Below are 144,179 nucleotides of genomic sequence, written 5' to 3'. Positions count from 1 at the left end.
CAGCTTTTTTAAAAAATATATTTTTATTAACATATAATGTATAATTTGCCTCAGGGATACAGGTCTGTGAATCATGAGGCTTACACATTTCACAGCACTCACAATAAGTGCTCTGAGAAAGGGAAGTCAGGGATCTATCTTCAGGTGTTGGCAGCCTTAAAGTTTTCCAGACAGGAATTCAAGAGGAACAGGGTTGGGGGGTAGCTGCTAGAAGCCATGCTAGTATTTGGTCAAGTCACGTGACACAGGGGATTGGACTGAGTTGGTTGTGCAGGGAGTTTTTCCAGTTCTTGGGTCTCTCTGCAGCTAGCCTCCTCCTCCAGTAGCCCCCTCTGGCTTGCTCACCTGGTGTCCGGAGGTCCCTGGGGGAAAGCGAAGCCAAGCCCCAGGGCTCAAGCACATTTTAAGCTTCTGTTTGTTTCATGTCTGCCAATGTCAATTGGCCAAAGAAAGTCAGATGACCAAGTCAAGGGGTGGAGAAATAGGTTCCTTCTCTAGACAGGAGGAGAAGCCAAGTCACAAGGTAGAGGGGCATCCATACAGTGTGTGTGTGGAGGAGGGGGTTCCTTGCAGCCAGCTTTGCAAACCATCTACCAAAGATTTTAGTCTATTACCAGCCTGGTTTTCCTCCAAGTTCATATGCTTTAAGCAGGAGACATAAAAAATTTAATCATAAGGCTATCTCACCTTAATGCTTAGGGCATTCTGGTCATTTAAATAGTCCATTTGGGTTGATCGAATCTCCCTGGAATCATAATGCTCCTAGACAGCCTCACTCTTCCTAATTCTAAGATGGTATCTGAGGGCAGGGATGTGGCAGAGAAGAGGCACAGTATAGCTGCTGGGGTTGGCCTGTTTGGGTCTTGAGTTGGGTGCCTCAGTGTGGCTGGAGCAAGGGGGAGGGTCTAGTTACCCACTGTGCTCTTGGCTCTCACAACAGAAGCCTGCGGCTGGAGAACCCACGTGGTCACAACAGAGCCTCTCACAGCTTGCTGGGATCCAATAGCACGTGCCTGCCAGATCAGTCCCCCTCATCTCTTACATCGTTGAAGATCTCCTTGAGGTCTGGCTGTGACCCCACCCGTGAGAACCTTCCTGGGCAGCTGCTCAAGGAAGTGATTCTGGATAGTATTCTTGGAAGAGCTATCTTGACCCTTCTGCAGGACCAGGCTCTCATTCACTTCTGGGTCCCATCCATGCCAGAGCAGAACCACAGAATGTGATCGGTGCCTCCAGGTCGATGTGGCCACTCCTCAGACTCTTCAGGGCAGGCCTCTGTGGATGGGCTTTTCCCAGAATCCCTTAAAAGCAACTATTCCTTGACTGAGGCAATTTGCTCTTTTTATCTTACAGCCTAGGCTGGAGCTCATCAAGGGGCAATCAAGGACACACATTTCTCTCATTTTCCATCTTCTTCCTATAATCTCTGAGCCTGGAAACAGGCAAGTTTTCTCCATATCATATTCCCCTTGCTCTGTGTTCTGTCAAAGTCTTGGATGGTAGGCTGGGCAGTTCCCTCTACTACTCTGCAGACAGGTATATCTGCTAAGTGCTTTTTATGTGCTAAAAGAAGAGACAAATTCCAAGATACGGAAAATGATTTTTCAAGACAGTAGTATGGTTTGTAAGACTGCTGTTTCATTGCATAATTATACTTTGCATGGTGGAAGCAGACTGTGATCTTCCTGCTGGTTTTATTTCCACCACCCTGTCTCCTGGGAGATAGATGAAGGACTGGAGGAGAGCTTCCATAAACCAGGTCTGGCATCATTTGCATCAACTATGGACTTGTAAAAATGCAAATTTTCAGGTGCCTCCCCAGACCTATGGAATCAGAATCTTTGGGGCTAAGGCCCAGGAATCTATGTTTTAACACTGCTAGGAAATTTTCATGCCCACTAAAGTTTGAGAAGCACTGGGCTAATGTATAGGGCTTGTACTATATTCAGAAATGCAAATGAACTAGAGCATATCAGAGAAAGACAATTATCATATGATCTCTCTGATACAAGGAATTTGAAACGTAGGGCACGGGGTAGGGAAGGAAAAAATGAAACAAGATGGGATTGGGAGGGAGAAAAACTGTAAGAGACTCTTAATCTCACAAAACAGACTGAGGGTTGCTGAGGGGTGGGGGGGTAGGGAGAGGGTGGTTGGGTTATGGACATTGGGGACAGTATGTGATATAGTGAGTGCTGTGAAATGTGTAAGCCTGATGATTCACAGATCTCTACCGCTGGGGCAAATAATACATTATATGTTAATAAAAATAATTTTTTAAAATGCAAACAGGAAAAGTGCATTAATCATGCAAATTAGGAGAGGTTGGCAACTCTTGTCACTGCAGGACACCACTGCTCACCATTATTCCACAACTGCAGGCCTGTCATTTCATTCAAATGGAAGGAACATCCCACTGGAAAGCCAGGTCCTCAGAACCCTGGGCCCTCCTGTTGTCACTCAGCGCATGTCCTGGGCAAGTTGCATAACTTTTCCAAATCCTGTTTCTCTACACCTAGAAAACCAGCATTTGGGGGACGTCATCTCCAAATTTCCTTCCAGCCTCTCACCCCATGATTCTGATCACTCATTATAGTCTGACTAAATAGTGCCAACAGCTCTTCAAATGTGACTGTTCCTTTTTAGTGCTGATTACAAAAACATAAGGCTAAAGTTGTTGATTGGCTTCCATTCTGGTTGGTACCTCTTGACAATACAGGAGAGCCCTAGAGGTTGGCATCAATTGGCTGTAGAAAAATTTGCCAGAGGGCTGAACCTGACCAAAGGCTGTAACACTCAGAGGTCAAGTCCAACCACCTTTTCAACATTTTCAATCCAGTGTGATAAAATGCAAAGGAAAAAAAAAAGCTTTATTCTGTATCTATCTGCTTCCCCTTATTGTTCTTTCATGATTGGCATTTGGGAAATAGCTGTTTTGAATTAAGTGATCAACCTATATGCCAGTAAGGGTTGCTCATCTCTGCTCCCGAACTCAGAAGTCCTTTTTGAGATGGGAGATTATCCTGGATGATCCGTGTGGGCCCAGTGGAATCACAGGGTTCTTCTAAGTGAAAGGGGGAGGCAGGAGAATCAGAGGAGATGGGAGGGTGAAAGCAGACTCAGAACAACACAGGGCCAGAAGGAGGAAAGCGAGAAGACTCTGGAAGCCACAGGCAGCAAAGAAATAGTCTCCCCTCGACTCTCCAGAAAAACATCTTGATTTTAAGACTTCTGGCTTTCAGAACTATGAGATCATACATTTGGGTTGTTTGAAGCCACTAAGTTTAGGGTAATAATAGGAAACAAATATAATTGCTTCAACTCAGTCTTTGTTGAGGACTGACTATGCCCCCAGTGTCTCTGTGCTCACTTTACAGGCATTATTCCTTGGTCCTTAACAAGATGTCACAGCTGTCCCAAGTCAACAGCTAATCGTGCCGTCTGACCCAGAATCGGAACACAAAACCGTTTACATCATTATCTGTCGGCGAAAATAAATGTTTTTTGATGAGGGTGGCAATCTTATTTTTTTTATTACTTTAAAGATAGTTTTGTGAATAACTAAAAGTGACACCATCATCACATCTGCCCTAGCGCACAGAAAACAGAACACTTCTTAGACATTCAACGTCCTCCACCCACAGTAATCAGAGCACAAAATGGAATGCAAATTTGTCAAGGAAGGGCCACTTCTCTCTGGCTGACATAATTAAGTGGATAATTGCCTTATTATCAGTGGAACTGGGGATTGGTTCATTCTCATTGAAATTATAGATGGAGCCCCATTTCAATTTGGCGCTTTAAAGATTCTCATGCTCTTCTCAGAAAATTCTGGATCATTTGCGATGAGGCTCACTACAGTGCTGCTTGTTAGTGACCGTCCATTCAAGAAATGTACCACTTCATGATAATTCATTCCACATGGCAAATGCAATAAACAAAGGGTCTTTCTCTCCTTTCTGTGTAGTGGTCTCTCTCAGGATAAAAGCCGATATAAGAAAAGGAGGTGAGACATAATCCAGTGGATTTCAGTCATTAGAGGGAAGATTATGCTCCCATGATTATTCATTTGCCCTCCTACCCTTCTACTTCTGTCCTACAGACTCCCATGTGAAATAGCACAAGTGTTGCAGGTTGTCAGGCCTTACCCAGTGCTTCCGGAGCACGTGTGCAGGAAAGCCCCAGGCCTGGAGGCCCTGCTGTCCCAAACCTGGGTGGCGCTTTTAAGCACACCTAGTGGGCTTTGAGCCTGCACAGCAACCTGGATTCTGGTAGGTCTTTAAAAGGGGTCCAGCCCCACAGGAGTTAATTCTGCACCCAGATGCTGGAATTCCATTTGGGACGACTGGAGACCAGCAGAGTCGGATGTCTAGCAGATATGGCTGGGAGGTGAAGGACTCTACCTAAGGAACTGGGAGTTGCAGGCCAAAGTAGCCAGGTCAAAAAAGGTGGCGATGACAAAGAGGCCAAATATGACACAATGGAAACACAGGAGAGAGTCCAGGGCAGTTGCTGAAATATCACGCGGAGGAAATTTTAGAGTGCAGAGCAAAAGCTAAGAGAAGCCAGGATGGAAGTTTGACATGTAGAGAGAGGCTGAGAGCCATTAGCCAGAGGGAGACTCAGGCCAGAAATAACCCACTAGTTCCTGATGATGGGCAGTGTGCTTGAGGGGAGAGTGTCAGGGCAAGCGCACCGTAAGAGCACGTCTGGTTCCTCACTTGGCCTCCGTCTCTGAATTGGTCCATCGGTTTTCTCCCCAACAGTCAGCTCCATCCCCACTGCTGAGTCATCTCGTTCACCACAAGAAGGCTAAAGACAAGGGAGGCAAAGTTCTCAAGTGGATCTGAAGGGGAGGTTCCCACATCTGATGAGGGCTGTTGAGCACCGGCCAGCGCCAGGCGGAGGTACTAACATGAGAACGGTCTTTGGGGGTCAAGAGGATAGCAGAGACCTCTAAGGAAGCTGTACCTCTGTTGTTTGAGAGGCACTCTCCAGAAAGGGGGTGCAGGGGTTCACAGCACACACTGGGAAGGCCGGGGAAAGAGCTCCCAAGGTCCTTCTCCTGCATTGCGGCATAGTGGGGTACTGGGTTAAAGCTGACTTGTCACAGGGGTGTGACCTTGGGAGGCCTCCTGCATCTCCTTAATGGGAAGATGATTGTTCCTATGCCAAAAGCTCTAGCAAACACCCTTTCCTGTTTTCTCTCCCAACCCCTTCAACAGCCTAAGAATATTGTGGCAAGCAAGGGAACAGGACCTTATACACTGTGTAACAGAATGAGAAAGGAAACCAAGGAAGGTATCACCTCTCAATAGTACTGTCAGGAAGTCTCCTTACAAATGACAACAAATGGGGACACCTGGGTGGCTCAGTTGGTTAAGCCGCTGCCTTCGGCTCAGGTCATGATCCCAGTGTCCTGGGATCGAGTCCCACATTGGGCTCCTTGCTCAGCGGGACCCTGCTTCTCCATCTGCCTCTGCCTGCCACTCTGTCTGCCTGTGCTCACTCTGACAAATAAATAAATAAAATCTTTAAAAAAAAAATGACAACAAATGATTTCAGTGATAAGATAAAGTCTTTTCCAGAGGAGAGCCCTCTGAAGATCAGCGGATGTAAGTGCGTCTCCACTCGGGTATGCCTCCCTTCCACGTCCAGTGATGTCACACACAGAGGATGGAACAGTAAACAAGGCTGGAGTGTCCCTGTCAGGACCAGTCAGGCCTGCAGAGAGCAAAGCACACCACTCTGTCTGCAGGAAAACCTACATCAAATCTTTATCAGTTGTTTTTGTTTAGCTTTTCAGTGACATTTAGGATCGATACACAGAACCTCAGAGCTCCCAGCCAATTAAGTTCATGCAGTAAGAAGAAGGGCATTGGTCTCAGAGGACAAAGTAATCAAACCAATTCTTTCATATTCTATTAGGAAAACTACCATTAATTTTTATTTTATTTTCTTGGTTTTTTCAACCAAGTGTTCGAATGCCTGTTTTGGTATGAAGTTATCAGAACATATGGCACCTACCACATTCACCCTGTTTTACTTAACCAGGAAGTAGCTGCCCCCACAAGTGGAGTACTATGCTATTACATAACTATGAGATCAGTGTTGTATTGGCAGACATAGGAAAACACTTAGTTGAATATTATTAAATGCAAAAAAGCAAATCACAAAATAGTTTGCATTGTATGAGTTTTTTGTGGGAAAAGACAAAAATATTTAGAAGATTATGAACTAGTCTCTTAATTAGGTGGGTAGGACTGCTTTTCGTGTTTTCTTCCTTTTACTTGTTGACTTCTAATTTTTATAAAATGCCTCCATATCCTTTTGTAAAGTTAATAAAAATAGTCATTTTTTAAATAGCCATAGCATCAGGGAAAGGGCCACTGTTACAGAATTTTCCAGAGTCGTAGTCCAACATTGCTTCACAGACCAAGTTTCAACTATCAGTGGGCACTTAGAAAAAAATTACTTCTGGAATAGCAGGAATACTTCTTGTAATAAGCCAGAAGCTCAAGGATCCCTGAGAAACATGTGAGAGAGAGCACATGTTTTGAAAATCAGACAGGAAGCATGCACTCTAAGAAATGTCAACAAGTTGGCACAGGGGAACACCTGGAATCCATCAGCCTTGCCTGTTTCCTGTCACTCTCTGGAGCCAACAGTGACTGGATTCCCAGGACGTGCCCTCAGAGAGTGGCTTCATTTTTTATCTGTTCCTGATTCACCGTGGAAGTTCACTCTCATTGTTTTTATGAGCCTTTTACAAGACCCGGACACCAGAAGTGGAGACCCAAGTGGTAACAGAAGGGGTGGGGCTGGCCGCTAAATGGCCCAAGATGGACTGAGCATCTTGTGATACTCAGTCAGGCCCTAGACTAGGCTCCTCTTCTGTACATTAATGGGTTTCATCCCTTTGTGATCCATGTGGAGTCAACTGGCTTTTGCTTCCCCATTCTATACTCAACCCTAGAAATGGAATTTTTTAATTAATTATTTTTATTGACATATAATGTATTATTTGCCCTAAGGGCACAGTTCTGTGAATTTATCAGGCTTATACACTTCACAGCACTCACCATATCACATATTACCATATCACCCTCCCCAATGTCCATAACCCAACCATCTTCTCCACACTCCCTCTCACCCCAACAACCCTCAGTTTGTTTTGTAAGATTAAGAGTCTCTTATGGTTTGTCTCCCTCCCGATCCCATCTTGTTTCATTTTTTCCTTCCCCACCCTCCAAGCCCCCCAACTCTGCCTCTCAATTTCTTCATATCAGGGAGATCATATGATAATTGTCTTTCTCTCATTGACTTACTTCTCTCAGCATAATACCCTCTAGTTCCATCCATGTTGTTGCAAATGGCATGATTTCATTTCCTTTGATGGCTGCATAGTATTCCATTGTGTTTATTTACCACATCTTTATCCATTCATCTGTTGATGGACATCTAGGTTCATTCCATAGTTTGGTTATTGTGGAATTTGCTGCTCTGAATATTTGGATCCCTACATTTGTATCATTAGGGTAAATACCCAGTAGTGCGATTGCTGGGTCATAGGGTAGCTCTATATTCAACTTTTTGAGGAATCTCCATGCTGTTTTCCAGAGTAGTTGCACCAGTTTGCATTCTCACCAACAGTGTAGGAGGGTTCCCCTTTCTCCGCATCCTCACCAACATCTATCGTTTCCTGACTTGTAAGTTTTAGCCATTCTCACTGCTGTGAGGTGGTAGCTCACTGTGGTTTTGATTTGTATTTCCCTGATGCTGAGTGATATTGAGCAATTTTCATGTGTCTGTTGGCCATCTGGATGTCTTCTTTGCAGAAATGTCTGTTCATGTCTTCTGCCCATTTCTTGATTGGATTATTTGTTCTTTGGTTGTTGAGTTTGTTAAGATCTTTATAGATTTGGGATACTAACCCTTTATCTGATATGTCATTTGTGAATATCTTCTCCCATTCTGTCAGCTGTCTCTTGATTTCTGACTGTTTCCTTTGCTGTGCAAAAGCTTTGATCTTGATGAAGTCCCAATAGTTCATTTTTGCCCTTGCTTCCCTTGCCTTTGGTGATGTTTCTAGGAAGAAGTTGCTGCAGCTGAGGTCGAAGAAGTTGCTGCCTGTATTCTCCTCAAGAATTTTGATGGATTCCTGTCTCACATTGAGGTCTTTCATCCATTTTGAGTCTATTTTTGTGTGTGGTGTAAGGAAATAGTCCAGTTTCATTCTTCTGCATGTGGCTGTCCAATTTTCCCAACACCATTTGTTGAAGAGACTTTTTTTTCCATTGGACATTCTTTCCTGCTTTGTCGAAGATGAGTTGACCATAGAGTTGAGGGTCTATTTCTGGGCTCTCTATTCTGTTCCATTGATCTATGTGTCTGTTTTTGTGCCAGTACCATACTATCTTGATGATAACAGCTTTATAATAGAGCTTGAAGTCTGGAATTGTGATGCCACCAACTTTGGTTTTCTTTTTCAACATTCCTCTGGCTACTTAGGGTCTTTTCTGGTTCTGTATAAGTTTCAGGATTATTTGTTCCATTTCTTTGGAAAAAAATTGATGGTATTTTGATAGGGATTGCATTAAATGTGTAGATCGCTTTAGATGACATAGATATTTTCACAATTTATTTGTTCTTCCAATCCATGAGCATGGAATGTTTTTCCATTTCTTTGTGTCTTCCTCAGTTTCTTTCATGAGTATTTTACAGTTTTCTGAGTACAGATTCTTTGCCTCTTTGGTTAGCTTTATTCCTAGGTATCTTATGGTTTTGGGTGCAGTTGTAAATGGGATAGACTCTTTAATTTCTCGTTCTTCTGTCTTGCTGTTGGTGTATAGAAATGCGACTGATTTCTGTGCATTGATTTTTATATCCTGACACTTTACTGAATTCCTGTATGAGTTCTAACAGTTTCGGAGTGGAGTCTTTGGGTTTTCCACATAGAGTATCATATCATCTGCAAAGAGTGAGAGTTTGACTTCTTCTTTGCTGATTTGGATGCCTTTTATTTCTTTTTGTTGTCTGATTGCCAAGGCTAGGACTTCTAGAGTACTGTGTTGAATAGCAGTGGTGATGGTGGACATCCCTGCCATGTTCCTGACCTTAGGGGAAAAGGTCTCAGTTTTTCCCCATTGAGAATGATATTCGCTGTGGGTTTTTCATTGATGTCTTCAATGATATTGAGGTATGTATCCTCTATGCCTACACTGTGAAGAGTTTTGATCAAGAAAGGATGTTGTACTTTTTCAAATGCTTTTTCAGCATCTATTAGAGTATCATATGATTCTTGTCCTTTCTTTTATTAATGTATTGTATCACATTGATTGATTTGTAGATGTTGAACCAACCTTGCAGCCCTGGAATAAATCCCACTTGGTCATGGTGAATAATCCTTTTAATGTTGGATCTGTTGGATCCTATTGGCTAGTATTTTGGTGAGAATTTTCGCATCTGTGTTCATCAAGGATATTGGTCTGTAATTCTCCTTTTTGGTGGGGTCTTTGTCTGGTTTTGGGATCAAGGTCATGTTGGCCTCATAAAATGAGTGGATTGGATTATTTGTTATTGGAAATTTTCCTTCCATTTTTGGAAGGAAATTTTCCTTCCATTTTGGAAATTTTCCTTCCATTTCTATCTTTTGGAACAGTTTCAGGAGAATAGGTATTAATTCTTCTTTAAATGTTTGGTAGAATTCCCCTGGGAAGACATCTGGCCCTGGGCTCTTATTCATTGGGAGATTTTTTTTTTAAGATTTTATTTATTTATTTGACAGACAAAGATCACAAGTAGGCATAGAGGCAGGCAGAGAGAGGAGGAAGCAGGTTACCCATGGAGCAGAGAGCCCAATGTGGGGCTCGATCCCAGGACCCTGGGATCATGACCTGAGCTGAAGGCAGAGGCTTTAACCCACTGAGCCACCCAGGTGCCCCTTGTTGGGAGATTTTTGATGACTGCTTCAATCTTCTTACTGGTTAAGAGTCTGTTCAGGTTTTCTATGTCTTCTTGGTTCAGTTTTGGTAGGTTATACGTCTCTAGGAATGCATCCGTTTCTTCCAGATTGTCAAATTTGCTGGCGTATAGTTGCTCATAATATGTTCTTATAATTGTTTGTTTTTCTTTGGTGTTGGTTGTGTTTTCTCCTCTTTCATTCATGATTTTATTAATTTCTGTCCTTTCTCTTTTCTTTTTCATAAATCTAGCCAGGGGTTTATCAATCTTATTAATTCTTTAAAGAACCAGCTCCTGGTTTCGTTGATTTGTTCTATTGTTCTTTTGGTTTCTATTTCATCGATTTCTGCTCTGATCTTTATGATTTCTCTTCTCCTATTGGGTTTAGGTTTTCTTTGCTGTTCTTTCTCCAGCTCCTTTAAGTGTAGGATTAGGTTTTGTACTTGAGACCTTTCTTGTTTCTTGAGAAAGGCTTGTATTGCTATTTACTTTCCTCTCAGGACCACCTTTGCTGTGTCCCACAGATTTTGAACAGTTGTGTTTTCATTTTCATTTGCTTCCATGCATTTTTTCAATTCTTCTTTAATTTCCTGGTTGACCCATTCATTCTTTAGTAGGATGGTCTTTAGCCTCCATGGATTTGAGTTCTTTCTAGCTTTCCTTTTGTGATTGAATTCTAGCTTCAGAGCATTGTGGTCTGAAAATATGCAGGGAATGATCCCAATCTTTTGGTACCGGTTGAGACCTGATTTGTGACCCAGGATGTGGTCTATTCTGGAGAATGTTCCATGTGCACTAGAGAAGAATGTGTATTCTGTTGCTTTGGGATCGAATGTTCTGAATATATCTGTGATATCCATCTGGTCCAGTGTGTCATTTAAAACCTTTATTTCCTTGTTGATCTTTTGCTTGGATGATCTGTCCATTTCAGTGAGGGGGATGTTAAAGTCCCCTACTATTTTTGTATTATTGTTGATGTGTTTCTTTGATTTTTGTTATTAATTGGTTTATATAATTGGCTGCTCCCATGTTAGGGGCATAGATATTCACAATTGTTAGATCTTCTTGTTGGACAGACCCTTTGAGTATGGTATATTGTCCTTTTTCATCTCTTATTATAGTCTTGGACTTAAAATCTATTTTATCTGATATAAGGATTGCCACCCCAGCTTTCTTTTGATGTCCATTAGCATGGTAAATTGTTTTCCACCTCGTCACTTTAAATCTGGAGGTGTCTTTGGGTCTAAAATGAGTTTCTTGTAGACAGCATATCAATGGGTCTTGTTTTTTTAATCCATTCTGATACACTGTCTTTTGATTGGGGCATTTAGCCCATTTACATTCAGAGTAACTCTTGAAAGATAGGAATTCAGTGCCATTGTATTGCCTGTAAGGTGACTGTTACTTTATATTGTCTCTGGTCCTTTCTGGTCTGCTACTTTTAGGGTCTCTCTTTGCTTAGAGCATCCCTTTCAATATTTCCTGTAGGGCTGGTTTGGTGTTTGCAAATTCGTTTAATTTTTGTTTGTCCTGGTAGCTTTTTATCTCTCCTATTTTCAATAATAGCCTAGCTGGATATAGTATTCTTGGCTGCATATTTTTCTCATTTAGTGCTCTGAATATATCATGCCAGTTCTTTCTGGCCTGCCAGGTCTCTGTGGATAAGCCTGCTGCTAATCTAATATTTCTACCATTGTATGTTACAGACTTCTTGTCCCAAGCTGCTTTCAGGGTTTTCTCTTTGTCACTAAGACTTGTAAGTTTTGCTATTAGATGACGGGGTGTGGACCTATTTTTATTGATTTTGAGGGTGGTTCTCTGTGCCTCCTGGATTTTGATGCTTGTTCCCTTTGCCATATTAGGGAAATTCTCTACTATAATGCACTCCAATATACCTTCTGCCCCTCTCTTTCTTCTTCTTCTGGAATCCCAATTATTCTAATATTGTTTTGTCTTATGGTATCATTTATCTCTAAAATTCTCCCTTTGTGGTCCAGTTGTTTGTCTCTCTTTTGCTCAGTTTCTTTATTCTCTGTCTTTTGGTCTTCTATATAACTAATTCTCTCTCCTGCCTCATTTATCCTACCAGTAAGAGGCTCCATTTTTTATTGCACCTCATTAATAGCTTTTTTTAATTTCAACTTAGTTAGCTTTTAGTTCTTTTATTTCTCCAGAAAGGGATTCTCTAACATCTCCCATGCCTTTTTCGAGCCCAGCTAGCACCTTGAGAATCATCGTTCTGAACTCTAGTTCTGACATATTACCAATGTCTGTATTAATTAGGTCCCTAGCCATCAGTACTGCCTCTTGTTCTTTTTTTTTTCTTTGTGGCGACTTTTTCCGTCTTGTCATTTTATCCAGATATGAATATATGAATGAGAGAATAAAATATTAAAAGGATGGCAAAGTCCCCAGAAAAATGTACACTAACCAAATCAGAAGAGACCCAAAACTTGGGGGAGCAGAAGGGGGGAAAATTTTTTTAAAAATTAAAAAATTTTTTAAAAATTTTAAAAATTTAAAAATTAAAAAAATTTAAAAATTTATATATATTTATATATAATTATATATATAATTAAAATTTATATATATAAATTTTTATATATATATACACACACATATATATAATATATATTAGACTGATAAATAGCAAAGAGCCACCCACTTGATTTTGGGTGTATTCTGGTCTTTCAGAAGAAACTACCTTTCAAAATTTTAAAGAAAGAAAAACATATATATACAAAAATAAGGGTAAACATGATGAAGGGATGGAATATGACTCTAAAGATGAAAATTTAAAAATATTTCTAAAAAAGGAATTGAAAAGATAACTTGGTTGGAAAAAAGAAAAAAAAAAAGGAGAGTCTCCAGTCATCAGACTGGAGACTAGAACAAAGCCATGTGCTAGCTTTAGGGTATAATTTGATCTATTAGAAGAAATTGTATCCCAAAATTTTAAAGAAAAAAAACTGTATGTATGCAAAAAATAAGGTTAGATACAAGGAAGGGATAAAAATATGACTATAACAATGAAAATTTCAAAAGGTTTTTTAAAAAGGTAGTGATAAGATAAAATAGAAAACATTAAAAGAGGAAAGAAGGCAAGTTAAAAAATAGAATAAGAAAGAAATAAAGTGAAAAAATTTAACTTGCGAGAAAAATGGGAGAAATGCCATTAATTTTATGCGTTGCTTTCCCCTAGCTCTGGAGTTCCATAGTTCTCATTGATTAGTGAACTTGGTCTTCACCAGATGTTCTTGCTGATCTTCTGGGGGAGGGGTCTGTTGCAGTGATTCTCAAATGTCTTTGCCAGAGGCAGAATTGCACTGCCCTTGCCAGGGGCCAGACGAAGTAATCTGCTCACTTTTGCTCTCAGGAGCTTTTGTTCCCTGAACGCTTTCCATATAGTTTTGGAGGATGGGAATGAAAATGGCCACCTCCCAATCTCTGGCTCATGGGAGCCGAGAGCTCAGGGCCCCACTCCTCAATGCAGCCTCAGAGAAAAGCAGTCACTCCCTCCTCTCTCTCTAGTCTCTGGGCGCACTCAGAGTTCACCCGGCCTGTGACCAAGTGTTTCTAACTCTGGTGCATGGCCCGTTTGGAGTCTCCAAACCCAGATTCTTGCTGCATGCTCCCGTGCTGCTCCTCCCAGAAGAGGAAGGAGGGGGTCTCTCCGGATCTGCCACTTGTGTGACCCCTGCTCAAAGAGCAGAGGTCTGGCTGTGCCATGGACCATGGTTTAAAGTAACCCTGAGCTGAGTGCACTCCTCGGCTCCATCTCTGCTGCTGGCTTCCCTGCTCCAATACCTGGGAGCTCTGCCACACTCAGACACCACCTGGTCTTTCTGTGACCCTGCAGGTTCTGAGACACACTGTCCCTGCAAGGGCTCCATATCCTGCTTAGCCTCTGGAGTGATGTACCTCAGTGGAGCAGACTTCTAAAGTTCTGATTTTGTGCTCCTCTGCTCCACCACTTGCTGGGAGTCGGCCCCTCCCCCCACGGTCTATCTTCACATTGTTTCAGATTCACTTCTCTGCATGTCCTACCTTCCAGAAAGTGGTCAATTTTCTGTTCCTAGAATTGCTGCTCTTCTTCTCTTCTATCTCCTGTTGAGTCTGTAGGTGTTTGGAATGATTTGATAACTATTTAGCTGAACTCCTGGGACCTAATGCTGTTTCAGTCTGCTACTCCTCTGCCATCTTGCTTCCTCTAGAAATGGAATTTTAAGATTGTAATGCATTTTTTAAAGTTCCTTGTGAACTACTGAATGGCCAATCCTAGAAACATCTCAGAGATGGTATAAGTAGCTGCCTTACAGGAATGTTGGGAATATTAACTATTTAAAATAAAGCAAATAGCATAGTGCCTAACATATAAGTGATATTATCATGAATGATAAGTGCAGCTGCTGTTAAATGTTATCTTAAAAGACAACTTAGGTGTTACAAACAAACTTTATATAACACCTCATGAGGTCATCAGTCTCAGTTCTCAAACATTCAGAGAACTGCAAAATGGGGTGGAAAGCAGGAAGCTTTTATATAGGATAAAGAATAAAGAACAAGAGGAGAAAAAGAGAACATGAAAGGAAAAGGAACTAAGGATATAGCCTCTTCACATGGCCTTCTTATAGACCTACCCATCATTGGCTTTAGGGTCCACCTTAAATTGGTATGACCTCACCTTAACTAATTATATCTTCAAAGACCCTATTTCCAAATAAAGTCATGTTCTAAGGTTCCAGGTGGACATGAACTTGGAGGGGAAACTATTCAACCCAAGATACCATCCCACAAACACTCTCTGTGGAAACAAACTTTCAGATATAATGGCTTGACTTTCTAGTTTCACTAAATGGATCATCTAAATAGTTGGGCATGCTGTAATTTCTCTGTAATTTCATTGGGGGTGAAGTCAGAAGGAGAGTCTTTGGGAATTCTCCTGGATAGAGTCATGCTTGTGGCTTCAAGGGGCTTGGCATCAGGAACCCTAGGGTGAATTTCTGTGGCTGCTTGCCTGACACTGGGTGAGTCAGGTTATCCCACAGGTTTTCCATTTCCTCCTTAGGAAATTGCTGGCAGGGAATGTTCTGCTTAAAGCAGGACCCTCCTGCACTGTCAGTGGGCATGGGGGCTGTTGCAGCCACTCTGGAAAAGAGTCTGGTGGTTCCTCCAAAAGCTAAAAACTGAACAACCCTAGGATCCAGCAATAGCCTCCTAGATATTTACCCAAAGGACACAGAAATGCAGATTCAATGGGGTACAAGCACCATGATGTTTATAGCAGCATTATCAACCATAGCAAAACTATGGAGGGAGTCCTAATGTCCACTCACTGATGAATGGAGAAAGAAGATCTGGGATGGAGATTTCGTGTGTGTGTGTGTGTGTGTGTGTGTAATTTGCTCTCCTATTCTGTAAATGGGGTATATATATATTATATATATATGGAATAGGACCCAGATTCAAAAGACTCTGCAAGGATGTGGATGGATCTAGAGTGGATTTAGCTAAGCAAAATCAGTAAGAAAAGACCAATAGACTATGACTTGACTCCTGTGGAATTTCAGAAAGAAAACAGATGAACATAGTGAGGGGAGAAAGGCCAATGAGGAAACAGACTCAAACTTAGAGCACAAATCCAGGGTTGCTGGAGGGCAGATGTGTGGGGGGGAAGGGTTAAATGGGTGATGGCTATAAGGGAGGGCACTTGTGGTGAGCTCTGGCTGTTCTACGCAGGTGAGGAATCACAAAATCCTACCCCCTGAAGTAAAGGAATTAACACTGCATGGAAATGAATTGGAATTGAAGTCAGTAAAGTAAAGAAGACCATGTTCTACTCCATGAAGAGTGAGGTAAAAATAGAATGATTTTTGCTCTCCTATTCTGTAGATGGTAGTTTTCAAACACATTGTGGCAGATATGCTAGTTTCTTACTGCATAAGGAGTCCTCAGGAAGCTGCAGTGAAAGATTCAGAACTCGAAGTATGTTCATGTTCCGTTGACATGTTACGTAGAGTTTGCCAAGCTAGAAAGGTAAGTGGAGAGAAATAGGACAGAAGGGGAAACTAGGTGTTAACCATTCAGGAGATAGCCTTCTCCCTTTCTCATGGAAGACTTGGGCCGATGTAATTTTGGAAGAACTGGGGGGAACAGGGGCAGACAGGGGAGTTCCAGGACTGCCTGGAGCTGACAGGAGTCCCGCAGGAGAGCTGAAATAGGGACATGGCAGGCAAGATTTGGTGGCAATGAGATGGGCTCCCTGGGAGGCTGAGTTGAGGGCAGGGGCCCAACGGCGCATCAGGCTTTGTATTCGGGGGTGAAGCAGAAACAGCTGCTGGCCTCAGGGGGGCATGCAGGATTCTCCAGCTCCAAGGGTTCTGTGCAGCTCCATATGGCACGGGTTCCTTCTGGGTGGCTGGCAGCATCCTGGGGTGTGGCTCAGATTCCCCAATTTGGAGGGCCTGGGGGTCAGGCCTTTGGGAACAGAGCCTGGAAGCCCAACCTAGGGTTTGGTTTAGGGCCTAGGGGCATGGCAGGCCCCACCTGCCAGATCTCTGGCGGGCTCCCCAGGGGGCTGAATAGGGGGTGGCCTTGGCCTTGCAGGTGCATGCTTCTTAGAGGACTTTCTCAAAGGGTTCAGGCGTGAACACTCGGGACCCTGGGCCAGGCCCAAGCGATGCCCGGCTGGCCAGTGCCACTGGTAGCAATTTCGCCCCCGGGGGTTTTCCAGCCAATTTGCCCAAATCTATATTGATTTGGGCAGAAAGGTCCTGAGAATTGTCCGGCGTTGGGTGCAATTAGGGCCGCTCTGGCACCCTCGGTCTAGAGCACATTCTCGCTAGGTGCATGTCGGGGCCATTCAGGAACACAGGCTGGGGTCCTGCAGCTCCTGCAAGAGACCCGTACAGAGCAGCTTTCCAGGGGCAGAGATGAGGGAGGGCCACCTGGCTGAGGCTTAGCCTCCTGTTTGCAGCCCAGTGGGGCACCGAAGGTGGGGGTGGCCTCAAGGCGGGCATGCAGTCTTCTCCCGCTCCCAGTTTTTGCGCAGTTCTGAAAGGCACGGTGGCAGGAAGAGTCCTAGGGTGTGGCTCAGAGGTCCCCATTCTGGAGGGCTTGGGAGCCAGGTCTTTGGGGATGGAAGCCTGAAAGCCCAACCTAGGGTTAGGATTAGGGCCTAGGACCCAATCTTCCCGTGCTGAGACAGGATCTCAGGTTGGTGGTCAGGAAGTGTGTCGCGGGGTGAGTTTGTGGCCAGGAGCTGCTGTGGAAGGTGCGGTTGGCATCAGGGATGCCTGCGTGTTTCTCCCGTTCTGAGGGTTCTGTGCAGCTCTGAATGGCACGGTTTCCTCCTGGGTGGCACGCGGAGTCCTGGAGTGTGGCTCAGAGGTCCCCAATCTGGATGGACATTACCAGTGCAGCTTTAGACTTATGGAGGGGTTGTGAGCTGCATTAGTCTTTGGAAGGCCTGGCAGTGCCGGTTCACGCCACTGGAGGGAGCCGTGAGCTGTGGTGCCGAGTCCCTGGAAGGCATGGTAATGCTGCTTGCCACCACTGGAGGCAGTGGCGAGCTGCAGTGGGAAACACGCCCGAAGAGGAGTCAGCGCCGCCTGTTGGCTCTGAGGGCAGTGGTGGGGTGCTGGGTGAGAGACCCTGAAAGGTGAGGCATTGCAGCATGTTTTTACAGGAGGGAGTGGTGAGCTGTATAATCTCTGTTTCTCCATGCTCAAGAGTGGTGGTAACAAACCCTGGAGCCAGGCCCCCACTCAGCCTTGGGCCCCGTTTCCCCAGCTTTGCTGGTAATGTGCTGTCAGGATGGTTCAGGAGGGTCCTCCTGGTGGTGTCTGGAGCTGGTGGTGGTGTGGTGGGGTAATCCAAACCAGACGGTGCATTTGGAATCGGGGAGTTGTTTGTTCGGAAGAGTATATTTGCTTCTCCAAAAAGGACAAGGGCATTGGTCGGCTTTAGAAGTTAATTACCACTTGAGAAACAAGCATGTGTCTCTCATCCCAGGAATTGGAGCAGGTGTGCAGGCTTTAGGTGGGAGGTACCTGCTTGTCCCCACCTGACAAACCTTCTTCACTCTGGCTCCACAAGACCTGAAGTTTGGAAAACAGGATCTGAATCAGTCATGTAGCTTGTCCCAGGACATCAGCGTTCAGAGAAAACAGCAGACCCATTGGGCTCAATGTCACATCCATGCCAGGATGGGAGGTAAAACTTCTTTTCACCCCAAACCTCCTGGGCTATTATCTTGTCTCCAGCGGAGCCACAAAGTCAAATTGAAGAAGCTGTCAGCAATCTGGAGTGGGTGCCAGAGTTCCTGAGTTTTCCTGCAGGGAGCTGATGGCAGGGGATCTCATTTTCTTGTTTATTTCTGGCTTACAAAGCTATTTGGAACATCTCTTTCCTAGGCAATCCCTTGGATTGGAAAGGGAAGATGAGATTGATTTGGGGGGGGGTGTGTTTTTAAGATTTTATTTATTTATTTGACAGAGATCACAAGTAGGCAGAGAGGCAGGCAGAGAGAGAGGAAGGGAAGCAGTCTCCCTGCTGAGCAGAGAGCCCAATGTGGGGCTCAATCCCAGGACCTTGGGATCATGACCTGAGCCAAAGGCAGAGGCTTTAACCCACTGAGTCACCCAGGCGTCCTTCGGTGTGTGTTTTGAACCTAGAATGTGTTCCTTCATCTAACAGTGTTTATTCCACTGGGTCTACGCTGTGGTGGAATGGCCAGTATCTAGAGTTAGGTAGCCGTTTGTGGTCAAATAGAGACTTGGATGATGTCTTGTCCTTTGTCAAAGGTGATGTATCCTAATGGATTCATCTTTTCATCCAAAGAATTCCAATGAGGGCAGAGGGAAAATTCACAAGGATTCCAAGGAGCCTTGGATGATTGAAAAGGGAAGCTTAACTTCCTAGTTTCACTCAGTGGACCATCTAGATAGTTGGACATGCTGTATTCTCTCCGCAATTTCATGGGTGGTGAAGTCAGAAGGAGAGTCTTTGGGAATTCCCCCGGGTAGAGACATTCTAGTGGCTTCAAGGGGCTTGGTGTCAGGAACCCTGGGGTGAATTTCTGTGGCTGCTTGCCTGACACTGGGTGAGTCAGGTTACCCCACAGGTTTTCCATTTCCTCCTTAGGAACTTGCTGGCAGGGAATGTTCTGCTTAAAGCAGGACCCTCCTGCACTGTCAGTGGGCATGGGGGGTGTTGCAGCAACTCTGGAAAAGAGTCTGGTGGTTCCTCCAAATGCTAAAAACTGAACAACCCTAGGATCCAGCAATTGCCCTCCTAGGTATTTCCCCAAAGGGCACAAAAATGCACATTCAATGGGGTACAAGCACTGTGATATTTACAGCCACATTATCAACCATAGCGAAACTATGGAGGGAGTCCCAATGTCCATTCACTAATGAGTGATTTTATATATATATATATTTTTTTTTTTTCTCCCACATCTTCTGAATGGAATAGGAGCCAGCTTCAAAAAGAATGAAATCTTACCATCTGCAAGGATGTGGACAGATCTAGAGTAGATTTAGCTAAGTAAAAGCAGTAAGAAAAGACCGAAAGCCTATGACTTGACTCCTATGGAATCTCAGAAAGAAAACAGATGAACATAGTGAGGGGAGAAAGATAGGCCAATGAGGAAACAGACTCAAACTTAGAGCACAAATCAAGGGTTGCTAGAGGGCAGGGGTGTGGGGGGAGGTGTTAAATGGGTGATGGCTATTAGGGAGGGCACCTGTTGTGATGAGCTCTGGCTGTTTTATGCAGGTGAGGAATCACGAAATCCTACCCCTGAAGTAAAGGAATTAAAACTGCATGGAAAAGAACTGGAACTGAAGCCAATGAAGAAAAGAAGACCACGTTCTACTTCATGAAGAGTGAGGTAAAAATGGAGTGATTTTCGCTTTCCTGTTCTGTAGATGATCATTTTCAAACATGCTGTGGTAGGATACATGAGTTTCTGGTTGCATAAGGAGTCCTCCCCCATGAAAGATTTCAGATCTCAGAGCATGTCCATGTTCCGTTGATATGTTACTTCCAGTTTGCCCAGGCACAAAGGTCAGTGGAGAGCAATATGGCAGAAGAAGAAAGAGGTGTTAAGCATTCAGGAGGTAGCCTTCTCCCTTTCTCATGAAAGCCCTGGGCCAGTGTCAATTTAGAAGAAGGAGAGGGGGATCCCAGAGCTTTGCAGCAGACAGGGGAGTTCCATGGCTGCCTAGAGCTAACAGGGGTGCCTGAAGAGAGCTGAGCTAGGGGCGTGGCAGGTCCGAACTGCTGGTACTGAGGTGGGTTGCCCGAGGGGCTGAGATGAGGATGGGGGGGGGCGCAGATCAGGCCACACATCAGGCTCCAGGTTTGTAGCTGGGGGAGCTATAGAATGTGGGGGAGTCCCCAGAGGGGCATGCAGGTTTCTCCAGCTCTGAGGGTTCTGCGCAGCTCCAAGTGGACTGGTTTTCTGCTGGGTGGCAGGCGGACTCCTACGGTGTGGCTCCAGGGTTCCCAATCTAGAGGGCTTGGGGGACAGGCCCATGGGGAAGGAAGCCTGAAAACACAACTTAGGGTTAGGGTTATGGTCTGGGGGGATGGCAGGCCTGATCTGCCAGCGCTGAGGCAGGCTCCCCTCGGGGTTGAGTTGAGGGAATGCATCTGGTGGTGCAGCAGAATTGGAATTTGTGGCCAGGGGGGCCACTGATGGTGGGGGTGTCTTTAGGGGGGCATGCAGGTTTCTCCCTCTCTGAGGGATCTGCAGAGTTCCAAACAACACTGTTTCCTTCTACGTAGTGGTCAGATTCCTGGGGTGTCACTCAGGGGTCCTTAATATGGGGAGTTTGGGGGCCAGAGGATGGCCCCCTTCTTAGGATGGAAGCCTGAAAACAGAAACTAGAGTTAGGGTTAGGGCCTAGGGACATGGTAGGCTGGATCTGCTGGTGCTGAGGCGGGCTCCCTGGTGGGCTGACTTGAGGGTGGGCGTCAGGCGGCCCATCAGACTCTGAGTTTGTGTCCGGGGGGGCTGCAGAAGCTGGGGGTGGCCTCAGGTGGCATGCAGGTGTCTCTCAGAGGGTTCTGCACAGCTCCAAATGGCATGGTTTCCTCCCATGTGGCGGCGCAGTCCTGGGGTGTCACTGAGGCGTCCTTAATCTGGGGGGCTTAGGGACCAGGCCTTTTGGGATGGGAGCCTGAAAACCCAAATTAGGGTTAGGGTTAGGGCCTAGGGGCATGGCAGATCCGATCTGCAGGTGCTGAGGCAGGCTCCATGGTGGACTGAGTTGAGAGTGGACATCAGGTGGCACGACAGACTCCTGGTTTGTGTCCAGGTGTTCCGCAGAAGCTGGGGATGCCTCAGACGACATGCAGGTTTCTCCCGCTCTGAGGGTTCTGCCCAACTCCAAATGGCATCATTTCACTCTGGGCAGCGGGTGGAGTCCCGGGGTGAGTCTTAGGGGTCCCCAATCTGGCAGGCTTGGGGGCCAGTCCTCTGGGAACAGAAGCCTGTACACCCGCTCTAGGGTTAGGGTTAGGGCCTAGTGGCATGGTAGACTCGATCTGCTGGCGCTGAGGCGGGCTCCCCTTGGGGCTGAGTCAAGGACGAGGGTCAGGAAGTACGTCATTCTCTGAGTTTGTGGCCAGAAGGCCACCAAATGTGAGGTTGGCCTCAGGGAGGCAAGCAGGTTTCTCCCGGTCTGAGAGTTCTGCGCAGCTCCAAAGGGCACAGTATCCCTGAGGGTGGCAGGCAGACTCCTGGAGTATGGCTCTGGGATCCCCAATCCTGTGGGCTTGGGGGACTGAAGCCTGAAAACCCAACCTAGGGTTAGAGCTAGGGCCTAGGGGCATAGGAGGCCTGATCCAGCAGTGGCAAGGCGGGCACCCCAGGGGGTGAGTCGAGAGAGGGTTGCTGACCCGAGCACCTGGCTCAGAGAAGGCTTTCTCACAGGGTTCGGGCGCAGCTACTCAGGACCGGGCAATGCCTAGGCGGTGGCTCTGTGGGCCCTCGCCACCAGAAGTGAGGTTGCTGGGGGTTTTCCATGAGCTTTCTGCCCAAATGGATATCCATTTGGGCAGAAAGCTCGTAAGAATTGGTGGCGTTGGGTGACGATTCAGGCCACACGGGCATCCACAGTCTAGAGCACTTTTTCGCTAGGTGCTGTTGTGGACATCCGGGAACAGGCACCAGGCCAAGGAGGATCCCCGAAGGGCCCAGCGCATGGGAGCTTTCCAGTGGCAGAGTTGAGGGAGGATGTCCAGATGAGCGTAACCCTCCGTGTTCGAGGCCGGTGGGGCGGCATGCAGTTTTCTCCCCCTCTGAGGGTTCTGTGCAGCTCCAAACAGCCCAGGTTCTGGGTGGCGTGCGGTGTCCTGGGGTGTGGTTCAAGGTTCCCCAGTCTGGAAGGCCAGGGGGCCAGTCCTCTGGGGACGGATGCCTGGAAGCCCAACCTAGGTTTCAGTTTAGGGCCTAGGAGCATTGTAGGCCTGATCTGCCAGTGCTGAGGTAGTCTCCCCAGGGGCCTTTAAGAGGGCAAGTTTGGCCAGCATTCTGAGGCAATTCACATGTAATCATACATGGAAAATGCCTTCTGGTGAGATTATTTCTCTACATGTCACAGAAATTAAAGGTAAAGCTTCTGTGCTTTTAAAGTGAACAGAGATCTCTTTCCAACTGGGCCAGCTGAGCTTAAGAAATATAAACTATTATAGCTGCACTTATAGTTAGTCAAACTAGTTTCTGCTTAGTCAAGAAATTGTTCCGTTTTCAGATCGTGGGAGAGAAAGGATTATCCTGGGAGAGATTTTCATTCAATGTACTTACTCATCGTGGAAATACAAACTGGAACTCTAGTGAGATACCACTGTACACCAAACAGAATGGCTAAAACCAAAAAGAATGACAGCACCAAGTGCTGACAAGGATGTACAGCAACTAGAACTCTCAGTTGTTACTAGGGGAACTGTGTAATGTTACACCCTTAATAATGGGCAGTTATTAGGGAAAACTGCTTAGCAGTGTATACTAAGTTAAACATATGCTTACCCTATGTCCCTGCATGTCTATTCTAGGCATATACTTCTGAGGAATGAATGTGTACATCACTAAAGGATTTCTCTAAGATTTTTTGTAGCAGCTTTATTTATTGTATCTAAAACTAGAAATGACTCCAACCTTTTTGACAGGAGAATGGTATACAAACTGTGATTTATTAGTGAATGGAATATTACATACTAGTAGGGAAAAAGGCTAAAGATATAGGAGAGTATGAATGAACCTCAAAAACACTTATAGGGACACCTGGGTGCCTAAGTGGGTTAAGCCTCTGCCTTCGGCTCAGGTCATGATCTCAGTGTCCTGGGATCAAGCCCTGCATCAGGCTCTCTGCTCAGAAGGGAGTCTGCTTCCCCCTCTCTCTGCCTGCCTTTCTGCCTACTTGTGATCTCTCTCTCTCTGTCAAATAAATAAATAAAATCTTTAAAAAAAAACACTTACATTGAGTAAAAAAGAAAAAAGTCAGACATAAGAGAGTATGCATACTATGTTTCCATCTATATGAAGTTCAAGAACAGGCAAAATTAATCCATAGTGATATAAAATGGAAATATTGACTGGGAAGGGACAAAAAAGAACTTCCTGGAGTTGTGGATATGGTCTATATCCTAACCTGGTAGTAGATACATGGTTGTATATGCACATAGAAATTTCCATCAACCTATGTACTTAAGACTTGTGTATGTTTGTATAAGTAAGTAATACCTCAAAAATAATAATAATAGTGAAGGATATGGTTCCTTGCCCTCTTGGAGCTTCATGATGGGCAGGAGAGTTGAACATTAACAAACTAAAGACTCAAACACATCATTAAAATTATTATAAATGCTATGTTGAAAAAGACAGTGTACTTTGAGAAAAAGACAGAGTAAGAGAATACAATTTGGATTGGGCAATTATTTTCCAAATAACTCCACATTCCACTATTTATGCCTCATATCTCTCTTGTGATCTCAGACAGTGACCGGTTTTTGCAGGCATATGAAGTGGTTGAAATCTAACTGACCCTAGACTGTTCATTGGACCCCAGAAACCCTGGACCCAAATTCATGATCATTTCCAACAGTGAGCCAGTATCTCTTTCCCAAAAGTTTAAGAAACTTGCAAATAAGAATCTTATACCAGTTGTCACTGGCACATCTCCTTTCCCTGAGCCAAGGTGAGACAAGAAAGAAGGGTCACTTGACTAAGGGCTACTATGTAGACCTTGGAGAGAACTGGGTGAAGTGATGTACATTATTCTCTTATTAAACATGCTCATCAATACTCAAAAAAGTATTAATTTTCACTGAGTTATTTACAGAGCAATCTCTGAAGACATAACCACTTACAAGAGTCACTGATTTACCTAATAGGAAGTTACTGACTATTAATTACATTAAATGCTTAAAGAAATGAAAAGCATTACAGAATTGACATTAAAAAAAAAAAAAAAAAACCTCCTTGGGATTCCTCGGTGGATCAGTTGGTTAAGCGTCTGCCTCGGGTTCAGGTCATGATCCCAGGGTTCTGGATCGAGTCCTACATCAGGCTTCTTGGTCAGTGGGAAGCCTGCTTCTCCTTCTGCCTTCTGGTCCCCCTGCTTGATCTCTCTCTTTCTTTGACAAATAAATAAACTCTTAAAAACTAATTTAAAATTTTAAAAAATTTAAGAAATACCTCCTAAGGACACCTGGCTGGCTCAGTGGGTTGAGCCTCTGACTTTTGATTTCAGCTCAGGTCATGATCTTGGGGTCATGAGATCAGCCCATGTTCGGCTCCCACTCAGCAGAATGTCTACTTCTCTCCCTTTCTCTCTCCCTCTGCCCCTCCCCGTGTTTGCTCTCTCTCTCTCTCTCAAATAAATATATCTTTAAAAAAATACCTCCTCATAAAAGGTATATGAAAAAAGAAACTAAAAGGCGAAAACTTGAGAAGGTCATATCCTTCTAAAGGGTTTGGTTAAGAGAAAAGGAAACTTAAAATATCAGATAAAAAGTCCCAGCAGATGGGTGGTTTGGAAAATCTTGTAGGAAGGACAGATGAAGTCTGTCTAAAAAAAGGACCAAATCCAAAAATGCTAGTCTGATTACTAATGTCTGGGGTGGAAGCAGTACTGAACCTCAATTAGAGGTCTATTATTGGCTAATTTAGCATCTCATAATCTCAGCTGTTCTAAGGTGCTCTTGGATTTGGTGAGCAAATCCTGTGAATTAATCAATTCAATATAATATATCTTCAGTGCTTGCTTTAGAAATGGGTGGTGTCTTGTTTCAATTTTGTGGACTCACTGTAATTTTGTGGAATTTCTGAGAATATTGAAAAGATTGGATAACTGGAATGCATGTACAAATTTGTACATATATGCCTAATGATATTTATTGAGTTAAAAACATTACTTAGCTACATTTAAATGAACACCCCAAGGGGAAGCTAATGAGCCTGTCATAAGGACTTTTGGGACCAAGAAGGATGCATTCTGGGTGCTGCCATGCCTCTAAGTACCCCCTACAGGTGTGAGGGCTTGTTCTTAAGCATGTTGTCAGGTAAGCAAGAGGATCCTTGTCTCTACAACCAATACTCCCGGCTAGTGATATACAAGGTCAGAACACAATGAGGATGTGTGTCCCATAGTGATCAACTACAAAGGCCACAGAGACCTGCCCACAAGGGAACCCCTGGAAGCAACATATCCCACTGGAATTTCTGTAGGTTCATTGGTAGGTTTTGTTCCATTTGAGAAGGAAGCAACAGATTTCTGAATACCTCCTCTCTGTCACCTGATACTTCTGCACTCACTAGAATACCATCTATGTAATTAGAATGAAACGTCCAATCAATAAGATTGGTTACACCTACGTTTTTTTTCTATTTATTGCCTGTATAATTACGATTTTGTTGTCTTGGGAATCGATAAATATGGCAGAACTAAACAACTGCACAACGGACATCTTCTTTCAGATTTCCCCTGAGCTCACTGGCTCTCACATCTTGAGAGTGTACTTTCATTTTTTATAAAAAGATTTTATTTATTTGAGAGAGATAGCAAAAACAAGCAGGGGGAGCAGAAGAGGGACAGGGAGAAGCAGACTCCCCACTGAGCAGGAAGCCTGACACAGGGCTCAGTCCCAGGACCCCGAGATCATGACCCAAGCAGAAGGAAGACAACCAACCGAGCCACCCAGGCGCCCCGAGTGTACTTTCATTTTAATAAACTTCTCTGCTTGCACTGTTGATCCACGGTGTCTGGTCTGTCCTCCAATTCTCTTGCAACGCGACCAGGAGCCTCTATTCACATCACTGGGATGGGCTGGTGGAGGTCTCAGGGCCAAGGTTTTCCCTGGTTCACCTGGTGACAAAATGACTCTGTATAATTGAGGCTGTTCAAGAAAGATTTCCTTAAGATGAATTTTGAGCTGTGTCTTGAAGGAAGGGTGGAGAGAATGGTTGGTAAAGAGAAAGCAAAGACAGATGGAGAGAATAGGATGAGAAGACGAGACCAGAGAGAAGAGTAAAGGAATCTACTGTGGGGGAATGAGAGGCCCCTCATTAAGGAGGTCTTATGGGATGCTGTTTTCCATTACTCCCAACTGGGAAACATGAGGAACGTGTCTTAAGAGCAGGCATTTGAGCCAGACGGCCTTCTAAAAAATAACCCATTCTAGGCTTTGGAATGTTCTAAAGTGGAAGCCCATACCCAAGAATGGATTATGAAAAACAGTATTTTGCTATTTTTAGAAGCAACTGCCCTCTTTCTCTGAGTAATATGTCTAATGATCAGACTTATGACTCAAGAACTATAGGCAAATGAAAACTATATCAGATTAATATTTTCAAAATACTGTTCCTGTTGTATTCACAGTTCTGCCCAGGATAACTTCACCAAAAAGGATTTTGTGAATCATGAGCACATGGTTTCATTTGCTGGTTTTAGAAAAGAAAGAGGAGTGAGGGCCTCGGGGGTGGTGATGAAAGCAGAGAGCTTGCCAGCTGTTGGGTCAAGCTCTTGCAGCTACAGAATGACTTCTGAGGGCTGCTGCCAGGCCCTCTGCTCCCCAAACACAGCGAACACAGCAAGAGGCCCTCCAGGGCTGCTTCAAGGACACTTGTGCCCAAGTAAGGTGCTGAGGAGATTTTGGGATGGTTATGATGCAGGGTTTTTGTCCCCTCTGTTGAAGTCCTGTCCCCCAGTGCTGCTTGATACCAGAAATTGCCACCTTTTTGCAATGTCCATAGGATCACACATCTGGATCTTGAACCAGCTAGATCCAGAATAAAGAAAGTTTGATGGGAGAAGGAAAAAAAAAAGAGCGGTAATGCTAATGGGTACCATTAATTTAGAGCTCACTACCTGTGCTATTGTGATACAATAAGAAATATGTATTTGGTTTTTGTTCCTTTTCTGACAAAGAGCTGCTAAAAACCCTTGTAATTTCCTAAGTGATAAGTGCTATAAAGGCTAGAGGGGAATCTTTTGTTATGCATAACAAGCCCCTTTCAACCACATTTGAGTTTATGTTAATGAAGTGATTTTTAGAAAGCCCAAGAGGATGGGGGGTGCTTGTTGCCGTGGAAACCAACCTTGTGATTAGAGGGTTGGAACTTTGAGCCCTACACAACCCCCACCTCCCAGAAGGGGAGAAGAGCTGGAGCTTGAGTTTAATCACCAATGGCCAATGATTTCATCAATCATGCCTATGCAATGAAGCCTCTGTTCAAATCCCTAAAGTACAGGGTTCAGAGAGCTTCCAGCTTGCTGAACATGGAGGTGCTGGGACAATGGTGAGCCCTGAAAGGGCGTGGAAGCTCCACACTCCTTCCATCATACATTATCCTCTGCCTCCCTTCCATCTGGCTGTTTCTGGATTATATCCTTGTATAATAAACCAATAATCTAATAAGTAAACTGTTTTTCTGAGTTCAATGAGCCACTCTAGCAAATTATCAAACCTGAGAAGGCCAGCATGAGACCCTCAGATTTATAGTCCAGAGGTACTGATAACCTGCACTGTTGATTGACATTCAAAGTGGGGGTTGGGGACAGTCTTGTGGAACTGAGCCCTTGACCTGTGATATCTGACACTGTCTTCAGGTAAATAGGGCCAATAGATTGGAATGGAGTTAAATTTGTAGGACACCCAGTTGGTGTCCGCTAAGAATTAGAGAACAAAAGGATTCAGTGAGTAGTGAATAAAGCAAACAGGTGTTTTCCTTTTCATTTCCATATTTCTTTTAACCTTCACAAACCCCGATGGGCTGATGGAATCCTGGCAGAGGAAACTCTTGGTTGACACTCAGCAACCATTTTTCCCTTTCTTTTATCAGTGTCATGGTTATATTTTTCCCAAGAGCAGCCTCAGGAAAACCAAATGCATTCCTGCTCCAATGAGGGGTTTGATTTGTTGCAGAGTAAACCCATCCCCTTCTGGGAGGTTGGTTCAGGAGTGTCTGGAGAAGTCACTTGTAGGCAGCAGGCTTGAACAATGGAAACCTGAGAAAGGTAAAAGGGCCCACAGTGACCCCAGGCCCCTGGCTGAAGACAGACCCAGCAGGCGACACACCTCAAAATAGTCATTAGCCCTAACTGAACTTACAACCAGGCACAGTTAACAAAAAGGGGAAAATTCCACAGGTCCCCATACCCACTCACGTTCTTCCTTTAAAAACAGCCCCTCCACTGGCCTCATAGCAGACAGCTTCTCCTCTGTTGTCCTGCCCACTGCTCCCTCGTGTGTGGTTCAGTAAACTTTTAGCTCCTTTTTTTGGCCTCCTGTAACCTTTCACCACCCGTGCCACTGGATTCCCCACATTTGGGGGACCCCATCCAATCAGAGACCACTCATCTAGAAAGTGAGTTGAGAGGAGAATGCTCCTGGGAAACTTCTTAGAATGGTTTCCTTCATCTTTGATGCTTAGATCAGCTGCCACCATACAGCTAACAGGTTGGGCAAAGCTGACATGGGGATGACAGAGCTGGGAGAAGTAAAGACCAACTTCACTGAAAGTACAATTGAATTGCTGAATCAAAAAGCCCCATAAACTGACTTTTTCTGGATGTCCTGTTATGTAACATTATCAATGGCCTTACTGTTTAAGCCAGTATGAATTGGATTGTTTTGCTACTTGTGGTCAGAGGGTCCTAACTGATACACTGCTCTATTTTCCCACTTGGAAATCTTGACTCAGAGAGCTAATTAACTCAATCAAGAACTGGAGAGCAGACTTCAAAATGAGGTCTTTCTGACTCTAATAGCAAGCTCTAATCTGCTGACTAACCTAAGAATGGACCATTCATGGCTGTGGAGGAGAGGCACAAGAACAATGAGCTAGATTTGGTGGGGGACGGTGCTGCAACACCAGAAGGGAGCAAATATGATTCTTCTTCCCATGTTCCTCACCACACAGAGGTAGGGATCTGAGGCAGAGCCTCCTAATCAGCCAGAACAGCATAATACACTAGCTTAAAAACAACATTATCTCTCTCTCTCCCTCTCTCTCTCACACACACAAATAGCATTATCACAGTGCTTTTCTATGTACAAGGTGCTTTTCTGATACACAAGTTTAGCTGATCTCATTCTTTTAAGGATCCTGTTGAGGCATGTATCCCACTTTAAAGATGAGGGAACCGAGGCTCTGAAGTTACAGGATTTGCCCAAAGTCTCTCACCTACAGGATTGAGTGACAGCTTAATACAAAGTCTGATTCTAAATCCATGTTCTTCCCATGTCACTGTGTTTGTCAATATGACTCTTGTTCTTACAGATGACATGCTTGAAACCATGTACTTTAAAAAAAATTCTTGGTGACACCTTGGGGAATAGTGGCTGTATGGTTCATGTAAGGACAGAGTGAGAGAGAGGTCTGCGCACCCACCCTTCAAGAGTTCCTAAGCACACTTCAGCCCTGGAGCCAGGAATCTTTATTGTCTAGAAAGAAGCCCTTTAATGAAGGTTGGAAAACCTCAAGCAATGAGCCTTTTAGCCAAACCTCCTGCAGGATTAGAATTCTGCAGTGCATTTATCTTTAATTGAAAAGCTCTTAGGGGGCACCTGGGTGGCTCTGTCCATTAAGCGTCCGACTCTTGATCTCACTTCAGGTCTTGATCTCAGGGTCGTGAGTTCAAGCCCCACATTGGGCTCCATGCTGCATGTGGAGCCTACTTGAAAACAACAACAACAACAACAACAACAAAAAACACCAAAGCTCTTTGCTCTCCACTAGTACCCTTAGGCCATGGAAGAAGACATTCCTAGTATCCACCTCTCTGGGTAACTGGCAAAGGAGCCATGCTGGAGGAAACCTGTGTCATAAACCAGTGAAGAAATTCAAGCTGTTGGTATCCTAATATTGCTGGTTGAAGGTTCTCATTGGTTGTTTATGAAGATGATCATAAATTGGGTTTCCTCAAGAAAGCACCCACCCACCCAGAACTACCCTGTTGTCTTCACTAGCAGCTATACGCATTGGGAGATTCTGTGTAGAGACACTCCCTGACATTGCCCCGGGATGGCACTAACTCCATGATTTGCCTATATGGCAAGGGTAGCAAGGGCAGATTTCATGGCAATCTTGTTTGTGAACCATCAATTAGTCATCCATATTATGCCAGCACTTGGTAGAATCAGGGTTGCCAAAGACCTGGTCATCAATGAGCTTCTAGTCTAGTAGTGACAGGTTATCGCAGAGAGTTCTGGTTGAAATCCAATATTCACTTTTCCCCTCTTCTAGAGAGATTGAATTTTTAAGTTGGTACAAGCTAAACACTATTTCTCAGCCTCCCCTGAAGCTAAAGATGGTCTTGAAACAAAGTTCTGGCCAATGGGATATAAGAAATGATCTGTGCAACTTCCCTGTTGTGCCTTTAAAAAGAAGCGATGTCTTTACCCTTTCCCCTTCTCTTCCTTCCCACTGCTTAGAATGCAGACATGATGGCAGGAGTGTGTGTGTGTGTGGTGGTGGGGGGTGCATATAGAACCACGAAGTGAAGCCACATATTAAGGATGGCAGAGCAGGGGCACCTGGCTGACTCAGTTGGTGGAGCTGGACTCTGGATCTCAGGGTTGTGGGTTCAGGCCCCGAATTGGGTATAGAGATCACTTAAAAATGAAATCTTTGGGGAAAAAATAAAAGTATGGCAGAGCAGCAACATAGGAGGAGCTAAGGCCCTGATGATGCAGGTGCCATTCTAGCCCTGGACCATCTCTCTGAACTTTTACTCATAAGAGAATCAACTTTTCATTTAAATCACTGTTACTTAGGTCTCTTTGTTGAAGAGGCCAACTTTATATCCCAATGAATAGAGTTATGAACACAAATACCTGTAAGCCAATGTCTAATAACTCAGTAACCCCATCCATGCAATGATAGGACCTCACCAAGATGTTCTCCACTTATGCCAGCACTCAGAAGGTGCTTCACAAGTGACCTACAACCTGTTTGTGGATATGCACACTTGCTCTGTTCTTCCTTTTCTGCTCCCTGTTATCAACACTGCCTTCAGGGTGGCAAGCCTTGCCACAGTCACGGCCCATCACAAGAAGGCCACCACCTAGGCCAAGAGTAGTATCTCATCCACTTCCAAACCCTTCAGGCTTCTGGGTGAAGAGAGATCCAAAAGTTCTTTGCAAAGGCCAGAAAGGACTCTTTCACAATTCTGGCCACTCTGCATCAGCTGGGGCATCTGGGCAGCTGTACCTAGAACCCTTCCAGACACTCACATTAGCTTTGGATTCTCCATCTTCACCGTGGAGTACCCTCAGTCCAAAGGGCAAGCCCTAGAAAAACAGATACCACATTATCCCTTTCAAACTCCTCCTCCTCTTCTCCCTGCCCCCACCAAGGCTTTTCCTCCTCCATTGCTCACCAACCAAAAGTTCACAACCATATGAATAAAGGCAACTAGATCCCAAGATGCATTGAGGGTGTGTGTAGGGGAAACACTGACAATAGGCAACTGAAGTTAAACCATATATCAACGGTGTGTGTGTGTGTGTGTGTGTGTGTGTGTGTGTGTATGTGTGTGTATGTGTATGTGTTGAGGTTGGAGATTTTGTATCAGCAGGAGCAACCATGGAAGAAGCAGTATCTCCAGATCCAGGCCAATTATAAAGACTTCAGAGAGATTTCCAATTTTCCATCCCCTTTAAATTCTTAACAGGTAGACAGATAACAGAACCAATAGTAAGTTGATGGATAAACCAAAGAGTCTGTTTTTCCTTAATCCAGTTGTTTTGGTTCATTTGTCAAGAGTTCATAAAACAAAAGTGCTTAGAGGGACCATAAAATGTCGATGAATAAAGTGAAAAGCTGGGATACATATGTCCCACCCAAGGGGACTGTGGATGCTCAGATCCCACTAACTGTTACCATGTGGGAATGGGGACCCAGACCAGGTTAAATCAGACTTGCCAAAGAAAATGACCAAGACATCCTAGTTATTTATGTGAAATATCCCAATTTAAAAAAAAAAAGTTTTTTTTTTTAAATATTCCAATTTTTAAATGCTGATCCTTAACTCAAATCTTTTTAAATCACTAAGTGAGCCAAATTAAATTCATCTTTGGGCTGCATTCAGCTTGCATTCTGAATTTTGAGACCATGTTTATATCTGTACTTAATGTTTTCTAAATACTTGGCTTGATCGAGGCACTGTATTTGCTCCAGGATGTATGTGTTTATATGTGTGTGGTGAGAGGCATAAAAATAAGGTCACTCTTAGGGAATTTATAATCTACAAGAACAGATATGAAGATGTGACACAGACACATGAAATTGTGGGGAGAAAGAAGTCCCATCTTATTTGGGGAAATCAGAGATAGCTGCCTGGAAGAAGCACTACTTCCAGGAAGGAAAGCCAGAAGAAGAAGAAATTCGGGAAGAGTGAGGTGGGTCAACAATACCAAATGCTACCCAGAGATTAAGGAGGACAAAATCAGGGAAATGTGTTGACTTTGATGATCAGGAGGGCATAGGTCAGCAAGGACTAGGTATTTTTAGAGGGTAATAGGACTGAGGTGGTGAAACTATTAGTGATACCATTTGGTGGAGAGACTTGACCACCACAGGAAGGAAAGAGGAAGAGAGTTCAGGGCCTAACCAGACTAAAAGAGATAGGGAGTCAATGACATTGTGGGAGGGGAACATAGGAGAGGGAGAATGGGTGATGGTGAGACAGAAAACCAAGAGTAGACTCAAGAGGGAAGAAGGAGAGGATGGAACCAACGGTCTGGGTAGGGAGTTAACCTTGGTCAGAGAAGGAAAGCCTCTGTGAAAAGAAAGAATCATTGCTCTGAGGACATCACAAATCACAAGACAGTCCCCAAAGGTCCCATTTCTGAAAAACATCAGAACAGAAATCCATGTTGAAGAGTTATAAAGAAGAAAAGGGGGGGAAAGACCCTTAAAATTATTTCCATGGAAGTTCAATTAAAGGATAAGGCTTTTTGGTTTCAGGAAACATCTCTGAGAAAATAGGAACCAGTAACAAGTTTTAAATAGGGTTGGAAGCAACACGAGTAAAGATGCGAAAAATTCAGTTTGGCTACAGATGAAATCAAGAGCAGGGTTAACATTAAGTATATCTTGGGGAATGGAAAAAATGTTCCAAGAGTCCATATTAATAGAGTGGGGTTATCTGGGAGGCAGAAAGCCAAAGACTCTCCAGTTATGAAACAGAAAAACAAAAAGATTAGACCACTGTAGATTAATTTTAGAAAGAAGTGGGGAAGTCTGTTGCACAGTCATCCCCTTCACATTCTCTGAGACCTTTCCAGCCATTGTGAGAACTCGGCGTCCATTCCTCTCCCGAGCTTGCCTTTAGCTGTCCCTCCGCACTGGCTCCGAGCCTGACTTGCATTGGCTGCTTCTCCTCAACTGCTTCCTGGAAAACCCATAACTGCCCCCTTTGGCATGACACTATCCCACTGACTTGGTTGCAATAGAAAGAATCAATGCTCTCATTTGTGCTACTTTCCTCACTCATTACCTCCAATAGATTTCTGTAATTATTTCTAAGGTGTTAACAAGGGTAGAAGCTTACCCAGAAATAACACATAGCATGTGTTAGGGCACACACCTACTACGTGCCCAGCAGGATATCACCTACACTCATTATGGCCTTCAGTCCTGACAGTAACCCTCTGTTCAGTCTCTGCCCCTTACCCACTGTGTGACCAAAGGAAAGGTTCTTATCCCTTCAATTTCTTTCTCATGAAATGAAATAATAATAATAAAGTCTATGCCAATGAGTTGTGAAGATTAAATGAGTTTAACATATTTAGTGTGCTTAAAATAGTGTTTGGTATGCAGGGCGCCTGGGTGGTGAAGTTGGTTGAGTGTTTGACTCCTGGTTTCGGCTAAGGCTGTGATCTCAGGGTCGTGGGATCTAATCCTGCATTGGGCTCTGCCCTGAGCATGAAGTCTGCTGAAGTTTCTCTCTCCCTCCCCCTTTGCTCCTCCCCCTTCTCACTCTTTCTCTTCCTCTCTCTCTAAAATGGATAGATAAATCTTTTTTAAAAAATAGTGTTTGGTCTGCAGTAAACTCTCAACAGATGTTCATTACTATTGTTTTTAAGGAGGGGCCATTATTGTCTTTATTTACCTTGTGAGGAAACTGAGACAGAGCTTGTTTAACTTATTTCCCCAATGTCCACAGAGCCACCTGGTAAGAGGTGGAGCTGAATGATGCCAGAGTCCTTCTTTTTATACAAGAAGCCAATTAGAATAGTGAGCTAACAGAGCACCATGCTTGAAGAAGGAAAGCTAAGTTGGCCAGTCATTAAGAGTGAGTGTCTTCTGTGTCCATCCTTAAGTCCATAGGGCCACCACTCTTTGCTGTTACTTGAGACACTGGATGGAAAGTCATCTTCAGCAATGACATAGTGGTATTTCTTGAGATAAATGAAAGCAACCCATGTCCATTAATGCATACTCCTAACATAGTAAATGATTGCAGGAATGTTCTTAGAAACACATGGCTACTGGTGGGCTTCAGGTCCACACTGGCTATCGACCAGAAACGTCAGGTTTTCCTGTCATGTGACACTCCCTTCCAGGGCAGCTCACAATGCAGCTTCCTCTAGAACAAGCAAAGGAGAGAAAGAAAGTGAGTGGATGTCCTGAGAGCCGCCAAATTTCTTTTACCCAATATCAGAAATAATGTCCATCCTTTCTGCCAGATTCGATTGTCTAGGATTGGGTCACTAACTCCAGCCCACACTCATAGTCAAGGGGACACACAAGCATGTGAATGCCAGGAGGTACAGGCAATTTCAGAGACTGCCTATGAATGAGTCTTGGATGCAAGCTGTAACTCTTACCATCCAGGTTCCCCTTTGTTTTTTTAACACCCTTGACACTTACTGGTCTGGTTTCCAAAGCACCTGATTACATTTGACCTTGTCCAGGCTCACTCCTTCTTAAAATTTTCTTCTCTAATTTTTGTCAAAACCTCAGTCTGCAGGGTTTTGTCTTACCTTTATTTGGCTGCTGTTTTTATTTTCTTTCCCAGCTCTGTGTTACTCTACCAAACTTCAAGTTTTCAGCTATTCTCTTCATCAGATGTCATTTACCCAAGGATGGAAGCATCACTGAAATGACCATTTCCTGAGCATCTACCATGTATGAGAGGTCCTGACATTAACCACTCTAACTGCCAGAATCATTTACAGATGAAACTCCTTTGAATCAGTGGCCCAGGGCTTCTGGATTCACATTATTAGCTCTGAGGACAAATCTACCAGAGATTTCTTTTGACTCCATTTCTGTATTAAATCTGAAATCACCTGTATAAGCAGGTGGCGTAAAAACAGGCCATTCCACTTCATTGTTTTCCATCTTGCTTTTGGAACATAAGATGTATTTGAAAGAATCGGTAATGTTTGTCCTGAATTTGCTCATCTGAAAATGATTTCAGTCGAGTAATTTAATGATTGGAACATTTCAGAGCTTTTTCCAGGGCACCAAAACTCTTAACATGGTTTATGAATTCTGCAGCACTCTCTGGCTGACTGTTCCCAGCTGCCTCTCCATAACACCACAGATCTGGCCTCACGAAGGGGTCTTCATACCCTTTATTTTCTTAAAATGTTTTCCATTTGATCTTAGGATCAGGTCCTGATCATGGTAAAATAACAGAGACAGAAATGACCCTAGATGGGTAAAAATTACAATAAACATTTGCTTAGTCATCATTGGATGGAAGAGTCCTGAAGCCCAGGGTCTGGCAATGTCCAGAACACCTTCAGAAGACCTGACAGGATTCTGTTGAGCAAGATGATTAAAGGAGAAGAAGCCACAGGAACAAAGGCTGTAGTGGATATTACCACGACTTTCCACTGGCTCCTTAGGGATGAAGAAATAATAGTCATTTGTGAATAACGCATGAATCTGAAGAAGACAATTCTTAGATAAATTCAGAGCATCTGAATTCTGGGAGTCCATATCATGTCAGCTCCCAAGAGGACTCTTCCAATAAAGGCTCTCATTGACAGATCAGCTTCATCGGGCACAATGAGAGTTAATGCTCTCTCACCCTCAACAAATGCTTCCTTTCTTCCTGTTTTCTCCCTCATTCTGAGCATTCGCCATGCTTCTTTCATATTCTAGACAGGATTTTATTCAAAAAGCTATGAGCATTACTAACGTGAAGCTGTTTTGAAGAGCTGGACATATGTCAAGAAGAAAACTATTCAGGGCAGGGTCACAGAAAATACATACCCAAATGATTTCATTCCTAGCTCCATCACATGGTGTTGTCCTTGGCTGAAATGTGGCGATTAATATTCCCTTGAAATTCTGAAATAGCTAAAGTTTCTTAAAGGGTTGAGGTTGGTGGCAAAGAGTTTTGCTTAGATTTTTAAATTGTTGTTCCATTTTGGCAGAAAGTTATTTTTAGCTCATTCTTTTGTATTCTTGTTCAATAATGTCTAATCTTGAGCAAGGAGAGGCTCCTCAAATTAAGTCACAGATCAGTTAAGGCTAAAATGAGAATTCTAGTCTTTAATAGTCTAGTCTCTAATAGTCTTTGACAAGGGGGACATGGATTTTGGTTTATATGGTTAACAGGCAACAACCTTGGGCTTAGGTGAATTGAGGCAATTTGCTCTGCTAAAAAGAACAGAGAACCAAACTTTCCAGAAGGTCTTGGAACTCTTCAGTTTAATTCAACATTTACCAAGAACTTGTTTGCTTGAAGATTCTTTGCTGTCAGTAGAATCACAATAATAATAAGACTGTGGTCTCTTGTCCTAAAGGATCTGAGAGTGTGTGCTGTGTCGAGTGGGGGAGGAAAACACATGAATAAATCATAAAAACAAGACTTGATACTCTATAGAGAGACATCCTTCTAGACAAGTAAGATAAATACATGTCTGCTGAACATGAGGCAGGACATGTATAAAATGGTAACAAGTCATGTTTTAAATTATACCTTGTTTTTATTTTTCCCTTTATTTTCACATGTAATATAATCTTATTCCCACCTTCTTTTTTCTATTCTTCCTTCTAACATCTATTAATTCTATCTATACATTCTTTTTTAAAGGTGTTTATTTTAATTCCATTTAATTAACATACAGTGTAATATTACTTTCAGGTGTGCAATGCAGTGATTCAACACTTTCATACATCACCCAGTGTCCATCACAAGAGCCCTCCTTAGTCCCCATCACCTATCACCCATTTCTCCACCTACCTCCACTCTGAGAACCATCAGCATGTTCTCTATAGATAAGAATCTGTTTCTTGGTTTCCCTTTCTCTTTTTTCCCCTTTGCTCATTTGTTTCTTAAATTCCACAGATAAGTGAAATCATATGGCATTTATCTTTCTGTAACTGACTTATTTTGCTTAGCATAATATTCTCTAGCTCCATCCACATCATTGCAAACAGCAAGATTTCATTCTTTTTTATTGCTGAATAATATTCCTTTGTGTTTATATATACACCACATTTTCTTTATCCATGCATCAGCTGATAGACACTGGGGCTGTTTCCATAATTTGCCTATTATTGATAATGCTGCTATAAACATCAGGGTACATGTATCCCTTTGAATTAGTATTTTTGTATTCTTCAGATAAATGTTGGTAGTGCAATTGCTGGGTCATAGGGTAGCTCTGTTTTTAACCTTTGAAACTATTCTCCAGAGTGGTTGTATCAGTTTGCATTCCCACCAACAGTGCAAGAGGGTTCCTTCCTCTCTATAGTCTCACTAACACATGTGGTTTCCTGTGTTGTTGATTTTAGCCATTCTGACAGGTGTAAGGTGATATCTCATTGTAGTTTTGATTTGCATTTCCCTGATGATGCATGGTTGAGCATCTTTTCATGTGTCTGTTGGCCATCTGGATGTCTTCTTTGGAAAAATGTCTGTTCATGCCTTCTGCCCATTTTTATTTGGATTGTTTTTGGGGGGGTGTTGAGTTTTATCAGTTCTTTATATATTTTGGAACTAACCCTTTATCAGATATGTCATTTGCAAATACCTTCTTCCATTCTGTAGTTGCCTTTTAGTTTTGTTGATTGTTCCCTTCACTGTGCAGAAGCTTTTTATTCTGATGTAGTCCCAATAGTTCATTTTTGCTTTGCTTCCCTTGACTCAGGACACATACCTAGAAAGAGGTTACTACAGCAGATGTCTCAGAGGTTACTGCATTTGCTCTCCTCTAGTATTTTTATGGTTTTAGGTCTCACATTTAAGTTGTTAATCCATAAAGACCTAAAATACCTTCAAAGTGTATGGTATGGAAATCAATGAAATTCAACGTTCTGCAAGTACATAATTCAGTGAGTGAATCAAATTATGTGCTCTATTATATCTCTGTGTGGGGGAAGAAAAAAACAGGAATAGTTGACTGAAGACACTATAATTGGTGAGATCTACCCCTACTTCTAAAATCCTCAAAGGAATTCTAAAATATGGGCATTGAGGTCCTTTCTGGACACTGGGAATCATTAGATCATAATGCCTAGTAAAAATGAGGACAACAACCATGATGTTTCCCCCAAAATATCCCCATTCCTAGGCTGAGAAGCCATATGAAATTTCAGTCCCAATACTGTGTTCAGTCTCCCAAGGGGTCCCACAAAACACACCAGGGACAGAAGTCTGGACAACCGGCCATCAGGACCTTAACCCATGTTCCAACAAGTAGAAGGAGAGCCCAGGGTATAAGGAAAGCTAGGACGATTCCAGATACTGAAAATGAAGGTGCTCCAAACCCACAGAGAAGAGAAAACTATTTTTTGTCCTGCCACAGACTGGATTTTCTCCCCTGACTAGTTTTTCCTCCATGGCCATCCCTGTCTCTGAATTCTGCCCATCCTGTTCAATGAGCATATCAATCTCTCCATTCTTTGAGCAGCTGAGCAGCTAACTCTCTTCTGTGTCCTAGGCATAGACCTTGGTTCTGCAACCAGGTACTAAGCTAAGCCATTCATGCATTCAAAAATGGAGCATCTATTACAGACCAGGCATTGTGCTCAGTGCTGGGACACAACAGTGAACAAGGTCTCTGCCTCTAAAGAAGCAGGCTAATAAAGGACACAATTATTACACCATGAAGAGCACTAAGAAGGAAATTAACAGGTGTTATGATAGAAAGTAATGGGCAGGACATCTCAGAGGAGGCAACCTTTACACTGAGACCCAAAGCAAGAGCAAAGGCCAGCCACACAAAAGGGGTAGAAGTGGGAGAACATTCCAGGCAGAGGCACATGTAAAGGAACTGAAGTAGAAGGAGTGTGACCTCCTCAAGGAAGTGCAGATGGTCAGTGTGACTAAAGCATGGTGAGCAAGGGGGAGGAGGCAGGAAATGAAGCTGGAGGCTTGGGGCGGGGGGCAGACCCGGCCGGCCTATAGATGGACCCGACCTTATACTTCATTCCTTCAACAGTGGGTGCTTAGTCCAGGGCTTCCTTCAGTGATCCCCTTAACTCCAAGCACGGACGTTTCCTTAAGGTGAACTTTCAGCAAATACCCAACAGTTGAACTGTGAGCACAGGTAAGTGCTAGCGTGTTCTCCAGGAACATTTAAGTTCTATTCTTGTAGCAAATTTCAATTATACAATACAGAATTATCAAACTAATTTGCTTCTCAGAGGTGTTCCAGCAGTGTGGTGCAAGTCTGGAGGTTCTTATCCCAGCTCGTTATCCACAAGCTGTGCACTGTGGGGTAAATCCGCTCACCTCCTGAGCCTTGGATCTCCTTCCTGTAAGAAGGGCCTAATAAGGGTACTTTCTCCTAGAGCTTCTGTGAGGATTAAGTAGTACAATGCATGAAAAGCCCTTTGCACAGAGCCTGGCACATGATGAGCCCTTAATAAATGATTAGCTCTTGTTATTTTATTATTAGCCTTAGTGTTATCAACCATGGTCTTTCAAATACACCACATTTCCCAATTCCATCCTTCCCTTTTCTATTTGGAGAAATCCTGGGCCCCAGTTGGGTGCCGTGGCCCCAGGATGGCTTCTCAGACACCTTGAGTGGAAGCAATGATTCACTCCACTCTCTTCAGGGATGTGTATGCTCCGCATTGGGGACACTCAACACTTACCATGGTATATGGCAGTCATCTGTCTCCCCTGCGGGCTGTGGGGTCCTTGAGAATGGAGGCAGTAATAACTGTCAATTTGTGTAATAACTGTCAATTCAAGGTTCACCTTTTCTCACATTTTAATGTCTCTGAACATGGAGATGCATCTTAATGGACAGGGTTCTTTTCTTTCTTAGCACATAAAATAACGGTGTGTCTTACAATAAATGGCACCTCATGTTAGATAAATATGCTAGCTTCGGGCTTTAGAGAAAGACTGCTGGGGTCTCATACTTGGTATGTGACCTTGTATGAATTACAGAACCTTTTGATCCATACACTAGAATAACAACTGTATCTCCCTCATCCAGGAGTTGGAAGGATTCGATGACTTAATACATTGTAAGGTGTTTAGAATAGTGCCTGGCACATTTTAGTGTTTTTGTTGTAGAATTATTAGCTATGGTCACTTGTGTTCCTCGCTGGCCAGATAGGGGCTCCATAAAGATGGGATGAATAAGTAAAAGGGCAAGCTAACCTTGACAGCCATGGGAGCACAGACTCAGCTCTGCACCCCAACTGGCTGCCTCTGCCCCCACATTTGGGATCACACCCCCAGTCAGCGACCTAGACAACAGCGGCTCCGAAGCTGGGTGGTTCCGATCCAAAAGGGCTCCGACAGACAGAGAGTCTTTTCTTCGGAGCTCGACACCTGTCCCCCCCTTGCCCCCTGAATCTCAGAGCCTCACCGTGCAGGGGTCTGACATCCTTTGTATCCGTCTTTCTTCTTTCATTCTCTTCTTCAACAGCTATCAAACGTCTGTTCTGCTCTGGGGCTCCCCTGCCTTCTCTTCTTATCCCTCACAGGCCTGTCCTCCCACCAGTCTCTTCCTTGTCTAATTCCATCTTGGCCTCTGCTTCGTGGAGGGTCTCTGGGAGAGCACACTCGTGCCTCCCTGGACCCAAGCGACACTTGTGCCTTTCCTGCCTAGACAAGCATGGTTTGGGCCACCAGAGGACAAGAAGCTGAGCTGAGAGGATGTGGAATAGCCCAGGGAGAATGCCAGCCCACTGGAAGGTTTATCTCCATGCCATTCCGCACAGGCTAGGCCAGGATTTTAGCGAGCATCTACAACGCCACGTTTGCTTCCGAGAAAATCCCTTCCCCCCATGGAGGCCCCAGGAAGGCTGTCCAACATCACCCCGTGAAAGGCAAAACTAAGTAGGAAACCTCGGCCACAGCCTCTGTCCTCCTACCCTGCTGTGGACCTGGAAACCTCAAGAATAATCCCCTGCTTCTTCTTGTCCTCCACCAACCAGGCCAACTCCTTTGGGTTGTGTCTGAGCAGAGCCTCCAGAAATTCTGTCATGGGGATATTTTCTTGGCCAGGAGCCCAAGAGGGCCAGTTTTATATTCTGTTACCAAGAATAGATTCTGTTTCCTCCCTCTCCTGTGCTTAATTCAAGAGTAACTAAAAATGCTAGGTAAACACACACGCTATTTTTATCTACAGCTCACTGTGAGTACACCCTCCTCCACTTCCAAATGTAGCTTTTCAAATCCTGGACTAACACATCAGACCTTTGTTGTGATGGAAACACTGAAAATGCTTTCTCTGCATCAGATGAACACTTGCTTCTTTGGCCTTTCCCTTCCTTGTTTGCCCTTCTTGTCTCACTGCCCACTCGGCTGCCTCTCTCAGGATGAGGACCACAGGAAAAAAGGAGGTTTGTTTTCCATCCAAAGAAACCAATGACTGTCGACAGATAATGCACGAGGCCTCAAGGATGGCTTCTGCCTACACAGGTGACTTACTAGGCCTGGACTAGAAGTATCTACCATCTCGTGACGCCTCTGTGCCTAAAGAGCCCGGATGGCTTACAAACAACTAACGCATAGCAGGTGCTCAGGAAATTATTCTGAAATGTCAAATGGAGCCTGTACCCTATGAGTATGTAAAAATGGAAAACTGGTAAAATGGAAAGTAATTGTTTGTTTTATTTTTTAAAAAGTCATTTGTTATTTACGTGGTTGATAGTATTTCTTTACATAGCCAATGCTCCAAGCAGAGACAAGAGAGGGTCACTTTAGGCAGACATGCCTTTTTAGAGTAATACTTGAGAGATTAATCTATGGTGAAAAGTAAGGCATTGGAGCTCCCTGCCCAGTTCTGGCCTATGGACTGGGCTGCTCTCTTACAGCTGAATCTGCTTCTCTCTTCTCAGCTTCTCTGTTGGGCTCTCAGACTCCCATGTGATGGCAGAGTCACCTGGGTCTGGCCCTTCCAGGCGGCTCTTAGTTGAAGGGTCTCTGTGGGCCAGGGAACGGCTCTCCTGCCAGTGCCAACGCCCCTAACCATTCCCTGATCTCTCGGTCAGGGTCCGTGTTTGCACCTGGGAATGGGTCTCTGCAGGGCTGGTTAGGATTAAAGGTGCTCAGAAAGTTGGAAGGACTGGGGAGCCAAGGTTCTGAAGAAGAACACTGATTCAGACCCTAAAAATGACCACATTCCTCACCACCCCGGTACTGATTATGCCCTCTAGGGACTGTCTGGAATAAGTGTTCTCCGCTGGGGTCACACATTAAGATTTGCTCAGAGAGAGTGTTTTTAAATACTTAAGTTACAGCCCTCTGCCCAGAGATCCTAGTTAATTTGGGGATGGGGCTCCAGAATGAGTATCGTTTTATTGAAATTCAATTAATCAACATATACTATATTAGTAGTTTCAGAGGTAGTTCAGTGATTCATCAGTCACATATAACACCCAGTGCTCATTACATCATGTGCCCTCCTTAATACCTATCACCCAGTTACCACCCCCCCCCCACATACCTCCCCTCCAGCAACTCTCAGTTTGTGTCCTATAGTTAAGGATCTCTTACATTTGTGTCCCTCTCTGATTTCATCTTATTTTATTTTTCCCTCCCTTCCCCTATGATCCTCTGTTTTGTTTCTCAAATTCCACATATCCATGAGATCACATGAAGATTGTCTTTTTCTGACTGTTATTTAACTTAGCATAATACCCTCTAGTTCCATCCACATCATTGCAAATGGCAATATTTCATTTTTGATGACTGTGTAATATCCCATCGTGTGTGTGTGTGTGTGTGTGTGTGTGTATCACACCTTCTTTATCCATTCATCTGTCAAAGGACATCTGGGCTCTTTGCATAGTTTGGTGATTGTGGACATTGCTGCTATAAACATTGGGGTGCAGGTACCTCTTCAACTCTCTATGTATCCTTTGGATAAACACCTAGTAGTGCAACTGTTGGATCATAGGTTAGTTCTATCTTCAACTTTTTGAGGAACCTCTATTCTGTTTTCCAGAGCGGATACACCAGCTTGCATTCCCAAGTGAAGGAGGGGTTCCCCTTTCTCCGCATCCTCACCAACATCTGTCATTTCCTGACTTGTTAATTTTAACCACAGAATGAGTATTTTTGAATAACTTCCCCAGGTGATTTTAACATGCATCCACTGAGAAGCCCTATAGTAGACAGTTGGTCATCCAACAGCTGACTACACTTCTTGGGACTCAGCCAGAAAGAGACAGGCTTTTGTGAGGAGAAATTTAGGAAGCAGTGCCAGTGCATGTGGTATTTAGGGAACAAACAGATCCACTGTATGGATATCTTCACATGTGTGTAAAATGTATATTTAAATGTATACAATGTGTGTGACACATATGGATATAGGCAAAATAAAAAATAACATTAGTCTTGAGATAGTCTCCTCCTGAGATAACTCTGAGATTTGAGTTCTATTTTCTTTATTTTTTCCCCCCTGTTACTATTTTAAAACATTGACATCATGCACAAACATAGTAGGATTCCATTTATATAAGGTCCCTAAAATAATCAAATTCAGAGACCAAAGTTAGAATAGTGGTTACCAGAGGCTCAGGGGAGGAAGGGAGTGGGAAGTTATTGTTTCAAGGGTAGAGTTTCATTTGGGAACATGGAAATGTTCTGGAGATGGACGTTGGTGATGGTTGCACAACCATGTGGATTCACCTAATGCAAATGAACTGTACACTTAAAAATAGTTCAAATGATTTTTAAGAAGTTGAATTGTAAGATATTTTATCTTTTCAGATGACTTTTAATGTTCCAAGTTTAACAAGCTCCTGTGATGCATATAGCATTACACAGAATCCTGGGAATGAATCTGTTCCTTCTTGCATTACACACATCAGAGGTCATCTCAGCTTCCTGCCTGTGGGTCGTTTAGACCCTGCAGCAATACCTAGAGATCTCCACTCTTAATTTACTGCTCCCGGAAACCTCTCATACATTCCACAGAGCTGCTCATAAAAGCTGCCGCCTATTCCTCCCCGCTTCACCACTGAGACTATTAGTCTCACAGCTATTTCTTAACCATGCAGAAATCCTCAGGGGATTTTTAATTCACAGACCAGCCAGTTCTGAGGACCTTTGCATGGAGCATCAGGGTTTGTATGTAGGGGGAAGAAGGGTGGAGAAGTGGGAGTTTAAGGTGTCTTTGAGGGTGTGGTAGGTGAACACAAAGAATGAATTTGTTCCAGTTTTGTTAATTGGGTGACACTTAAGTGACAATAGTATAAGTGGTCAAGATGAACCAACTATTTCACTCATGTGTTCTTCAGAAAACTATGGAGGAGGCACTATGGGCCAAGACTTGCCACGGGGGCATTGAAAGGATTCTGAGAGGTCCCAGACTAGTTGCAGAGGTCAAATGGACTCTAATTGTAGAACATGAGAAGCACCATATCCAAGGTTCAAATACCATTCTTTTTGTTGCAAGGGCCAGCAATCCATTGAGTTTTAAGTAAAAAAGGAATGTACTGGCTCACAAGATAGAAAACTCCAGGATAAGTTTGCCTTCAAACACATCTGGATTTTGGTACTCAACATCTTTCGAATTTTCTCCTCTTAGCTGTTGACCCTCTGTGGTCCTCATTCAAGGGCAGGCTCACCTTTTGTGGTGATCAGAATGCTCTAAGTTTGCTTCCTACTAGTTTAGCAAATTCCACTTAAAGAGAGCTATTTTTAAGAGTTTCAACTAGAATTCTAGAAGTTTTAGTGAGATAAAATGCCTATCTCTAATGCTGGAAGAATAAGGAAACGGGAGTTGGCTCTACCCAGACGATACAGGTAGGTGAGGGGTGGAGGCAGTGTTTCCCAGTAGAAATAGAACTACTTGAACCAGAGGAGAAAATGGATCCTGGCCAAACAGGGTTGTCGTATTATTGAAATAATTGTATTCAGTTGTATTACTGAAATAATGTTACTGAAATTTCTCCCCACAGCATGGAAGTTTGGATGAGGTAATGGCCTGGTCTCCAGCAGGAAATCAGAGAAGGTTTCCCAAAGGGACCAGTATTTAATCTGGTCTTTAAGACCTTAAGAATGGGTAAGATCTGGTTGTGGGAGAGAAAGAATGTTGAGAGAAAGGGCCCATCCCAGGGAAAAAAAAAATAGTAAGAAAAATATGAATACTAATCAATGATTTTAGATGAGAAGGTTCTGTGTGATCAGCCCATTATTAGGTGGTACAAGTTGGTCTAGAGAGAACAACACTGAATTGAGGCAGGATAGACCCCTGAACCTACCCCAGCAGACTTGCCTTGGGACTACTTTGGTCTTTCAATAATGATAATAGGATTTCTTAAAAATAAGCAGGGCAAGCAATGATGCATTTTTATGTGCCGTAAATGTCACATCATAGCCACTCTTTGTCAAAAACACACAAGTAGGGAAGCCAGAGTGGCTGTCAGTTGGGTGTCCAACTCTTGGTTTCAGCTCAGGTCATGATCTCAGGGTCCCAAAATTGAGTCCCATGTCAGGTTCCATGCTCAGCAGGAAGTCTACTTGGGATTCTCTCTCTCTCTCTTTCCCTCCCCTGGCCCCTCCCCTGCTTGCCCACGTATTCTCTTTCTCTCTCTCAAACAAATAAATCTTGGGGCACCTGAGTGGCTCAGTCAGTTGAGTATCTGCCTTTGACTCAGGTCATGATTTTGGTGTCCTGAGATCAAGCCCCACATCAGGCTCCCTACTCAGCAGGGAGTCTGCTTCTCCCTCTCCTTCTGCTCCTCCCTACAGTTGTGTTCTCTCTCTCTCTTTTTCTCTCTCAAATAAATAAATAAAATCTTTTTTTAAAAATAAACAAATATTTTAAAAAGAAAACCACACAAGCAAAATACCAATAAAAGTTACTAAGAGAGACTGTTCTTTGGGTTGGGGTATAATTTGTGAAGTAAATTTTGCTTTCGGTGCTCTTGGATTTTTGTTTTATTTGTCTTTTAATGTACAGTGTGACAATGGAGAACCTTACCCATTATGAGACTTTCAATGAGCCTCATGTGAAAAAATAGGTAAAAGAGTCTGAAGCACAAGATATTATACAAGAAAGCAATACTGTGATCTTAAGAGTTTGGATATTTTTTTGTTTGTTTGTTTTACTTTCCTGCCTATAAAAATATAATAGAAATCCACAAAAAGTATTTTTTTATGAAAAATAGAACCTATGGCCTGCTTCAGCTGCCATTATAAGAGCACCTTTTCAGATACAAGTTCTTTTTCAGAAAATTCTTGAAAATTCTGAATGGTTTTGTAATGTTGAATGTTTTCAAGGATCAAAGCATGAGCCAGACAATGGTTCCAGACCTAAATATCCTTCCAAATGCCTAAGGTTCTCTTATTCAACCTGAATGGTCCTGAAAGCAGTGAATTTTTATTTTATTGTAGATGCCTCCTTACAGACCAGCTCTATATGGGAGGCGATTCTGATCAAGATTAAGTAACCATTGTTATTAACCAGATCCTCCCTCAACAAATGCAAAGAAGCAGGAAAGCAGAGCCAAAGAGCCCAAGAAACAAAACCACAGTCAACATTTATTCTTGATTTTTGTCACTACTTCTTCTGTTAAATATACAGCAACCAATCTTTATTAACATACACGTAAGGAAAACATGTGCAGAATATAAGCTTGGTAGGTAATAAGTAAATCTGATCAGGGGTTGGTTTCTGCACCAAAATTTGTGAAAGTGGGCCTGTTTGGCCTGTGGTAGGTTTTTGCCATTTCCAAGTGGGAGAACCTCAAATGAAGAGTGATACAAGTCACAGTGAGCTAAAGAAGGCTAATAACACAAAGAGTTTCTATTCACATCAAAGGGCAAAGTTCCCATTTTATTTTTTTCCTACAACTTCACTTTGTTCTTTTCTCCAACAAATGTTTTAAAATTAGTGCAATACCAAGAGACATGAGGAAGGAGACACAGGACGAAATTAGGAAAGTATAAATGGAATCCAGGAAGTTCTGTGGTGGATGACTGATAAATCTTGATAAGGAGAAAATGAACAGAGTATTTCATCAGTCCATCTCCCCCTAAAGGGAAAAAACACATACATTTTTTTGTTTTGGATAAATAGCTAAAGCTTTTGCAGAGGGGAAAGTGTCATGGGAAAATGGGAAATGTCTCTAACGTCTATAGCACACAGAATATCAAAGAGTAATAAAATATTAAAGAACAAGAGGGTATATCTGTAAAAAATTGTAATGCATATGTTGCATAAAAAAAGTAAAATTACAGGATTAAATGGTTGTGTTACTGAAATAGCACTCAATATATAAACTCAAGCATTCCTTTTTAAATTCAGTTTTTCAGAGGTTGGGCTTCAGATGCCTGAGCACTTTCGACATTATCTTTGCCTCCATTCTTCTTTATTCGGATAAACACAACTGCTAAAATTATACCTAAAAGAGAAAACACAGGGTCAAAGAGATGGAATCTTAAAATGTCCTATCACATTCATTTATAAAGTAGTACTCTTGTAGGAAAAAATGACTCATATGACTTCATTTCTTTTTGTGGTTCAACAAAGTTTTGTCGTCCTGGTGAAAAAGGCATTCTAGGCATTGGCTTTCTTGGATTCATAAGTTTATCATTTGTCTTATTGTAAGTAAGTATGTATCAACTCCCAAATCATATCTAAGCTGTTGGCTCTTACTGGGTCTTTACCAAGGAATATAGGACCTAATGCATACTGAAGACAAAGTGTGTAAGCATCTGATAGAGTTCCTGACCTTTTGACATATTCAATAAAGTCTATTCCGTCCTTCCTCTTCTCTAGAGGAAAGAGTCCAACAGAACAACCAGAAAGCTGTTCTCTGACCTGTTCACCTACCTAAAGCTTAGGTGTGTCCACACCAGATACCATGTTATCTTTGGGGCCTTCCTCATGCTCCAGTTCTAGTAGACTCCCTAAACTTTCTGGTTTTTCTTATCTCTGAACTCCTACAAAATTACGTTGTGCATTTTAGCACTAACTCTGTATTATAAACCAGAGTTTATGGAACCAATATGGAAAATACTGGTTTTTTCAACAGAAAATATGGAAAGGGAGATGTTTTATGGAACCAATATGGAAACCAATATGGAAAAGGGGAGTTGTTTTAAGGAAATTAACCTGGCAGTAAATTTACAGGAGGGATCATGGCAGAAGAGACTGGATGCTCAGAGACTAATGAAGAATCTTGCACTGAGGGCTGCCTGGGTGGCTCAGTCAGTTAAGCATCTGTCTTTGGCTGAGGTCATGACCTCCAGGTCTTGGGATCAAGTCCCATGTTGTGCTTCCCACCCAGCAGGGAGTCTACTTCTGCCCCTCTCCCCATTTGTGCTCTTCTTCTGTCTCTCTCAAATGAATAAATAAAATCTTTAAAAAAAATTTTTAAAGAATCTTCCACTTATCCCAACCCTATCTGGAAAAAGTAAGGTATGAAACTGTAAGATCCTATTACTTCTATTTTTAGATATCCCCAGACTCATTCAATTTTTAATGTGTGGCAAAATTATGGGATTAAACTGTCATGGGAGAAAATTATTTGGTGCATAAACTCAAAAATCCTTTTAAGATGGGAGGGTAGACAGAGGAAGAAAAGGCATAGAAGCCAGAAGGGAGCTTGGTAAATGAGTTGTAACTCAAAAGTCCAGCTCAATTAGTATGAAAGGTATATACCAGCCTGTGATCAGGAAGGAAAGATGATCCCCATGCACATGTGAGGATGGGTTGTGGCTATGTCACATCGCTCTTTCCCTGTCACAATAATGGGGAATTTGGATGGAATGGTATAAGGAAATGAGATCTCCTTTAGACCGGTGAATCGGAGTCCAATGTGACAGATTGGGTCATGGCTGAAAAGACCAGATGCCAGGGAAAAAAATGAAGAATTCTTAGAAGAATCCCAGCCCTCCTTTTAAAAGAGAAAGGATGTGAACTGGTATAAACCCCTTCAGTCAAGTGGATCCGACATGATGAAGGATCTATCCCTAATATTTAACTTACGGTGAGGACAACAGCTGAAAGAGGATGATTACCACAGTAAGCCCTGAACTCCTCACAAAAAAAGAAGATGGCTAGAAATGGGGAATCTAATGCCTAGTCTGGCCAGGGGGCCAAGGCAGAGTAAGGCCTGTGATAAGCTAGAATTGTTCTGGAGTAATAAAGAATCAGAGTCTACAGTCATGAAAATATGCAAAGGGAAATTCTGTAACATTTCAGGTATGTGAGCATCTCCACTGGAAGGCTGATTCCACCTAGTCCAACAATGGCAGACTAGACTGCGACTACACACTCTATGTGTACCTTCCCTAATGTAGGATCTGGTATGTCTTGCCCATCACTGTATCCCCCATATTGAGCATAGGGCCTGGCACATATCAGGGGCACCGATACTGCATTTCTTTCTCCTTCATCACAAAACCTTGGTAATTAGACCCAAAATATAACAATTTATGCTTTAAAGCCTCTTGTGTTATATCTCCCAAAGTAACCAAAAAGTCAGTGATAAGTAAAGTGTTGTACAAAGGCAGCAGCTCTCAACTGGGAAAGTCTGATAGTTTGCTAGTGATCTCTATTCCTGGCTTTGCACAGATTGCCACTGAGCAGCCACCAGACAGGCCCTGAAGAGAGATCCTGAAGTAAGGGTTTCAAAGGCCCAGAGCATGAATCCTTGAATCTGAGAAATTATACTCACCAATAACCAAAAATGTAGTCAGGAGTATACCAACTGCCATGCCCACAGTGGGCATCCCAGAGTGGTGACCTGCTGGCAGGAAACAGCTTCCATCCACACACTTGCAGAAAGTAACTGAAAAGCAGAATAGTATTCGGTGAAACACATTTTCAAGTAAACAGTTACAGAATTCCTTATCAAAGATAAGAATTCTCTCAATTCTTGGGAAAGTACCTACCTGGTAAAGAGACTACTCTTTCCAAGGGTGGCCGACCACCATCCTTGATGCGAATTGGGATGTTGTAAACTCTCTCCTCAAAGTTTGTGTGCTTGGTGGAAAGTTTGGCATGTGTACCTGTCAGAATAGGGGGAAAAAATGAATGACATGAAAACACAACCTTGGAACCATCTATTAACAGGAATAAAGCTCATCTTTGCATACATAGTAAGGTTGACCAGGAAATGATTCGATACAAGTTTGAGTTAAACTACCCAAAGAATGACCACTCTATGTGTACCTTCCCTAATGTCAAACAGGATGCCAAAGCATCCTGTGATCTGATCATGATTTCTCTATAGAATGAATACTACTGAATATAGCTGGTTATCATTATTCCATATAGTGATGTTTTGTAAACTTAAACTGAGTTAAACACTGAATTAGAGAAAAAAAATTTGGAGAAATAATTGCTAATTGTTTTTCCAAATTTGATGAAAACTCTAAATTCTCAGATCGAAGAAGATTAGTAAATCCCAGGAAAAAGAAAAACAAACAAAACTACACTAAAGCACATAATAATCAAATTGCTTAAAACTAGTGGAAAAGAAAATCCTAAAAGGAAAAAAAGATACAATACATTTAAGGGGAAAAGAAGAACAATGCAATCCAAAACACAGTAGAAAAAATATCTTTAAAGTATGAGAGACAAAAGTCCCAATAAATTTAAAAGTGTTTCAGTCAAATGTTCTCTGGTCACTATGAAATTAAGTTAGAAATCAATAATCAGAAAGATGTGGGAAATCCCCATATATTTGGGAACTGTATAATATGCTTCCTTTTTTTTCTTTTTTGTAAGATTTTATTTATTTATTTGACAGAGATCACAAGTAGGCAGAGAGGCAGGCAGAGAGAGAGGAGGAAGCAGGCTCCCTGCTGAGCAGAGAGCCCAATGTGGGGCTCAATCCCAGGACCCTGAGATCATGACCTGAGCCAAAGGCAGAGGCTTTAACCCACTCAGCCACCCAGGTGCCCCTATAATACACTTCTTAATGACCCAGGGGTCACAGAAAAAATATAAAGGGAAGATAGAATTTTGAACTGAAAGAAAATGAAAACACAATACATCAAACCTTGTGGAACACAGCTAACGTGACACTAAGAGATAAATTTATTACACCAAATCTCCATGTTAACAAAGCAAAAATTTCCAAATTAATTGCCATAGCTTCCACTTAATAAAAATGGAACAAGAACAACAAATCAAATACAAAATAAGAAGAATGAAGGACATAATAAAGAGCTGAGCACTGAAATACAAAACAAAAAATAGAGAAAAATATATGAAATCAAAAGCTTGTTCTTTGTGAATATCAATAAAATTAATAACCTCTAGCCAGATTGATCTGGGAAAAAGACAATTTTTCAATATCAGAATGATGTGATGATATCACTACATATTCTGTAGATACTAAAAGAATAATAAAATAATATGGCAAATAACTGTGCCAATAAATTAGTCAAATCAAATGAAATAGGCAAATAATTTAAAAGATAAAAACTAACAAGTTCAACCAACAAGAGATCTATAACTTAAATAGCTTTGTATTTATTAAAGAAATTGAATTTTTAATTAAAACTTCCTATAAAGACGGCTCTAGGTCCAGATGCATTTAACGGTAATTTTTTACTGAACCGTAAGAGAGAAATAAAAAACAATTTTATACAAATTCTTTCAGATAATTAAAGAAGTAGAATACTTCCTAAGTCATTCTATGAGGGCAACATTACTCTGATACCAAGACCATATGAAGACATTACAAGGAAAGAAAAATATAGACCAATATTCCTCAAGAATACAGATAGAGAAATCCTTAAAATTTTAGTAAATCAAATCTAACAATATATAAAAATGCTAATATTTCACCACCAACTAAGCATTATACGAGGAAGGGATTGGTTTAAGAACCAAAAGTTCATTGATATAATTCACCAATCAAAAGACCCCCCCCCAAAAAATCAACCACATAATCCTCTCAATCGATGCAGAAGAGGTATGTGAAAATTTTAGCATCGATTCCCAGTTTAAAAAAGAAAAAGAAAACCCTCTCTGCAAGTTAGCAATAGAAGATAAATTCTTCAATCTAATAAAGGGCATGAACAAAAAAGCTACAGTAAACATCATTCTAAATGGTCAAAGACTGAATGCTTTCTTCCCATATCAGTTACAAGCCAGGTTATTTCTACTTTCACTACTTTCATTCAACAATCTGCTGATAGTTTTAGCCAGTAATAAAACAAGGTAAAGAAATAAAATGTCTCCAGTTTGGAAAGGAAATTAAAATGTTACTATTCACAGACTACAGGATTGCCCACCTAGAAAATCTATAGAGTCCTAAAAAAAGGGAGAGCACTACAAAGTGAGGTCATCAGTATCATAGGATATAAGATCAATACACAAAAATCATCAATTATATTCCCATATCTTAGAATTGCTTAAAAATTAAAATCTTAGATACCATTTAGGATAGCGTAAAAAATATGAGATGCTTAGCAGAAATTATGCAAGAACTATACACTGAAAATTAAAATACTTTGCTCAGAGAAATTAAGACCTAAATAAATGGAGTTATAGATATCATGTTCATGGGTTAGAAGATTCAGTTTTGTTAAGATGCCATTTCTCCCCCAAATTCAGCTACAGATTCACATGATCCCAAGTCACAATCTCCATAAGGTTTTTTGGTAGAAATTGATAAGATAAATTCTAAAATTTATATGGAATGCAAAAGACCTAGAATAGACGAAAAAAATATTGAAAAAGAACACTACCTGATTTCAAGTTTTATTCTAGTATAACAGTTATCAAACTGTGGGAAAAAATTACACTACCTGATTTCAAGTTTTATTCTAGTATAACAGTTATCAAAACAGTGTAGTATTAGTATAAAGATAGGCAAAGAGATCAGTGAAACAGGATAGTCCAGAAATGGATCCATATATGTGCGATCATTTGATCTTTGACAAAGCTGCCAAACAATTCAATGTGAAAAGGATATTTTCAATAAATAGTGTCAGAACAATTAAGTAGTCCTATTAAATACAATGAAAGTTGACCTTAACTGTATACCCCATACAAGAATTAACTTGAGTGATGCCTGGCTGGCTCAGCAGTTAAACATCTGAGTCTTGATTTCAGCTCAGATCATGATCTCAGGGTCCTGAGATCCAGCCCCATGGTGGGCTCTAAGCTCAGTGGGGAGTCTGCTTGAGATTTTCTCTTTCTCTCTCCCTCTGTGTCCCCTCACCCCTAAATCTATTTTTTAAAAATTAACTTGAAATGAACCATGGGCCTAAATGTAAAAGCTGACATTGTAAAACCTTTAGAGGAAAAAATTAGAAAATTTTAGTAACCTTGGGTTAGGCAAAAATTTCTTAAATATTACACCAAAAAAGTCACAAATTACATAAAATTTAAAAATAAAAAACTCAGACACCATAAAAATTTTTAAATTTGTTCTTCAAAAGACATTCTTACAAAATGAAAATGCAAGCCATATCCTGTAAGGAAGTATCTGTTAACATATTATTGGACAAAGAATTTGTACCTCGACTATAGATAGAATGCTTGGAGTCAACAATGGAAACTGAGCAGCCAAATTTTTCAAATGGGAACAAAATTTGACCAGACACTTCACCAGGGAAAATACATGGACGGCAAATAAGCCCATGGAAAGATGCTCCACACCGTTAGTCTTTAGGGAAACATAAATTAAAACCATAAGAAATGCTACTGCACTCCCACTAGAATGCCTAAAATAAAAAAGACTACACATCTCAAGTGTTGGGGAGAACATTGAGCAACTAGACTTCTCATGCACCCATGGGAATGGAGAATGTTACAAACTAGAAAACAATTTGCCATTTTCTTAAAAATTTAACCAAGCAGCTACCATATGGCCCAACCATTCCAATGCTAGGGATTCAACCAAGAAAAATGAAAGGGTATGCTCTTATAATATTCTTGTTCACAACTGCTTATAGCAGCTTTACTTGATGCTGGATAAAAATAGCCAGACAAAAAAAGAGTACATACTGTATTGCAGTATTTAAATAAAATTCTTGAAAATGCAAACTAATCTAATAGTGACAGATAGTAGATTAGTGGTTACCTGGGGATGGGGGATGGAGGATGGGCAGGGTGGGGTAGAAAATGGGATTTACAACTGGAGCATGAAAAGTCTTGGAGGGCGGTGAAAGTGTTCTTATCCTTATTATGCTGATGGCTTCAATGATAGCAACATTTATCAATTTTTATAAAATTGTATGCTGTCAATATGGGCTGTTTATTGATGACAATTATATTTCAATGAAGCTGTTTTCCCAGCTGCCATTGGAAATTTTGCAAATGCTTTTCAAATGATCCAGTCATCCAATTGTCCAACGTACACTATGGGGGATGGGGTGTGCTAATCTTTCTCCCTCCAAAGCCCAGGGTTTTCTTCCCTCTGATGAGCTCTTCTCTACAAGTTTTCAGAGCATGAACTTCCTGCCTGTAGCCTGGGAGAAAGCTCTGTGTTGAGTGGCTGCAAGCACACCAAGGCAAAGAAAAACTAATTTTAATCATAGATCAGTGTTTTGTTCATTGTACTTTTGACAACTCACCATTGATTTTGGAAACTACCCAGTTGTTTCGTAAAAATTCACTGTCAAGGGAAAATGTAAACTGTGGACCCAGAAATGACTGCTGGTCATCATCGGTGGCCTCGAAAATGACACTTCCGATTGTTTGGAGGGGATGGCACAGAAACAAGCCTGCGTTGTCCTTGGCTAGCCGAGGGGGGTTGTCATTCACATCGGAGAGGGTCAGGTGGAAACTGGCTATGGAGCTCAGGTAGGAGCCACCTAAGGAAGTGAGATTGAAACATGGTATCAGGTCTCTCATTTTCCTCTTAAGGGGAAAAAAATACTTCCTTTTCTTAAAAACATACACACACAGTTCAAACAGTTGGGTTTACTGAGGTAGTAGAAAGATAACAAGCTTTCAGAATCAGACCTGGTTTCATTTCCTGCTTTAAAAGTCTCAATGATAAGAATAATAACTAAGACTTATGTGCTAATATTTTTTTATTTTTTATTTAAATTCAAGTTAGTTAACAGATAGTGTAATATTGGTTTCAGGAGTAGAATTTAGTGATATATCAGTTACATATAACACCCAGTGCTCATCCCAGCGAGTGCCCTCTTTAATGCCCAACACCCATTTAGCCCATCTGACCCCCACCTTCCCTCCAACAACCCTGTTTGTTTCCTATAGTTAAGAGTGTCTTATGGTTTGCCTCCCTCTCTGTTTTAAACTTACTTTGTTTTTCCTTCCCTTCCCCTATGTTCATCTGTTTTGTTTCTTAAATTCTACATATGAGGAAAATCATGACATATGTCTTTGACTAACTTATTTTGCTTAGCATAATACCCTCTAGTTCCAACCATGTTGTTACAAATGGCAAGATTTCATTCTTTTTGATGGCTGCGTGATATTCCATCGTATATATATATACCACATCTTCTTTATCCGTTCATCTGTTGATGGACATCTGGACTCTTTCCATAATTTCACTATTGTTGACAATGCTACTATAAGCATTAGGGAGCATGTGTCCCTTTGAATCAGCATTTCTATATCTTTTGGATAAATACTTAGTAGTGTAATTACTGGGTCTATTTTTAACTTTTTGAGGAACCTCCATATTGTTTTCCAGAGTGGCTACACCAGTTTGCATTCTCACCAACAGTACAAAAAGTTTCCCCTTTCCCAGCATCTTCACCAATACCTGTTCTTTTCTGAGTTGTTCATCTTAGCCATTCTGACAGGTGTGAGGTGATATCTCATTGTAGTTTTGATTTGTATTTTCCTGATGATGAGTGATATTGAATGTCTTTTCATGTGTCTGTTAGTCATTTGTGTGTCTTCTTTTGGAGAACGTCTATTCATGTCTTCTCCCCATTTCTTAACTGGATTATTTATTTTTGGGGTGCGTGTGTCCCTTAGAATCAGCACTTGTGAATCCTTTGGTTAAATACCTAGTAGTGCAATTGTAATTGATTTTGATGAGTTCGTTACAGATTCTGGATACTAGCCCTTTATACAGTATGTCATTTGCAAGTACCTTCACCCATTCTATAGGTTGCCTTTTAGTTTTGTTGATGTTTCCTTCACTGTGCAGAAGCTTTTTATCTTGATGAAGTCCTGATAATTCATTTTTGCTTTTCTTTCCCTTGCCTCCAGAGATGTGTCTAGTAAGAAGTTGCTTCAGTGAAAGTCAAAGAGGTTGTTGCCTATGTTCCCCTTTAGGATTTTGATGGTTTCCTGTCTCACATTTAAATCTTTCATCCATCTTGAATTTATCTTTCTGTATGGTGTAAGAAAGTGGTCCAGCTTCATTTTTCTGCATGTGGCTGTCCAGTTTTCCCAGGACCATTTCTTTAAAAGACTGTCTTCTTTCCATTGGATATTCTTTCCTGCTTTGTCAAAATTAGTTGATAATAGAGTTGAGGGTCCATTTCAGGGTTCTCTATTCTGTTCCATTGATCTATGTATCTGTTTTTGTGCCAGTACCATACTGTCTTGATGACTAGAGTTTTGTAATACAGCTTGAAATACAGAATCACAATGCCTCCAGTTTTGTTCTTTTTCAGGATTGCTCTAGCTATTTGGAGTCTTTTGTGGTTCCATACAAATTTTAAGATTGTTTGTTCTAGCTCTGTGAAAAAATACTAGTGGTATTTTGATCAGGATTGCATTGAATGTATAGCTTGCTTTGGGTATACATTACTTCAAAACAACTCCAATGTGCATTTACTGAAGACAAGACTGAGGTTCAAAGAAGTTGTGTGACTTGCCCAAGATCACACAGCAGTAGAGAGGTCTCCACCCCAGGAAGTATGACTCTAGAGCCCACAATTTCTCCTCAACACTGATCTACGCATGTTTGTTAAGTTTTCTACACATCATTTTTTCAGCTATATAATATGTGACTTTGTTAGGACCCCACATTACTGTTTGTTGAAAATAATGAAGGGCTGCACAAATGTTATTTACTATGATATAGCGGTGAAAGATTAAAACTTTGTAGCCTTAACAGTTGGTAGCTGTGTGATCGTGAGCAAGTTACTGAACTTCTCAGTGCCTTGATTTCCTCATCCATAAAATATGGTCAAGAATAACACCTACCCGTAGTTTTGTATGAGGATTAAGCTATTACACTAAGTGCTTAAAACCAGGGCTGCCAGTGCAGTGTAAACACAGACTCTTCTCACTCTCCCTGACATCAGTCACAGAGACCAGTTCCACAGTTTCTGACTCCATCTTGCTTTAATTCCAATGAACCTCATCCTCTTGCTTTGCTTTTCAACTATCTTCCCTAGCCCTGACCACACTTAACCAAAGGAGGAAAAGCCACTGTGCTCTTGAAGTCATTTCATCTATCAGCATCGTTTCAGAGCCAACAAAGGGAAACAGGGCTTTGGATCCTGGTTTTGATTCATGGAACTTCTAAAATGTGAGCGGTCCCTAGGACACATCCAAAGTGAAGTGTTGATCCCCAGTATGTTGTAGTGGAATGCGTGGCATAAAGGCTCAGCCAGAAGCTTCCTACTGATTAATCGCGAGCTTTTAAATCAAGAGTTCAGTGTATACAATGTGAGAGGGGAATGTGCTTTTCTGGAAACAAGCAAGGGAGAGAGCAAGTCCCCCACCCGCCTCACCAAGGCGTGGCTGCTTGCACACAACTGTTCCAGATTGGCACAGACTTCAGGATTTCTACCCTCATTGGCTTAACTTGACTGTGGCGCTTTTGTTTTTCTTAATCCTTTCACAGGCAGGACCATTTTTATGATTCCCATCCACTGGAATGTTCCCCATTTCACCCCCCAATCCTGAGCCTCACATTTGGAAGTTTATTTTTTTGGTCTAAAACTGTATTTATTTAGTCCTAATTTGTTCCATTCTCATTTTTTGGTAAACCAGGCAAATATATTTGCTATTTAATTAGAGGCTTCAACCAGCATAAAATCAACAGAATTTCTATGCTAAGTTGGAAAATTCCATTTAAGTGCAAAGAACCCTTATGTCTTAATCACCAGCCTTATCACTGGGAGGCATACTATTCCTATGGGTGTATGTTTATTTTAATTTTTCAAGTTCCCTGAAATGCCACATTCAAAGTCAAAGGGGAATATATATCACCACAACTGGATTAAATGGGATGCAAAGATTATACAGGATGATTCAAACATCCTTGGCTTGTCTATGGAATAATCTTTCCTTTCAAAAGCTCACCCAATTTCAGCAAAACAGAGATACCCAGGGCTACCCAAGCCTAGTGAATCAGACTCTCCAGAGATGATCTCCTCGTATCTGATTGAACAAGCTCCCAAGTGATTCCGGCACATACGGAAGTTGAGAACATGGCATAAAACATTTCTGTTTCAGAATGGGTCAGACCCGGGCCCCTGCAATTTAAGGCTGAAGGAGCAAGTCATGGTCTAGGTCAGCAGGGCAGTGCCCTGCTCTCAGGGAAAACCCACAACCACTTTGGAGGAAGGGGAGGTAGTTCAGCAGGGGTGCAGGAACCTTCCCTGAAGCTGTAGCCCCCCCCCCCCACAGGAAACAACAGTGAGCAGCTACACCCCTGCCGCCTAGCCAGCCTGCAGGTGCACCTCTGCCAGAGGTGCCATGGATCCCACCTTGCACCAAACCAGGAAGGTCTGAGCACTTCCCTCCACTTTGGTACTTTTATCATCCTTCCATTGGAAGATATTCTGACAATTGGACCCAGTGGAGTTTCCCACCCACCTCACCTTCCCTCCCATGTCTGTCGATGTAGCCCCTCATCATTTGTTACTTATTTTCCTCACCTATTTCGGTAGCCACCACGTGCACCACATACATACTCTCAGCTTCCCGGTCCAGCGGAGCCCTAGTGGAGATCTGGCCAGTGATGGGGTCAATTTTAAGCCAGCCTCTCCTGTCGTCTCTCAGGGAATAACTTCATAAGGTGAAAAGAGTGAAAGAAAACCCACATTACTCTGTGTGAAGATGTGAAACTAGTTTAAGATCATTGCGCTGTTCTGTCAGCCTTATCCCTTGCATATCACTTAGAGCATATTTAAGGGTTATTTTATATGATTAATGCTTTCCTGGCATACGGTCCCTCTTCAAAAGGAGGATTAGTGTATCCTTACAGAGTCCTAATATTATTTGTTTTATCAAAAAGATATAGTCACAAACTCCAGAGGAAAAGAGTTAAACTTTTCTGGAAATCAAAGGATTCCAATTAAAACAACCTGGAAGCATCTTTTAAAACTGATTAGCCAACCACTCCCTATAAGAAAACTCGAAGCCCAGGGGTGGAGATATTAGGTAAATGGGTGGGTACTCAGAGGCTGCTGGTGGCCCACTAAATTGCTCATTCTACAAACATCTACTGAGTGCTTCGCAAACATCAGGAATTAGAACAAGAGGGGAGGGGCACCTGGGTGGCTCAGTGGGTTAAACCTCTGCCTTCAGCTTGGTCATGATCTCAGGATCCTGGGATCAAACCCCACATCGGGCTCTCTGCTCAGCGGGAAGCCTGCTTCCCCCTCTGCCTCTCTGCCTACTTGTGATTTCTCTCTCTGTCAAATAAATAAATAAAATCTTAAAAAAAAAAAAAAAAAGAACAAGAGTGGAGATTACCAGAAAAAGAGTGGGGTGAGGGTGCTCTTAAGCCAGTGGAAGAGACAGACACAGAAATAGAGAGTGCCAGTAAAATGTGGCAAACACAATGAGAAGGGCCCTGAGGTCTCCCAGAGAACTCTTTCTGAAACAGAAGATGTTAACTAAGGCAAGAAAACGGATGCTTCAAGCAAGAGCAATTGTGTGAACTAGTGCGGAGAGGCCAAGGACTAGCCTGGTGGTGTGGGGCAGTCAGGCATTCCAGCTGTGTTGGGATAAAAATGGGAAGCAGTGGATGGCAAAAGATGAAGCCTGGGAGGTGGAAGGAGCCAGATCATGGGAAGCTATGGGCAGTGATAGAATGCTGTTAAGCAGGAAGGTGATTTAGTCATATTTGTGTTTTCAGTGGAACTCATTGGCAGGTGTGTGAGAGATAGATCTGAGATAAGCCTAGAACCACCAGAAAATCAATCAGGGCAGCCTTTTGGGAAGCAAAACAACATAGCCATAAGGCTGTCTATGTCTTCAGACCACACAATACCACTTCTGGAAACTGTCCCCCAATAAAAACCAATTTAACTGAAGTTAGAAAAGAACAACATTCATACATAGGTTCAAAATATTTTATATAATAAAAAAAAATACTGGAAACAACCTACATGTCCAGAAGTAAGAGAATGATTAAAAAGTCAGTATGTTTTCATTCATCAGATTAATTTTTTCATATTAGTATGCTCTGTACTATTGGGCTATGTGTACGGGTGATGAAGAAGAAATCGTACATATCTGGGATTTCTCTCTGGAGGGTTGTCAGAGGAGTCCTGTGATCTGATCTACTATTTTAAAGCACCGCTGGGTTCTGATGGATTATGAGTTTGCATAGCCAAGAGAAAAAGAATGAACTCAGGCCAAAAACTTGGGAGTCAGCCTTAATTCTCAACTGACTTATTACTAGAATCAGAACTATTGATCGATTATTCCTCATTCTTAAAACACTCTTCTCATTTGTCTTCTTACAGGACACTCTCCTTCTGTGTCTTCTTCCTTATCTTCCTGATTTAAATCTAATAGTATTTACGGTATACATTTTCCTCGATCCAAGAACTTTTCTTAAATGATTTTGTTGTCCCCACTCATTAACTCAAATTTTTATTCACTTGTCTTTGACTAGTGATTGTTATAGCATTCTCATGAAGAAGGCAGAAGCATTTATTAAAAAATAAATGGTTGTAAATTATAAACATTTTGTGCCCCATCATACTTTGTGATTCTGATGGATACAGTAGTATCTACACTAAACCACACAGCGTAGCCCCTACTGTTCTTTCTCTATTACCTTTCTCTTTATGGGACATAGAGAGTGAAACAGGTGGGAAATTTACTCTAGGACAGACAAAGAAAAAGGTCTTAGAGGTGATTCCAAGTACCTAAATGACAGCTCACCAGGAGGCAATACTTCCCTCAAATGTTTGAGAAATTTAAGGAATTGTCATTCATAAGCACATTCAATGGTTTAAGCTGAAGTATTTGTTATGCCACAGACAGTAGTGCTAAGGTGGCAAAACAGAAGCAGAAGATCCAGGCTCCAACCCTATCTAGGTGCTTATTAACTATATAATATTAAAGAGGTTATAGATATTGATTCAGATATGGGCAAATTATCATTGTACATGTTTAAGACAAATCCATGTAGGTCCTATTGCACTGGAAAAAAATGATTGAGAATTGCTAAGATGGAAATATTTGCACATTTTGTTCAACCACCTCAGCCTGAGCACTAGCCTCTCCAGAGATGGGCTCTGGAATGAGTCTTGTCACCCCAGACCTGTTGTCTGGAGAACCACATAACGGAGACAGTCTATATCCAGAAGATTCCTTTAACCCTATCAGGTGGGCAAGTCTGTCCAGTTGGCCTTTTGCTTCATTCTCCCTGTCTAGAAAGAACTTCAGTCCACCTTAGGGGTTGGGTTGCAACTCTCCCCCACACCCTGGTCCCCATGGCTGGTACAGACACAGAGCCTGGCTTTGGGTAGCCCAGTCTTTGTACCCATCTCCTGAACTCAGCTCTCAGCTGGGATTTGTGGTGAGTGGGCTAGGATGGAAGCTGACATGCTTCCCATTTGCCTGAGCTTGATTTCTCACTGATGCCCCCTGGGTACTGACGACTGTTGGAACCAAGGTCAAGTTCACCACATGCCCTGGGATACAGCTTTGGATGACTGCTTTCTCAGGGGAGAACCCTGGAGTCAGACCAGCTTCTCTATCCCTCCCAGCCCTGCTCCTCCCCACTGGCCATAGTCCCAGCACAGCTAGCCCTATCCAGCATTGCTCTCCTCTACCTTATATCCAGATTTTCCGGATCCCTGGCAGTCACATTGCCCACTTTAGTGCCTACAGCCGCATCTTCACTGACTTTTGCTTGGTATATGCGCTGGGAAAATACGGGTGCTTCATTCACATCTGTCACAATAAGCTTGAACGTGGCAGAGGAGCTGGTGTTGTAATTTACACCATACACAAGAGGCTCAGGATTTTCTGCTTGAAACACAATATCATGAATGGTTGCAGTTTCAAAATCAAGAGGCTGTATAGGGAGGAGAAAAAAAGAGGAAAAATTAATTTGGGGGATGATTAGCACCCTTAAAAGATTCATTCCCAACAGTCCTTTAAAAGCTTCCTAACGGGGCACCTGAGTCAGTTAAGCGTCCAACTATTGCTTTCAGCTCAGGTCATGATCCCAGGGTTGTGAGATTGAGTCCCACGTTGGGCGTGGAGCCTGCTTAAGATTCTCTCTCTCCCTCTCCCTCTGCCCTCCTACTCCCTCTTTATAAAAAAATAAATAAATAAATGCTTTTTTTTTTTTTTTAATAGCACAGCAGTTCTCAGTTTGGTGTCAGCGAAAACCTACTTCTCAAAATGATAACAGAGCCATAGTATTGGAACTGCAGGACTTATCAGAGACTTTAAAATGCTATATGCATTACGACTCTCCTAGCAGAGGAAATCAATGCAGCATCCCTTAAATTTACATAACCCTAGGATACTTCATTTATTCAGCAGAAACTTACTAATTCTCTCAAGAAAATTCTCAGAAGACAACTGGGGAAAGGCTTATATAGAGACATCCACAATGTATAGAGAATGATTTCCAAGGGACCTCAGGATCCAAACCCCAAAATAAAGAACTTATCTGTCTAAAGGGTAGGAGAGCTTAGCAGAGAAATTGAAAGATAGAGGATCTGCTCTTGTGACAGACCATGCTGGACAGAGCCAGGAATCAAGAATCAAGAAACCAAGTGAGTGTACTCTGAAGAAGAATTTGACAGGGCTACCCAGGACAGAAGGAGTGGCTTCAAAAAAACAGTAAATTCCCAACTCTGGTAGCTTCCAAGAACAGGCTTAAACAACATGTGACAGGCTAGCATAGAAAGAACTTCTGTAGCGTTTCAGCAACTGGTTTTATGTGACTTTTAAGTTCTCTCTCAAGGCATTGAGTCCATGATTCTATGAGGGGGAAAAGATCCTAGTCCAAAGGCCTGATGAAGAAGAATAGCCCCTAAAGTTGGGCCTCTCATCTGGGATTAAAAGTCTGCTGGGAATCTTCGAAGCCCTAGAAACCAAAATCTAAATATTTATATTAGGTGCACATGTGAGTTTTTTCCTAGGGAGAGGATATAGTCACTGTCTCAATGGTACCCAGGACCTCAAAAACAAAGAAACCAAAGTGAAACCCAAAAAGTACATTATGGATTATGGGAACTACACTATTTGATTCACTCTCCCAGGCCTGTAAGACCCAGGACCTCTTGGTGAGCTGTCAGTCTTTTAACTTTAATTTATATCAGTTTCTCATTCGTTGAATGGAAATGGTAATATCCACTCAAGAAGAGAAAAACTCACAGACAGTTTGACACCTGATTGCATTAGCTTGGCCTGCCCTTCCCTAACATCTGAAGTTCTCGCCCTCAGGCAGGAGTTGGCTCAATGCAGTCCTTTCTACATCTGATCCCCACCTCCTACCCAAATGGACAAGCTCTATATCCTCTGTAATCTTTAATTGCTTGGTTTTCTATTTTAGATCCTTACTGAGCACAAGTTCTCTGAGACGAGGAATTATGTTACACTCATCTTTGCTTCTCCTCTCTTTCTTGGCACATAGTAAACATTGTGTATTAGTCAAGAGATAGAAAGATCAGAAGAACTCAGTCTTCTTGGGCCCTTAAGGGCTCCAGTGGAAAAGACATTCTGGAGAAAATTCCTATTCTCCAAAAACCCCTCTCCTCCATGCACACACAAACACACACAACATCATAACCCAATATCTAGTTGAATAGAAAGTACGATAGAAAGGTCAATCATATGGAAGAGAAAGAATTATGTATGAAGACTCAAGGCCATTTGAGATAGAAAATAAGAAGCAACTGACAGGATAAAATATAAGGATATAAAATTTTCTAAACCAGATGAGATATAAAAAAGAGGTTGCTCCCAGAAATAAGCACCCACTGTCTGCAGGCCATGGTTCCATGAGGTTCTTAGGATCACCACCAACTGGTCTGATAGGTCTCCCTACTCTTCACTCAGGGGATGAAGGCAGGGGTACCAAACCAAGAAAGCCTGGTATTTGGAACAGAAAGGAGCAGCCCCTGGAGGAAGCCTGTGTTGTGGGCCAAGGATGCCCTCTCTGCAACTTGCTGGTCCAGCCAAGCCCAGGATCAGGCAGACAGCTCCACTCTCTGTGTGCTCAGGCAGAGGATATGCATCCCATCCTCACACCAAACAGATCCTCAGTAGCATCCCCGGCTTTCCCATCCCATCACTGCGGCCCCCAGAAGTGGGGGGGTAAAGAAACGAGACACTATGTCTGCAAAGAGGAAGAAACCTGTGTCATCAGGGACAGAGAACAATATATGTATTTTCTATTATTTCACATGCCAACGTGATGCTGAGGATGAAACAAGTTTTGGAAATGCTGTCCTCCTCGGTATTTACTGCCACCCAGTGCTCTGGCCGCTAGAACATGTTGGTCTTGGGGCCAAACGGGTATCAGGAGCAGGAAGTCTATGCCTTTGAGTCCTGCTTGGCTTATCAATAATTCCCTTGGGGTCCCCTTCTTGAAATTTAGCTTTAATTTCTTTAAATGAAAATGTCACTTCTCTATCATGGCTGGTCTTTTTGAATTCTCAGACCCTGACCTTTTTTAACTAGCTTAAGAGTCATTTGGAAAAGTAATGCATACCCTTTTTTCTCATCACTGCTCATTGGGGACAATGTTACATATCCCCAGTCCCTACTTCTCTCCCTCTGAACTTCTATCTCTGCCTCCAGGTTGACTCTAAATCACTGAGTCTGACCTTTCAATCAGTTGTGTGAAGAATTATTGCCCATGCACGTTTTTCAGCATGTTTTTGATGAATATGTCTCATCAGATGGGACCCACAACCATCCCAGGAGGCCATGATAAGTCTCTTGACTTGGCTCTGCAGGCAAATCCCTGTGTTATGAACAATACACAGGGTTTGACAAGGCTTTTCCTTGATTAAGTTCTACTGATGATCATTTGCTAATTCAGCATCTTTCATTTCTGATTTTTTTTCCCTAGAAGATCAATGGCTCAGTGTTTTTCCTGGTGAGAAAGTTAGGCACCGTGATCAATGGCAGGCTGCTCCTTTCTCATTTGTTCTTCCATTCAGTACGTGGAAGAACACTGACACCCCCTCCTAACTGGTCTCCCTGTCGGTGGTAGGGACCCTTACATGGCTGCTCCCAGACTTACTTTCCTAAAATGCAAATATGACCTTGTCAGTCTTGTGCCCCATGCCTTTCTCTGCTCCTCAAGGATTGAAGTTCTAGCTCCTTAGCATGGCAGCAGCCATGTAAGGATCAGACTCAGTGATTCAGAGTGAAATAATAGAAAATACATATATTGTTCTCTGTCCCTGGTTCCTGACACTGAGCTCCTAAATCCCTTAGAATTTCCAGGGTGGGAAGAGAACCTTTTGTTCTAATGAAACCATTCTTGATAGGCTCCTGGGTTACTTCAGGCTGGAGGCTGCTCCCCAGAAAGACCAAACACTTCCGGCCCCCACCCCCACCTCCCAGGAAGGGGAGAGAAAGCTAGAGATTGAGTTAATGATCAACCCTGTCAATATGATGAAACCTCCATAAAAATCCCACAAGTTCAGAGAGCTTCCAGGTTGGTGAACATAGCCCATGTTGTGTGAGAATAGGGCACCATAACTCAAGAGTAGGCAGAAGCTCCTGCCCAGGGGACACTTCCAGACCTTGCCCTACAGATCTTTTTTTTTTTTTTAATTTTTTATTTCTTTTCAGCGTAACAGTATTCATTGTTTTTGCACCACACCCAGTGCTCCATGCAATTTGTGCCCTATCCAATACCCACCACCTGGTTCCCCTAACCTCCCACCCCCCACCCTACAGATCTTTTAATCTAGCTGTCCCCCTATGTCCTTTATCATATCCACAATACAATAAACTGATCAATGTCCGTGTTTCTCTGAGTTCTGTGAGCTGCCTCAGCAAGTGGTGGGACCCAAGGAGGGAGTCATAGAGCTGACTTATAGCCAGTGGCTCCAAAGTATAGGGGACAACCTGAGATTTGCAATTGGCTTCTAAAGAAAAGGCAGTCTAGTGGAACTGAGCCTTCAACCTCAGGAGTCTGCCTTGTCTCCAGGTGGGTAATGCAAGAATAGAGTTAAATCACAGGACTCTAGGCTGGTGTCAAAGAACTGCTTGGTGTGGAAAGCGCACACATGTAGTGTCAGAAGTGAGGTGCGGTGGCTGTAGGAGAGTAAAGGAGAAAAACAGGAGGGCTTCTCCTCTTTGCTGAGCACATATTAAAATGACTGATTCGCAGGCCCTCCCCTAAAGATGCTGAGCCAGCAGTCCCTGGTCCACACCCTTGGACCCTTGGGTTGGGCAGGTTTGGCCCCCTCAGCAAGAGGGGAGAGCACATCTGCCCACAGGCAGAAACCTGGCTTCCACCCTAGCTTGAATTAATCAGAATTGAAATAGTGCTGGACATTTATTCAGTTTACTGTTTTCTGGGTGTTGTGCTAAGAGCTGTATATGTATTTTCACATTTAATCCACCAACATCCTTATAAATATGGTGCTACCATTGGGGCTCCTGGGTTGCTCAGTGGGTTAAAGCCTCTGCCTTTGGCTTGGGTCATGATCCTGGGGTCCTGGGATGGAGCCTGCTTTGGGCTCTCTGCTCAGCAGGGAGTCTGCTTCCCCCTCTCTCTCTCTGCCTGCCTTTCTGTCTACTTGTGATCTCTGTCAAATAAATAAATAAAATCTTTAAAATAAAAAAAAGAAAAAAGATGGTGCAACCATTTTACCTATTTTTACAGATGGGAGAACTGAGGTTTTGAGAGAAGACCGCATATGATCAAGGTCACAGGGCTAGTAGGTGGCAACAACAAGCCTTAACAGAAATCATTTTCCTAGAAGAGTCAGGGGCCTGGGGTCAAGTTCCCAGCTCTGCCATGGCTGGGGGACCTGAACCTCATCCATACAGTGGAGCTTAATTCTGCCTTGGCTGTAGTCAGGGTGGGACACTAAGGAGAAGGTCTGCAGACATGCTCCATAAAGTAGAGCTGACTATAGTTGGGCAATATGGCTTCCTTGGAAAATTTTACCTGCAATTAGCACATTTGTAATTCAGGAGAACAGTTGCTGATAGAAAGGTGACTAAGAAACTTAGTTTCTGGATATGACACCAAAGGCACAGGCTGTAAAAGGAAAAGTACACCAGTGGCACTACGTCAAACTGAAAAGCTTCTGCAGAGCAAGGGAAATCAGCAGCAGCATGAAAAGGCAACCTGCAGAATGGGAGGAATTATTTTACAGACCACATATCTGATGAGAGGTGATATGCATCATATAAGAAGAAACTCCTGCAATTCACTGGCATAAAAAAAAATAATAACCTGATTTTTGCCTAGAAATAACTAGGCAAAGGACTTCAATAGACATTTCTCCAAAGAAGACATACAACTAGCCAACAGGCATATTAAAAGATGCTCAACATCATGACTCATCAAGAAAATGCAAATCAAAACCATACCTACTAGGAGGGCCATTATCAAATTTAAGAAAAGAAACAAGTGCTGGCAAAGATGTGGAGAAATTGGAACCCTTCTGCACCATTGGCAGGAATGTAAAGTGGTGCAACTGCTGTGGAAAACAACGTGGGAGTTCCTCAAAAACTGAAAACTAGAACAACTGTATCCTCCCATAATCCACTCCTGGATATTTACCCCAAAGAACTGAAAACAGAATATTTGCACTCCCATGATCATGCAGCATTATTCCCAATAGCCAAGAGGTGGACACGACCAAAAGGTCAACTGACAAATGAATGGGTAAGGAGATGTGGTATATACACACAGTAGAAAATTTTACAGCCTTTTTTAAAAGAGAAGAAAATCCTGCCATATGCTATAGCACAGAAGAAACTTGAGGACATCAAGCTAAGTGAAATAAACCAGTCACAGAAGGGGAAATGAGATTTGGTTTCACTTCTTTGAGCTACCTGGAAGAGTCCAGCTTACAAGGAATAAAAAGTAGAAAGGTGATCGATCACCAGGAGCTGGAGGGTAGGATAGGGGGAGCTGCCGTTCAAGGAACATGGAGTTTCATTCATGCAAGTAGAAAGAGCTCCAGAGATGTTCTACAACAGTGTGTTTAAAAGGAAGGTACGCAATAAAAGGTAAGAGGATAGATTTTGTGTTATGTGGTGTTTTTAAACTAGTTTTACACATTAAAAAATAATTAACACAATGGTTCAAAGCAATGGTGGTCCCCTAGCAGCCAAATGGATAGGGAATTCGAAACTAAGTCATACACAGTAACCATATTATAGAGTCTAACTTATTGAAAAACACTACAAAGAGTATAAACACATGCATCTGTCATAGTGAATACAGACATCCTAAGGGTAGGTGGTTAACACGGGGGGTATCCTAATCAAGAATCCACACCTTAGATCCAGTTGCTGCTTCGTGATGAAGAGAACCTAATCAGTGATGCACACTCCAGAGGCAGCAACTGCAGGCCTTGAGCTACAACTGGCTCAAGCAGCACTGTAAGGTTTGTTCATGGGCAGAGTGATCTTACAAAGAGAGGACGTGGTGATATTGGTGCTACCCAAGACATGGGTTTGGTTTAAAATATACTATAATCTCTCAGTCATCACCTGAACGAGAGTGTGAGCATCTGGCTAGTCCAGTCGTCTGTACACTTCAGAGTTCTAGAATTTCAGTTCTGTTCTGTCTCTGTCTGGGATTCCTTTTCTTTGGATAATCAGACAAATCCTCTCACTAGAATACTGTTATCACAGTGCCGGAAGGACAGAGAGCTAGGACTTTACAGGCCTAAAGCACAAGTTCAATAACTGTTTTTGTGTCTGTCTGTTAATAACTGTGTATAGGATAGAATTCAATTATTTATTCAGCCAACAAATATTTCTCAAACTACTATATGCCCAGCAGCATTCCAGATACTAGGACTACAATCACAAAACAATAAGGATGTGACAAGGATTTTGGTCAGAGGCCTGCTCAGTTGTAACATGCCTCCTCATATCAAGGTTTTGTGGAAGGCAACTCACAACTCGCACCCACCACTAATCATTTGGGGTCACCAACATCTGGCTAAAGGTTTCCATTAGCCACAAGTGGTCAAATTAAGTTAAGCTGGCTCACAACAAGACACCACAAGAAAATGTTGACATATGGGAATCTTTCATACTGAGATGGGCAGGTCTCTATCTTATCTTAGCTGACTAGAGAGCTCTGGTCCAGGGAGAAACTGGGAGCTGTCTGCCCCTCCTTCTGGGAAAGGATCCAGCATGATGCCTGGACCACCCACTGCCAACTCTGAAAACTGCCCTTTCCTTTATCTGATCCTTCTGCAATTCTTCTCCGCGTAGACAGCCGTGAACAGGGTAGGGGGAGTCATCCCTGGTCCTTTTCCAAATGTCAGACTGACACAGGATGCTAATAGTTTCAGTCGATCCTCACACAGACCTCACCACTGCAGCCCTTTGTTGGAAGTGAAGTCTATGGTAATAATAGGATCAGAACCCAACACTCTGCCCCTGGGGTTGCTTTGGCACTAACACTTTTCTCCCCGTGTTTCTATCCATCTTCTGTGAAATTATTCTACTTTGTCTTCCTCTTCAGATTTCCTTTATTTTAAATTACATTTATTAGTTTTCCTTGATTCTGAACCAAAACTTTCCTCCTGAGCCTTTTTTGCAGCCTCTAGCACACTGCCCTATAAACCTTCAACACCCAACCATGCCTACAGATCCACTATTGCTATAACTCTGACCCCTTATAGTTCTGAATATATCAGATGACATTGAGTAATGCTTCCTGTTGAGTGTTCTGGTAAACCATTTACATGTTCTAAAGCATAGATGAGGCAGCCTTGGGGAAAAAGGTCAATATTTAGAGGTATATGGTGGGGAGTGGGAGTAGATTGAGGGAGGGCTAGAAAGATCCTACACAAAGAAGCAGATACTATAGTAATCAAGACTTTGGCTCTAGACTTCCTAGTCCTTACAGAAGGTAAGATAATGTGAGAGCCAGTGAGCTTAGCAATATCCTAAAAGATGAAAGTACAGGGCTGGCAGGAAGAACAGGATGAAAGGATAAGTCTATTAAACCTTGAAAGGAGATCTACTGATTTCCAGTCATTATTAAAGGCACATTAGAACAGAGGGTCTACAGCCTTAAGGGCTCATAGGGCTCATCCAGTTTAATACCCCCACATTAGTAAAAGGAGAGGTAAAACCCTCAACAAAACCTCCCCACTCCCAGAATTTAACAAATAAAAGTATAGAACACCTAGTTAAATTTGAGCTTTAGGTAAACAACAAACAGTTTTTTTTAAATTGTCTATCCTATATTTTATCTATTTTATATGGCAACCCTACCTCTTCTCCACAAAGGTTATTTGTTCAGTTAGCAACAGACCCAGAACTAGAATTTTGGCCTTCTGTCTTCCAGGAGGATAAGAATGAATGTGTTTGCTAGGAGTCCCTCACCACACCTGAGAGGTTAAGGCTAATCCACTACCCCTGCTTATTAATCCTTGCACCGTCATAAGAAACTTGATTTATAAAAAAGAAGAAAATCCATTAAAGGGGCTCTTTACCTTTTTAATTATGACATATCCAGCATTGGTTTGGGGATCTGTGTCAACCCCCAGTCGTCCATCACTGTCTCCCTGTGTAATACGGTATAGGATTTTAGAACTCCCAGTGAATGGCTCATCAGCATCTGTGGCCTGGATGGTCAAGATGGTGGACCCAACAGCTGTGTCTTCAGCAAGGGTTAAGATTCCATACTAGGAAAAAAATAAGGGAAGGAAATAAGAATGTCCATTGTCATCAAACATAATTGCCAAGGGGTAAATCTGTCTCTTTGGATTCACAATGAACACAAATCATAGTTTGCATTAACACTTACCAAGCATGTTTTCTTACCAATAAAGATGTGGCCATTGATTTTTGACATCAGTCATCCTCATAGACTGATATCCATTGCACCAAGGAACATGTCTCAGGGAGCTATTGGTAGGATTTTAATACAGATTCCCCTTCTCATATCCAATATATTTATTAACTACAATTATTATACTAGTGATGATATAAATCAATAGCTACTATGTACTGAGTACCTAAATTGCAGCAGACACTTCACATATATATTCTTTTAGTTAATCTGTAACCCACCAAGGAAGAGAGGTTAAGAGCCTGAACTTTGGAATCAAACAGCCTGGGGATGAACCCTCAGCTTGCCACTTAGTAGCCTGGTGACCTGAAGTAAGTCACCTTGTTTCCTCAAGTCTCAGTTTCATCATCTGTCAATGGAAATAATAGCAATACAACCAACATCCTGTTTGCTGTGGTGATTGAGAGAGATAAAGCATGTAACCCCCCTGAATGCCTGGCACATGATAAGGACTCAGGAAAGATAAGCAACAAAGCACCCTACCAAGTCATCTCCATTTGGCAGGAAAGCAAAGGATTAGAGAAGTAAACCCCAGCCAGGAGCTCACAACTAGTGAGTCTGAGAATTGGAACTCAGGTCCATGCTGGTCCAACTCCAAAGCCTGTGTTCTTGCTCATTGGCCCACACCAACCCCCACCACTGCACTGAAAATCCCCCAAATTATCTCTGTTGGCATAATGATCTTAAAGATGCTACCAGGCAGAGCCCAGAGGGAGGCCTGCAGTAATGACAGATGCCTACCAGCTCTCTCTAAGGCCCAATTTGCTTTCCAGCTCCCAAAGCAGAATATTCTTATCCTCAGTGTAAAACCACTATCTTGATGGAATGCGAGAAAACCACAAGCCAAGGAAGGGCTCATGGAGACTGAGAAGGAATGGGCTCTTTATCTCATGCCTGAGGGCCCCCAGAGCCTGCAACCCCTTACATTCAGTCACACCTCTTGCTGCCCAAACCCTCTCATAAATCAATTCCCTTTCTTTGTCACAGCTTTGTCCCTATTTTGATTTATAATCATCACAAGGCTCTGGGCTATCCCTTAAATGACTTCAAACATGACATAACAATCTAGTCAAATGGGTTTCTCTCTGCTCCAGAAGAAATAGAGATCTCCCTTTTAAGGGAAGCTATGGTAAAACCACCCCAAGTTTTAAGCCCACATCAAAATAAGTGAATGTTTTTCTTGATGTTCTCTCAACTGATCTTTTTTCTTCTGCTCTTTCCGCCCAATTTTCCTAATTCTTGCAAATGTCTTAAGCACATTCTTCTTTGGCTTAACCAAGAGGTCAGTTTTTCCTCTCTCTTTCTTTTACCCAGTAATTACAAAAAGAGTTTAAGTCACCAGTATTCCAAATATTAAGTTTTTGACTGAAAATGCTTGTTTAAGACCTAGTGGTAATCCATTCACTGTCACGTATTATATAAGGACAAAATGCAAGTAGCCATTCAATTCCTTTAAATCTGACAAAGATGGCCATTGCAGCTTTTAAGCAAGCCCTTGGAAGAAATGAGCCATTGGTAGAAGTTTATAAGCAGATGTTCCCAGATACTCTAACAGTGAATTCTATTGTTCCCTGAAGATTTCCACTGAAGATGGTGCCTGGATTTGTCACCAGTGTACTGACTGAAGCTACCTTTAAAGTCTGGAATTTTTCCTAACTACTCACTGTGACTTTATCCCAGAAGTCAGGGTCAAGTAATATGAACAAAGAAAAAACAACAGATGAAAACTACTTACATCTGATTTTTCGAAGATGGGGATCTGGTCATTGATATCAATAACATGGATCTGCACATCACAGAGGGTTTTGAAATCTGAAAATCAAAGTCATATCACAAAAACATTCATCAAAGATCATGTGTTAAAACGATAAATCTGTAAGAAATACATTGGCAAGGGAAGTGACAGTCACAGCCACAATTCTGCCATGGACATGCAGTGTTTGTGGGGGACAGGATTCTCTGCTCCCCACCTGCTCCCCACAAGCAGGTCAGCAAAAGGAGGCTGGAAAAGCTCTAATAGAAGCTTCCCTGGGCATCTGCCCCTTCCCAGGTAAGGCTTGTTCCTCATCAAGACTGGTTAGGTTTTTTTGTTTGTTTTTTTTTGTTTTGTTTTTTTGCTTTTGTTTTTCCCATGAAGCAACCTCTCTTTTCTAACTAGTGAAACTTATATAGGCTTCAAAACCCAATGCAAAACTGCCTTTCCAGAAGCCTTCCCTGAGTCTCCCAGCCAGCTATCTTTCCTTCTCTGAACACTTCCAGCCCTTACCATGCTGCATCTCCTCTGTCCTCTACACTGGGAAAGTCGGGTGCCTGTTCCTCCAAATTCTTCCAAATACAGTTAGCGCCTTTCAAGAGGCTTGGCTACTCAGACGGTGGGAGGCAAGAGAGGGTCAGAAGGAGCTCACAGAAAATGACACAGGTTTTGAGGGGTGAGTTTGACAATTCAAAGATCTAGTCTGAGACAGCAGGTTCAAGCTAGGTCCAAAATGAGCATAGAATACAGGTGAGGATGGGGTGCCCAGGGAAATATCCAGAATGAGAAACAACATGACAGGTTCTTTGTTGGGGTCACTGTGGCTCTAAGCCATGATATACTGTGTTGTATAATAGCTAAGACTCAGGGCTCAGGAGTCCCACTGTTGAGTTCTGACTCTGCCACTTATCAGATATCTGAGAGCTTATCAGATTGTGTGTCATTTGAGTTCTCTGTGCCTTAGTTAGTCTTTCTATAAAATGTAGATAACAACAGAACTGGGGTTCTTGTTATAATACAAATTGTCAGCACTCTCTGTGTACCAGGCACTGTATTAAGTGCTTTACCAGCATTACTCATTGCATTGTCATACGAGTTTCATGACTTAGGCACTATGATCATCCTCATTTCATTCATGAATGAGGACACACAGCATAGAGAAGTTAGGTAACCTGACCGAGGTCACACAACTAACTAGTGGTCAAGCCAGAATTCAAATCCACCTGCTCCCTTTGCCCTCTCTGTCCACTCTCCACCCTTCCACCCCACTCAGTGTCCCTGGAGGCTGACCCAAGTAACTGCATCTGGACATCCTGGCTGCTGCCAATGGCAGCCCTGACCAGGAGATGGGGGGAGGGGCAGGAAGAGAGAGGTCAGGGGTAGTTTCCCCCAGCAGCCTCTTCTGCAGGCAAAAGTAGAGGGCATGTTCCTTTGGGGAATACTCCTTTGATTGCCCCTTCACACCTCAGTGGAGGGAGGCTGTCCTTTGCACTTCACACCTCTATTTGGTTTCCCTTAACCCTGCCCACAACCTTTACAAATCCCTTCTTTAAATTCCTCTTGGTTATTCCTTTCGAGAAACTGCTTCCTGCTGGGATCTTGACAGATGCACTCAGGCAGTCTAACTCCTGAGATGGTGTCCAATGTACCAGACAGGAGGCCAGGCTTGTGATCTAATTGAATTATAATAATGGATGCTGATTAAAGCAAGGATCAGTCCTCAGAACAAGAATGACTAACAAGGGTCAGGGTGGGGTTGGGGGTTGGGGGAGGTTTCCAGGACCTGAACTCACTGGCTCCTTGCTCTGCACAAAACTCACTTGGGGAGGGATGCCTGGGTGGCTCAGTCGGTTGAGTGGCTGCCTTCAGCTTGGCTCATGATCCCAGAGTCTTGGGATCAAGTCCCACATTGGGCTCCTTGCTCCGCGGGGAGCCTGCTTCTCCTTCTGCATCTGCCTGCCACTCTGTCTACCTGTGCTCTCTGTCTCTCTGACAAATAAATAAATAAAATCTTAAAAAAAAAAAAAAAACACCTCACTTGGGGAAAAACAAAACCAAAAAAAGCTCACTTGGGTAAGTCATGTGGCCTCCTGGGTAGCAAGCCCTCCCTGATTTTATGTAAAACTGTATTAGTTAAGCCCAGTCTCTAGGCTATAGTAGTGCACAACTGAATGTTGAATTCCTTCTGCACACATATATATTTATGTATAAATCTATTTGCTCCCTATTTTCTATAGATATACTCACATAGACAATTTGTAATCTGATTTCCACCTTATGCTCTTAGAGCCTCACCTTACTTCATGTCTCCATGCATTTGCAGATAGAATTTCTTCTCCATAAGCCCTGCACTATTTTGTAACACATCATATTCATCCCCCAAAACTCAGTTCAATGACACCTCTTCCAGAAAGCCTGACCTGCTCTCTCCCTCCACTGAGTTCCTCATTTCCTTGTACATGTTTCTTGTAATTTATTTATTCACATGTCCATCTCCTTTTTACAATGAATGCTCCTTGAGGAAAAACCCTGGGTCTTATTCACTTGTGTATCTTCAATAGCTTTAATGGTGTCTCATGCAAGGTAAGTGCTCAGTAACTGTTTGCTGAAAGAATGGTTGGCTAATGGGGTGCCTGGGTGGCTCAGTGGGTTAAAGCCTCTGCTTTCAGCTCAGGTCATGATCCCGGGGTCCTGGGATCAAGCCCTGCATTGGGCTCTCTGCTCCGCGGGGAGCCTGCTTCCTTCTCTCTCTCTGCGTACTGTGATCTCTGTCAAATAAATAAATAAAATCTTAAAAAAAAAAAAAAAAGAATGGTTGGCTAATGGTGTGAAATGTTCATTCATCATGAGAGGGGATGACTTATACTCACTTCTGTTGTACCTCTTAACAAAATTCTAGGTATATTGGGCCCTCACTATTTGCCAAATTACTAACTTCCAAAGTCTGTACTGGGAGCCTGTTAAAACCCAGTTCTCTTCAGTATGTCAACATCTGTGCAAAGGGGGAAATGGGAGGAGTGGTGTGAAATGATGCTCTTTTCCTCTTCATACCTGTATAATCTGTGACTCCTGGCACGATTACTGAACTATTTGGTCATCTAAGATTGGGTGCTTGTTAACTCAAAGAAAGATTCTTAACCTAGGAGTGTGTGTGTCCCTAAAATCAATCTGGCTCTGAATACATGTGTTTTTGCATGTCTGTGCACAACTGTCCTAAAATGTGTGCATTCGTTAGAGAATGCACAGTGTTCATCAGATCTTCAAAGGATCTTGTGACCCAACAAAGATTAACAAACACTTGCTTTGAAATTGTACAGAAGTCATGGCCAGCTGAGAGCTGATAGAAGATAGAACTTCCCCAAAGATGCATTTCTCCTCCACTTTCAAATAATAGGGTCCTTAGAGTCCAAAAGGGAGATTTGGAAAACACAATTAATGTTCTATTTCATGATCACGCATCCATGAGAATGGGCCTTGCCAACCTCCAACAACAGGGATCTTAATTGACAATGCCCCCCTCCCCCGCACCCCATACTGTTCTCTGAAACCCAGCAGCATGTTTGCAAGGAGGCCTTCTTCCCATGGCTTGCCCCCAGCCAGTGTCTGGCAAGACAGGCAGGCCAAGACAGGCATGTTCTAGGAGATCAGAGATTCCTTCGATGGACAACTTTGGACTTCCCAGTGACCTTGGCCAATTTTTTTTTTTTAACTCTTAGTGGTCTGTTGTTCTCCCACCAGCCTTCCTTCATTGAGGGTTAGGCTTGTACCATGGTCTGATGGTTCCCCCAGCCCTCTCCGGATACCCCCCCCATTTTTTTCTCATGGTTCTTTTCCCTAATAAAATCCTTATACATTTAATCCCCTCTTGGCATCTGCTTCTCAGAGGACTGGAACCAACACAATAATGTTGCCTGAGCTATAAGTCTGACCTCTACTATGTTGGACCAAGTGCCTCTGTGCTCCATGTGTGTCTTACAAAGGAAGCAAGAGCTCTAAGATGGCATCCTGTAATACAGCCCAGCACCAGGGCAGCCTAACAAAGCACAACTAGAAGGACAACAAGGATCTCCACTTTTGACAGCAAATGTGACACTAACCTTTGTCAGCCACTTCTACTGTCAGGTTGTACTGTGGAGTATCTTGCTTCTTCAAGGACTGTGCAGCTAACTGGAACACTCCTGAGTAGGCTTGGACCAGGAAGAGTCCTTCCTTGGGAAATTTGGGGATTTGATCCACAATTCTGTATCCTAAAATACTATTGACAGTGTTTTCTTCATCCTCGTCGTGGGCAGTAAAAGTCCCAATATTGCTCCCTGTGGAGAAAGAATAGAAGCAATCCATCCATTACAGATTCTATGTAATCCACTGTATTCAAAAGGGTTTCACTAGATAAGCATGTCCCTAGAAAGCGCTGTGAATCAAGTTCTTACATTTATTTGGTTCTTCTCTTTCCATAATGTAGTGTGTTGAGCAGTATATTATTAGTCTGATAGGACCAGCGTAACAAAGTACCATAGATTGGGTAGATTTCACAACATAAATATATTTTCTCACAGTTTTTGAAGGCTAAAGGTCTAAGATCAAGAGGTCAGCTTGTAGATGGCTGTCTCCCTGTGTCTTCACGTGGTCATTCCTCCATATGTGTCCAGTCCAGATTTTCTCTTCTTAGAAGGACACTAGTCATATTGGATTAAAACCTTCACTAGTGACAGTATTTTAAATTACCACCTCTTTAAAGACCCTAACTCTCAATAATAGTTCCCCTTTGAGATACTGAGGTTGAGGATTTCACCATATGCATTTTAGGGAGGGACACAATTCAGCCCATAACAAATAGCATCCTACAAAAATTCATGTATACCTGGAACCTCAAATGTGGGCTTATTTGGAAATAAAGTCTCTACAGATGTAATTCATTAAGGATCTTGAGATGAAAGCATCCTGGATTTAGGGTAGGCCTAAATCTAGAGAGTGATGTTCTTATTAGAAGAAGAGATGACACAAGACACACATAGAGGAAGTGGCCACATGAAGGAGGAGGCAGAATCCAGAGTTATGCCATAAGCAGCCGAGGAATGCCAGGAGCCACCAGGATCTGGAAGAGGCTGGGAAAAATTCTCTACTAGCTGGCATCTTGATTTTAGACTTCCAGCCTCCAGAACTGTGAGAGAATACATTTCTGTTGTTTGAAGCCAAGTTTGTAGTGATTTGTTACAGCCATCCTTGGACACTGACAGACAAGACAATTGGTGTTAGATGAGGAAAAGCCAACTGTGGCTTGCTTCTAAGCAGCTGTATGCAACAACTGCAGGGACTGACCCTACCCCGAAGATGACAGAGGGCAAAAACAAGCATACATCCCCCGCCTGCTGTGGTCTATGGCTCTATGTGTTTTATCCCTGTGAGTGTTTTGGTCCAGGGAGTTCCAGAAGGCAGAGGCTATGACTCACGGCTCCCTCCAGTCCTGGGTGAGTTGTAATAGGTTCTGGATCATCTTGCTCTGTGAAATGACAATTATGGTTTTCCAACAGGCAGCAAGAATCCCATCGTGGGGCTAAAACGTGAATATATCCCAGTTGTGGATTTAGGTTTCATCCCTTCCCCAGTCAATTTGCATTCACTACCTTACATGGAAATTGGTGGCATTGTCTTTTTCTTTTCTCTTTTTTTTTTTTTTTTGAGGGTGGAGGTAAGGAAGTGCCTGTGTTATGTCTGTAATGGAGCTGGAGCCATGTAGACGTGTCCCGTGGGCTGGGGAGGGAGCATAATGGTCAACAGGGCACAGGTGAATATTTATCTAACAGAGTAGCAGCTGCTCTTGCTGAATCCATTCCAACCACGTCACCTTTGTGGCATGCACCTGCCCTTAAGTGTCTGGGTTGGGATCAAAGAGTATCTTATTAAATTCTGTGATCTTTGGAGTTGGAGCAGCCCTGCTTGGGACCTTTCCTCTCAGCAAGTGAGTGTGACACACAGGACACCGTTCTTCTCCCACCCCACAGGAAAATTTCCATTGTCAGAGGCACATGTGGACTGTTGACATCAGTGACCAGGGAAAATCCAGGGGAGGCTGCCTCCCATGGGAGCAGAGAACTTTTTTGGATGGGCCAGAAGTAAAAGGAGGGCCAGGTCTCTGAGGGACAAAGGCTGGGAATGAGTGGCAACCCAAACTGACTCAGAGGTATTTACAGCATCCCTTGGGGCACTCAGAAATACTTTCAGGAGGTGCGGTTTTTAATGAGAAGCTAAATTTTCTGTATGAACACGTAGGATTTGGTAACAAGTGGGATTTCAGAATTAATATCGGCACTGCTAAAACGGGAACACGAGTCCCACAGGTTCTGGCTAATAAAAGACACCAAAGAGGAGAATATCAACACACTAGGGAATAACTTAGTATTTTATTGAGTTAGACAGTAAGCCCCCAAAGGGCAGGGACGTGGTTTTGCACTTCTTTTAGGCTAAATATAAAGAATAGATTCAATCTCTGTTGATTTATGAGAATTCCTGGTCCATTAAGTCTACAATTCGACACTTGATGAGATTTTGTCACAAAATAAATTCTCACCTTTAGAGAGGCGAATAGCTCTCTGGGACCCTAAACAATTTATTCTACCACAATGACTTCCTCTCCAGTCTCAGAAAACTAGTACTATCCTCTTCCCAAAGGTAGGCAGCTTCTAAAATGGTTCCCAGTGATCCCCTACAAATTGATTCCTTGGTGTAACCCTCTCTGTCTGAGTGAGGGCTGGGCTTAGTGACTCACTTCTAATCAATGGAATATGGTGAAAGTGATGGATGCCTCTTCAGAGATTAGGTTATAAAAATACTGCCTTTTACCTTGCTCACCATTTTTCAAGATCTCTCTGACAGCCCCCTACTCCCACCAAGCTCTCCCTCTGAATCAAAGGTATGCAACTGAGCTGCCCTCTGATTCCTGACTCCCAGATGCCGTGATATAATAAATGTTTGTTTGAAGCTACAACGTTTGGGGGCTCTGTGCTATGCAACAATAGATAATGAATATACCAAATGTTAGGCCCTATACACAGAGACTTGAGGGATCATCTGGAAAGTTCTTCAATTCTGCCTTCATTCAGCATCATAGACCAGAAATTTCAGAGGTTTTCAAAAAGGGTGATGCCACAAGTATTTCTTGGCTATTGTCACTCACTCCATTGTTACACAACATCACTGTTAGAAGATTCTTCCTTGTAATTAACTAAAATCCTTCAAGCTGTCATGTAACCTTTCCTGCTGCTGTGAGCATTAGAATAAATGAAAAAGACAGGCCCTAAGCAGAACACATTGACAACAGGTCACCTCTATAGGACTTCTGACAGCAAGAAAGCAAAACAAAATAAAACATGCACATTGGGCAAACAAGCCACAGGAACAGGTGCAGTCAGAACAGCACCCACTGTGTCAAAAATGTGTAGTAAGAAGAGTAGAATGATCAAAAGAAAATGATGAGAATGTCCACAAGGCATGGGAGGAAGGATCTACTCAGAAGGACAGCAGAGCCCTAGGAGTGGCTCTCATAGTAGCTACCATACGACACCCAACAAAGCAGGTCAAAAAGACTTGCAAGGACAAAAAGAGGTAGGACTCGAACTTCGTCAACTAGCTTCCTGAGCTATTATTTGATTCCTAGAGAGGAAGATCAAGGGTCAAAAGTCAACTTGCATTTTTGGTGCTTGCTTACTGCAGGGTATCTGAGATTGGATATAAATATTTATCTGAATTATTAGCAAATTTGATGAGATTTTATCTGTTCCTGAGATTGTTAGAAGGCAAATAAGAGTCTACGGAGAAACGTTGCAAGTGAGATAATCTTATATATGTATACAAGATACTGGCATAAGTGGTTATGGTGCCAGTGGTAGTGGTAAGGGTGTAGAAGTAATAGTAGTAGTAGTAGTACTAGTAACAATAATAGTAGTGGGAGTAATGATGGGCACAGTGGTGGTAGTAGTTTCAAAAGCGCCAATTTAAGAACACTTCCCAGATATATTTTTTAGCCGAAATACTGTACCTGTGTGATTCCAAGAGTGCATTCAAATCTCTCTGCTGTGCCAGACATGCACAGATGATCCCCGATCACACTTACCTCCCTATCTTTTACCTGGTAGAGACAAGAAGGGGATTAAAGAGGTAACATATAGAGGACAGTCCATATGCTTTGTCCATGGCTTTGAGCAGCAGCCATTTCTTACCTATATTTTCATTCTCCTGGACCTCAAATACGGTCACTGCAGATGGACATGTAGGTGGGTTATCATTAATGTCCTTAACTTTCACACGAATTTCCAGCGGTACTGAAAGCCATTTTCCACCCTCATCCGTTGCTGTAGCATAAAAAACATACTACAACAGGAAGATCAATGTTAAGATAGGACTCCTCCATCATCCTCGTTAAAAGGCAGAGAAAACAGTTATTTAATCTACCCCTTTATTTTCAATTTACTTCAAACTGGGAAACAAGATAAAATGGGTCAGGTCTGCGGGGTGCTCTCTTATCTTTGAAAGCAATCATGTGCTGGGGTTCAGAACACAGTTTGGGGTTTTTGTTGTCGTTTTTAAGTAAAATCAATTCTGCCCTAAGCTGTCTCTGGGCACAGAAGTCTTGCCTTTGTTGGCCGTGAAACTCTTCCCAGATTTACTCACCGAATCCTTTTCTTCTCGGTCCAAGGGCTGAGTCACATAAATACCTCCTTCCTGGTCAATTGAAAATGGAAATTTTGGCCCCTTCTCCTTGTCAACTAGGGAGTATCGCGCACCTGGCTCATTCCACTGCACCTGTAAGGCCCACAGTGAGTGGTCAGGAGAGACATATCAGGACCAAGAGAACTGGAAAGGAAGAAACACTTCTCTGGTTCTCAATTTGAAATTTCCAAAAATCTTGTTTGTATGTCTATGGTTTTCTATAACTACTTCATATTCAACTAAAATAAGCCTCTTCTTCTTCTTTTACCAAGCTATAGTGCTCAAAAAAATCATACAGGAGTATTTTTCTTCTCTAAAGAAATTCCTTGTGAACCCTCTAATGGGGCTGTGGGTTGCTCTTTTGGAAGTCTGACTGTGGATCCTTCCTATCCATGAAACATCCATTTAAGAAATAAAATGTAGTTTGCAGTTGCTACTATCTGAGAACAAAGCCGAGATGCATGACAGGCTCCTGAAACTCCCCAGTGAGGATGATCAGAACAACAGGAGACACTCTAACCTTGTCTCCATGCCATGATTTAAGCAAGACAAATCGTACCTAAGGAAAGTGCATCCCTCCCCTGAATATTTAGTCTTAAAGACTTCAGAGATAAGAATAATTGCCAACCCCTAGTGTTGTTTGTAAACAACTTGGCAAAAAATAAGTAAACTCAATAGTAAGATCAGTCCACTTGCTAGAGACAGAAGCCCAGCCTCTCTGATACTCTAATACTAATAATAACACCTATTGGGGGTTTGCCACAAGCCAGATAGAATTCGAAACACCTTTAAGTATTAATCTCATTAAATCCTCAAAGAGCCCGGTGAGGTAGAGTGATGGAGACTCTTGTTATTTATACCCATTTTATGAATGAGGAACCTAGGCCACAATGTTTAAGTGACTTGCCCAAGCACTACAACTATCTGAATTAATTATTCTCTTAGACCAGCTCAGGAAGGGCATCGAGGAGCCACCCTGGTCCCTTGTTAGTTACTTAAGCACCACCTTCTGTCCAAGCCAAAGACTGTGTTCTTGCTTCCAAGGGAGTTCCCCTGTATCCTAAAAATTCAGTCTGACTTCTTTTCTCTTGAGCTGTCCCCCTCCATTCTTCTTCTTGGGATTCAAGACACCCAAAGCACTTTCCCCCAGGCCTAAGTATCAAGTGTAGCACCTTAGTATTTCTCTACTTCAAGAGCCTTGAGAGCAAATAAGTATGTTTTTTCTTTCTAGCATTTATTAGTCCTTCTGGAGATAACCTAAATAATAAATAAGACTTTAGTAAAGGCTTAAGTCTGAAATTCTCATGGCTGTGAGTCCTGACACATTTTCTTAACTGAATACATCTTGCTTTCATTTTCCCCCCCAACCCATGCCTTTAAAGTGAAGTTGATTAATTCAACATTTCAACAATTAAAAATCCTTTTAAGATAGACAATAAGTATGATGGGATGGGCCATTCCAGTGCCCCCTTAACAACACCCATTCAGAAAAACGTTAGGGGAACTACAAACTGAGACTCATAACATTGATACATTTTATCTACTTTCACAGATATTACCTCTGAGTTAATCTCCACAACAACCAGAGAGGTGCTGTTATCCCTATTTTATTGATGAGAAGTTGGGTCTCAGAAGAGTTAAATAGCTTATTTATGATCAATCATTAAAATAATGGAGCAGGCACATGGTTTTGGTCATCTGCTTCTAAATCAGTGCTCTTTCACTAACCCACAGCTTTCATGTCAAGGAGCTTCCTGATCTTCCAGAAGAGATAAGATCTGGGTGAAGCCAAGAATGGATTTCCAGGATCAAAGGTAGGAGGGGACCCACGGTAAGAGCTCCCACCATGGGGGTGGGAAGAGGGAGACATGTGAATGAAAAGGAGGGACACATAAGACGTGGAGTTGTGGGAGGATGGTACCAAGGGTACAGGTTGCCTACTTGACTACTGCTCTTAGCCAGTCATATGTCTGTCCCTCAGTCTATGATCGGATGTGTCTACTGGATAAAGTTTTCTCATAAGAATAAGAAACAACCTTTCAAAAATATTTACAAATTCCTATTCAAATCATATATATGTACATAAATACATATGTGTACAATATATGTACATATATGTACATATATGTACAATATGTATACATATTACATACATTGTACACCATATACAACCCACCCCAGTGCAGCCATATCCTATACTACTGACTATACTATATTACTGACAGTAAACAAATATTAGTGGTATTTACTTGGAAGGGGAAGGGGAGTGAAGTTCTCTTTTAAAGTTTGTGCACATGGACACACACGCACACACGCGCGTGTGTGTGTGTGTGTGTATGTATCTGAACCCAGGCTGGTAAAGACCAGAGTTTACCCATGATAATAAACTAATAAACTCCAGAGTCTTGGGGCCAGAGACTTTGTCTACTTAGTTTGTTTTATAATTATGCTATGTAAATGTACCAAATAAATATATCACTGAAGACCATGAGAGTGGACCTCCACAAAGTAAGGCCATTTATCTAGTGACCTCAAAGCACTCCTTGGGCACTACCTGAGTGATTTTGATGGGGTGAGGATCAGTTGAGTTTTCTACAATCTCCAAAGGTTCTGGTGCTTTCCAAATATTCTCCTTCACTATTATATCCACGGATGTACTGTCACTGAAAGAATTCTCATTCTGGCCTCCCATGTCCTTCACTGAGACCACCAAATTGTAGGAAGGATTCTTCAATGGATCCAATTCCCGGGATCCTATGGGAAGTAGGAAAGAAGAAAAAAGGAAACATCTCCAAAGGTAACACAGATCTAGGTTCCTTTTTCTGACTCAGACAGTCCCATGAGGGCGTCACTCGACTTACCGTCTACGGTAAGTGAAATTCCCCCTGTTTTGTTGTTGATCTGAAAGTACATGATGTTGTTGAGCATGGGAAGCTGGATGACAATTTCATAAAGAAGCTGACCATTGGGAGTGGCTGGATCATCAAGGTCTGTAGCATTGACATACATGAAGGGTTTTCCTGTTTAACAAAATATCCCCAGAGGGGGAAAAAGATGTTAATTGAAATCCAGACCAACCATAGACACTTTTATCTTCTAAGAGGCAGAGATGGAATGGGGGACTTTATACTAGTGGGGAGATAAATCTTTATTCTACTTCCTTCCACTAAGATGGGGTTTCTCAAAGTATGGTCCAGGGACTTGTAGGCGTCTTTGAGATTATTTTTAGGTTTGATGGAGTCAAAATTCATGCATGTGTAAAAGATCCACTGTAGCACAATATAATTCAATGAATTTTAACATAAAGGAGTTATCCAAAAAAGGCATTGATATAGTTTCAGATTTCACATTGTCACCAGCTTTTAACAACCCACCACTTCTTAAGTTCTGGTATAGTATCAAAGAATATCCACAGTTATCTAAAAATGCTATTACAATATTCCTCCCTTTTCCAACCGCATATCTATGTGAGGCCGGTTTTGCCTCATATCCTTCAACCCAAACAGCAATATGGCAACAGAATGGATGAAAAAAAAGATACAAGAATCCAATTGTTCTTAGTTAATTACTCTAGTCATTAAAGAGATGTGCAAAGATTAAAACAAAGCCATTCTTAATCATTCCTTTTGTCTTTGAAAATACTTATTTTTCACTAAAATGTGTTTATTACTTACACAAATTAAATTTTTTTAATTCTAATGAGGTAAATATTGGTAGATACAATCAGTGATGTGCTAGAGTCAGCTCATGACAGCCAAAGGCTGAATTTCCAGAAATTTTTGTGAGCCAATTATTAATGCCATTGGTAGATTAAATAAGCCATGGTGGCAATATTTATACCACAGAAATTGGACTATCCTATAGATCAGGGCTTTTCTCCTCAGAGAGACAGCTATTAAACATTTACCAGCTTATCACTGGATAGAACCCATATATTTTTTTTAAAGTTCTTTGGAGTTATTAATAATTTTTAAAAGAACACAGGAGCCCTGAGACCAAAAGTTTTGGGAACCACTGATCTAGAAGAGCCTATTAGTAAAGAGAGAAAGGGTAAGACTTGAAAGATTCTTATTTAGCAGAATTCATAAGTGAGTCTTTGGTTGTAAACTCAGGAACAGAGATGCTCTGCATAATAAAGTAGAAGGAATTTTCTTCCTGAGTTACTAGAAGTGGACATTGAAGAGAGAGAGAGAGAAGATGAAGTAACATAGAAGGAAATTTGACAGTGAGTTCGTAGAAATGGCCAAGAGCATTTCTGAGAACTCTGCAGTCTGATATTCACATTTGTTTTCTTCATATTCATATTATAACATAATGCTCCTTCATCTCCCCAAATCTTCAATAGAGTCACACACCTATGGTTTTTATGGAAATGAAGGGTAGAAGCAAAGTGAAAGGATGAGCTGTATGTAGGAGTTGTAAGTAAGAGAAGAAAAGGAACTGGGAGCCCAAAGTGACCAGGAGCATGAAGATTTCTGAGAGAATTTTGGAGAGTGAGCTCACCTTTCCAGAGTATTCTTGAGTGTCCTAGAGCTCTAAGGTGTTCTAAAGCTCGTTCTAGAATCATAGTTCTCAGCTGGGGTGATTTTTCCCCCCCGGGTAACATTTGGCAATGTCTGAAGGCATTTTTGTTGTTGCATCTGGTGAGTAGATGTCAGGGAAGTTGTTAAACATCCTACAATGCACAGAACAGCCCCTGACAAAAAGAGACTTACTGGTCCCAAGATGTCAATAGGGCCAAAGCTGAGAAACCATGTCTTAGAGCAATGAAGATAATAACTCCTAGGGGACTGCTGTGAAATTTAAGTATGACAGGAAGTGCTAAATGAGTGATGCTGCAGCTTTTAGCCATACATATCTGCTCTTCTGCCTGAAATCCTTCCACCTTTCCATACATAGCTCCAGACTCCTGTCTTTTACCTGGACGAGAATTCTGTCTGACTGAGCCTTCATACTTTTGCTGGAGAAACATGGGTCGATTGTCATTGATGTCCTTCACTTCTATGGTGATGGGAACTGGGCCCTCCACTGTAGCTCCTTGAGCATCCAGGGTTGAGACCTGGTGTAGAAAGGAAAAGAACACCACCTATATAAGTCTGAACTTCCTATCACAAACCAAAAAGCCAGTTGAAGGAAATTAGAGCCAAAGATCCAATAACCTGGTGACCGTAGGGGAGAAAGACATCCATAAAAGCCCCATATTGGGAGTTACTAAAACAGGGACCCAATCAGTTAAACTCTGCTAATCATGGCTGTGTTTTTCCAGCAGTATGGTATGCTAGACACTGGACATGCTTCTTTTCTAAATAGTGAAATAAGAACATTTTGACTATGGAAGGCTATGGAAGTGCCATGTCCATTTTAGTGGCCAACCTGCAAAGCCAACAGAAGTTACGAGATGGAAAGTTTTGTTTGCTCCTTTTTTTCTACGATTAGCTCCCTACCATTCCTGTGTATTCAGATGTCTACCATGAAAAACTAAGGAGGACAAAGAGGGAGAAGTTCTCTTTAGTTAGAGTCTCTGAACATTGGATATTTCTGCTTCTTGCAAGACCCCCAGGACCTCCATCCCCATACTGATGCTGCTTTCTCTGTGGGACTAAAGCCCACACAATAGCCACAGGGAGATACCACTGACATATCAGAGAAGTGTTGGCTTGGTTTGATCCAAGTGCTTGATCATGGCCATACTTGAACAAGCAATGCCATCTGAGGGCTTTGGCAATTCAAATTGGGTTACTCTGATTAAAAAGCCTGAAGAAGAGGGTATCTTTGCCATACCCGAAGGGTATCTCTTAATCATTGGTAAAAAATGGACAAATGAGATTTGCAATGCATGCCATTAATGTCAAGAGAGATGGATTCTATGAAAGATTCTCAAGGATTCTATGAAAGAGATGAAGGTGCTAGTGATACTTCCAGGACAACGTTAAAGGGTGCCCAGAGAGGTTGGAGTTAGGTTCCTTGGTCTGTTCTCAATTCACCTGGAGTCTGTGGACAGCTCTTGTTTCTCTATCCAAGGCTTTGTTATGATACAGAAGTCCATCTGATTGTATCTGAAATATGCCATCTGTCTCTCCAGTTAGTTTGAAATTCACAGCAGGAGATTTGGCCTTAAACTGGGAAAAAGCAAAAATCAGATTAGGTTATAAGGAAAAACAATGTTGTAGAATTTGTAGAATGTCACAAATTTCAGGTAATGTTTTCATTTGTATAATCACTAAGTAGGATCTGAGCTTTTAAAGTGATACATTCTAGGGGTGCCTGGGTGGCTTAGTCATTTACACATCTCCTTCTGCTCAGGTCATGCTCTTGAGCTGGGATCGAGCCCCACATTGGGCTCCCTGCTCAGGTATTTAACCTCTAAAATACATTTCCCTCAAGAAAAAATGTATGGTATAATTTAATTCATTAACAAAAGCCAATTGATGCTTTAAGTTGTAGCTGGAGTTAGATGAGATTTTTTCTGAGAATATCTGAGAGTTTTAACATTGCTGGTTTCTAAGAAACATGAAAAGAAATAACTTTATTGTTGGGATAAAAAATGTCATCTGAGGGGCGCCTGGGTGGCTCAGTGGGTTTTAAACCTCTGCCTTCGGCTCAGGTCATGATCTCAGGGTCCTGGGATGGAGCCCCGCATTGGGCTCTCTGCTCAGCAGGGAGCCTGCTTCCTCCTCTCTCTCTGCCTGCCTCTCTGCCTACTTGTGAACTCTGTCAAATAAATAAATAAAAATCTTTAAAAAATAAAAAATTAAAAAATGTCATCTGATACTTCTAAATATTTTGACAAAGATTAAGACATTTTAATATTAAGGAAAACAATTTAAAAGTGTCTAACTTGATAAAATTCTATATGACAATCTCTTGGTTACTTTTTCAGAAGGGAGGAAAATGTCAATAATTACTCATGGAATAATAATATGGTGCTTTTAAGACCACAAGAATAAAACATTCACACAAAATAGAGCAGACATAAAAGTTAGTTCAACCTCATTAATAATTTTAATACATTTTTATAATTGTTATTAATAAATAAAAATCAATAACAACCAATGTTGTAAAAGATATAAAGAACATATTATTAAAGGAAATGTAAATTAACACAAAGTTCCCTTTGGGAATCACTTGAGGTATAGAATGTAACCTTTGATAGCAAACATCACTAAGCAGAATTTATCCTAAAGAAATATTTTTTCAAACTGTAAACTACATGCTTGTAGTATAAGTAGCCTTATTTATAATACTGGAAAGTTGAAAACTCCTGAATGATCCAAAACTAAAGGTGAAAAAATGATTCCAGCACATAAAGTTGATAGAACATTAATCATTAAAATGTTTATTCTATAAATTATGAAGCAGCATAAGAAAAAATGATATTATGGAAAGTAACAAAAGGAGACTGTAAGAATAAATCTAAACTATGATTGTAATAGTAACAAAAGCATTCATGTCAGTGGGTAAGATACGGTTAGATGGTTATATGGGTAAGATAATAGTTAATGTGTTAAGTGGGTAGAACTGGGTGAATACTTTTTTTGTGTTTGTTGATATTATATTGTTTGTATAATAAATAAAAGTGTTACTATTTTGTGTTTTAAGGATATCATGGGAAAGATGGAATGAGGATCTGGAAAAAAACTTTTCCAGGGGCGCCTGGGTGGCTGAGTGGGTTAAGCCTCTGCCTTTGGCTCAGGTCATGATCCCAGGGTCCTGGGATCAAGCCCCACACTGGGCTCTATGCTCAGCGGGAAGCCTACTTCCTCCTCTCTTTCTCTGCCTGCCTCTCTACCTTCTTGTGATCTCTGTCTGTCAAATAAAAAAAAATAAAAATAAACAAAAAAATAAATCCTTTACGGGCACCTGGGTGGCTCAGTGGGTTAAAGCCTCTGCCTTCAGCTCAGGTCATGATCTCAGGGTCCTGGGATCGAGACCCGCATCGGACTCTCTGCTTCCCTCTCTCTCTCTCTACCTGCTTCTCTGCCTGCTTGTGATTTCTGTCAAATAAATAAATAAAATCTTTTAAAAAATTTTAAAAAATAAAGATAAAAAAATAAGAAAAACTTTTCCTCCATAAAAGCAATGAGAAACTGAAAAATAAATTGTAAATAAATATCAACATTTTCAGAACCTTGGAAATTAACCAAATGCTTGCAAGACTTAAGGAGTATTTATTTAAGAAAATTATGATCAGTAAGAACCAAACATTATGATTACTTTGACTTGCCCTAATTCCATTGTCCTTTCTCAAGATATGCAGTACCTTGAAATCCAACAGCTTCATAGCCATAGTACTATGGAGGGGGCAGAAAGGGTTTGGAATTTCCCCAAATCCCCATCCCCAGACAACTGTTATTATCAGACCTCCAGAGTTCCCTGGAAACACCTACTCAAAGGTCTTGTCTTTATCTGACCTCATAGTTCACTCACTACAAACAGTTTTTCTCTTGGGAAATTTGTCAGAAATAATCATCAGCAATTGTTTAAAATTGAAGTTGCCTGAGGCAGTGATAACAGTTGACACAAACAAGAAGCTGACCAAAATACTTAAAGAGTTCATCTGGGATATAAGATAACCCTAGGGGGCATTGAAAATCTCCAATATAGGGGTGCCTGAGCAGCTTAGTTGGTTAAGCATCCAACTCAGCTCAGGTCATGATCTCAGTGTCCTGAGATTAGACCCCACAATAGGCTCTGAACTCAGAGAGGAGTCTACTTGAATCTCCCTCTCCCTCTGCCTATCCCCCTGCTTACATTCTCTCTCTATACATATAAAAAACAAATAAAACTTTAACAATAATTAAAAATGAGAAAAAAACCAAGATCAAAATAAATGAAATTGGGAATGTAAAAGGGGACATCGCCACCAACCTTATGGAGCTAAAAAGGATTAATGAGAATATAAGTAATTATTTCCCCACAAATGAGACAACCTCAGTGAAATGGATGAATTCTTAGGCAGGCAGAAACTCTCAAAACTGACTAAAAAATAAATAGGAAATCTGAATAAAACTGTAACAAGAGATTGAATTAGTAATCAAAAGAACTTTACACAAAGGAAAGCCCAGTACCAGTTGGCTTTACTGGCAAATTCTACTTAACACATAAAGAAAAATTAATACCAAATCTTCACAAATGTTACCAAAAAGTAAAGGATATGTCCCAATTCACTCTAGGAGGACAGTATCATCCTGATATGCAAATCAGGAGACAACCCAATAAAACTGCAGGCCAATATTTCTTATGAATATAAATGCAAAAATCTTCAACTAGCAAACTGAATCTAGCCACATATAAAAACAATTATATAGCATTACTAAGCACATGAGAAGATACTCAACATCATTAGTCATTAGGGAAATGCAAACCCAAACCACAAAGACAAAAATAATACTATTTTACCCCCATGATGATAGCTAATTAAAAAACACAGATAAAGGGGCACCTGGGTGGCTCAGTGGGTTAAAGCCTCTGCCTTTGGCTCAGGTCATGATCCCAGGGTCCTGGGATCGAGCCCCACTTCGGGCTCTCTGCTCGGCGGGGAGCCTGCTTCCCCCTCTCTCTCTCTCTGCCTGCCTCTCCGTCTACTTGCGATCTCTATCAAATAAATAAAATCTTTAAAAAAAAACACAGATAAAAACAAGCATTGGCAAGGATGTAGAGAAATTGGAACTTGTAAACAATGCTGGCAAGAATGTAAAATAGTTCAGTTGCTTTGAAGAACAGTTTCACGGTTCTTCAAAAAGTTAAACATTGAGTTAACTGTGATCCAGCAATTCCGCTCCTAGGTATATATCCAAGAGAGTTGAAAACATGTCTTCACAAAAAGTTGCACATGATTGTCCATAATAGCATTATTCAGAATAGCCAGAAATGTCCATCAATTGATAAATGGCTATTCGAAATGTGGTATATTTTCATACAATGGAATATTATTCAGCTACAAAAAGGGAATGAAGTATTAATACCTGCTATGATATGGATGAACTTTGAAAACATGCTAAGGAAAAGAAACCATACACAAAAGGCCACATGTATGATTCTATTTACATTAAATGTCCAGATAAGCAAATCTACAGGTACTGAAAGTAGATTTGTGTTTGCCAGGGGCGAGGAAGAGAGGAAAATGGGGACTGTTACTCTGAGGCTGATGAAAATGTTCTAGAACCAGATCGTGTTAATGGTTGCACATCTTTGTGATATATTAAAAATCAATGATTTGTGCATTTGAAAAGGTAAACGTTATGATGTATAAGCTAAATCTCATTAGAAAGAGGAAAAAAATGACCTAGCTCAGATTTATATTATGCTATCTTATGATCTGGAAACCCCAAGAATACTGAGCTGGAGTTAGTTGTAAATCCTCAATGAAGGAAGTCTGTGGCTGTTTAGTTCTTTTGTTTTGTTTTGTTTTTTAAGATCTCTTACTAACCAAAGGACCAGTCTCACAGGGCAATGAGCTGGCTTTGTGTCTCCCAAACTCCAGGCAAGAATACTGGTGCAAAATGAGGGGATCTGTACAACTGCCCCCACCGCTGTAAAGAGGAGTTCAAAACACATCTTACCATGGCTGGGTTTGCTGCATCCTCTCCACATACAAAGATGGACAGGGCATGGTGTGCTCTAACCTCAGCTCTGCTGTTAACTTATTTAAGCCTCAGTTTCCCTATTTTTAAAACAAGCATTTGGTACCAAAAGTCTCCTAGGTCTTTTCTAACGCAGAGATTCTGAGATCTTCGGAAGGAAATCCCCTTCATCTCCTACTCCTCTACTCCAACACACTCACCCATAAATAAGAAACATTCAGCCATGGTAACTGGGCTATCATCTCTGGCCAAAAAGAGATAGGCTTTGTAAGGTGGCTAATGGAAAAAGAACCAAAAAAGAAGAAAAGCAGCCCAAGGGATGGGATCCTCAGAGACTGAAATCATGCTATCCAGCCAGTTACTAGGTCTGTGAGGTTTGCGACTGGGGCATTGTGGTCCGGATTCCGTTCCCCAGAATGTGGACCTGTGCTCACAGAATGCCTACTCAATACTCCCCATCCTCAGTACGTGCTTTTCCCTCTGGCAGCACAGAGCAGGTGTCCATGCGGTGCCTCTGTTGAGCTCCTCTTCTCTCCCTTCCTCACCAAGTGAATTCCTCTCAGACTCCAGAGCTCTCAAAGCATTGGCTATTCCCTCAGTGCATGACTTCCCTAAGTGGAGAGGTCAAGGCCTCTGTAATACACTACAGGGCTAGATGGACAGAAGCACATGTGCACCACTCCAGCTCATACTCTGGGGCCCCCGGCACTAACCTGGTACCAAATGAAAGAAGGGAATGAGGCAGGCTTCAGTCTCTCCTCTGTACACAGAACTGCCCAACAAGACAAATGCTTGGCCATTAACTGAAGGCATTCCCCTTAAGAGGTAGTCCAGCAACCCTCCATTGCTCCCACAGTACCTGGGGTGGAGGTCATGGGCACACCCCCAAAGGCTCATCAAACCATCCTCAACCATTCCAAGTCCAAGTGGACTTCCCAGCAAACTTCTAGTAAATTCAGGAGTATGTTTTTCTCCCTCCCCATTATATTTCCAGGATTTTTTCAGTGTCCTTGAAAGCTGGGGTCTCTTACTCCCATCTACAGGCCACCCCTCAATCTGATGCTTTTCTCAGTTTTCTAACTACAGGAGATAACCACCTCCCAGCATGGTCAACCCATAGGCAAGGGCCCGGGGATGGGTTCAGAGGAGCGAGTAAGGAAAACCTCACCATTCCAAGGCTACTCCAAAGAACCTGCTTCTTCCAGTGGTAAGCAGCATCCTCATTGGACAGACAGATAGTCAGATGGCCATTCCACTCCCACCCTAGGGGAGAGGCAGAACCTAGAGGGACCAAGCTCCCCACCCCAGGGATAGGAGCACTCCCCCCAGACACAACTAAAGAAGTCTGAATGAGAACGTCATGCACAACCTCTCACAAGACCGAGGCCACCCATCTCTCTGTTTAACTGAGCTTCTGAAATCATTCTTTATAATGAGATCTGCCATGCCTCTATTTTATTTCCTGCTATACAGTAGATTAAGGAGTAAAGTCCACTGTGAGAGCCTGTAAAATCAAGATAACAGTGATCAAGAGGAGCCATTACCTGGAATATGACTTGACTTGCTTCTTGGCCTTCAAAAATAGAGAAGGTCATGGGTTCCAGGGGTCCACTAAACTTCCTCTGTTGGCTATATCCAGTTGTCTGTTAAAAAAAGGAAAGACAAAGAGAAAATTGGCATACCCATCCTTATGAATAGACACATGCCTCTTGCTTCCAGGACTGATACAGGAAACACACGATTCTTTTTTTTTTTTTTTTTTAAGATTTTATTTATTTATTTCTTTGACAGACAGACAGCACAAGTAGGCAGAGAGAGAGGAGGAAGCAGGCTCCCTGCTGAGCAGAGAGCCTGATGCGGGGCTCAATCCCAGGACCCTGGGATCATGACCTGAGCCGAAGGCAGAGGATTTAACCCACTGAGCCACCCAGGCGTCCTGAAACACACGATTCTTTTTTTTTTTTTTTAAAGATTTTATTTATTTCTTTGACAGACAGAGATCACAAGAAGGCGGAGAGGCAGGAAGAGAGAGAGTGGGGGAAGCAGGCTCCCCGCTAAGCAGAGAGCCCGATGCGGGGCTCGATCCCAGGACCCTGAGATCATGACCTGAGCCGAAAGCAGAGGCTTTAACCCACTGAGCCACCCAGGCGCCCCGAAACACATGATTCTAACCTAGCTCAAAACAATGCAAAATATAGTCAAAACAGGTAGAAAGAGATTTGGGATATTACTGAGCTTCTACTATGTCAAGATGGCTTGCCATGAGCCTTGTGCTGATTTTCCTCATTCGACCGTTCCAGCATTCACCCTGTGGGGAGAATATTAATGCTCCCATGTTACAAGTGAGGCCCATGGAAGTGAAGCTACTTGCCCAAAATAAATTCTGTAAGTGGCTGATGGAGCACACACACACACAGGGATCTGATGGAAAAGAAGTTTCTATCTTCCCACAATGCTACTCTGCCTTCTACATACCCAACGGCTTTATATCAGCTCCTTCAATCCCCTCTCCTCTACTCCTGTTAGTTTATAAGAACATTTCTGGCCAGATTGCCAGTTCACAGTCACTTCAAGAACAACTGAATTTATAAGGAAGAGAAATATGTAGATGTGTTGAGCCCAGTGCTTACTCAGCACACTGTTACATGGTAGATTTTAATCAAATCTAAATCTGAATTTAAACTGTGACTTCAAGAAACACATTTTTAACATTTATTAGCAATTTATACTCATATAGGAAAGGAAAAAAAAAAAGAGAGAACAAAACGTTTACTTCAAGCAGTAGCCCTACGATGTTTCTAAAGCCCAAAGCCCCTGAACTTGATAGGCAAGCAGACTCTGCAGACCCCCAAATCCAGGCTGGAGTAGCAGTACGTGCTGGCTGGGACAGGGAGAAGAGAAATTGGTATGTGCTATGCTCAGTCCTAAGCAGTTAATCCTAACAACAGCCTGGGGACACATTCTTACTGTTAGCTCTGTTTTACAGGCAATGAGACTAAGATGCTACGAGGTGAAGCAATTTGCCCAGGTAGAGAAGGGAAGCAGGATTCGAACCTATGGCTCTGCTATGGGTGCTCTCAGCCACCATGCCCCACTACCCACCAGAGAGAGCAAAAAATGGCCAGGACAACCTGGCAGGAATACAGGGGCATCACCTCCCACTGTTCCCAGCCCAGGAGGATGGGGAACTTAACACAGCAGCTCCTGCCACCCTCCATCTCCCACCACAACTGTTGCTCTACAGTGAAGCTGAACATGACAGGCAGCACACAGAGGGCTCAGCCAGCCATCGACCCACCCACAGAGAACACCCTCTAGAATGAGGGACTCGGCACCCATACCTGATGCTTGTTTCCCCTCCCTTGAAAAGCCAAGAGGTCTCTTTTCCAGACTCCCCTGCAGCTATCACGGCAGCCAAGTGACCCAGTTTTGGTTCATGAAACAAAAGGTGACAGCTGCTGTGGGGCGGGGGGTGGGGAGGGTTGGTCAAGATTTTATTTTCCCAATGAAGAAGGACAGATGTGGCTGAATTTGCCACCCCCTTCCCTGTTGCTCTTGCTCAGACAACGGACCTCATGTCTATGGCTGTGGTGGTCATCATGAAACCATGAGGGGACAAACCAGCTCAAATAGTGGGGGAGCAAAGAGAAAGAAGCTCAAGTCCCTGGTAATATCACAGAAATGCAAAACCCACCTTGGGCTGCCCACTTGAGGCTTCTTGTTATCTGAGGAAAATGAACTCTCCTTACTAGAGCTGCTCCAAAGTTGAACTTCCTGTTGCCTATACCAAAAGCATTCCTAACTAACAAAATAATTTTATAGACTTCTAGCTCATAACTCCTTTTAAGGACTATCGTGCTCTGGAGTCTCTTTCTTCCCTGTACTTCTCTTCCACATCTTCTTTGGAGGGCGGGACACAAGAGCTGGGGACAGATGTCCAGGCACTGCCACGGTTGGTACAAGACAAGGATGGCCCTTCCTGTGAGGCCACTAGTTAACAGCAAACTGCCTTCGTCAGCTTTCAGCTCACGTCAGCAAGGGCCAGTCATTCAGCAGATCACACCAGTCAGTGATGGCATCCAGACGAAACCCGCATTAGTCAGTCTCTCTCAGTGGCAAGGTTCAAAGTTGAGTTCTCATAACAGGGCAGCAAATCTCCCTTCTTGTCATTAACATGGCTATCTGAGCTATAAAGATTTCAAAATGCACCTGCGTGTCATGAGTCATCAAGTCATACTGCCAGAACTGGGAAGGACGGTGTGGGGGGAACTTGTGAAAAAAAAAAAAAAAAAAAAAAAAAAGAGGGTCCATGCAGGAGTTGGAGGAATAATGCTCACCACCTTGCACAAAGAGATAAAAGGAAGGCAAGGGAATGGAACTGACACTTCTTAATGTTTCCTGTGCAACAGCTATGTGGCTAGACACCTCCCCACCCCTGCCACACACACACATATCATTTCTTCTGATTCCGAGTATCTCCAGAGAAGTCCCACAGCAGAGACAGATAATGTGGGATGAAACCAGCCCTGCTGAACCACCAAGCCCCAACTCTGAGCCACATTGTTACCCTTCCTTCCTGGCCAGCAAAGGACACACACAGCTGCCAGATCTGCCTGCCTGGTAGCCGTCCTCATCACACTCTCCAGCAAGACTTCTCTGTAGAGATTGGAAAGTATTTATGCCAAACTCTTCTTCCTTCTAGAAAAAGTATAGTCCCACGCAAAACTCTAAAGTAGGTGGCTTCTCCTGGATTTCTCTGCCTCCCTATTCAGCACCCTTTCCCAAACCCGGATCACTCACTCGCTTTCTCTTTAGCACCCTTGCAATATATTCGTGCAGTGTTTCTCACCCCTGTGGAAACTAGTGCTCAGAAAAGAACAGGAGAGCCACTGGGAGTATGGGATAAAAGACTGGCAATCATTTTACATCGCTATCTCTGCTGAATAAAGCCTTATGCTGAAGGAAAGCCCCAACTAGACTTCCAGTCTTCATATGAGAGGGCTTGGAAGCAGGGGTGAGTGGAGGCAGGAGAGAGAAGTGACTCCATCCTAAAGCCCCTAAGATCCCACCCCACAGCTAGCAACACCCCCCTCCCCACCACCAGGCACATCTGTGCACGTGGCTAGGTCCCAGGCAAGGCTCTTGCTGCCAGCGGGACTTTGGACACTATTTCTTTCTCTAGGTAGAAGTCCCACAGTCTTGAGATTAGAGAGAAGGAAAAATTACATCCCATCTTTTATCGGCAGGGGGGGGACCGCATGTCCCATTCTCAGACAAGATAAGCCCACTAATATCAAATTATTTTGACAGAATCTTCTCTTAGATCTCATTGTTTCCTAATATAAGTCCATAATTATGTATTGAATTTCTACCCTACCCCTGGCATGGTGCTATGTAATGAGGCTACAAAACATGACTAAATGATAGTCCTCCTCATGGAAGTCAAAGTCCATATGAGTGTAGACACTGACTATTTAAAATGCTGCAGTACGGGGCGCCTGGGTGACTCAGTCAGTTAAGTGTCTGACTTTTGATCTCCACTCAGATCTTGATTTCAAAGTCATGAGTTCAAGTCCCCATTGGGCTCCATGCTGGCGGTGGAGCCTACTTTTAAAAAAAAAGTAAAGGTAAAATGCTATAGTAATAATAGTAACAGCCAATAATAATAATAATAATAGTCAATATTTTTCCAGTGCTTAGACTGTGCCTGCCACTGATCCAAGGGCTTTATAAATGCATTGTCTCATTTAATTGCCACAACAACCAATAAGGCAAGTACTCTTATTAGATTCATTTCACAGGGCAGAAAACTGAGGTTCAGAGCTTAAGTAACTCACCCAAGCTCCTATTACTAGGAAGTGGCAGTGCCAGTTTTGTACCCAGGACTGACTTCACTACTACACTGTGATAATACAGATAGGAAAGGACATTTGAGGGATGAGAAGGGAGAGAAGTCAAGAGGGGATGTTTGACCTAGTCCTTATACAGTCCTAGTGACAAGCTTTGAGCCCCCGGTCTGTGCAGAGGCACTTTGTTCATAAAATGTGAACTGTAGCTCCCTGCCCCACCCCCAGGAGGAAGGCTCTGCTAGGTTTACGAGTTTGGCTCTATTTCATTCTATAAATATTCTAAATAGTGAGGGCTCTAGAGGGCTCTCAGGAACTCAGAATTCAATGTTATTTTGGGGTCCCAGAAGAAAGGAGCCAAGATTTGAGGTGTGAGGATCTAGTAACTTCCTTCTAAGAGAACCAAACCCTTCCCCATAATCTTGCTTCATAACACAATGGATTGTTGGGCAAGTATATGATCTTTGTGAGCCTCATGAATAAAACAAAGTTGGCACCCCACTATCTACCCAAGATTGGGGGCTGGGTCTCTCCAGGTTCCATCCAGTTCCAACCTGTAGAAGCCTGTCATTGAGAGGGTTGGCTCCACAAACGGCTAAAGACAACTCTGACCAGAAAACTCCAAACCATATATGGGAAGAAAAGCACAGAGCAGAACAGGATTGAAAATAGAGAAAATGCTTTTCTTAATATTTCAGTGGTACTTTTTCATGGTCAAAGTAAAAAAAAAAAAAAAGCCAAGATTAAGGGAAATAAACTAATATACACATACATACATAGACTATATATACAAATACACTTATACAAATACTAATTCATGCTTCAGTATACTTTTCTTTCTAGTTCTCTCAGCTATACATGAAGGTCTAAATATGATTTAGATTTGTTTTAAACCTGGCCCATTAAGTGGTACTGGCTTTTAAGAGCTGAGAAAAAGTACCTTCCTGTGAAGGATAGACATATGGCTTGTAGCCATTTCACTGTAAATACCACATTAGGACAAACTACGGGTCCTTTGTATACAATGTAATTTTGACAGACTTTTTTTAAGTCATAATAATTACGGTTTCCCTGATATGAGGTAGAAAACATCAGAAAATATTCTAGTAACTAAATAAAGAACATCTTCTTACCAAATAAAGCATAAGGAGACACAAGCAATTCAGTTGGGCTTGCATCATTGTAGTTTTCTGTACTGAAACTCCTGTGAATAAACCAGAGAATAAAAGCAATTAGTTACCAGTCTGTTAAAATCACATCTTTCCAGCCAGAAAGGATCACTGGACAATATCCAGTTATAAGACAGCTTCTTCTCTTTGGGGAATAACCCAGTCTTCCAGAAGCTTCACAATACCTCATGCACAGGAACCCACAAGTCAACATCTCAAAGGAAGCTCACGGTAACTCCATTTCTTTAACTGCTTCACTTTATTATAATCTTCTCCATTTACAGGTCTTAAATGATAGAAAAGAAGTATAGTCTTTACTTTTATTATACACATGAGAAAGATATGTTTTGGCAAATGCCAGAATAACTAGATACTAACATTTTAGTGGTTCTGATGCAAAGCTGCAAATACATGAGATTCCTCATGCAGAAAGAACCCAAGAATGTTCAGAGTCCTTCATTCAAAGACCTCATCAGCCAGACTTTGGTCTTCTAAACATTGTTGTTAACTAGGCAATACTCTAAGGAAAAAGTGTACTTCTTATTACTCCAAAAGCAACTAAATAAGAATCCAAACTCTGTCCTTATTCTCTTCTGCTCAGTATTATTTTTTTTTTCTGGAGGCTTCACATTTTTTAGAAATTATAACTTTCACCCTGAGATACATCATGACTAACTGATTTTAAGCTCTGATATAAATTTTCCACATGGCCTATAAAGCAAGGTTGTTGCCTGTCATAATACTGGACTGCCAAAACAATACCAAAAATCGACAAAATGAGAAATGCACTCATTTCACTAAAATTCCAATCACTTCATTATCTCTAGGGATTAAGGACCATCCTGTTTCATCTTTTTCTTTCTTTCTTTTTTTTTACATTTTTCTACACTGAATTTTTTTATTATGTTATGTTAGTCACCATACAATACATCATTAGCTTTTGATGTAGTGTTCCAAGATTCATTATTTGTGTATAACACCCAGTACTCCATGCAAAATGTGCCCTCCTTTAACTTACTGATATAATCAGCATGAAAAAGTGGTAAATGGTTACTGAAATTCAAACCACTCTAAAAATGTAGTCCTTGAAATTTTTTAATTCTTTACATTTGGATAGCTTATATTTGAACTTGAAAAAGTTCATCCCTTTTTAGCTGCACAAATGCCACAAATGCCCTGGAGATAAAGATAGAAATAAGCATTTATTAAATATCAGCTATGAGGTAGATACGGGGAGGGGCCTTTACAAAGAGTATATGTTCAGTGGATTCTGAGTCAGAAAGCCTGGACCAGAAACCCAGCTCTGCCTTTTACTACCTGTGCTGTCATGGTTATACCACTTAATTTCCCCATGCCTCAGTTTCCTCAAACAGAAAATACATACCAATTGCTCAATAATAAACGTGTAAGTTTCTCACAGAAACAATGAGTTAGGAAATGTTATATTTATTTTATATAGAAGGACACGAAGGTTCAAAGTTAAGTGATTCGCACAGTACATAAGTAGGAAGGAACGTTGCCCTGCTTCCAGCCAGACCTGTCAGATCCCAAAGACCCAAACCTCTTTGAACTCTTTCTATGTTACTGTACGTAGTGTGGGAGCTGCAGAGATATGGATGTAGGCACAGAGAAACAGATATGTAAAATGTATATATTGTTTCTACATGCTAAGTCCATGAAGCAACCTTTCCCAAGGTTCTCTAACTATTTTAAGGAAGAGCTAGGGTTAAAACCCTTAAGGACAGTCAGATTCATAAATTCTGTGAATGTTTAGAAATTAGCTTTTGCAACAGAATTAATTTGGTCATTGTGTTCAAACATCATTTTAGAATTGGCTCATTATCTTAAACACAAACAAGATATTTTTCTACTGCTTTCAACTGCTGATGTGGTATGGAGACACATGGAAATAAATAACAATGCCAGGCTCTAGCATACTGCAATATGAAATATGTAAATGAAGAAATTATTCACTCTAATTTGTTTTTGTTTTGTTTTGTTTTGTTTTGACCTTGCAAAATGCACGTGATTAGCTTCTAAGAGAAGCAGGAATAGAGACACTAATGGCACATTTGGGGCTCATTCTTCTCAAACTCCTCGGCATTCAAGAGCTTTCAAATACTGGTCCCCAACTTACTCTTCCAGCCTTCTCTCCCACTCCCTCCCCACGCTCAGTAACTTTCAGTCTACCCAGATGGACTCTGCACCCTGAGCCTTCCCGCCTCCCTGCTTTGACACTTGCTGCCCACCCCACCCAGCACAGGGCCAGCTGAAAGAGATGCACCGTCAATATTTGCATCAGGAAGTTGGACTGAGCTTGTCCCTCCTCACTTCTATGCATACTACTTGTCATACCTTACCTCCTAGGTCCAACTTGTTCGTTGATTTTAAAAGCATTGAATTATTACAAAAAGCTTCTCTGTGTTAAGCTGTGGGATAACCAAATAAGGGGTACAGAGTCTGCTTTCAAGGAGTTAGAAACCAAATCCTACTTCCTTCATGAAATCTTTCCTGATTTCCAGCCACAAGTGTCTTCCTCTCAAGTCCCTCATACCAGCATTTTTTAAAAACATTTATTTATGTATCTGTGTTATCACCTGTGCTAGAAAGCAAAATCCTTCAAGGCAGAGGCCTTATTTTAAAAAGTTTTTTGAACCTCTCACAGCTTGTCATGCGATGCCTTGTGTATATTAAGCCCTCAACAGATGTTTGTTAAACTCTAAAACATTTTAATTATCTAACGTTGATAGCCTATGAATTTACCCAGTCTTTAAGAGCTTCCAGAATAAACATAAAATGTTCAAGGAATCTAATTTGAGATTTAAAGATTTGTTTTGATGCAAAGTCACAGATTTTTATTGTCGATGAAAAGGGTCGCCTTTCTTTTAAATACGCTAACAGATTTCTGCGCAGTAAATAGGTTAAGAACTGGTTGATACATATCATCTCTCCTGGAACTGATTTTTCAGTGCTTTTAATCTCCCAAAGACATATATACTGAACGATAGAAAAACACATACAAATAAAATAAATGCCTTATTTTAGTCAGATGCTCAGGCCACCATCTGGGATGTTTTAAGGAATCAGAAAAGTGAACATAGCGATGCACTTCTCCTTTATTTGGTCATTTACAGTTAGTCTCATCCCTCACAGAGAGGTTTCCAGGGGGAAATGGTGGTGATGGCTTTTTCCTCCTCCATACCTAGGCTTCCTTGATTCATGTGCAGACCATTCTACAGTGCGGTACCACTGTTGGGAGCACGGACCCCGGAGTTCGACCAGCCGGCTCCCTCATGGACTTGTGTCTACTCTTCCTTAAGCAGGGATGATCAGGGTGCCTCCCTGTGAGATTTATGGGGTTCAATGAGTTCCTGTTTTGAACAGCATTTGTTAAATAAAAATTCATTCTGCCACCCCCATGTGCTTTGCCAGAACTTTGAACATTGTCCTACAGAATGTCTCCTCCACAGTCCCCGGTTGTCGGTGGCCCTGACAATGAGACAACCCAAGAAGCAGCCTTCACGGCAACGTCCTCACGGCCCAGTGAAGCAGTGAGGCAAAGCCTTTATCTCCAGGCATATGGGCAAACCACGCTAATGCAGGGATTATGCCTGAAGGGAATTTTAGCCTCTTAAACAGGCCTTGCCTCTATTTCCTCTTTGCATGGACATCATTCCACTAATGGGTGTCACATCCTGGATCATACTGTTGCTGGAGGGAAAGCACAGCTTATAACTGAAACCGCCTAAAACCACCAAGCCACACGCACTTGGTAGATTTCCTCCCCAACACCACTTGGAAAAGGACTGGAGCATGTTTCCAGATAATTCAGTGATGTTTTATCTGAACTCCCTGAAATGGTTGATACTACCATCTGCTAGGAATTTGTGCTATTGTTGGGGTTTCCCTCAGGCACAAGGACTGAATTCAGACAGTTTCTATGGCAACTATCTGAGAGGCCAAGCACAGCCTCAGCAACATAGGTCAAAGGTTTTTTTTGGGGGGGGAAGGAATTTTGAAAAGCCACCACCACTTGATTTTAACCGTGGACCACTGACAAACACACAGTCAGGGCTGCTGGCCTTGTTGCTTCGGACTCATGCCCTGATTCACCACAGCCCACAAAACACACATCTCCCGCACCCTGCATCTGGGTCCAGCCTGAACAACAGCACAGAAGCAGATAACACTTACTGAAAACGACTTGTCTGGCACCTGCTGTGACTTCTCTTTGTGTTACCTTACTGATTTCTCGTGAGAACCCTATGAGCTAGGGACTATGGGAACATCTGCCTCTTAGAGAGCAAAAATCAAAAGGTGAGGATCAAAGAAGTTGAGAAATTTGCCTTAGATCACACTGCCTGGCTAGTTCTACACCTGTGCTCTTATTCATAAAAATAACAAGACATTTGGTATCACTTTATCCATTACACACCTTCCAAAAATTCAAAAAATTTCTTTTTTCTTTCTTTGTTTTCCTTTTTTTTTTTTTTTTTTTTTTTTGAAGGAGAGAGAGTGTGAGTAGAGGAGGAGCAGAGGGAGAGAATCTCAAGCAGACTCCACACTCAGCGTGGAGCCCAACACAGGCTCAGTTTCACAACTCTGTGATCATGACCTGAGCAGAAATCAAGAGCCAAATGTTTCAACAACTGAGCCACCCAGGAAACCCATTTTTTTTTAAAGATTTGATTGACTGATTTGATAGAGAGAAAGAGAGCATGAACAGTGGGGCAGAGGGAGAGAGACAAGCTGACTCCCCACCGAGGAGGAGAAATTTGGACACAGACACACCGGGAGGGAAGATGATGCGGACCCATGGGGGAAGATGGCCATCTACAAGCAGAATGGAGGGGCCGCAAATAGACCCTCGTAACCCCCAGAAGGAACCAACCCTGCTGACACCTTGACTTTGGCTGTCTAGCCTCCAGAACTGTGAGACAACATATTCCTTTTGTTCAAGCCACCCCCATCTGTGGTGCTTTCTTACGCCAGCCCTAGCGAACTCTTACCCCAAGGAAGTCTGGTTTTGAGTGAGAAAGGCACCGCCCTTGCAGGATAGAGGTGGCCAGAGACAGGCCTGTGTTCAGTTATCACACATGCAGTGTCCATGGCATCTCAGGGGTCCCCTCAAGGCTTGATTAATTCTCCTGCTGGGTTCCAATTCCTCCAAGAGGCATTTTTAGACACTCTTGTCATTTCCCCATTTATCTGAGTAAGGACATGGAATTCCTACATCCCAGGTATCTAAACCTTCAATAACTCAACACATAAGCATCGATTTTTTCTCCCCGTTGCAAAAGCGCAATGATAGGCAAACCTTAAAAAGACTTAGTTATCTCTCATCCTTTAAAAAAAAAAAAATAGAAGGCATTAAGGGCTTTGAATTCAAGTAATTTACCCTGCTTGAAGGTTGAACTATGCATTTCCAAAGAACAAAGAAGGTGCAGGAGGAGAGGACTAGAAAATTTGTTTTCAAATATCATAGGTGATGTGGGCAGGAGAGGATGTGACTAGAATTCATAATACCACCAGGACTAAACAGCACTACATACTCTGTGCACCCTTTATTGTACCTCTGCACTGTATATTGCTAACATCAGCATAAATTATAAAGCAAGGCCAGATAGGAATAAAGATCAGATTAAAAAGCCTGCTCACACTGTTGTTCATCAAGTAATGTTCAAATCAATCATGCCCATCTTTTGGGTCTCACTCGCAAATCTCTGACACCAATTACATCTTTTACGGTTTAGAAAAATCACAGGAAGATCTGACCGATTTGCACTCTTGACAAATTAGAGACCCAATTAAAGTGGCCATTAATAAGCTAGAAATAAACAGACAGGCATAAAAGCAAGGCTGCTGTCTTGCATTTTAGACTGATTTTGGAGGAAGGAAGACAAGCAGGGAAGGGAGTCCCCCACCCCAACACACAAATATAAGTCTCTCACTAAGCTTTTGTAATACAGATGTGCCAATTTTTTGGTATATGCAAATCTGGATTTACACACATACAAAACTGAGGATGATTATTTGTTGTATCGATAGGTTCATGGTCAGATGAACAAGATACATGCACGCCCCCCTGCCAACAGGACTTATAAAGTTTTAAATCTATATGATCAATTTAAATACAAATTACTACCATAATTATTCTTATTAAAGAAAAAAGGAGATCTAAGGAATATTTTGAGACCTGTGTTTAAGCTTATCCCTGGCTAGCTTTCATTCCACCCAACACTCCCTGGAAGTGAGTGAGGGAAGGGGAAGCTCCCCTCATAGCCACCCAGAGTGCCCAACACTGAACAAAATGATAGTTGGGGGAGGTCAAAGGAAAGGAGGTGCCCTCATGGGAATAGGTAGCTATCTAGCGGTGGTGCTTCCCTGACATCTCAAGCAGCCTGGCAGCAAGGATGTCAGTGCTGAATTCCCTCTGGTGTCCAGGTTTACACCTCAGAAACCCCAGGAGGAAGCAAGGGAAGAATATGCTTTCCTCCACATGTCAGAACATCATAAGGTCCTTCCCTGGCCTAAAGAGGAAGATGGGAATTACTATTTCTCATAAAAGATGGCTTAAATATTTTTGACAAAGGGTTTCCTCATGTATTATACAATAGTTATTTTGACTTATAAAGCATACAGATCAGCATTTTTTCAAGATAATAAAATCACACATTCTGTCCTTAGAAAATCAGTATGAGGTAAATCTGAATTAGATTTCATCCCATCAGGTTTAGATACAGAGATTAAAAACAAAAAACAAAACAAAACAAAATCCCCAGACACTTGCTATAATACTAGCTCATTTATAAAGTAGCCCAGAGACAAGGATTCTCCTGACAAAAATGTGCAGTCGTGAGGTGTGACAGGTTGAGTTTCCAATCCCTGTAGTTAGATCATAACTGACTACTGGGATGGGCAAGAGAATCAAAGAAATATAAATTTAATCCTATCTCCATAAAGAACACCATGCCCCTATGATACCTCACTCATGAGTTAGTTTTGTATAGTTGAAAAAAAATTTTTTTAATTAGCTAGTATTTTATGAGCATGTACCAAGTTAAGCACCTTGGACAACTTATTTCATTTAAATAGCACAACAGTCCTGTAAGGTAGGTACTATTGTCATCCTACAGAAAGGAAACTGAGCTCAGAGACTTTGAGGACAGGGTGTCAATCTGACTGCAGAAACGAAGCACAGAGCCCTCCCTCTGAGGAAGAGGTGCTCATCCTTAGTTTAAACATTCTTGAAGGACACAAATCTACCATTTTGACTGCTCTTTGTCTTTTGCAAGAACTCAAGTCTTAATGTTTGAAGATAATTAAAGTGTGGTAAGAAGTTATTGATTCAGACTATCATGGATGAGAGGATTCACAGTATGTGAGTTTTCTTTTAAGAGAAATTGAGTTTTCTTTGTGCCACATACACAATAACCAGGTAGAGCTTGGGCTGTTATATATGCTTAAGTGAAAAATCAACTTCTTTAGTACTTCAACCATTAAATATATATGTTTTTATTACATTTATATTTAGTGTACCTCCATAAACATTTCTGTTTGTTCTCACAAGTAATAAATAGGTAGATAGATATTCCTGTAACAAACTGAGGTACTTTTCTCTTGTTGAATCAATGACTAAACCACAGAATGAGCCCCAGTCTAAGTTTGAGATAAGGGATTTCTGAATGAATGCCAACAATTAAATCTATATATGCCTATCCATGTAAACTAAGACCCATAAAAGCACCTGTATATAGGCCTTTGGAGAAAGGGACATGATGATTCATGCTCAGCTTTCCATCTAAGAGTCATCTCTCTTAACATGGAAGAAAAGTGGGGGCACATTCTCTTTTCCAGAAAGTTCTTTTGACAACAGATTAGGAAGTTTAGTTTCTGCCAGCGTATATTTTGCTCTTTATAAAAGAGAGGAAAAAGGGGTGCCCAGGTGGCTCAGTCGGTTGAGCATCCCACTCTTGATTTCGGCTCAGATCATGATCTCATGGTCCTGGAGTTTGTTGAGCTCCTCATTTTGCAGGAAGTCTGCTTGAGGATTCCCATCTTCTCCCTCTGCCCCAACTCCCATTCACAAGCGCTCTCTCTCTGTCTTTCTAAAGTAAATGAAAAATATCTTCAAAAAAAAAAAAGAGGAAGAAGGGAGGAGGCACAGGAAATGCAACCTTCATCTTGAACAGCAATGACTTTTCCCAGGAGTCATCTAGGTAAGTTTCAAAGGACGCCACACCCACACCTCACCAGAGGACTTATCCAGTTGACCCTTATACAACTCAAGGGTTAGGGGAACTAAACTCCTGTGCACTCAAAAGTCTGCATACACTTCTGATTCTCCAAAACCTTAACATCTAATAGTCTACGATTGACAGGAAGCCTTACTGATAACATAACCAGTCAAATTAACACATATTTTCTATGTTATATGTATTATATATTGTATTCTTACAACAATGTAAGCTGGAGGAAACAAAATCTCCGTCTCCTCACGACTCTGAGATCATGACCTGAGCTGAAATCAAGAGTCTGATGCTTAGCCAACTGAGCCACCCAGGCACCCCTAACACTTGAACTTTCTAAAGGTGAGGGGAGCTAACACTCATTGAACATCTACCCCATGCAAGCAATATACTGAACTTTTTACAAGCATATTTAATTTATTCTCACAACTGCTTGGTTAGGCAAATATCTCCATTTCATAGATGAGAAAATTAAGGACCAGGGAGCTTAAGCAATCTGCTCAGTGCCCACTGGCCAGTAAATGATGAAACTGGCCTAACCCATCTGCCCAACCCTGAAGACTCATAAACTCTACACCCTGCAGTCTGCAATAAACCCTCACTCAGCAAAAGATACTTCATTTCCTGGTGAGAGCTGAATTATGTCCATTTTCCTTGTCACCTAAATGTGTTTTCTTTTTCTTTTAAACTATTTCTCACTTGCCATCTAAGTTTTTAAAGAAAATTAAATCAAGAAAATTTCAGAGAATGCATCATCCTTCCAATCTACAGCTGAGGAACCCCCCACCCCATGGCAGAGGGCATTTGTCTCCAAAAGGTCACCCATAATAAAGAAACAATCAAGACCGAGGTAGAAGCTGGAGCTTTGAAGACACAATGAGCTGTACACAACTTGACATCTCAAAATGATCACTTGTCAGTGAATGGAAGCTGACCAACACACACAGCAAGTTTTGCTCTCCCAAGTAGGAAAGCAGGTCTATCTCTCTGGTTTCAGTTCTTACATCCAGTACTTTAAAGAAAGGGTTCCTCTTCTCCTATGCATTTCCCCTCCCCCACTGGGTCCCAGATAGTCCTAACAACCCTAAATTGAATCGCATTCTCTGAGAAGTAGATAGAATGCTCATTTGTTGAATACCACATCTGAGAGATGACACTTTGTAGGAATGAGATTCCAGCTCTGATTTCTAGAATCCAGAGCCCCAGGGCATCTTAGCACTAGGCACTTCTAGATTTTAATAGCAAGGAATGGATATAACACTCATTTCAACATCCCCAAATTCCATCTTTCCTTTAATCCCACTGTCAACCTTGATCCAAAGAAGCCACTTCATTAAATAAATTTATTAATTGGGGAGACTAGTGAAAAGAAATGGAAAAAGAAACTGTGCTCCATGGGTAAAATTTGTCACACCAAGAATAAACCATCCTTCCCTTCACAGCCACATAGCACCCTTCAAGGAAATAAATTTATCCAGCAACTTCTTAAGTACTCTGACTTCACCATCTATTTTGTCATTCACTTCTTCAAGTACCTTAACAACATAGTTAAGACATGCCAACACTTACCTTTCTGTAAGTAAATAACAAAATGGTTTTAAAAGTTATTTTCTTCCATTCAGCTGATGAGACTCTTGCTGGGGCTTGAGAATCTCCCTGGGAGAACACTCCCTGTGCACTGCTGTTGGCCCAGCCTCTCCCCTCACCCTCGGTCAAACATTAACCATCAACTGGCTTTATTGATTCTCAGGAGCCATCAGATGTCATAAAAGTTATCATTATATTCACTACAGAAAAGAAGTGGGTTTGTACCAAAAGAAGCCATTCCACACCCAATACATCTCCAAGCAGGTGTCTGAATTTTTGAATGCAGAGAAATAAATTAGAGACAAAAAGAAATTTAAGTGGAGAAACTTTCTATGGATCCAACTGCCCCTAGAGTTTGTGCTCCATGACATCAAGACAGCTTGCCATATTTTATACACCTGACATTTAGCATAATGTCTGCCTAGAAGACACAATTAACAAATATTTGTAAATTCCATCTCAAACACAGAGTGCAGGGCGTTACTTCTGAGCAATGAAGCAGTTCACTGATAACCAGCCCGGAGAGACAAAAGAAATAACTCAGAAGGTGTAGCCAAAGATGTAATCTGGCAGTGCCTGCTTCTGAAATTCAAGGGTCCTCTTCAAAGTCTGCGTGAAACGACCAGTAGTCGTCTCCCCCGCTGCCAAACACAAACAAGTCCTTCACAATTCTCTTCACAATTCTGAGAAGAGATTTGCCTATAAAGCAAGTTACTTCTTCCACTCAAAATGAGGTTTGCAATTAAACAATAAAAGCCAATAGCCCCAGATTTCTTAAGTCAAGTTGTCCTTTAGACTGACTTCTGATTTCCATCGTTCAGTCACTCTGGAAATTCACATTGGAGAATCAATGTCACTTTTGTGTCAAATGTGTCACACTTGATCCTGATTCTGTTGACCTTCTGATACTCATTTCTGGGCTTCTCCTGAGCTGTGTTGTGCTTTCCATTTGTGTCTAGGTGTGCATAACGCAGGGAAAGAGCAAGAGCACAACCCACTGTCTAGATGGACTTGCTTCTCGAATCTCTTAAGAAGCCCGGATGGCTCTAAGCCTCATCTATCTCGAGAACTTCAAAAGGGAAACCATCTCGTCATATGCCAATGGTTTAGCATACTCAGTGGATCACAGGTCTAGGAAAAATCCTTCTCCTTTGTCTCACAGCCAACACAACTGTATAAGGAAATGAGATCCGCTGAAGCAGGCAATTCGCAAATTCACATCTCAGCCCACCCGTTAGTTATATAAAATGACCCTGTTCTGTAAAATCAAGTATCATCCCTTGTATGTTTCACTTCCTGAAATCAATGACAAGACTCTCACCAGCACTGCTCTAAAAGGAGTTTGCTTCTTTAGAAACTTTTAAATAATGTATGTAAAAAAGAACTTTTAAATCTATAATGTGGTTTCTAAAGATTCTATTTGTTTACTTGAGAGAGAGAAAGAGAGAGCATGCGTATGCAGGAGCAGGTGTGGGGGAGGCAGGGGGGAGAAGCAGGGAGCACAATGGTGGAGGGGAGGCGGGGGCTTGATCCCAGGAGGCTGGGATCATGACCTGAGTCAAAGGCAGATGCTTAACCAATTAAACCACTCAGTGCCTCGTTATAAAGTGTTTTTTAAAAGTATATATATATGTATCACTTTTAGTCATCCTTTCTCAGCAATAATAATACAACTATGTTCATGGCATATTGGCTTATCAGTTTTTTTTTTAATTATATTGTGTTAGTCACCATACAGTACTTCATTAGTTCCCGATGTAGTGCTCCACGATTCATCGTTAGCACACAACACCCAGTGCTCCATGAAACCCATCACCGGGCTAACCGGTACCCCCACCGCCTCCTTTCTGAAACCCTCAGTTTGTTTCCCGGAGTCCATAGTCTTTCATGGTTCATCTCCTCCTCTGACTTCCCCACCTTCTTCATTTTCACCTCCTTCTGCTAATGTCCTCCGTGCTATTCCCTATGTTCCACATATAAGTGAAACCGTATGATAATTTACTTTCTTTGCTTGACTTACTTCACTCAGCATAATCCCCTCCAGTTCTACCCATGTCGATGCAAATGACGGGTATTCGTTCTTTCTGATGGCTGAGTAATAGATTTATCAGTTTAAAAATATGCTTTCTCAATCTTTACATGTTCACAAAGTAGATTCCATCTCATAGAGAGAAAACAAAAGTTTTACCTTTTGCCAAAGTCACACAGCCTGTGATTACAGAATTAGGACTCCAGTCCTGGTCTGTCTGATTCAAAGTCCAACATACTCACCACAACTATAGAATCCACCCAATTATTGTCCTTCTAGTTCTGTGTGAGTAATAAGAAAATCCATGGCGGGGGGGGGGGGCGCGTGGGTGGCTCAGGTCAGGATCCCAGGGTCCTATCAGGTTCCCTGCTCAGCGGAAACCTGCTTCCCCCTTCGCTCTCCCCCTGCTTGTGTTCCCTCTCTCCCTGTGTCTCTGTCAAATAAATAAATAAAATTTTAAAAAAAGAAAAGAAAAGAAAAGCCACAGGAAGAAAGGTCCCTATATAACACCTTTCCTGATGGAAGATAGCCAAGATCCTAAATTGGGCTTCTCTGTACGTTTTATGCTACTTCGAGCCTCTAGCTTCCAAGTCAAAGAAGCAGGTTGGTAGATCTCTAAAAGGCCAAAACCACCCATTAGAAAAATCAACAGGTTGGGCGCCTGGGTGGCTCAGTGGGTTAAAGCCTCCGCCTTCTGCTCGGGTCATGATCTCAGAGTCCTGGGATCAAGCCCCACATCGGGCTCTCTGCTCACCAGGGAGACTGCTTCCTCCTCTCTCTCTGCCTGCCTCTCTGCCTACTTGTAATCTCTGTCTGTCAAATAAATAAATAAAATCTTAAAAAAAAAGAAAAATCAACAGGTGATCACATATCTAAATTATAAAGGCTTTTCCTCTGCTCTCCAGGATAAAGGGTTAGCATGGTTCTGAGAGCTGTGTGTTTCACCATTATGAATTATACATATTTATAATTTATAAAATTGTCTGGATCTTATCGTTTCATATGTTCTGCCTTGTGTTTCAGGATGAACACCACTGCATTTTAGGAATTCATTTTCATGCAAAAATGAAACATTGTTAGTTCAATAGCTTAACACAGACTCAGGAATAATGGGAATAAAGAATATTTAATTGGTAAATTACTGATTCCCTTTATCAAAGCAAAGGAGATATAAATGATTTATATGAAAGAAACAAATGAAAAGTTGAAAAGATCTGGGCAGATGCTTCTAACTGATTCATGGTGTTTAAAACATTTTACCACTTTTGTCTAACGTTTTAACTGTTCCTGCAACATTAGCCCTAGAAAATGTATCAGTACTGTTGTAATTTATTGACAATGTGAGTTAGCAGGGAATAAAGCTAAGATTGCATCCCAGATAAAAACTCCAGGAAAACTTGGAATTATTCTTAAAATTCTAAGTATGTTACATTTCTAATATTTTTACTCTTGACACCTCAAAGTAAATGAGATCTATGAATGTTAAGTTTCTCCATCTTTCATGCACTTGCATTTTAACATCTATTTTGTGTGTTACATAGCCTGTATTTGGGACCATTTTTTAGTGAGTTTATCAACACACAGGCCTCACAAACAGAAGTGTACTAGAATATTTTCAGTTACTTATTTAATATCTGTCTTGCTCTTGGTAACTCAATGATGGCACAAACTTTGTCTTCCATGGGGACTCAGTAAACACTTTTTAGAATCAAACTCATTTCAGTTGCTTAATTCAATAATTCCAAAGAGTCAGGATTACATGCAGGCTCACAGGAACCCAAACAAGTAAAGGATTTCACACCCCCTCAAACAAATATTTTACATCCTTTGTTTCAGATTTATTTAGTGAAACGAGGTGAAATTAATTTTCTGCTGGTGAATGTTTTAGGCAGAGAAGCAAGATTTTCCCTGGTTACTTTCACTGGCCAGGACAGTGTCCATTTTCTGATAAACTCAAGCAACACAGGTCTGCTTCACATAGCTCAGATACTTGTGTCTAGGTTTGCTTGAGTCTGGGTTTTTGTGTTGTTACTGCTGTTTATAGTGGCAGCGGGCGGGGGGGCAATTTTCCAAAGCAGAACACTTTCAGGAACTATTAAATGATTTAAGATTCAGCTCAAATACATCACTAATTCCAAGTAAGAAACACTAGACCATACATCGTGCTGTTGCAAAACTTCGTTGACAGTCACCTGTGCTCCTCCTAAAAATATTGAAAAAAGACAGTTTGAGGCTAAGAGAGGTTGGGGTATTTCCCCTCACTACTTGGACAAACATGGACCCAGTTTATAGTTGTTTCTTCCAAGATACTCTAACTCCATCTGTAGCTGTTTGTTCCCAGCAACAGCCCAATAGGCGATGTCCTTAATCAGGCTCTAGTTACCATGTCAGGAAATGGCTGACTAATCCTATGAACGGAGTGGCTAGTAAACATCCCCATCATCAGCCATACAGTGGACAAAGTTCTTATAGAGCTTTCTAAACCTGGAGAGTTTGTTAAAACTGGGCCTTACACCATGAAATCCTAGTTCACTAAGTCTGGGAGGCATCCCAGGAGTGGATATTTTTAAAGCACTCTGGAATTCTGATGCAAGTGATCACATGACCCCTTGTGTGAGAAACACATGCTTAGGGATCCTGTGCTTTATTTGTCCATAGATAGCAAAGCCCATACTTGAGATCAATTTTCCCCCACGATTTAGGATCCATGTCTGCAAGTTCTGTCTCAGAAAGTGATGCAGTTGGTTTGATATCATACCTACAGATTGGATCCAGAAGATCCAAATATGCGCATTTTCCCTCAGACACTTTTTCTTGGTCTATGGAACTTTGTATTAGACCTCAGATTTTCATGAAGTTCCAAGAAATTACAATAACCTTGTTGGTTTCCTGAGACCTATCTCTATGTCCCTTATCAGATTTCACCAATGTGAACCTTTGCTCACAGCTGGTTCACCTTCAGACCATAGCATCTGGCTTCTGCCTCTTCTATCCCATTGAATCTGCACTCGCCATTCTCTGTTGGTGGGTCACTCATTAGACACCAGAATGTTGGGACTGCCTCTGAAAATTTCGTCCTTAGGAAGTATTTCCTAGAGAGGGAATATAGTCTTTTTGACAGTAATGAAACTACTAGACACCCACACACAAAAAAGTGAAGTTGCACCCCTCCTTCACAGAAGTCAGAAAGACTAACTCAAAATGGATCAAAGCACTAAGAGCTAAAGCTATAAAAGTCTTAGAAGGAAACAGTGGTAAATCTTCATGACCCTGGGTTTGTCAGTGGGTGGTTTCTTAGATATGACGTCGAACACACAAATAACAATAGAAAAAAAACATATTGAACGTATTGAAAATTAAGAATTTTTCCTTCAAAGGGCAGTATTAGGAAAATGAAAAGAGCTCACAGAATGGGAGAAAATATAGCAACTCTTTTATTTAAGAAGGGAATTGAATCTAGAACATGATAAAAAAAATCTTACAATAAAAACCCAATCAAATTGGACAAAGGATTTGAACAGACATTTTTTAAGAAGGTATACAAATAGCCAACATGCACATGAACTGAGGCTCAACATCATTATTAATCAGCAAAATGGAAATTAAAACCACAGTAAGTTACTACTTCACACCCGTTAGGGTAACCATAATAACAAAGGCAGACGACAACAAGTATTGGAAAGGAAATAGAGAAGTCAGAGTCCTCATACACTTCTGGAGGGAATGTAAAATGATACAGCAACTTTGGGAAACAAGAATGAATAATTCCTCAAAAACTTGAACATAGAGAGGGCACCTGGGTAGCTCAGTGGGTTAAAGCCCCTGCCTTTGGCTCAGGTCATGATCTCAGGGTCTTGGGACCCGCGTCGGGCTCTCTGCTCGGGGATCCTGCTTCCCCCCTCTGTCTCTGCCTGCCTCTCTGCCTACTTGTGATCTCTCTCTCTATGTCAAATAAATAAATAAAATCTTTAAAAAAAAAAAAAAACTTGAACATAGAGTTACCATACGACCCAGTGACTTCACTCCTAGGTATCTATCCAAGAGAGATGAAAATGTATGTCCACATAAAATCTGGTACATGAATGTTCATAGCAACATTTTTCATAATAATCAAAAGTGAAAACAACCCAGGTGTCCATCAACTGATGACTGGTTCGATAAAAGTGGTTCACCCAGACAACAGACAACCCAGAGTATTATTCATACACAAAAAAGAATGAAGTAGTGATATGGGTTACAACATGGAGCAACACTGAAAACATTATGCTGGGTAAAAGAAGCCAAACCTATGAGGCCAAACACCATATGAATCTATTCATATGAAATGTCCAGAATAGGCAAATTCATAGAAGTAGAAAGTACATTAATGGTTGCCTGGGGCCAGAGGGTGGGATAGGAGGTTGGAGGGTTATAACTAAAGGATCTGGGGTTTCTTTTATTGGGGATAAAAATGTCCTAAAATTCTTTGCAATGACGGCTTCACAACTCTGTGAATATACTAAAAACTACCGAATTCTATATGTTAAAGGATGAATTTTATGACATATGAACTTGATCTCAATAAATATGTTAGCAAAAAAAGGAAGTACTCCCTGCAATCAATCCCACCCTAACAGGAATATTCAAGACATAGGCTGAACATTTTCTGTCACCTCAATCCAGACCCTTCAAAACAGATCATTTGTGTTCTATTATCACAGATACATTGGAATTTTTTAAATTATTTTATTTTCATTTAAGTATATCTGTCTGACTTATTATTTTATCTCCCCTTTTATCTCCCCCCACAGGGCACCTGGTTCCATCTCTTAAGGGTTTCAGCTCAGCCAGTTCAACACTAGAAACACCTCTGACCTCACCACTGTCTTTCTACTAAACCTAGTAACTCGAGAGACGAAGAGGAGAAAATCCTCCTCTCTTTGGTCTTCCGGCTCAGGATAACATTAAGCCTAGTCTCACTAACAACTCAGAATGGCTGGAAAAAAACCCTATTATCCTAAGCCTGGAATTTCCCAGTTGCTGTATGATAAAATACAGGAACCAAAATCTACCTCTGTGATCCATTGAATGGCCCTGCGGAAACTGGGCACATAGAAGCACCCCACGGTGCAGAGGAGAGGGTGGAGGGAAAGTGATAAGGACGGAATCTGCTGGAGAGTCCTTGGCCTCATCAGCAAGTGCTCAAGGCGCCAGGTCACCCTTCTAGCAAAGCATGGAGGAGATCCAGCAGAGCATCTTAAATGGCTGGAGCCCGCTTCCCCAGCGGCCCCGGCTGAAATCTGAATGGCCTGACGCCGCTCCAGATGGGCTTTTTACTCCTGAATCTTCCCGGGGCTGCTGCCTCAGCATGAGAAACAGAGGGAATTGCCTGGAACTAGAACTATAGCCAAGCAGGTTTACGAGACAGAGGTAGCTGTACCTGCCCTAAGTCTCCACTTTATACAAAAGAAAATCAGAAACATGGAAGAACACAAGGCTTGACAAAAAGTCTGCCAAAACCCACCATTTGTTTTTAATCTTGGAAAGAGTTACCTGAATACAAATAATAAATTTTAGGGTGCCTGAGTGGCTCAGTCGGTTAAGTGTCCGACTCTTGATTTCGACTCAGGTCATGATCTCAGGGTCCTGGGATGAAGGCCTGTGGCAGGCTCTGAGCTCAGCTGGAGAGTCTGCTTGTCCCCCTCCCTCTGCCCCTCCCCCACTCTCTTTCTCTCTCTCTCCTCTCTCAAATAAATAAATAGTTATAAAAAGAAAAAAAAATAATGTTTTAGCTCAGGAGTTCTCACACCTGACTGCAGAGAATCGCAGGCATCCTGATGGGTGGGTCTTGGGCGAAAGCTGCCAGCAATCATCCTGAAAGTCGTCCTTGGTGCCAGGGCCCTGCTGAGTGGAGCCCCACGGGTCTCACGTCCGCATGCCAGGCCCTTTTCTAACTGCTCCCCCTCTTTATTAGCTCACTTAATCTTCACAACAACCCTGAGATGGCTATTGTTATTACTGTGCAAATAAAAAAATTGAGGAACAAAGAAGGTAAAAATAGACTCTCCATGGTTTAAATCCAGGTAAGAATAGAAGAAGAAAATCCAAGCGATTAACAGCTACCCTCAGCTAACGGCTCCTGCCTGCAGACAGCATCTCTGCCGGGCTCTACTCACCCACAAGGTACGGCACTCAGACAGGTTCAAGTTCACCAAGCAGCCAGATCAGCCCACAGATCCACAGCCGAAATAGCAGCCCTTGCTCCCCAATACAGCTCCCATTAGCTGTCCATCCCACGCCCCCTTTCCTGAGAATTACGTCACCAGGAATCCTGTCCCCACTGAGCAACCTGCCCAGGGCTCGTTCCCATGAAGAGTAACACTGACCACTTTGTCTCACAGAGCATTTTCCACCCCAATCTTCTCCCCACTGATGGCCTCAGGGTTCCTCCTGACCCCCCTTGTCGTGGAACACTACCATCACCTGGCTGGCTCGGATTCAGTCCCATTCGGTCTCTGTCTTTCAGCTGCTCTGGAGGAGCAGAACTAATCAGGAAGTGGTTAGCTTTACTCTATCTAGCTCAGCTCAGACAAGACAAGCCTAGTGACCAATACTGCTTAGAGTTATACATAATGCCAGGCCCCCCTTGCTCCCAGCCTTGAATCACCTCTGATTTGGTGGCTTTCTAAAAGCTACCCTCCCTTTAGTGACTGAATATTCTCTCCATTATTAGACTATCGTGTGGCTCCCAATACAGCCATGCTGACTTGTGGACCTTCGTTCTGGAATTTAACATGAGTCTACAGAGACCTTGGGCTATGAAAATTAATTTTCTTCTCTCTTTGGAATACAAAGCTTTTTGGTCCTTTTCTCTTTTTTTGGTCATGAAGCAAAGGAATGTGGAGAGAATTGCCGGGGAACTCGTCCTGGGGTCACGGTGCCAGTGGCATATTTCCCAAGCCTGACACAGGCAGTAAGAACTTATTTCTCCCCATCTTTCTCCAACTCCATGATAAATTAGTGTGCTGTTCTTTAAGGCAGAGTTTTCAAGACAACGACTTCAGAAACTGGCAAGTTGGGATCTGAATCCAGTTCAAATGCTACTCTTGGACTTCTCTATGCATCACCAGCATGAATTTGGAAATCTTAAACTAGACCCTTGATACCACACCCCCCAACTCTGTGCTCATCGCTTCAGTGGCCTAGTCAAGGGGGTGAAACACTAAGGTGCATTAGAGGTCTTTGTAGAGAGCGCCGAACTCTGTCTAAAAATGGTACCACGATATTTAAGTGTATGTTGAAGGTGGAAAGAGAAGATTCCCAACATTTTCCATTAGTGACTTTTCTTTTTTTGCTTGTTTAAAGAAGGGATGTTTTTTTAAGATTTTATTTATTTATTCGACAGAGACATAGCGAGAAAGAGAACAGAAGCAGCGGGAGTGGGTGAGGGAGAAGCAGGCTTCCCACAGAGCAGGGAGCCTGATGCAGGGCTAGATCCCAGGACTCTGAGATCATGACCTGAGCCCAAAGCAGCGACTTAACGACTGAGCCACCCAGGCGCCCCCATTAGTGACTTTTCTAAGGAGGTTTTCAACTCTACTCCACCTGCCTTAAGCATCTGCTCCTGCCTACCACACTCAGACCAGAAACCAAGAACAATTAGCCTCATCTGTCACAAACCTAAGTAACTAGGAGGCTAGTCACCCTATCTTGTGGTATCAGAGACTGCTAGACAACTAAAACTAAAATCTGGTGTCTTTACCACACCAAACAAAATACAAAGGAAGTCACAGAAAGTTAAGCTCAAATCTTCGTGCAAGGTCTATCTTAAAAGCTAATCTATTTAAAAATAGCTAAAATACAACAAACATTGGTGAGAAAGCTTGAGATGAATCATGAGACATCAGAGTAGAAGCAATTTGGATGTAGCATTTCTCACCAAATGATTTCTGGAAGTATGGCGGGAACTTGGTTTCTATCGGTAGCTGACTGGATAGTTGCCCTGTTCTACAGCCCTACAACGGCTTCATCTTTTGTGGAGCCTACAATTCTCCCCTTGAGGAACTTGGCACAATTTTCAAATGTCACCCATCTGATTCGTCCACAAGTTATTTTACCATCTGTTCATCTACTGAATTTAAACATGTTCATCTACTGGATTTTAGGATGAATCCCAATTCTTGTTTCACTATTTACTCTGAGAAATAAACAGCTATTTTGATTATCTCTGTTTAGAGAATTATCTATTCTGTGCCAGGCATCGGGCAAAGTGCTTGGCTTATGTAATCTCTAACGTGTACAAGTCTGAAAAGTAGATCACAGTCCCCAAGCCCCACTTACAAGTGAGGAAATGGAAACTCAGAGGAGTCAAATATCTTGCTCCAGGACACATAGCTGCTAGATGACCCAGTTACCATTTGAACTCGGATGTGGTAACTCGAGATCTTTGCCACTGTGGACACTGCTCCTGATTTACAGGGACATCCTAGTTACAGCTTCTACTCTGGACACCATACCACTTCCTTTCTCTTATCATTTGGCCTCGCAGTGACTCCTCTGCCATTAACAGGAAGAGGCCTTAGTATACACCCAGCTCTGTTTTCTAATAATCTAAAGAGCAGCTCCGGGGAATTTATGCCAAAACTAGAATTGTTGTTTTGGCAAACTCTCTGATATTTAAGTAGGCAATGTTAAACCAGTCCTATTTATTCCTATGCTCCCATATTCTGTCCAGGACATATTTATATAAATTCATGTAGAGTACTCTGTCCAAATTCAGAGCTCTCCATTTCAGAAGCCTCCTGGCCTCACTAAGATCCTCCTGAGGTGGTAACAACTGGTGGTCACTTCCTTTAGCATTTTCCAAACTTAAGTGATGTCTGCTGTGCCGGGCAGGGAAGAACGCTAGCATCACAAGGAAAAGTTTCTCTTATAGACATCTTTTAATAAATAAATGAAGTGAGTGATAGAATTCAGATCTTACCATTTTGCCAACCCTACTGGAATAGTATAGGCAAATCACAAAGAGATAAACTGGTCACCATATGCCTCCTGGTAGAAGTACGCAATACTGTCTAAGGAGGATTCATGTTGAAAAAAAAAAAAAATGTACCTGAATCAGACCAAACCTCCTGCTTTAGAGTGTAGACCCAACAATGTTAAGAGCTTTTGGCATTGATTGCATAGAAGATGCAGTAACATTCTCTACGAAGACAACTTTTACAACCACCATTGACAAAAGCAAAAGATACAGCATTAAAATGTAATTTAATAAAGGCTTTTCTGCAGGGGTTTAAACTAATGAAATCCCACCTAGTGATTAATTTGACTCACAGAAGATTGCAGAAGGCCCACAGGAGTATCTGTAGACTATAGTCAGATACCAAAGGCTTCATCCTGGCCATTGTGTGTGACTTGAATTTTCTCATTTTAACATTTTGTAATAGAACATTTCAAACAAAGACAGTAGTGGAAAGAAGAATTTCATGAACCCCATGGACCAGCTTCAGCAATGATCAGCTCATGTCCAACCTTGTTTCTTCTCTGCCTCCCTTGAACCACATGATCCTTCACCCCAGAGCATCCAAACCAGCTTCTTAGAAAAAAGAAAATGGTGATCTTGTCTGGAGTCAGCCCTCTGGTCAACTCTGCTGAAGGTAGAAAGGTCCTCCCTTACCTAGAATACGGGTCAGGCTTGTCAACTCATAAAATCCTGTCAGCTTTGCCCTCTGCCTGACTACTGGTGTTTGAAGTATAGAAGCTCCTTTGCTTACAGACCAGTTGGATTCTTGGAGCCTTTTTCCACCTCTATTTGTGCTCAACACCATACAAATTACTTTTAACATCTCTAGTTTGTGGTAGACAATATTGAGGAACTTTCGTATCTTAACTGCAGACACTGGTGAGTTTGGCTCTTAACCACAGAAGTTTGTGAGTTCTACCTCTGAACCACAGAATTTTCTAAGTGGAAAAGACTGTATTAACAGCTCAGAATAACCACCTTCCAGGTCCAAATCAAATAGCTGAGTCTTTGCCTGGTGGCTGCTACCCACTTCTTGATCAAAAACCTGCATGAATATGGCAAAGATCCATTCCTCATACCACACATCAAAATACATTTCAAATAGATCAGAACTTTCTTTTAAAAACATTTTAAGAACTATACAAGTACTAGAAAGTGAATTCCTCTACGACCAGGAAATGGAAAAACTTCCCTAACTCAAAACAAGAAACAACAATGAAAACGTTGAAAAACTTAATATTAATTTATTTAAAAATTTTGCATGGACATGAACACCTAGAGCAAATTAAAAAGAAATGATGAATTAGGGGAAAAAACATATGCAACAATAACAGAGAGAGGGTTGATAAATTTAATGTATAGGACCTGCTAAAAATAGAAACAAAAAGGACCCCAAAAAAGTGGATGAATGGGCAAGCAATATGAACAACAGTTCATAATAAAAGGAATGCAAATGGCCCTAAGACATATGAAGAAAAAAACACTGTACCTCATTAAAAATGAGAAAATTGTAAATTAAAAACTATTTCTTATCTGATTAACAAATACCCAAATACAAGCCTTGTTGGAGAGGCTATGGGGAAACGTTACTCTTACACATTGCTAGTGGGAATGTGAAACGATACAACCCCATGGATGGGAATTTGGCAATGTTAGCAAAATTACATTACCCTTTGTCTTAGAAATCTCACTTGTAGGAATTATCCCATCGATTTTCCAAAGATAGATATACAAGGTTATTCATTGCAGCACTAGTTATTACTAAAAACTGAAAGCAACCAAAATGTCGACCAATAAGATTGTGATACATCCATTCAATGAATGGACACTTACAGTGGTTAAAAGGAATGGGGATGATTTCTACGGAAACCATATGGAGCAAGCTCTAGGATATAGTAAGTGAAAGAAGCAACATTTTTAAAAAGTGTATATAGTATGCTACTATTCATCTACTCTCTAAGAAGATACAGATATATATATCTGTGTGTAAAACTATGTACATATATTAAAAACATACATGTGGGCACTTGCTTATACAGATCTTTCTTGCTTTATGATGTGGTTATGTCCTGATAAACCCAACATAAATTGAAAATTTTGTAAGTGGAAAATATATTTAATATTTAATTATTTTTAATTATTTAAATATTTAATACATGTAACCTACTGAACTTCATAGCTTAGCCCACCCAACCTTAAACACACTCAGAACACTGACATTAGCCTACAGTCAGGCAAAAATCATCTCATACAGAAGCTATTTTATAAAAGGCAGCCTTCAGAATGGGAGAAGATATTTGCAAATAACATATTTGATAAAGAGTTAATATCCAAAATCTATAAAGAACCAATCAAACTCAACACCCAAAAAACAAATAATCCATTTAAGAAATGGGCAGAAGACACGAATAGACATTTTTCCAAAGAAGACATCCAGATGGTCAACAGTCAAGTGAAAAGATGCCCAACATCATTCATCGTCAGGGAAATATGAATCAAAACTACAATGAGATGCCACCTCACACCAGTCAGAATGGCTAAAATTAACAACACGGGAAACAACAGGTGTTGGCAAGGATGTGGAGAAAGGGGAACCCTCTTAACACTGTTGGCAGGAATGCAAACTGGGGCAGCCACTCTGGAAAACAGTATGGAGGTTCCTCAAAAAGCTAAAAATAGAACTACCCGCTGACCCAGTAATTGCACTACTAGGTATTTACCCAAAGAATACAAAAATACCAATTCAAAGGGATACATGTACTCCAATGTTTATAGCAGCATTATCAACAATAGCCAAACTATGGAAAGAGCCCAGATGTCCATTGACTGTGAATGGATAAAGAAGTTGTGGTATACAGGGATGCCTGGATGGTCCAGTCGGTTCAGTGTCTGACTCTTGATTTCCACTTGGGTGATGATCTTGGGGTCCTGGGATTGAGCCCAGCATCGTGCTCCCTGCTCAGCGGGGATTGTACTTGAAGATTTCTTTCCTTCTCCCTGTGCCCCTCTCCCAGCTCGTGTTCTCACTCTCTCACTCTCTGAAGTAAATAAATATAATCTTAAAAAAAAAAAAAAGAGGTTGTGGCATACATATACAATGGAATATTACTTTGCCATAAAACAAAATGAAATCTTGCCATTTCCAACAACATGGATGGAGCTAAAGTGTATTATGCTACATGAAATAAGTCAAAGAGAGAAAGACAAATACCATATGATTTTACTCATGTGTGGTATTTAAGAAACAAAATGAACAAACATGATGGGGGGAAGAGAGAGAGGCAAACCATAAAACAGACTCTTCATTACAGAGAACAAACTGAAGGTTGCTGGAGGGGAGGTAGGCAGGGAATGGGCTAACTGGGTGATGGGTATTAAGGAGGGCACCTGTGATGAGCACTGGGTGTTGTGTGTCTCTGATGAATCACTAAATCCTACACCTGAAACTAGCAGTACTGTATATGTTAACTAACTGGAATTTATATAAAAACTTGAAACAAACAAAAAAAAAAAAGAAGAAAATTTAAAAGTCAACTGAACATCTGAAATGTCACCACCCAGAGAAGACCAGGAACATTTTGCTGACCTTCCTGGTTCTTTAATTTTACAAAAATGCTGTTCTGTAATCTGTTTTCATTCACTAATATGTTGTGAACCTCCTTTCCATGTCAATAAATATCACTCATAAAGTTTTAAAAAAAGGGGCGACTGGGTGGCTCAGTGGGTTGGGGCCTCTGCCTTCGGCTTGGGTCGTGGTCCCCGGGGTCCTGGGATCGAGCCCCACGTCAGGTTCTCTGCTCAGCGGGGAGCCTGCTTCCTCCTATCTCTCTGCCTGCCTCTCTGCCTACCTGTGATCTCTGTCTGTCAAATAAATAAATAAAATCTTTTTTAAAAAAAGTTTAAAAAAAACTATTTTATAATCAAGTGTTAATATCTCATGTAATTTATTGACTGTTGTAGTGAAAATGAAAAACAGAAGGGCTGAATGGTTACAAAATGGTTGTGAGTACATTGGTTGTTTACCCCCATGATTTCCTGGATGACTAGGAGCTATGACATCCCCTGCCCAGCATCATGAGAGGATCGAACTGCATATCAGGAAAAAAATCCAAATTCAAAACTTGAAGTACCATGTCTACTGATGCGTGTCACTTTTGCAGCATCGTAAAGTTGAAAAATCATTAAGTTGAACCAGCATAAGTCTGGAACCATCTGTACTTTAGAAAATAGAAGAATAAACCATACTTGTTTAATGGTTACCATGGCATGGGGGTACACCTGGCTGGCTCAGTCGGAAGAGCACGGGACTCTTGATCTCAGGGTCATGAGTTTGAGTCCTACATGGGGTGTAGAGATTACTTATAAAAATGTTTTTAAAAACTTACAAAAATAGTTACCATCAGGGAAGAAAGGGATCAAAGTGCAGAGGACAAGAATTAGAGCTAGAAACTCTCTCCGTGTGACTCAGTGTATAGATTTGACCTCAGAACCACATCAATTCTTTACACAGTTAAAAAATAATCTTAAATCAAAATGAAAAGAAAACAACTCCTAAAAATTGAAAGCAAATAGGGGCACCTGGGTGGCTCAGTGGGTTAAGCCTCTGCCTTCAGCTCAGGTCATGATCTCAGGGTCCTGGGATCGAGCCCCGCATTGGGCTCTCTGCTCAGCAGGGAGTCTGCTTCCTCCTCTCTCTCTGCCTGCCTCTCTGCCTACTTGTGATCTCTCTCTCTGTCAAATAAATAAATAAAATCTTAAAAAAATATATATATATATAAAAATTGAAAGCAAATGAAACAAATGAACTTCACTTTTGTATTGAGCTGACAACATAAACACTGAAAGGAATTAATCCAAGTAATTTTAAAACACTAATTTGACTATGTATCCCTAGTGGGAAAGATCTTAAGGACAAAAATAACTTTAAAGAATCTTAAACTGTTTCAGACATCATACTGTTAGTAATGATATTATTATTGTTATTCTGAAACATAGTAAAGCAGAAAGTAATTATGTTAATATTGTTTGGAACCAGGATTTTAGGCAGAAGAGAGAAAATATGCAAATACAAAATCAAAGAAGCTAAATAAAAAACCATGCTCACTAAATCCAAATTCAAAATATTAGCTGGAACTCATGATGTATTTTACACTAAATATTTTTTATCATTCTGTCCACTGAAACAGCCTGGAAACAAGGGCGAACTTGTAAGCAACGGCCAGACCTACAACCAGTTTGTGATCTTTAAATATCATTTTTCACAAAAGGAATTAAGCCTCCTTGGAGAAATCGCTGATTCTAGGTTTGCAGCAAGAAATCTACAAAATGTACCTAGAACATTTGTCGTAGAAGACAGCAAGGAAGTTATCAAAAACTACTGTAGTTGTATCAGAGATTCAGAAGCCAACAGCGAGAGGCTCTCACAAGCAAAAGATGGAAAATTTTGAGAACCAGTAAGAGTAATGAACGCAATATGAATCACACGAAATATGTAAGATCCATGAGATCACAACAAAAATGTATTCACCACCTTCAGAAGATGTAAAGAACCAATGTATTATTCTAAAACATGTAAATACAGGGCAAGAATCAAGGATTTAACCTGCCCTTCCTATACAACTGAGTCTCAGGGTAACCAAATATTTTTCAAGGAAAAGCTTCTCTTTAGAGAAGTCTTCTGAGCTAATAAATGAAGGAATATTATCATTTTGCAACCCCTACTGAAATACTGGATCTCCACCTGATGAAGACCTAGAAAGACAGCTGGTCTCTATGTGCCTTCTGAGAGAAGTTCTACAAAACCACCTATGAAGACTTCTCAAGGAAAATTTGTACATGCCTCAGATCAGATCTCCAATTCTAGAATGTAAGTCCAACAACTTGTTTACGGGAAATGCTGGTCAGAGAACAGGTTATGGATGAAATGACATCTCGGGTTGCAAAATACGAAATGTGAGAGTCTATCGGACAAATGACTCTTATTCTTCTGTGTCTAAATTGAAAAGGGGAAGGGGAGGAGGGAGAAGAAGCCTCTAGATTGAAACAAATTTAAGAGAATTTTTGGACCTGATTGACACAACCGGTTCTTTCTAAAGAGTGGGGGTGGGGGAATGAAACAGGAAAATTCTAACGTTGTCCATTTTTAGGTGTGATAAAAGTTATGTGGTTTCAGTTCTTAAAGAGTCCTTATCATGTAGAGATATATAAGGAAAGAGTTACAGGTTAAGTGGTTTACTGTCTGGGGCTTGCATCAAAAGAATCCATTCAGGCTGGGAGGATGGGTAGTGATGGGGACAGAAGTGAAACCAGGTCAGACTTGAGCTAGTAACAGCTGGAGCTGGGTGATGGCACATGGGATTTCATTATATGGTTCTCTCTACTTTTATTTGCATTTCTAATTTTCTACCGGGAAATGTTAAGATGAGGAGCACCTGGGTGGCTGAGTCAGTTAAGCTTCTGCCTTTAGCTCAGGTCATGATCCCAGGGTCCTGGGCTCAAGCCCCACATCTGCCTTCCCGCTCAGTGAAGAGTCTACTTCTCCCTGTCCCTCTCCCCCTGCTCCAGCTCTCACATACACATGTACTCTCTCTCTCTCTAATAAATAAATAAAATATATTTTTAAAAAAAAGAAAAGATGAGAAAATTCAAGTCACACATACACACACACATACACACACACACACACATCCTGACCTTCCCTAACTTCTTATTCTTGAGCAGAGGATCTGGGTCAATAATGGGTGAGTAGTAGGGTTTTGTTTGTTTGTTTGTTTGTTTGTTTAAATAATCAAGACATTTCCTTTTTTAAAGACAGTCATGAGCACAGACTAATTGGAAAGCTGCCTGAGAAGAGATTATTCTATGCTAAGACCATGAGATGAATCCTCTTGCTTCACATTCTGGATCTGTCCTTTTGGAAACTTTAAATGAAGGCTCCTGAATTAGAAGGTAAATCTGGAGGTCAAGGTCCTAAAATACTAGTATTGAAACATAAAAACCATTCTCCTTTGTTAGCATCTAAATGCAAAACCTCTTGCAGAAACTAGGACTTGTGGCCAGATGGGTGCAGAGTGAAACAGAACGTGTGCAGACACAGGAGTCCGTGACCTGGGAGGGAGGGGAATGAAGCGGGGGCAGGGGCTAGATTGTCCACTGGACACTAAGCCCCAGGAATTTGCAGCCACCGTGGGAATGTCTTTAGCCTTTCACAGCATACTTCGGGGTTCTCTATCTCCAGTGGTCAGGGAAATCAGAGCTGATTATAGGGAGGTTCAGAGAGGTCAAATAATTTTCTTAGAGTCACACAGCTGGTAAGTGACCTAGTTTGTCCTCCAACCCAGGGAAGTCTGCCTGCAAAACCCTTTCTCCACTGTCTGGGTCTGGCAGGCCCCAGGGCAGCACTTGGTGGATACTGATGGCAGGTGTCCACACAGGGGTCATTCACAGAGCATTTCCTGGGCAAAAATCCTAACCCTTGAAATAAAGGTAACAGCACTGCCTGGGACAGAATGAATATCTTGTTACAGAAGGCAAATGAGTTCAGAAGACAACTCATGGTCTCGGTCATTTATCTAGGCAGCAAATTCAGGACGAAAGCATTCTGAAAGCCTGGTGGGTGCTGGCGAGCAGTGAGTAAAAAGGATTGTATCTCACATCTCCTTTTCCCCATCACCTTATATCACTTTTAAATAGATCATGAATGATATTTTTTTAAAGACAGATGCAGTCCCTTTTCCCCTGTGGCAAGTAACGCAGTGAGAGCTCATTTATTTAGCATCCTATTGATTAGAAAGGAGGGGTATGATACAATGAGCATTGATCGCTGTAAAGATGACCGAGAGGCAGCAAAATGTCCTGAAGAGGTTTATGACTCATCAAAATGCAATTATATTCCAGAGAGGCAGAGCTTTATATATCTCATATTGGATTAAATTTATCTGATAAATGTTCAGCTGCATATGGCAATGTGAAATCTACATAACCAGAATACTCGCCTCCCCAGAAGAACATGTTCTCTGTCCAAGCTACACTGGATTTCCTGCCTTTGGATCTAGACAAATATGACTTCCACCAAAATATTTACTCCATCACATGAGGATTTTGGAGAAAACAGACTTAAAACTGAATTGGAAAGAATATGGTAGATGGTTGCCCAGTACATAAGGGGAGGTTCCCAAATCTATCATGTGTAAGGAAATAACATACGTAAAGTCCTATGTATGTACATAATCAGTAAGGGCTCCTGGGTGACACCTATGGTTATTATTGTCATGTTAGAATTATTAGTATCTTACTACACCTCCTGTAGGTCCTTAAAATAGAACTACATGGATGCTAATTGGGCTGTGCCCTCAGAAGAAGAGTGGGTGTATGTTTTTGGTCTTAGCTTGAGCTCAGATTCACTTGAACACAGTGCAATCTAATAACCACCATGCTATTCCTCATTTACTGCTTTTAGTTTATCTCAAATAAGCAAATACACATAAAGCAGGCACAAGAACAAAAAGACCATTCCTAAAATGCAAAATCTTCCTGGGAACATGCTGTGAGCTGGGTTGTCCAGTGGAGACCCTCAGCTGATGTAAAGCAGCAGAGAATATGATGTGTATCTATACAGAAAGAGATCTCTTTTTAAAGAATTGACTCAGGCAATGATGGAGGCTAGCATATCCAAAATCTGCAGGATAAACCAAAAGGCTTAGAACCAGAAAGAGCCAATGCTACAGTTCAAGTCCAAAGATCATCTACTGACAGAATTCACTCTTGCTTGGGGGTCGGGGGGTGCGGGTGGGGGCGCGGGTGGGGGCGCGGAGAATCAGTCTTTTGTTCTATGCAGGCCTTCAACTGATTGAGCGAGGCCCACCCACATTAGGGAGAGCAATCTACTTTATTCAAGTTCACTGATCTAAATGCTCATTTCACCCAAAAACCCCCTCAGAGAAATATCAGAATATTGTTTGACCACATATCTGAGCATCATGCCCAGCCAAGTTGACACATAAAATTAACCCTCACAATCTCTCTCTCTCTCTCTCTCACTCACTCACATATATTTCTCTAACATCTTGAGCAAGATTCATCCCAAAATGAGGAAGGAAGCATCTAGATTGTGATGTCAAGCACCAGGGTTCTTGTAGAAACCGCCAAAGAAACCACATGCCCAATGAGAACATCACTGCATCAATTCCAAGGTATGATTTTACCTCTTCTTCTCTAATGAGAAAAACAATCCATTGATTGAGAAAATAGGCATGATTTATCTAAGATGCTATTTTTCAAACCCATGAGCTAAATATTATGTTCACATTTATAGACAGAGAACCTCTTTTCAGTTAAGTGATTTGCCTTAGCATCTGTCAGCTAATAGAAGAATCTAAGTCTAAATGCAGAGCTGCAAATTCCATATGACTTGTGACTTCTCTTTATGCCTGTGCCAGAAGTAAGGAAAGCATGAAGTGCAGACAAAATGCCTATAACAGAAGAAACCTGTGAGAGTCAGTCTGTCACACTATATGTGGTTCCATGGTTTCATGTGGGATTAGGGGAGCTGTGGGGAGGAACGCTCATGCACATGTACGTCCAAGCCAATAGACTGAAAACCATACCTCCTCTTCTTTTTAAAAAAACTTTTATTTATTTATTTGCAGAGAGAGATGCAGGGAGAGAGGGAACACAAGCAGGGGAAGAAGGTGAGAAAGAAGCAGGCTTCCTGCTGAGCAGGGAGCCCAATGAGGGTCTCAATCCCAGGATCCTGGGATCATGACCTGAGTTGAAGGCAGATGCTTAACGACTGAGCCACCCAGGCGGACCCCTATACCACATCATCTAAAGAGATGCTTTTGGTAGCAAGACACACCCATATTTCCCAATCTTTCACACCCGCTTGATGATCATCACCTGTTGCAGGTTCTCACTGAGGCCCTGGAAAGGCACTCACCAGCCATTTGCTGGGTCTCTTATCTCCTCCAACCCCAAACTTAGACTAATGACGACTCATAGTTTGGGCAGAGCTATTCCAAAGAGCTGCTGAGAGGTTCCTGGCAGCCAGTGGCAAGGCTGTTCTTTGATTACTAGCTGGCCCCTGCTAGCACCCCTGGTGACCCACTCCAGGGCTCCTCTTGGGGAATCACATCTTGGACTCATGCTCAGATCCACCCTAGTTTATGGCTGGGTGTTCCAAGAGTGGACACACCAAGCCAGAGAATCGTAAGAAGAAGATTGGAATAGAATCCTTGTGCTGTTTGCTTTTTAAAGTGTGTGTTAGTATTGGGGCTAGAAAAAGAAATCTGTTTCTTCTTCCTATGCCCCCCAGACAACCCTACTCCTGCTTTTGTTCAGTGCCTGATCTCAAGTAAGACTGGGAGCCTGAGGACTGCACAAGAGGCTGAGTGCTAGGCAGAGCCATAGTCATGCCCTCCAGATACAGACATAAAAATACACGCCAATCCATAGAGTATCACCCAACAGGTGCATCCAGGGCAAGGCACATCCATCATGGCTGACTTCTAGTGAGAGTGAGAACCAGAAAGGTGAAACTCCTTTCCTTCTGTGGTGCCTCTTATAGCAAACAGTGAGCCAGTCCGTGCACATTTGCCAAAGCTCTGAAAATCACGGCTAATGTGAAAAACAATGCAAGAGCTTTTAGTCCACACCAGGGAAGCCACGTGCAAGTAGTAAATTAGAGGAGATGAGAGGTAACAACAGAGTGTCCAATGCAACAATAATGACCAGAAACCAGGAAAGTGGTTGCCTTCATTCAAAAAACATGTTACTAGCAATAAGGTAATACCCGGATTCCTACAAAGAGAAGAAAATAATACTTTAACACATTCAGATCTCAAAATGACACCAGGAGGTATTTCCATAGTCTTTATGATTATTTTTCTAGGTAAGGAGATAGGTCCAGAGCAGTTAAGTAAACTTGCACACAGTAACAAAACTAGTAAAGTTGGTCCCACCAGGATTCAAAACCAGGAAGTTTGACTCCCAAGTTGAAAACCATAACCCACCACTCTGCTACACCACATTCTAGCTTTGTAATTGTTTTGTGATTATGAGACAGTTATCCAGACTGTTGGGATTTATCATTTTTTAATTCTTACTTTTTTTGCATTATAATATCACATGTATTGGTTTCTCATAGAAACTATAATAAAATTGTGTATTTTCTAACTATTTCATAATTTGGACTTTTTTTTTCCACCAAATAAGCTCTCGTCTGTTCTATTTCTCTAGCATTTTCCATATATGTGGTGGGTCAAATTTTAACCTAAATTCTTTATGTAAAATATGAGATCCTTCCACCATACTATGTTGTTTCATTGAGCTCTAATTTCTTTTTCACATATCTGTGAATAAGATGACAGGAAACAGAAGTAAGTGGGTTTTCTCATTTCATTTTTTAGAAAGTTTGTGGGTTTTTTGTTTGTTTGTTTGTTTGTTTGTTTTTTACTTAGGGTCTTCCTAAAACCACACCATGGAAATAATCTCATTTGACATCTGGCAACAGGTGAACAACCTCTTTCAAAGTGAATAAAAATTTTATAGGAGTTTTTTTTTAATGCCATTCCAATGCCTTAAACTGCTGTCACGGTGTCATAGGTTGTGCTGTGATCTAACTTCTTAGTTGCCGTGACATCATAACTTCTTGAAGACTCCATTCTCTAAACTGCAAAAAGGAGCCCATAATCCCTACTTCTTGGAGTTAGAAGATATACCTAAATAACAAAGATAAAGACCCAACACAAGCCCAGTACAAGGAGGGACACAATGAAAGTTAAAATCCCCATGGTTCTCCATGGTCTGAGTTCTACCAGTCACCAGTCATATGACTTTGGATATTCTTGATTCTTCTAGAATTCTATTTCCTTGTATGTTGGTCTAGATATCAAAGGGTCCTCCTGACTCTGACTCTGTGATTCCAAGATGTCCTCTGTCCCACCTGTGCCCCTCATTGTGCTCTCTACCCCCCCACACACCCAGACTGCTGCCAGATTTTGGCATCCCTGCTCGCATCCGTTATCTCCAGGACATCCAAATTGAACTAAATGAGCCAATTATGCTCTACTCAAGTAATTGCACAAATTTGAGGCTGCCTCTGTTAAAATGAATGTTTGGGCTGAAGAAAACTCTGCTTGGAAAAGAAAAAAGATACCCAAGTGTGCCAGAGAATTTTCTTAATGCTTTTAATAATCTGGAGTTGGCAGAGCTGAGCACTCCTCCAAGCAATGGAACTGTCTGGCTTTGCCTTCGTCCAGCATGTGTATGCTCTAGTGTTACTGCACTACCACTTCTCACTACTGATTGTCATCTCATTTGATTTGGACACTGGATCAAAGAGAAAGTAAACCGGGGGTGAGTAAACTATGGGGTGCTGAATAAATCCAACGATAATTACATACTATCTGCCATTTATTGAACACTTACGTTGTGTCTAAGTACAATCATTAAGACATATTAAGCAATACCTACAATCATACTGTAAAATACATAGTATTTATGAAGTAGGAATTTTAATTATCCTTATTTTACAGATAGGAAAACTGAGGCAGAGAAGTGACGTGCTCTGACTTACAGCCCACATTCCTTACCAGCACACTAGGGTGCCCATGATGGCAACAGTAACAGTGATGATAGTTTATATTTAGTGAGTGTGTGCAATGCACTGGGCGCTTTACAAATGTAATACAAAGGGGGAATTTGCTCATTAAAACAAACAAACAAAGAGCTTCTTGGGATGCCTGGATGGCTCAGTTGGTTAAGCGTCTGCCTTCGGCTCAGGTCGTGATCCCAGGCTCCTGGTATCGAGTCCCACACTGGGCTCCTTGCTCAGAAGGGAGCTTGCTTCTCTCTCTGCCACTACTCCTCCCCCTGCTTGTGCTCGCTCGCTCTCGCTCTCTCTCTCTCTCTGACAAATAAATCAAAAAGAAATAGCTTCTAAAATTTTAAAATAGCTTCCACATTTTAGGGAAGGAGCAAAATTTATCTCAGAGATACATGGTATTTTTGTTTATTCCAGTGGTTTTCTATCCTCATTATGTATTAGAACCACCTGGAAGCTTTTTAAAAATACCAATATCCAGGTGCACCTGGCTGGCTCATCAGTAAAACACATGACTCCTGACCTCAGGGTTGTGAGTTCAAGTTCCACAATGGGCATGGAGCCTCCTTTAAATTTAAAAAGAAAAAAGACTCACAGTATCCAAAACCTACCTTCAGTCCTGGGAGTGGGACTCAGGCACCACTCTTTTTTTTTTTTTAAAGAAAGAAATTTTTTTAAAGAAAATTTAAAAAAAAAATTTTTTTTTAATCACTCATTTTTCTTTTTTAGGCTTTGGGATAGTCTAGTTGACTGTTTGTGACTGGTTGTCCCTAGGGTTTCATTACAGGCTTAGGTTCTGGTTTGCTTATGCCTACTGGTCCCCTTATTGAATTAATTTAGTAGGATCAAGAAGTAGAGAGACACAGAAAGTCAATATGGGGGAGATCAACTGGGGGACAGATCATTTCATAATGATCAGTACTTGAAGTACATGAAACAACTTATTTGGAGGCACCTGGAGTCTTGGAAGCTTGACTACTCTATTATTTTCCTACAAATGGACCCTGAGAGCTTGTTTGGAGTTTCTAGCTGGGGAGCACCAGTTACTCATATACCCTTGGCCAAAAAAACAATCCTCGTCTACTAGGGAAGGTCATCCTCTTGGACCAAGCATGCAGCTTCTGGAGGAATGCACAAGGATGCATGAGGGAAGAAGGGGACATCCACCTGCCCAGCCAAATCAACCATGACGATCAATGGAGTGACAGATGTCCCCCTCACATCCAGGCATCAGTCATTTTTAAGAGCTTTGCCAGTGAGTCTGACACCAGGCAGGTTGAGAACCACTGGTTTACTTTAATCAGCACATTTGGGACCATTTTTGGTGTAAACTTGACTGGGAGGGAAAAGATGTCAACAAAAAAAACATTCTGCATAAGAAAGTCAGGAGACTTTGGAGTCCTCTTCAGGTAGGAAGAAGAGTTGGGAACACTAGAACTGAGAGAAGGGAATATTTGGAAGGAGATCTAGACAGTCCAGAAGAAAAGACAGAGATCCACCCACAAGATAGCGGGCGAGACCCTGAGGGGAAGGATGGTGTTCTGGATTACAACACGTGGATACATCACTCTTGCCCACATGCACACCCTTTGCAATACGACTTTGCAACTCCCTTCCTCCAAAAGGAGAGTCCTTTTCCCCTGCTCTTGAATCTGGACCAGTCCTGTGGCTTGTGTTGACCTGAAGAAGGCAGCAGGAGTGACACAGTGTCTGTTGTGAGCCCAGATGGCAGAGACCTTGCATGCTTCCACTCACCACTGTATGCTTGAGCCTAGTGTGATCTGCTGCAAGCTGAGAGACCACATGAAAGAGAGCCTATGTGTCCCTGCTCAGCCGCCAGATGTGTTGAGAGCTCACCGGAGATCACCAAAACAACCCACAGCTAACTCAAGATCCAAGTGAGAATGCAACTGAAACCAGAAGAACCACGTCCTTGATCTCCACCTGTTAAGGCACAGAACTATGACCACAACGTTTCGGGATGATTTGTTATGTAGCAACAGCTAACTAATGCAGATGGCTAGGGTTGGCCCTCAGCACAAGGGAAGGCCTCTAGAGATTTGATACCGAACCCTCCGTTCTAGGTTGTTGTCTGGTCTGTGCTGTAAACCGTCTCTCACCAGCCCCAGCGAGGCCCACATCTGCAGTAGACACAGGCACCTTGCTTAATGATACTTTTCCTAGTGAATAAAGGGGCGGGGGTAGTGAGTAACAGGAAGACAGTCACAGCAGGGGAGGGGCAGAGGGGCTCGGGAATCCTGCAGAAGCAGGAAACCAGAGTGGGGAGCCATTAGGAGAAACCCCCCTCCTCCCCACCAAGAACTCAGAGCTATGAAGGAGACAGATGGAACAATGTGGAAGGACCTCAGAGGAGCCGGTGGGGCTTTCAGAGGAAACAGCAGGCTGGCGGGCTCAGGAGCACACCTGCAGCAGACCCAGGGGTCTGTCGCTATCATTCCATCACATCATCCTAACCGGGAGATGGTTGTGACCTTCATATTGTAAGGGTAAGGGTTACAAGGTGAAACCTCCCCAAGATGACTCAGCAGGGAAGAGGAGGAACCTGGTCCGGCTGACTTGAGAGACCTCTGGGTAATTAGGTGGTGAGAACTCTGAACGCTTATTCCTAAAATTCCGAGCCTCCAGGCTGCCAGGGACGTGGCCGTTCGTGGCCTGCTGGCCTTAGTTACAGATGGGGTAAAGTGACAACAAACCCCAGATTTAAATCCTCCCGTCCCACTCAGATGCCACCCCAAGCAGTCCCCTGGGATTTTTCCCTCCAGCAAATGGCTCCAGTCCCCCCTCTTTAGAGCCAGAGCCAGTGCTTCGGGGTCCCTGTGACCACCTGGGGGGACCAGGCACTCAGATGGGGAGCTGGGACCAGCCTGAGCTCACATCGGCATCCCCGCTCTGTTGAGTGATGTAATCCTGTCCCAAGGCGAGGCACTGCTTCCCCAGAGCTGGTGCGGGGTTGCGATGCTGGGACCAAGCCTCAAGCACCCACCCGATGTGTTCACTGACCCTCTGCGTTGTCCAGGTGGAAAAAACAAAATGTGGGCACGCTAAAGCCAGGGGAATATCGGGCACCCATAAAAAGTCCCAGCGATGGCTTGTCTCTGTCTCTCTCTGCCAGTGCAGGGTCAAAATCATCCACATACACTTGAATTTTCCCCCTTTAAGAATTATGTTTCTTGAGAAAAAACTGTGCCACCTGATTTCTCTTTCAAAGTCCAAAAGGACAAGGGGTGGGAAAGAGGAGAGTTAAGCTCATTAGACCCCCCATCAGCTCCGCTTGCCCATCTCACAAATACACTCACTCTCCAGTCTGGAAGGATCCGGAGCAATGATCCCCTCAGGTCCTGGCAGAGAATGTAATCCTTAGAGCAGGAACAGAGACATGCCATAGGGGAGCAGACAGGTCAGATAAAAATTAATTGAATTTTGTGAAGCAGCACCTCCTCCTCACGCTAATGCAAAACCAGGTTCAAGCCTCACATTTGGAAGAAGGTTTCATCATCATTAATCACGTAGTTCATGGGAGGGCAGCTGTGGCGAGAGCTAGGTTAGGGTCCCCCCGTTGCAGAGTGTGCCTGGGAGCCTCTCCACGGTGACTCATACGTGCTTGCCTCACACCCATCTCTGCAGAGGCTGTGACTGTGGTCCATTAGCATCTGTCACCGGAGGGTGACTTCACCAGCCTTCTGAGCCCTCTTTTCCAAGCCCCCCACCGCTTGTGTATTCATCTCCGGGCTGCTCTCTGCTTAGTCAACCCAGAACTGTTCCCAAGCTGCTGGCTACCTTAAAAGGTCCCTTGGAGCCTCTGCACATCCCACACACTTCCTGTTGCTAACAAATGAGTCTGAGCTTATCAGAGCAGCTTGCAAGATAATTAAAATCCGTTGCCTGGAGGGTCAGCTATTGATGGGCAAATAGGACCCCAATTACCAGCCACCCACCAAAAAGGACAATCTGTGCTTCACTCACTTCCCCGGGGAAACTCAGCCTTCCTTTGAACCCCACACGTGGGGAGAATCACAGGTGGGGAAAGGGGGAGAAGGTGAGAAGTTCTTGACTTTGAGTCCTGCCCTCTGGCCAACTGGCCTTGGGCAAATTACTTAACCACTCAGAGCTTAACACTCCGCCTTTGGCGCATGGAGAACCGCCTACCTCCCAGGGTTGTTGGGTTTAAGATAAAGTGCCTAAAAGCAAACACAGCTGTGAGGGATGCTTACCCCCGCCCCACCGCGTTGCTGGGCCAGCTCAGCACCCTGCCCTTGGAAACCATAAGGTCAAGGTTTCAGGCCCAGCTCCCCCTGTCAGTGATTCATGAGGGGACCAAGTTCGAACCCCTTCAAACCTATACTCCCCATCTGTGTATTAGGGGTGCACCCCACTATTTTTCAGCCTTCCCAAATGGCACCAGGCAAGGCAGGAGCCCAGGCTGATGGCACCACCCAGTCTTCAGACTTCCAAGGGCTGGGGACAGAGAGCACCACCCGCAGGCCTGAAGAAGAGGAAAGTCCTTGCAGTTGACCTGAGGGTGGGAGCAGGGAGCCTGGGGTGGTGGCCACGGGGGGTGGGGGGAGTGGGGAGTCTCCTTCCCCAGCCAGTGTACACCATCTCTTCTGGAAAATGGCAGGTCGCTCCTGCCTTTCAGCTGATTCCCACTAGGACATCTGGATCTATGGGACATGGGAGGTCCCTGAGGCCTTTGAAGTCTGTCACCAAAAGCAGGCCCTGGACAAGGCCTCATCACAACCAGCTCCCTGGAGCCTTCTGGCTCTCTCCCCATCCTCCATTGGGAGCCCAGGAAGGACCCAACCGGCCTTCAGCTCTGCAGGAGAGCACTGAACCCACTGTACTCCCAGTGGTCTCTCTCCACCATCCCAGAAGGCAGGGCAGCACAACACCCCCAGAACAGGCCTGAAACCAAATTCCACTGACATGCAGTCCGACTCCACGCGAGGCCCTCGGCCTCTCTGGCCAGCTTCCTCCTCTGAGACGACAAAAACAGAGCCTGATGAGGTTGCTGTGAGATTTCCCTGAGAATGCAGGTGGCAGGACCCAAAGCAAGTGCTTGGCAAATGTGAGCTATTTGTCCACTGGGTGGAAAAATCTGGGAGATGGAAGCATCACGAATAGTAAGGAAGGTCAGAGACAGCAGGTCACAGAGCAGAGAGCCCATGACTGAGAACCAGAAGATCTGGAGTCATATTTGGTTTGGTGTCTTCGTAGCCATGTGACCTTAGACCGGTCACTCGACGCCCAGGCGGTGGGAAGGACGACGGTCGCACAGCGTGATCATGGTAACGCACATGAAAGCATGGTGTGCAGTGGCAGCTGGGGGCCAGGCGTTATTAGACTCACACGAGAGACCTTGGAAATCATATTCACAAGGACATGAATCTTGCTTTATTTAATGTCACATCTGTCTAGCACAGAGCCTGGTGCCCAATCAAAGCTCAGTAATGTTTATTTTTGAATTAATAGATTTAGCCCAACCCTCTTCATTTGACCAAAGAAAGAACCCTGGCACTCAGAGGAGGTGACCCGACACTTGTGGAAGAACTGAGGCAGCAGGCCCCTTGTCTCCAGCTTCCTGCCTCCTGGTTCACATTCTAGAGACCTCCATTCTCAGCACCAGGAATATTCCCACTGCCCATTCCCACTGATCCTAGCTTATTGCCCTCAGCATGCAGGTCCTTCACCCCCAAACCTGACCCCTTGAAAGAGAGGCTGGGCAGAGCCTTGAGAACTTCCTACCAAAGCCCCAATCGCTCCCTCCTGAAACCTGTTGTAAGGGCCTTTTCAGGCAGAGTGACCCCACCCTAGTTGAACTGCCATTTTGTTGTAAAACTTAAATTGACTCTGCCCCCCCACCACCGGGGGAACTTACTTAAAAATAAGTCCCGGAAACCAGTCCCAGGTAACAAAGCCCAAATACAAGGGTGGATCAGGCCAGGTGGAGACATCTGATGGAGGGCGGGGGGTGCATACTGTCTCCCTAGTTACCAAGGAGTATGGGCCCCGCCCTTTGGGCACCTTTTGGGCGCCAGTTCTGACCAAGGTGATAGGCTGGTTCAAATGTCTACTAGAGTAAATTGTAATTTAATTGGTCACCTAGCATGACTGTGCAGCCTTCTCTTTGTGTTACAATTTCACTGGCCACCTGTGCATGGCCAGGCCCAACCACATGGCCTTTGCCCTTAAAAGCTAGTCTGTGAAGCAGAGAGAGGTCGCCCTCTCTGTAAGAGGCATGGCCCCGAACGTTCAGTTTGATTCTTGATGCTTGGCGTGAAATAAAGCTTTGCTTGACCTTCGCTTTGTGTCAGTCTCGCTCCTTTAATCACGGACCCATTATTGGGGGACCTAACACTGTCTACAGAGGGCCCCAAATCACCAGGCCAATTGGCCCTAAGTTTTGGACTGAAAACCAGCCATTCTCACTGTACCCAGAGCTGATGAGGTTGCTGCAGTCCTGGTGAACAGCCCCTTATTTCTGGAGCACCAGGATCTGTGACAGACTGAAATAAGGATGCCTGCATGGAATTTGGAGAAGCACCAGAAAATAAAAGGCACTGGTTCTGAAAGTCACAAAAGAGTCCCAGTTTGGTGACGGGATTCCCAGCTATGCCCTGGGGAAGATGAACCCCTGCCAGCCCCCACATCTGTCTGCCCCTGATCACTTCAGCCATAAGCCTGTCAGACACCAAGAGTTAGCAGCCAGGAGCCTCGCCAAAGTCATGCCGACACCTGCCAGGCCACAGTAGCTGGACTCTCCCCTCTAGGTTTACAGGGACTTCCAAAACACAGCTCCACAGGGGTGAGGCATGGCAAACTAAATCAGAAGATGAAAACTGAACCGTATTGTTTGTATGCTGTTGATCTTTTGGAAGAAAGGATCACTCCATTTTCAGAAGCTGGGAGACCAGCTGTGGAGTTTCAAAGACTGAGCTCTTTCTACCCCCAGGAGATGTGTCAGGCCTTTGTCCCCAGGTCTAGGCCAACACTGCTCAAAGTGTGGTCAGAAGACATGCTGTATCAGCCTCTCCTGGGGAGCTGGGGCCGGGCCCCATTCTGACACTGAGGCAGAGCCTCCGAGGTCAGGGCCCTGGGATGTCTAAAACCCCCGGGGGACTGAAGTCCAACTCGCAGTCTGCACTGGCCTTACCCCGAGTCTCATGCTGGATCGCTATGTTCCACAGGAGGGCAGAGAGGCATTGATGCATGGAGGTAAGAAGCAGAAATGACTCGCTATAAAATGGAATTGGAGTTCCAGAGCTTGTGGAGGAGATGAGGCTCCTGCACAGCGATCCAGCCTTCCGCCATGCCATCCCACAGGCTGGCAGACTTCACTGTGGGTTTGGTTTCATGGGTATCCATAGAGGGAGGATGCTCAGAGATTTGGGGAGCCATATGAAGAGCCCTGTGCTGATCCTGAAGTCAGGGGAGAAGAATAGAGAAGAGGGCATCTCAGGAACCCACCCAGAGTGTCAGCCCAATACACGGTGGGGGCCTGGCTGGCTCAGTCGGTTAAGCATCTGCCTTTGTCTCAGGTCATGATTCCAGGGTCCTAGGATCAAGTCCTGCAGTGGGCTCCCTGCTCGGTGGGGAGTCTGCTTCTCCCTTTCCCTCTGCCTCTCCCACCTGCTCATGCTCACTTGCTCTCTTTTGCTCTCAAATAAACAAACAAAATCCCCCCAAAAATGTTTAAAACTTTTTAAAAATTTAAAAAAAAAAGAACAATAGTGTTAAAAGTAGCCATTCCCTTAAAGCCAGCTCTTCTGACCTGAAATCCCATGGTGTCATGAATAGTCCAAAGGAGTGGAGGTCTCCCCAAAAAGACCAGCCCTGCTGAGGAAAGCCTGGGCTAAGATTTAATTTTCCTTTAAAAAATAAAGATATGTGTCATTCCTCATATCTCAGCATCACAGAGAAATGTGTACCTATCACACAGATAGTCTGTCCACCAAAAGTCATAAGCTGTATTCCTGCTTGCTTCTGTGAGGTCATCACTCAAGCTGTGAGTTTATGAAAGAATTGCTCAGGTCTGATTCCTAGCTTCCCGGCATGAACTTGGGAAGTTCAAATCCGCCGCAGCTCAGCACTGACACGCACGTGTCTTCGTGCCTTTGGCATAAGGTGGGTCTAATTTACACACTGAAGAAAAGACTCAACCAGGACTGAACTTACTCTTAATACAAGTACAGAGTTATTTTTATTAGCAGATGAGAGCATCTCCCAAATCACTCTGTGGAACATGAATTCTGTAAAATGCACCAGAGTGGTCTTGGGCAAATGGTGTGAGAAACATCACACACTCTGGTCCCCTGGACCTGAGTGAGATTCAGTGCAGTATCAACAGCTCTGAGAAAGTTTTCAGTGAGAAAAGGAGTGGGCATTTACTGTTTGGCCTGCCCGTACCCCTCCCCCACTCTCATAACAACATTCTAGTTTACCTTTGGGGAAACACTCCTTCCCTCTCACTTGCCCCACCCCAAGCCTACATTTCATGCGGTCTTGTTTATTGCAACCATTCAGTGACCATGCTGCCTCACCTTCAACACACACACACAACACACATGCAAGATTGTTGGAGCGGAGACATATTCTTGACTTCCAGAGATTTTGCCCTCCCAATTTTCCCTTAATTTCTTTTTTTTTTTTTAAGATTTTATTTATTTATTTAACAGAGATTACAAGGAGGCAGAGAGGCAGGCAGAGAGAGAGGAAGGGTAGCAGGCTCCCTACAGAACAGAGAGCCCGATGCGGGGCTCGATCCCAGGACCCTGAGATCATGACCTGAGCCGAAGTCAGAGGCTTTAACCCACTGAGCCACCCAGGCGCCACTTCCCTTAATTTCTATGAACGATCTAGAACTACTCTCATTATTAGCCTATCTCAACATGAAGTTGGAAACTCACCTTACACCATATACAAAAATTAAGTCAAAATAGATCAAAGACCTCTAGAAGACTAGATCAAAGAAACTCTAGAAGGAAAGCCTTCCAGAGCATTGGCTTCAGCAATGACTTCTTAGCTACAAAACCAAAAGCATAAGCAATGAAAAGAAAAATTGGACTTCAACAAAGTTAAAAATGTTTGTGCAGCAGATGACACTATAAAGTGAGAAGGCGGCCCACAGACGGGGAGAAAGGGGGTGTTATGCCCGAGTTTTCATGTCTGAGAAACCACCAAGGAGCCAACACTGAAGTAAACACACGAGGGTTTATTTAGTAAGCTTAAGCTTGGGCCCAAGTATACCCGACACAGCGGAGTAGGAACTTGGACCCCAAACCAGATTACAGTCAGAGTTTTTAAAGGCAGAGCAGGAGTGTCAGTAGGTGATTGGGCCACAACTACTAGTCCTATGTTCCTGTTTTTTCTTTTCTTCTTTCTGACATGATCTATTACAATGTCAAACCATGTTGTTCCTGTTTTTCCCTTTTTCATTCTGACATGATCTATTATAACATCAAGTCATGTTATTCCTGACATGAGTCATTACAACGATAAGCCATCCTATTCCTGATTGATCATTGTGTTTGCTCCAGTCAGTCTTCCTGGAGCGAGGGGTCATTTACAAGTCCCAGAGACCTAAGATGGCTGCCGGGGCCAAAATGGCTGTACTTATGTCAAGGCTAGACTTGGGGTGGGTACAGTCTGTTTTTCTTGGCCTCCACATTTCCCCCTCTCAGAGGAACCTAAGGAAGGACCCAATCATGGGTCCTAGTTGGCCTCAGTAATAAGGTCCAGCGGTTGGTATTCTCTGAGTATCATGAGCTGAACTGTACTGACTTTGTCTTTGACAAAAGTAACTAATCTATTGATAATGCAGGGCCCAACGGTAAGGAGGAGAAGGGGGATAATGAGGGTTACTTTTCACTCCCCACACTGGTGTAAGAAGAGGGCATAGTATAAGTGACATTAGAGGGGTTTGTGAGAGCAGCACAATCTCAGCTTTAGGGGATTGTCCTGTCCAGCTGGCTCTTCCATTCTGGAACAAAGTCCTTGAGAACGGCATGTGGGTCAGCTGGCCAGACGTAGGGGCAGTGGACCCAGGGAGTAATCCCGTCGACCTTGAAAGCAGTGGGAGTGGAGGATCACGATGTAGGGTCCCTTCCAGCGAGGCTCTAAGTCTTCTACTTGGCGGCAGTGCATCCAAATCAAGTCTCCGGGTTGGTAAGGATGTGGTTTCAGCTCCATCTCCGTCTCAGTGTGGGCAGTTAGGATCCCTGCGTGGGCTAGACAGACTGTAATGCCTGCAGTGACTGGAGTACAGACTGACCAGTCATCGTTAAGGAGAAGGGCCTGATACCCCATCACTCTGGCGTTTGTCATCCACCGGTCTGGTGGAGTCCGGAGAAGGCCCTCAATAACGTGAGTGGTGGTCAAGATGAGATTTTGACCCAAAGTCAATTTACTTGCATCCTTGACCAGGAGGGCCGTGGCAGCAATTACGCAGAGACAAGGGGGAACCCAGCCGCTACTGGATCTAGTTTCTTGCTAAGATAGGCTACTGGCCTCTGCCAAGGCCCCAGAGTCTGAGTCAAAACTCCTTTGGCCACCCCTGCCTCTTCATCCACATACAAGTGGAAAGGCTTGGTAACATCTAGGATGGCCAATGCTGGAGCACTCAGTAAAG

The 144,179-nt window shown here is 42.4% G+C and overlaps 1 protein-coding gene across 4 annotated transcripts; it reads right to left on the bottom strand.

Moving 5' to 3' along the window:
• Nucleotides 1-47,390: 47,390 nt before the first annotated feature.
• CDH17 (cadherin 17) lies at nucleotides 47,391-121,469 on the bottom strand. Of its 4 annotated transcripts, none has more exons than XM_032858705.1 (18): nucleotides 121,443-121,469; nucleotides 100,032-100,102; nucleotides 94,597-94,695; nucleotides 88,454-88,588; nucleotides 87,390-87,528; nucleotides 85,331-85,489; nucleotides 85,024-85,223; nucleotides 82,431-82,562; nucleotides 81,980-82,130; nucleotides 77,861-78,076; nucleotides 73,746-73,822; nucleotides 71,652-71,843; nucleotides 62,802-63,046; nucleotides 59,664-59,794; nucleotides 55,413-55,652; nucleotides 50,769-50,885; nucleotides 50,552-50,665; nucleotides 47,391-48,271 (listed from the first exon to the last, which is right to left on the bottom strand). In XM_032858705.1, the coding sequence occupies exons 2-18, from the start codon at nucleotides 100,077-100,079 to the stop codon at nucleotides 48,171-48,173; spliced, it is 2,496 nt and encodes an 831-aa protein (XP_032714596.1). In that variant the 5' UTR covers nucleotides 100,080-100,102; nucleotides 121,443-121,469; the 3' UTR covers nucleotides 47,391-48,170. The 4 variants fall into 4 exon arrangements, with proteins under 4 accessions (XP_032714596.1, XP_032714592.1, XP_032714593.1 ...); XM_032858701.1 differs by lacking the exon at nucleotides 121,443-121,469 and adding an exon at nucleotides 118,395-118,427; XM_032858702.1 differs by lacking the exon at nucleotides 121,443-121,469 and adding an exon at nucleotides 118,088-118,413.
• Nucleotides 121,470-144,179: the final 22,710 nt, after the last annotated feature.

This window comes from Lontra canadensis, unplaced genomic scaffold, assembly GCF_010015895.1.
Source record: "Lontra canadensis isolate GAN:19392208 unplaced genomic scaffold, GSC_riverotter_1.0 scaffold15, whole genome shotgun sequence".
In the NCBI taxonomy this organism is placed as follows: Eukaryota; Metazoa; Chordata; class Mammalia; order Carnivora; family Mustelidae; genus Lontra; species Lontra canadensis.
This window is presented reverse-complemented; position numbering and strand designations above follow the sequence as displayed.

Excerpts from the sequence above, each read along its gene's own strand:
- CDH17 (XM_032858701.1), bottom strand. The coding sequence starts at position 118,419 with ATGGGACTGAATCCGAGCCAGCCAG. Across the intron at positions 73,823-77,860 it reads AGTAGAAGTGGCTGACAAAG|ATTTCAAAACCCTCTGTGAT; the intron begins GTTAGTGTCACA and ends TTTGATTTTCAG. Across the intron at positions 71,844-73,745 it reads CCATCTTCGAAAAATCAGAT|TATGGAATCTTAACCCTTGC; the intron begins GTAAGTAGTTTT and ends TTTTTTTCCTAG.